Below are 143,236 nucleotides of genomic sequence, written 5' to 3'. Positions count from 1 at the left end.
ATCAAGAATATATATACCTTAGGGGGTGGGAAACGCTTCCTTCTTCCTGTTGCATACTTTTGTAACAGCAATTTCCTGTGTTAGTATTTCCAAAAGAAAACGAAAAAAAATTAAACTATTCCATTAGCAAAATTTTCAAATTCAATAACAAACTTTCGAATTTTGATTTTCGCTGTGCATTCCACCTTCTCTCCGTGGAAAACCCAGGGCTTTGTGTGAAGCGTATTTTTTGCCGCTGCCGCTACTCGTGTTTTTGCTTCTGTGTAAAGTAGAAATGTAAACTTCCAAGCCGCCAAAGCGGCCCCAAAACGAGAGTACCAAAAAAACTGCCGGGTACAGGGGGAGACATCGTTGAAAAGTGGCAGGAGAGAGGGAAGTTGACCAAGACAGTCCTAGCCAAAGCGACGTCGCTGCCTTTGCCGCCGTTGTCGTTGTCGGCTCACGACTGACATGGAGATATTTGCATATAAAATTGGTAATATGCAAATATTTTGATTGTCTTTGACTTTGTGCCTGCGCTTATAAAGAATCTTTGAGCTTGGTCGGGACTCGGCCTTTTTTTGTTCGGGTTGCAACAATTGAGCGCACAGTTGGAATTCCTCGGATCGCCTCGGATTCGCAGCCGGACACAAGAGCAGCAGCCAAAACTGGAGCAGACACAGAGCTACACTGAGGAAGAATCATTTCGATGGAATAATTTAAGTAATACTAAGCCCTTCGTCAATACAAAAGTGTTTTTTCAATAATAAGCACATGATCTATATTGTAAATACTTGAAAAATAATTTTTTTTATTTTATCAGTACTTATTTTCTGTGGCATACTTTTGAAAACCATATTTTGCCTATGATTTCACAAAAAACCCTCCCCCTCTGTCTACGCCTCTGGGTAGATAGTTTACTTTAAAATTCGCTTCAATTGGTTTTCTTTTGAGATAAAACATTTTTGAACTCCTACAATTTTTTAAAGTGTGATATTCGCGAAAAGGGATCGGATATGGAGGGGAATGGGTGGCATTGAATTGGCATAGTTGTTGTCAACTTGAAAAATTATTATCGAACACCTGTGTGTGTCTGTGAGGATTTCTCAGCTCTTGTATTTGTAAGCGATTAAATTCGCATTTTTCCAGGGAAAACGGAAAAACAATATTTGTCCCTGTCGTAGTTTTTCCATACAATGGAGCTTGGAGCGTACTTAAATTGATTTTGGGCTACGTATTGCACACCGGCGAATATAAAGTGTTGCCCGTGGGGAATTAATTAGTCCAAGGGGGTAGGATACAACTTACAAAGGTGAGTCTGAGTCCCTATCCCAAATTTTCCCCTCGAAAGTGTTTACGGTAGACACTATGACGACAAGACCGAGAGACGATGATGATGATGGAGAATGAGAATGAGAATGAGAGGGAAAGCAAGGAGAACGGGATTACGGCAAAGGAAGTTGTTGACAAAAATTGAACACAATACGAGGGCCAAGCACCTAAGCGAAATGGTCGAAAAGGGCAATTCAAATCGAACTGCGACCAGTACAGTGGGTCGCTAAGCGTAAATTGTCTATCAAACATTGTCATCAAACATATATTTAAGATTTATTTATTTTTTTTACTATTTTCTTAAAGCAATAAATATCAAAAATTTGAAATAATAAAACGAAAGAAAGGGGAGAGGTCTGTAAGTTGGGACGCCCCACACCCACACTTGTTAACAAAAATTTTTCTTTATTTTTATAAAATTATTTTTAAGTAACAAAACTTTTGAGTAAAACATTAGAGGCCAGGCTTAAGCCAGGTTTCAGCTAAGACAATCGTGTACATTTGTCACCAAAAAAGTTTATTTTCACTTTTTATTAAATTCTAAAAAAAACTAGACAGTTCGCTATAGTCGTGTGGGTGTCCCGACTATCTACACACAAAGAAAAAACTTGGTAAAATCAACTGTAATAATTGTCAAACAGGCCCCAACCAGCAAAATTGTCAATTCTACTAAGTAAATAGTCATTTCACAACAACAAAATACACACAATTAGCAAAGACACAAACCCAAAGCAAAAAGAAAATACACGTAACTATTTTAATAGTTACGTAACTATCTTTGTTGGTCAATTTTACCAAGCAAATTTTTTTGTGTGTAACACCCTTTACTCAGCTAATGGGAGTTCGAGGGAGATGGGAGATGTATACTAATACACAATAAAATTGCATTTATACTTATCGGAACTCTTTAAAGGTGTGGGCGCCAGACACATTTTAAAATAGTTAGTGGGCGATCGTGTGCGTTAGAGGGGGCGTGGCGCTCGGCTGAAATAAACTTGAGCTGCTTAGGAAGCCTAAGAATATGTGTGGGAAATCTCAACCTTCTAGCTTTTGTAGTTTCCGAGATCTCAGCGTTCATACAGACAGACAGATGGAGAGACGGACATGGCTGGATCGACTCGGCTAGTGACCCTGATCAAGAATATATAGTTTAAGGGGTCGTAAACGCTTCCTTCTAGCTGTTACATACTTTTGCACAAATACAATATACCCTTTTACTCTACGAGTACGGGTATAAAATAGTATTAAAAAAATATTTGTTGTTTAAATTATTAACTTTTAATTTTTGCCTTTACACCAAAAATAAAGTACTTTTTCCCCACAGTGCACTGTGCAATTCATTTTCCTCCCTAAACTCCTCTGCTGCCGACCATCCGAGACAGCATGGCTTGGCTTGACTTGGCCTTTTGACTTTGCCGTATCGAAAGCATGGACCGCGGACTCTGGCGGAATGTTAAATGCTAAAAATGAACAAATAATGACGAATGCCGTCGAATACGTTGTCCAGGAGTCCTCGTCTTCATCCTTTGGCTCGCAACCCGCTTTGGCAAAAGCCGCGTCCGATTTTCTCTGGAAATCAATGCGAGGGGGGTGAAAAAACGCTTGGAGATTTATGCCCGCGCCATTGCGCATCATAAGCTGTCAGAATGCTTTTTCGGCGATTTATTAGCGCAAATTGAGTTTTAAAAGAAGCTCCGACCAGTGGAAAAATAATGGTTGGACTAGAGGCTGGTCGAGGATTTATAGTTGGGCGACAAGTGTCGGGTTTGCCGGGTTATACCAATCTACCAAGTTGTCCATGCAAAACACACACAATCTGTCCGCATCCCATCTTCGGCCGGAGCTGCAGCTGCTGGCCATGTAAATATCTTTTGGCCAAGTCTCTACTGCTGCCACTTGACTGCCGGCATGTCAACAAATAAATCGTCATGTAAAAATGGCATTTTAAATTGTTTCTGACGTTTGTACAGAGGCTGTCAATGAAATGAAATGCACACACAGCGAAATCCCCGATAGCCGTCTCAATATCGTATTTTGCTTACCGGGTTGTCTCGCTGAGGTTGCAGTTGCAATTGCAACTGCTTTTTCCATTCCACTGCGGCGCTTTCAATATGCATTCAATAGTCCCGACGACACAGGCAATTGCTGTGAGTTCGGCATTACCAGATGTTGTCCGACTGACCATGATCATAAACTAAATCGAACTGAAAGCTTCAATTGCTTATTTCTGCCAGTTGTTTTAGCTCTAGTTGATTAATGATAATGATGTTGATTTCGATCCGAATTTATTGCTGGCAAATCGTCTATGGAAAGTTTTTTTCAGCACAGGATTTTTAAACTTGAGCAATGTCATATAAACTATGTATAATTTGTTATAATTGGTTTAATTGGTTTAATTGGTTATAAAACTTATTTTGTTTTTTAGGCGTGTATTTTTAAAGAAGCAAATAGAAAATAAAAAAGAGTCAAAAGGAGACACCGTACAACAAATTTCGAGTGTTATTTTGCTTTTAATATCAAGTTTTAAAATGACACATACGCCACATACGACACCATTTCAAAGTTGAACTATTTCCCGAGATGTTGACCCACCGAAGCAGGTTTCCTTTTCAGCCCACTCATTTATCAAGCTTAAAAGACTTTCATGTAAATGTTGGTGGACCCCCGCAAAGAAAACTCTGATTACTTGCAATTTTTTCGCACAATCAAGAAAGGAGAAAGTCGCAACCCTGGAAAAAAAGTCACATAAAATTAATAAGGATGTAAGGAGGCTGTAAGGAGTAGGCAAGGAATCGGCCAGGAAATTGGTTCTACCAGGAAGTGGGTGGATATGTTGGGGGCGCATGCTAAATTATAACGATATGAATTATGATATTAATTTCAATGCGGCGGCGTTTATTAATGTGACATGTAATGTGCCTGTTATTACCTTAAGATTATGATTACTTGCCGGCCTGTGCCGCAAAGGTCCCTCACATGTGGCGATGTGTGGTTCCCCGCTGGGTTGCCGCTGCTCCTGTGCCCTGTGACTTGTGCCCGCCTGCAATGTGTGGCATTTTCATTTAAATGGCTGCCCACAAAGGTAATTGAAATGTGGCTGGGGCCCAGGCCCAGGCCCAGGTCGGTAGTTTCGGCCCTTTCCCCGAACTGCCCTCGACTTGTTTGTCTTCGCAACACCTTAAAGAGTTAAGCTCCACTCAGAAAGTCCCAGCAAGCGGTCTGCTACTCGTTTTTATACTTGGTTCATCATCCTTTCGATCGTTTCACTTTTTAGCGGTGTCTGAGCCACGTTTTTGCTGCCTTGTGAGTTGATTTTGTTGTGCCGATGGAGAGAGGAAATGTCTCGCCTAAGTGGCCTCATTTTGACATCTTTCTCGGCCCGCAAGGATCGGGTGAGTGATACATGCGGGCCTTGTCTGCAATAAATACTTAATGCCTTCCAAAAATACACACATTAAAGGTCGGACTTCAATGCATTGACATCTTCATCTGCTGCCTGGTTGCCTCGTTGGTATGCTCCTTGGTATCCTCTTGCAGCTTTGCTTCCATCTCCTTTGGTCGGTTTCCATTGCCATTTTTGGTATTTCAATTAAATTTTTTTATGACAACATCAAAACTCTATCATAATTCTAAATGGGCTGACATGAGCTTTTCGTTCCTGTGCGCGTGTGTTTTTTCTGCGTTGATAAAGATTCTTGAACAGTTTTTGGGACAGAGGTTGGTATGAAGAGTACTAGGAAGTTGCTAGGTTGCTCAAAAGTCCTATAAATGATTGGAAAAATGATTGTACTAAAATGGTATAAGTAGCTTAATATATTTGTGATTGCTAATAAACTTTAGTAAATTTATATTTTCTTTTGAGAATAAAACTTTGTCATCCTATAATACATCTTCGTTAAACAAGAAGTTTTGAGGCTGCCCTACTACTGGAACTTTGTTTTTATTGCTACCTTGATGCTTTTTGTCAGTAATTGTAATGGGCTTGGACAAAGGCTGCGGCACTTGGGCCCGAAACTCCCGACCGTTTCACTAGAGAACTGACTGCATGGATCTTTCAGTTTTTTGCTCGTTTAATGATGTGTGAGCCTGGAATTTTGCGCGCGGTGTCTGTGAAGTGGTGACTGGGACTCCTGACTCGAAACTTGAGACTCGGGACTGGCATACCAATTTATAATTTCTTTTAATAAAGTTGACATTTTGCCAGAGCCGATGGCGGTTTTTGTGCGTCTGCAACGAGTGGATCATGGATCATGATCATGGGTCCAGGGATGTGGCGATGATTGTTCGATGTGCAGGTTTCAGGTGTTGGAGCTTGTCGCGCCTGGCATTTTGGCACTTTCGCAGCCTGGTTCCAAAACCATGAGGCCCCCTTCCTCTTAATTTCCCACACCATATGGGTTTTGGGATATCCTGCGGCATATGCGGGAAAAGTCACCCCGCTAAACGGTTTCCAAATGCCTTCCGCTCTCCACACACGTGTCTGTAAATTCCGCAAATATCCGTTATCCGTTTCCTTTGTCTGAGATTTATTTGTTCCATTCTCTGGCGCGCTATCAGCATGTGCAAATCTTCAAAATTTAAAAATAAAATACAACGAAAAAATCGGTAAGCTTCTCCACCCAATGCGCAATGCTTTGACCATATTAGCACCCAATTCGCTAGGTATATATGTACATCCACCAACTTTCCACCCCGCAAAAGTGCGCTTTATCTGTTTTTCCGAAAAAAAGGATGCCATTCGCTTTAAACTAAGGCACTAAGCACTTTTGCCGCTGTTTGTCTCGCTTCCCAACTTTGTCAAGCGCGCATAACAAAGTGTTATGTGTCTTGTAACTAACACTATGCGTCCTGGACTCTGGAACAAACGTACCCCCAAAATAAACCAAAGAGGGCGCGGCACACTGGTACCACAAATTAAGTTGAAAATAAAAAAATATTGTAAATTTATAAACTAGGGGCAGGTACTCATTTCAATGGAAAACTTTGCGAATAAAAAACGTTCATTAAAGAGAATATGGTGTTAGTATTTAGGTAAACGTATTTCAGAAAAAAAAATTTTTACGTGGTTCCAACCCAATATTACTATTTTAATTTATTTGTAATAAAAAAATGTTTTTAAAAGAATTTATTATTTTAAAAATTCTGATGTACTCTTAACCTCTGAGTATATCAGAATTTATCATAACCTAAATTCTCTAGGGAATGTTTTAAATGACTGTAAATATCAAAATAAGGGGCTAAATAAAATTCATAATTTGACCAGAGTTCGATTTAAAACTTATGTAAGTCTCAATGATCCCATTCCAGTGTGCAGCTAGTTCTACCCACCATCTTCTGTATCCTTTATCCTCCGACCCCGATGAGTGTGAAAAAGTACATTTTTCAAATGCTACTTTTTTCGTTGCCTGCTTTTCGGGTGAAAGTGTGGACACTTTCCGGTCTGGCACAACACCCCCACCACACCCCTTTACTTTATTTTTATAGTTTGTCCAGGCGAACTCGAAAATAACCCACCCAGCCCATCGCCCACCAGCCCCACCTACTTTTGGCAGTGCGGTCGTTTTGTTTTCTGGCCCATTTGCGGGGCAAACTTTTGCATCAAGTTGTAAATTTGGCGATTAGCACCCCTCGGCGAGTTTCCGAAGTCGGAGATGGATATGGATATGGTTATGGAGAAGGAGATGGAGATGGAGCTGTAGCTGGCTTCGAATCCATTTCTAACAGCCGCACACAACAGCTCCTTGACAAGATGCGCGTCGGCTGATAAGTTGCATGTGGAATTAGCATAGGTTTGCCTTTGGACCCAGCTCCGCACACCAGCAACGGCGGCAACATCCCGACACAGCAGCAACATCAACGGCCCGGCAGCAACATCGAACGGGCGACGATCTTGTCGCTAAGCTTTATGAATAAAACATTTTCGGCGGTGAACGTGGTCAACAGTAGCTGCCAGTGGCACGTCCATTGGCCAACTCGGGACTCCGGGTCCGAACTCTCGAGTCGCAGTTGCTACAAATGTTTTACAAGCTTTTCAGCGCTTTGCTGTTGCCATTGTTGCTGGTTCAGTTCCCGGAAACAATTCAGTTTAACAGAGAGACAGCAAAAAGGAGCTGGGCAGTTGGGCAGTTTTGCAGTTTGACTGTTTGGCTGTCGGAGGGAAAAGTGCATCGCATATCGGACAATAAATCGTGAATGGTTTCGGCCAAACTGAATGCCGATGCCTCGATTTCGATTCACTGCGCCACTTGCATTTGCTTTATGATATGAGGCCTGTCGCTGACATTTGGCCTGACTTTATTTATGATAACAGTTTGCTGCGAAAGGAGCTGGGGCCACATCCACATTCACTCAGCAGTTTGTCAGCATTTTGTCTTTCTATCTTGCCATCTTCCTGACCCAAAGCTTCAGGCGGCTCCAGCTTTTTGAATTTTTTCATAATTTTTCTCAGGCAGGAAATGAGTTTCGAATGTATTCCCTTTTCCATCTCGTTTTTTTCGGGTCCAGCCCACGGGCGTGAATGCAGTGAGGCATCTCGGTAATCGTGGCAAATTTGATATACTTAATGCCAAGGAAGGGCGGTTTCTGGAATGAGTTGCAAATTGGTTTAACTGTGTCTGAAACTCCTGCTGAAGTGTGATACTTACAAGCTGCCCGCAAGCAATAAAAATGTGTATTTTTATGTGCTTTTTATGATTTCTCTTCTTGGGTAAAACGACCCCGTTAAATGAGCCGCGAAAATAGTTTCCGTGGCCTGGAAATGGCAGGGAAAGGTCCCATAATGTGATAAGGTGAGTGAGAATAAATATTATTGCGGATTTACTTATGAGACCAAAAATATAATTTAAGTGTTGCAAAATTGTTAAGGTATTCGCATTTTGATATACATAAGTGCAGAAAATATGTAGGGCAGTTAAAAAATACTTTTAAGACTAACAATGTCAGCTGAAAAAAATGTTATAAATATTTGACAACAAGTAAGAAGGCAGTGAAAGAAGTTCCAAATAACTATAATTTAAGATCACCCAGCATTTATTAATACACATAAAATGTATTTTTAAACAATTTACATATTTTATTTTAATTCGGTTTGTCGATGCTTGTTTTAAATCATTCTTTTTTTTCATTTAAAAGCGTTTTAAACTTAAAATTATCCTTTTTATAAGTCAAGGGTCGTATAAATATTATATTTAAACAAAAACATATGCCCCAAACAATAGTTTATCATGCAGGTCCAAGTTAAATGGTAATTTTTTAATAATTGTAACCTAATCGAAATGTAAACTTGATGTTAATATTTATAAGATAGTTTTTTCTAAACAAAAACCCAACATTTTAGAGCTTCTTTGAAAAAATTACGGACTAACTTTATTCGACATTTTTCACGTTTTATTGCGAAGAATCGCTATTTTCATATATCTCCAAAACGGTTCAGCAAATCAAATTTTCAAAAAACAAGAGAGAACGCTGTAGACGGGTATCTGACCGTTACTCAGCTAGAGGGAGTGCAAGGGAGATAGAGAATAAAAACTTTTATCGGGCATAACTTTTTAACGAATGGTCCGAATTGAAAAATTTCTTCGATCACTTCGATAGGTATAAATAAACGCAACAACATTGCATTTATACTACTCCAAAATCTTTAAAAATGTGGGCGCTAGCCACATATTAAAAACGTTTTTGGGCGATTGTGGGCGTTAGAGGGGGCGTGGCGCTCGGCTAAAATAAACTTGCGCTGCGTAGGAAGCCCAAGAATATGTGTGGGTAATCCCAACTTTCTAGCTTTTGTAGTTTCCGGGATCTCAGCGTTCATACGGACGGACAGACAGACAGACAGACGGACAGACAGACATGGCTATATTATCTTGGTTAATTTTACCAAGTTTCTTTGTGTTGTCGTTCAATTGTGATCAAAATTGTTTGGCTGTATAAATAACACTGTGCAACAAAATGAATGCTTTTTAAATTTACCTCGATGGATGCTATATTTTTAAATTCGTGACGTATTCCCAAGTTAAACTTCGTTTACCAAAAAGTTCCCCGACGCAAGGAATATTTAGCACAAGGACCTCAAAGTTCGAAAAATGCTGAAATTGGCGAACTTTTCGGAGGTCTTAGAGGCAAACGGAATCAAGGTTTGTTTTGAGGTTAAAGTTTTTAAGAGATACACTCTTTATCTTTCAAACCCCATACATAGAATAATTTTAAGATTTTTTGACTTTGTTTTCTAGAATTTATTTTTCCCTTTAAAAGTAGGGGAGAGTGGGGGAATTTCGTCACAGGGGCAATTTCGTCACCTGCAATATCTCGGAATCCATAAGTCGTAAAAATATATAATTTTTTTGTTTTAGTCCTTCAAGACGGCCAGACACAACCAATGCACTTGTTTTGCACAGAAGGCCAAGATAATTAAGCTATAATATTAAATGTGTTTTAACAGTTCAAAAGCTACATTTAGTTCTCGACGAAATTTTTTCTGTATGCCACAATTCAAAAGGAATAAGATACACGATTTTTTATATAATACACAGTGCTATAATGTGCATTTCTGCGTCAGTGATTTTTAACTTCGCGCCTAATTTCGCAAGAAAAATAATTATTTCTAAAAAAGTACGGTCTGGGGAAATTTCGCCACCCTACGCTAAGGGTAATTTCGCACCTATTTTAAATACATATTTTTATATTTGACGAGCTGGCTAACGAACAGACTACCAGCAGCAGCAACAAATATAGGACGTCAACAAAAATGGTACGCTTGATCAGTGTAGCATATTTTCAGGCGTTAAACTCCCTACATTTTTCAGGTGACGAAATTTCCCCAGTTGTGTGGTGATTTTACCCCCCTGTGTGGTGAGATTGCCCCAGTATATTGGTTTTACATTTTATTTTTTTATAAATCACCAAGCTAATTAAAAAAATAGGGGAATGTCACATTTTAAAGCTTGGTGCTAACCGCATTCAACAATAAAAATAGAAATATGATAACGTGTCTCAAGATGGACAAAAAATAGCTTTGAAAAAATGCTGACGAAATTCCCCCACTCTCCCCTAATCCTAAAATTTTTCTAAGTATGGGGTTTGAAAGATAAAGAGTGTATCTTTTAAAAAACGTTAACCTTAAAACAAACCATTATTCCGTTTGCCTCTAAGACCTCCCAATTTTAGCATTTTTCGAACTTTGAGGTCCTTGTGCTAAGAATCCTTGCGTCGAGGAACTTTTTAAAAAACGCAGTTTATCTTAGGAACTCGTAACGAATTCAAATAAATAGCATCCATCGAGGTACATTTTAGATGTTGCATAGTGTAATCATTAAATTGTAATTCCTATCTTTTAAATTATAATGATTACACAGAACTTCAATGGCTTATAGGCTTTGATTGACTCAAATTATGACGGAACCTTAAATGCAATTATGTAGAAGGGCATCTAGGCAATCTTTTTGCATTGGTTTTATTAAAACTGAGCACAGACCCTCGAAGATATCTTAAATCAAAAAATTAAATGTTGCTATTTTTTTCAAACCGCGATTGCCCAAATACCACCCGTTAAACGCGAAATTTTAGTATGCAGATATGCTTATATACATACGTCTACACCGAAAATGTATCAATATAATCATTCCGACAGCATTTTGTATTTCGGAAAATAATATTGCAATAATAATAGGTACACGCCCTTCCTATCAATCCACTTTTCCCCATCGATGTCCAACTCAAACCAACATAATTTTAATTAAAACTCGCGCACTCAACCATTTAGCAAAGAATGGAAATTAATTTGCAGGCGCAAACAGAATAAACCGAGCCGAAACCAAGAACCACCGAACCAATGGCAATTGGCAATGGCCACATGGTAAAGGAATCAATCAGGCGTGGAGCCCATTGCAAATATTTCCCATTTCCAGATCCCGAAGTGCGCTAGGTCTGATTAGCCCCGGCAATCGGAACTTCCGCCTGAAAATGAAAATGTTTATTAAAAAATTTTCACTTTTACATAAATTTGTCGAGTTGCAGCAGCAGCGACGGAGCGGCAGGTAGCAGCTGGTGCCATCTGACATCGCGGAAGGCCACACCCAGTGCTTCCCAATTGGAACCGCCCCTGTTTTCCGACTTATGTACGGGCAGCACTACGGTTGTCTCACTCGAACCGTCCACCCATTGGATGCGTAACGCGAACCGGTTTCTGCCCAATGCAAGGGGAGACCATTTTCGTTGGCACGAGCAGAGCGCAGTATGTGTAAATGTATATAATATGGTATGGGAAGTCCGTACTCTTATGTACTGCGCGGAGCCGGAGGTTGGGCGTCCTCTGCAAGTGCTCCACTTGAAGGCAGCTGCTCCTACGCTTTGTCGTTTGTCTAAATGTTTGTGTTGAGCTGCGGGAATCGTCGCTGGGTGCGGATTGGGGTTGTGTGTGGGTGAATGGGGAATTCCTGGTCCAGAATGGGCCTTGAGAAGGGGGCTCTCCAAAAGCAAGCTACATCAACTGCCTGTTCTAACTACCAGATACATTGATTTCTATACCCTGTAAGGGGTCGAAGTATTTCTGCGAAACACGCTACAACCAAATATATTAAAGCTATTCAATAGAGTTATAATTTGTAAAATACGAAATAAATACTAGTGATCTACATCTCCAAGCGAGTAAATCAGTAAGAACAGTTATTATTCTCCCCATATGAAAAAAAACATAGATTGCTTTAAAAATATATTTTTTTGCTTTGACATTGTACGAATTGGTTACAATTGTTTTGGTTACAAATATTTAAATAATAGTTTGAATTTTTAGTTCCGGTTCGGACCGAACCGGAATCATCCTAAGCTAATAAACACTATTTCATTCCGTTTTTGCTGGATTTTGGTCTATGTACACGTAACACTTTAAGTTTCGCCTTGAGCTGCTTAAGCAATTGATTTTAAAAGTTCACAAATAAAAGAAATTTTACAAAAGTGTCAACTGTCTAGAAGTTAGAATAAACACTTTCGAAATAACACTTAAGTCTACAATGAATAGCCCTGAAACCGTTGATGGTCCACTCAAGCTTCTTATTCTTCTCTAGGTAGCTAGAGGTTACTAGCGGTGCTAGTGATTCCTCAGTGCCTCGTTAATGACACGCAGAATTTCAATTTGAAGTTCGGTAAAAGCCACCGGCTCCAGCTGAGCATTACGTATTTTCATGGCCACTGCCTTGAAAAACGCACCAATTTCATCATCCTCACCAGAATTGTGGCCATTGCTGGGAGGGAACTCCATGTGGTTGGGTTTGTTGGGCGTAATGGGCGCCGAGTGATAGCGAGAGGTGGAAGTGGAGCTGGGAGTAGTGGCAGCGTTTTGGTAACGAGGAGTAGTGGGAGTCTGAATCTCCAGTTTTTGATATTCACCAGTTGACTGTAGCTGCTGATGTTCCAGGCTGGTGGCTCCTTCGCTGAGCGTCTCCTGTTTGGTCATGGAACTGGTAACGCTTTGAACAGCCATGTACACGGGTCCGTCCTCGTAATCATAAGTCATTACATGCTGCTCTTGCTGCTGAGGAGTTTGCTCCGCCGCCGTTGTGGTTTCCATCTCCTCATCCTCGTCATCTTCTTCCTCATCATCATGATGTGCATCCCCATTGATGTAGTTCTCGATGTCCATGTCATCGTAGGTGGCCACACACAGCTCGCTGGCCTGTTGTTGCTGCTGATGCTCCTCCTGCTGATGCTGGGTGCTGGTGTGGTCTGCCTTGTGGGGTCCCGTCAAATGGGGCAGGGCGGGCATGTTCAGCTGAGAACTCGACGAAGATGATTCCAAAGTGCTCTGCTGCGTGGGCGGCGAGTGTGAGTGGACCATCTGCTCCTCCAGTTCTCTCACTGGGTCATTTTTGGGTAGCAACATACTGAGTTGCGCATCACTATCCCTGTAAGAAATAAATAATTTTTTTCAGTCTTGATCGACTAAGTATGCAATATTTAACGTGAACGGAGTCCCTCTTTTCTTATAAAAATCACAAAGCTCTCTTACAGCGTCTTTTGTTGTATGTACTTTTGCAGGAAACTGAGCGAGTCATAGTGCTTCCAACGCGAAGTGGCGTCTATGTGCATCAGTGTCCTTAGTCGCTTGTGCTCGCGTGCATATTGGTCCCTCAAAGCCTTCCACTTTAGCCGACACTGTTTTACTGAAATAGTTCATGCAAATTATTAGTATGGATGATTCCAGGTATTTATTTAGCACCTACCCGACTTCTTTAGCTTTCTGGCGATTTCCTCCCATACCTCCATCTTGAGCTTGGCATTGCGATAGTTTTCGTTGCCGTAGTTGTAGATCATATCCTCCTGCTGGATCAACGTAATCAGTTCTTTCTCGAAGTAGCTCTCCATGTTAAGAAAGGTGTGTATGGGATCGTCGTCCTCTTCCTCGGCATTTGTCGATTGATTGTGCGATGCGGAAGTAGTGGATACGGTCGAAGTTACTGTTGCTGCTGAGCCTGACTGATTGGCGGCATTCACGCAGTCCACTATTTCGTTGTAGAGCGTGTCCACCACAGTGGTTGGGTTGGCGTTTCCACACTGCACTATGATTGATGGAGTGGAACCGCCTCCCGCATCGGTCAGATAGTTCCAGTTGCTTTCCGGCTGCGTCTGCATTTGTTGCTGCTGCAAAACGGCTCCAATGTGGCTGGCCAGGAAAGTGGCTGCGGGCTTCTTATCGGCTGAACTTGATGAACTGAAGCTGCAGTTGTCCAGCAGCGTGGAAGCACTGGCATCTTCGATCTTAATGCTGCCGGAGAGGTTGAGGTTCTGGCTGCTGCTGTTGCTGCTGAAGGAAGTACTCAGGGGCAGCGATATGGGTGTTGTCGCAGAAGCAATGCCATTGGTATTCTGGCCAGATCTTCCCCTGTAACTGAGGAGTAGTGGGAAAATTAATGGTATTAATCGGCACAAATCATACAGGATTATTTGATCAGATTACTAAAGAAGAGAAAAATATTGGAGTGGCCTGCCCAACTTACTTCCTTGCCAGCGCATATGGACGCAGGAAGTCCAGCTCCTTGAAGTACTTCCACTTGACCGCTTTGGTACAGGCCTTGGCGCGTTTGAGTTCCCGGCAGTACTGGTCCCTCATGGCCTTCCACTTCGACTTGCACTGCACATCTGCGAAAGAGGAGGAGTGACATCTTTGGGTGGCCCATGGGCTGACGTCCACTCACCTGACCAGCCCACATTGCTGCCGATCTCCAGCCATTTCTCGTCCTTGGTCTTGGTGCTCCGGTAGTTGGGGTGCTTGGGGTTGTAGAGCGACTGCTCCTGGGAGACCAGCGAGATGAGGATCAGCTCCTTGGGAATGCTGACCACATTCTCGCCCAGACTCGCGTCTATGCTGAGATTCACGAGCTGCTGCTGCGGCTGCTGGTGCTCCTGCAGCTGGTTGGCACACGGCAGCGTCTCCATCGCGCTTCCTACTTTGCATCCATGCTGGCGGTGTGTTTACTTGGGTAATTTGTATAAATAAAAGCAGGGAAAACAAAAATGAGGTGACCGAACAGCTGAGAAATTAGAGGGGCCAGATTTGAGGCAGTCATATTGGAAAGAACACCTAAGGGTGCCAAACTGGTCACCCTAATTTGTTCAGTGTTGTAAAATAAGAATTTATATCCCTAAGTTGGCAGCCCGCATTATCGTTTAATTTTGATTTTTGGCGCCCAACAATTTACCTTAGTATATATTTGTCTTCAACGGCTAATCCAATTAGCTAATTGCATTACCGCTAGGAAAAAAAGAAAACATCATAACAAGCGGGCGAAACAAATTGTTTAAAGCTCAGTTTATTGTGCGACTCCGTGCGGCTGAAAACTATATCAATCGTCCTCGCAAGTATTGCTCGCGTCCTCCTTTAATTAATGCTTAATCATGCCAAAAATTGATGCCGAAACACAAAAACTTTACGACGAAATCAATGGCATGATACAGAAGTTTAAGGTGAATAATTACTTAGGATTTAACTTAAACTACTACCACATTACCAAAAAAAATAAATAAAAATAATAAAAAAGACCATTATTTCCTACAACAAAATTTGTATAACTTTGTATACTTATGTAAATTTAAAAAAGCCAACATTTTTACAAAACCAAAGTAGTGTACCAAACAGAAGGAACAAGGAAAAAATCAAAAAATAATTAAATCAAAACGCATCATCCCTTTAAACGTTTTATAAAGAAATGAATTAATCTTTAATAACTAATAGCTCTGGCAACCAGTTTCGTTTCGAATTAAAAATTCAATTCATTCTATTACCAGTAAAATGAACCTTCTTAAACAAAATCAGAACTCAGAACGTTCTTTACATTTAAATCTGGGAGCTCAACTTTGCTTTCTAAAAACACGGAGCTCAGATGTTTTAAAACTTTGGAAACAAGATGAAGAAAGGTTAAAAATGATCGAAAACATAATAAAACATTAAAATGTCTACTTATTTAGCATTTCGATGTATAATAATGTATATAATGTGACATAATCAGGAGTGGCATAGAAATCTCTTCGTGCGATATTCAAGAGCAATTCTTAGGTACACCAATATAAGTTCCATCCGAAGGGGTTCAAATTGGGATATTTTAAAAATAATTTATTAATCAAAGAAATCTCCACCACTATCTATTAGGATGATCAAAAATCTAAAGCTGATTGCACGTTGGCCGACAAATGCGGCGACATGGGGGATGTCACCAAGATTCGATTCTCGTCGAAGAAGATCCTCAAGGGCCACATCAACAAGGTAAACTCGGTGCATTTCGCAGGAGACTCGCGTCACTGCGTCACCGGATCTCTGGATGGCAAGCTGATTATTTGGGACACCTGGACCGCCAACAAGGTGCAGATCATCCCGTTGCGATCCGCCTGGGTGATGACGGTGGCCTTCTCGCCATCGGGCAACTTTGTGGCCTGCGGCGGAATGGACAACCAGTGCACCGTGTACGATGTGAACAACCGAGATGCCTCCGGAGTGGCCAAAATGGTCAAGGAGCTGATGGGCTACGAGGGATTCCTTAGTTCCTGTCGATTTCTGGATGACGGGCATCTGATCACCGGCTCGGGGGACATGAAAATGTGGGTTATCATAAATGTTAGCACAGAAGTCTTGAGCAATATATGTGAATATGATCTTCGGTAACAGCTGCCATTGGGATCTGGAGAAGGGCGTCAAGACGATGGATTTCAATGGACATGCTGGAGATATAGCTGGTCTATCGCTTTCGCCCGATATGAAGACTTATATCACTGGCTCTGTGGATAAAACTGCCAAGTTGTGGGATGTACGCGAAGAAGGCCACAAGCAGATGTTTTTCGGCCATGACATGGACGTGTCTTCCGTCTGTGTGAGTAAACATTATTCTTATATATAATGTCCAGTAACATAAAAGAACAGATTTATAAAAACAAAAGGAATTAACGTAAAGTCAACAAAACAAGCATCGAAGTCTTCTTTATCAAAGCCTTAAATTGATTCTAAATAGTGCGCGAATGACAGGTTTCTTCAATTGCAAAAATAAGGGCTGTAAGGATCGAAAGGCGTATTTTAGTCCGCTTAAATATTTTTTTAATTTGTGTCTTTAAGTCGTTGACACAACGATGTACATGGTTACCAAAAATATTGTCAAAACATTTTATTTACTTTATGCATCTGCATTTTCTCTACTCGCCAAAAGTGATTAATAACTTTTATAAAAAACTTTTTAAGTAAAAAGCAAATATAACTGTTCTATTTTTAAGTATTTCATATATCTATGGGACCAAAGAAGAATAAAATACCAAGAACTCGCGGTTCTTGTATGGTAATTTGTCCCTACTTTAAGTGATTTTGTATTTAAAGTTATTTTGGTCCTCAAATTAAAGAGTGAAATCTATTCGTTTCTCTCTAATAAAACGTCAGAAAAACATCGATGTTATAGATAAACATCGATGTTTGAAAAATATCAGAAGTATCGATAATATCGATACTGACATCGATAATTTTCAAGCTCTAGTTCTTAGAAGTTCTTAAAGTCTTTTAAATAATAATAGTTATTTGGAACTCATTTAATGCAAATCAAATAGTAAATAAATAAAATTTCTTGCAGGAAAAATGCGAACTAGTCTGAAAAACAACTAAGTTATATAACTAATATAACCAGAATTTGTCTGGATGCATTTGGACTACACAGGGTCTAGAAAATTTGTGCTAGTCGAAAAAATGAATAATACACAACTAGAGAAAAAGCAAGTTGTCTCGGACTGGTACCTTTCTGACAAAAAAAAACCTTACATATATTTAATTGGTAGAACAAAAGACAACTGGAATTTAACTAGTTGCGATTGAAACGCATATGATCCAAAAATGTTGCCTAGGGTGTAAATGTTTTGGGAAATTTAACACAAAACCAATCAAACTGAATAGGTTCTCGGTTTAATCCCCAGACTTTGTAAATTATTTTTTTGTTTGCTAGATGATGATTTAGTTTTATTTTGAACTTAGTTTAATCTGACCAAAGCAATATATATGTGAAATTAATTGAACTATGTCACACTAAAATTCTTAAACCTTGTTAGGGCATTACAAAATGTGATGCGTGTACGGCTTAACAGCTGTAACAGTAAATTGGTTAACAGCAACTAGTGAAAAACTGGTAACAAATAAATTAGTTGTTTCCGATGACAAGCATATGAAAAAGGGACCAGTTCGTTACAAGGGAATGGGCATAACTTGAACTAGTTAACCTTCCTGTCCCAACTAGTATTCTGCTGGTCCAAAACTGATTTCGTTTCCTGCAGGGTTATTGTAAAATTTATACCCGTTACGGTTCCTAGTTAGAATTATAACTTTAACTGAAATGCATTTATATTGCCAAGGAGGCCACGCCCACTCTGCCCACAGATTGCAAATTTAGCCAATAATGTAACTAAAGTTCAGTCACTTTTTTAATGTTTTTAACAAAGTTACGCTCTCTAGTTTAAATAATAATATTAAACCATACATACCGAAAAATTATTTCATATTAGAATGTGTGGTCTTTCTTTCACTATTTCAGTACCATCCAAGTGGCTACGGGTTTGCCTCCTGCTCGGAGGATCAAACAGCGCGAATGTACGACTTGAGGGCGGACCAGCAAATCGGGCTGTACGAGCCGCCCCAGAAGAACACGGGCTTCACTTCGTGCGGTGGGTTGTAGTTCCCCGTCTTAGTCGGTGCTCTTGGTCGCCTTGACTTTTGACAGGTTTTAATCTGATTTTGTGTCCCCATTAGCGCTATCGACCAGCGGACGCTACCTCATGTGCGGCGGCATTGAGGGCAACGTGCACTCGTGGGACACAATGAAGCAACGGCACACGGGTGGGTATTGGGTATTTTGTATTGGAAAGTGGGCATTGGGAACTGGGTATTTGGTATCCATTGCACTTTGCGGATTCCGCGATGTGGAATGGGGCTGGGTAGCCTCATGCTCAGACTGGCACTTGACTTACATCGATTTGTTGACTCTTCTTTCCACTTGGCATTCCTCCTTAGGCACACTGTCTGGTCACGAGAACCGCATCACTTGCATCAGCCTGTGCCCCAATGGCATGTGTCTATCGTCCACCAGTTGGGATCAGCAAGTGCGTCTGTGGCTCTAATCGGCTCCGATCCGGGTTCAATTTCGTCGAAAATTATACGTGCAGTTTGTTTGCAAACTCAAGTCGCATTACATTAACTCAGTTTACGAAATTTAGCTGATTATTTTGTTTCGGATCTGCAGAATTCTTTTATAATTGTGTAAAATTGCAAGCAAAGCGTGCGTATAATTATAATATTTAATTGCTTAATTAACTAACGAGAACGTAGCCTCCAGAATTTAGAAAGTGCAAATTGGAAGTGCGATAATAAAATGTATGAAGTAGTACTACCAAACCCAGCTGAATTTTAAATTATATTTTCAATGGGGAGAATAGTTATCTTTATCAATTAATATTCCCTTGACCCCCAATTAAAACACCATTGCAAATAAATTTTTTTATATATTTTTTATATTTTTCTTATAAAAAATACTTATACAATTACGAAGATATTTTTGCTGCTGCGATTTTTGGCGCTTGGTTTTGTTTGTTTGTGAAAATTGTCTTTGAGCTGGTCAAAGAAGCAGCGAAGTAAGTTAAAACAAATCACTTTTAAAATCAACAGAAAGATAGATATAAAGGAGAAGCATACAGATGTAGATGGATAGTGGAGTGGAAGAGAAAACAAGAGATGGAGTCGGAAAATAGAATTCACATAAATAATAGCGGAAAGAAACTGGTTTAGGATCACACAAGAAGCAAGAGGCAACAATTTGAGTATTTCTGTGGATGTTTCAACAAATTCTCGCTTGTACAGTTTGTTAGGGCTTTTCGTTGTTTAGTTTATCAGACTCTCGGTGGAACTACTGTGAGTTGTTCTCCTGTTTGGGAAGATGGAAGAATAGCGGCGCGGTCCCTAGACGGAGAAGCCGTCGCCGGTGGGATCGAGGATCCAGGGGTAGTTGTTGGGGCACTCCATGCACGTGAACAGCCGGAGGGTCTCGCCGGGCAGCTCCCTGGTGGTCAGCGGACACGCGTTGGGCAGCGAGCAGTAGGGCTGGCCCTTGACGTCGCACTTCTCCTTCCACTCCTGGAAATCGCGCAGCGAGTTCAGCTCGGTGGGGTTCTGCATCCACTGGATCACCTGCAGGTTGGTCACGAAGAACACGTCGTTGCGGCCCAGCATCTCCTCGATGAACTTGACCAGCTCGTCGCGGTACTCCTTCTTCGACTTGAGCCACGAGGCGTGGAAGTGGAGGCCCAGGGGCGCCCTGTTGCTGTTGTAGTGGCGGTTGAAGTTGTGGCGCAGCAGGCGGGCGAACTGGTCGCCGCTGGCCACGTTGGAGCACGAGTCGACCATGTGGCAACCGGGCAGCGACTCGTCGAAGGTGGGGTCATCGCGGCGGTCCAGCTCGTTCATCACCATCTCCCACACGGGGTGGCTTCGCGAGGGGCAGTTGTGGGCGTTGCCGTTGCACTTGTGCGGCATCCGGAAGTACAGGGTGTACGGCCAGATGGGCACGCGGCCCAGGGAGGCGGTGATGGAGGCGTCGTAGACGAAGAACTGGTCGGCCATCATCTCGAACTGCTTGTTGCCGCCCACGCGCAGGTAGGGAGCCCTCATGCCGATGATCGAGCCGTCGGTGATGTTGGCGAATCGCTCCACGATCAACCGGGAGCCGGCCATCTCCGCCAGCCAGTCGTCGTAGCTGCCGCCGGTCCAGTAGTTGGGGTCGTCCTTGTGCGTCAGCGAGAACACGGAGATCTCGTGGCCGCGACGGTGCAGATCCTGCACGGCCGAGTAGTTGGTGTACTTGTGCGACACGAAGAAGGTGCCCTTGATGGAGCAGCCGTTGGGGTTCTGCCGCTGGCCGTTGAAGATGTCCTCGTACAGGTCGATGTTGTCCACGTTGACGGCGCCGTTGAAGGTGATGGTGATCATCTGGGGCACCTGCTGGGGCTCAATGCCGCCGGGAATGCGGGTTCCGTCGGCCGAGCAGAAGCAATCGGGCAGGGCGCACTGCGTGGGATCGCATTCGGGGGCACGGTTGGGATCCTCATCGACGGCTGGAGATGGGACATAATTTCGGATTACTACTGGGGCCTCCTTTTACAATTTAGAATAGGTTGTAACATAATAATTGCATAAAACTTTACATAAAGTGATACAAATTCTTTAAATATTCACTTTTCGGATCTTTTGTGAAGTGTACGCTTAAATGTAGGCTACATATTTTTCAACAGCGCAGTAAGAGTACTACTCTACTTTCCAAAACAGAAGCCTCCAGAATGGGAGTAAAAGCAGGATATACTTACAGCAGGCGTTCTCGTCGGACTCGTCCTTGCAGTCGGACTTGCCGTTGCAGAAGAGCTCCTTGTCCAGGCACTCGCCGTCGCCGCAGGACAGCTTTCCCTCGGGACAGATGGGCTCATCCGTCTTCAGGATGGGCTTGGCCTTGCGGGGTTCTGTGGAAAGGAGGCTCCATTAGTGGGGGAATCTTTTGCGAGTGGTTAAGGCCGGTGGTGGTTAGTGACAACAAATGTCTAAATTTCGAAATGAGAAGTATTTACATGAGTGTGATGGGTTAGAACGGGTGGTGTTAGTTTCGAGCTGGGTTAGGGTTTGTTTCTTTCTTGGATCTACCAAAGTTCCGGAAGTCTAACATTGCTGACTACAGTATGTACAGGTGTTGGTTGGTTGTTTGGTTGTTTGGTTGGCCGACTTTGTCTGGCTAGTTGGTCGTCACACTTACTCTCTTTCTCGTCGCAATTGGTCACCTTGGCCTTCCAGTCGCAGGTCTGCTTGATCACGTCGAAGGCCAGACCCGAAGGACACTGAATTTCTTTCAAACCCGACTTGGTACATCTACAAAATAAAGTTCATGTTCTGATTTCGTATTGGCGTTGCTAGCTAAGAGAACTTTGGCACCGATTCGGGGGATTCTGGTTCGGGGGGTTTATGCAATGAATCGATCGATTTGATTTTAGTCGATTCGATTCGGGGCTTCCCCGGTTTTAGTGACACACAGAGAGAGACACACACACAGGGGGGTGAGAGACAGAGAGACATAGAGAGACAGAGAGATAGAGGGGGATGGATAGTAGGCTTAGGATCGTGGCTCTCGGGAAGTATCTTGAGCCGCAGGCATCCGCAGCGGATTGAACTGGGTGGCGTCACTTACTCTCGAGCACATCGCAAGACTTCACATTCGACTTCCAATCGCAAAGTTGGCGCAGAACATCGAATGCCAGGCCGCCGGCGCAGCGAATCGGCGCCAAACGCCATGTGCCATCTTCGCCGGCACTGTCGCACCTTTCGATACCGATACAAGAAGGTGCAAGAATACGTTTGTAGGTGTTGTGGGTGTTGGAGTGCGGGCTATCAGCTGTCTCAACTGGACGATCGGACAATCGGCTATTGCCTGGGGTTCGGCTTACCTGTACACCTCGCGGCAGTCGCCGTCGGTCTCCAGGCGGAAGTACTCGTCCGCGGGACGATCGGCGCACACCTCCTCGACGTCAACGCCCTCCAGTTTGTCCTGGCCATGTGCTATGGGGATTGGGAAGAGGTTGGATTAAAAAGGGATCGACGGGGGATCATTCAAGTCATATAGCCACGTTTGTTTAATTTTTAGCCAATACCAACATATTTCTAGTTCTAATTTTGGGGCATCTTGTATGTTTTAGTGCCTAAGGAATACCCCTTGATCAATACAAGCGGAACATAACCGCTTTTGGGCGGAATCGGATTATCGATCAGAGTAATGTGGACCTTCTTCAACCTAAACTCTGGTACATTCCTCGACAAATTAATCAAGTTTGTATAGGGTAGTGTATTCGGTCTCTAGAAATCATTTAAACTTAACTGAAGTCTAAGAAATCTGTACTCATGTTGGCAAAAAAGTAAATAATGCAGTATACACTTAATAATTTCGGATTTTTATCAATCTATATAATCACGTTTTCTTTGGTATCTCCGTGATGGGTCCAGATTTCTGTCGGGCTCAAATGAATTTTTTACATATAAAGCATCTGGTTGAATAAAAATGATTACATATTATCTTGCTATAAAAGTATTGATTATATATTCACAAAACTTGTTATTTACAAGTTTTTTGAAGTAATTTTTTTAAATTTATAATTACGAATTTTTATAGTCAGGGTAGTAGGAAAAGTCGGAAAATTTTTTTAAAAAGAAAGAGGTAAAAGCCGAACCACTGATTGCAATTGACCGGAGACACTACCTCAGAATGAAAATTAAGGTTTAAGAAGGTTTGGAAAAAAGTAGTTATTAAGATAAGGTATTCTTATTCTAAAATATACAAATAAAAAAAATATATTGTTTAATCTAACTGTAAGTCGTTGCTTTAACGCATTTGATTTTAATGCGATGGCAATGTTTCTTAGCCAACATTTTAATTGTCGGAACCCATCAATGGTATCTTTATGGGCGCCATTAATCATTGACGTTCTAAGAGTTAATCGGTGGATTGGACCATTATAATAGGCCGCACCTCATGGGTTAACCGTTAGCTTACTCCCAACACGAACGTCGCGACGTTCAACCGGTTTTGGCCGTTAGTGTGGAAATACGAGTACAACTTCTAGCCGACCATAACCACTCTCATTTTTGTTCATAACAGTTTTGTCTCCATCTCGTTCGGTTGAAATCGAAAGGGCAAACGAAAGCGGTACATCCCATTTATAGGCACAGATCCACATTTGTGCGGACGCGGCTTTTTGGCCACTGGGGAATGCTGGTGGATCGGATCGTATCGTATCGGATCCTATAAAATCGGTTTGTCATGTAAGGTGTCTGCCCAAACGGGTTTGTGCATTGGCTAACTGTTGGTTTTGTTGTTTCTGGTTATTGAAAACCCGTTTTCGGTTTAACATTAAAATGATATTGCATAAACGACGATGGCAAGCCAAAAAAAAATGAAAAAAAAAGTATGAAAACGGAACCGATGTCAGTCGTCTGGTTTTGTTCGTTTTCCTATGCTAATTTCGTTTGATGGCCAGCTCCGGTTTCGTCCTCATGCCACAGATTTTAATCTTTTTTCCGCCATCTCTTACATAATTGACTGAAGGATAAGTTTGATCGATTGCATGCCGCTAATGACTTGGCTCAACTGTGATTCAACATCATCGTACTTTTTCAAGTTTACTTGCCTTGGCCAACGACCGAGGCGAAGCCAAGTGGTTTGTTTTTATTTGTATTTCTCTTCGGCAGCCTTGCGAAAAGTGGCGAAGTTTCCACCGCCAAAGGTCAAATGCTTAACTCTAGGTACTAGGTACTAGGTGCTAAGTGCTAAGTGCTAAGTGCTAGGTGCTAGGTGCTAGGTGCAACCGCTTAAAGTACTCACCGACTGCCATGCAGAGGCACACAACGCTCAAAATTGGCCACCAACGCGCCATGATTGATTCCAGAGCTCTCTGCGGGCGGAAATCGAAAGGTTAGCAACACAAATCACAATGATCGCAGTACTTATTTATGGACGGTACATCGAGCAATGCACACAGGTAAAGAAACTTTGGAAAACTCTACTAACTTTTGCCCAGACTCTGAGTGGGAATGCTTGGATCGAATGGAAGTGGAGTGAACGGAGGCACTCTTCCAATACACAGCCACGCTTACACTAGGTGTTGGCCACCAGCAACGGGTTCTATTTATCAAGCCGAGGTGTCTTGGCCGGCTTTGGCGCCGTGGTGGATTCCGGCCAACCCACCACGGCGCTGCGCCGGCGCAAAAGCTTTCGAGGGGTGAAGCCGCCTGCGCGCCTTGTGGATCCCATTCCGAAATGCCAAGGTACGCAGGCGTATCGTCTCTCCGTTTTCTTCGATGTGTGAAGAAAGGTTAATTAGCATTTACAGGCGCAGGTGGGAGCGGGATCGGTCCGTATTTTACGATCGATTGTGCGGGGGATTTGATTTCGGTTTTGTTTTTGTCAGACGACTGCACCCCATGGGCTTGTTTACTCCGCTAGTTAGTCATCCGCTTAGACATAAATCAAATCCGAGTGCCCATCAATCTCTTTCTGCCGCCGACCCTGAATTTCCGAGTCTTTTGTTTGAACATCTGCGGCTTCGCTATATCTCGATTCTATCAAAACTATTATACGAAATCTCGATTTCGTAACTGTTTTTTTCTGTTTTGCTCTCCTCCTAAACTGTTTTCTTCTGCACGTTTATTGTCTAGTTGATTTTTATTTTCACCGAAACGAGCCGAGAATCCCAATGGGCCGAGGTGAGCACACCTGATGCATATTAAAAGGGGTTCGTTCGGTCGGGTCTCGAAGCTTCCCAGAGGCTCTGCAGCGATTATTTGTATGCCAATCGCAGCTGTCGCATAAAATTCTTGTTAACGTGGCTAAGACACTAAAAGGTTATTAAACCTCCAACGACTCGAGTGTTCCAGCAGAAGAGAGTCTTATTTCGAGTGTCGCTGAGTCACAGTGATTAAATTTGACTGCACTCCTGCCGAAGATCATGAGTTTTTTAATTAATGCCAAGCCGATGATGCCGTTGTTAACTGTTTTGTTACCCCCTTCTTTATTTTTCTTTTCATTTTTTTGCACTCCCCAGTTGCTGTTATGTAAAGCAGATAAAGGAGATGCAGGCGCAGCAACAACAAGGCGTTTTAAGGGCCGCATACCAGCCAACCTACCGACAGTCTGCTGCCTGTTATTCAATAACCCATCCAAAGTGGCTACCAAAACCCGTAAGTGTGAGCACAAAAAACGGCAACAAAGCGGAGCATGTTTGCGGATATAAAATTGTTGGGGACAACTTGCGTACACTTTTGTGTACGGTACACAAATCTCTGGGCTCCCTGTAACGGAACGGAGCATAAACAGAAAATACCAATATTTGTCTTATAAATAAAGCATTGGATAAGTATTAGTACTAATCAGAAGAGAAATATTATTCAGAAAATGAGTCTTGGGTATACTGAAAATAACCCATAGTGAAATACTTGTTGCTGTATAATATTACGAAAGTATGATTTTTAAGCTTGGATTTTTATTACCTTTTTAAATGTTTCTTAACACTAAAAATACGTTTTTGTACTTTTATTATTATGATTTCTTTTAACTTGAATCGGCTGGAAATCAGAATTAGGAATAATTAAACAATATTTAAAACCCAGACAAACATATTGATTAAAAAAATTTCCAGATGATTTGACACTGTATTTTTGTAAACTTGGTTTGGAAAGCTGCAAAGAGCCTAAAGATAATTTCGATTGCCAAGATAAATTGATCATGAGTATCATATCTGGCCCGTCAAGTATTTTCTTAATATTACCACTTTTGCTTTTATATCCAGACTGCTTCACTTAACCACAGATCACTTGAGCGACAGAATGGCCAACGGACAGACAGAAAACCCCCAGAGCAATGTCAATTAAGTTTTATTCGTGTCCGATCTAGAAGGAATCGAGTGGTGGCGTGTTAATGCAATTTATTCGAGTATTTCCAGTATATTGTCATACAGCACATTGCATAGTTATTTCCTGAACTTGAAAACGAGTTCTGTCATGTCGCAAAAGAGAACATAAGTCAAATGAGAATGCAGAAAGGCCAACATGGCGTATGAGTGTTTTTTATTTTTTGCAGCGGGTGTGCTTCGTGCAGTGGAAAATTCTCGGAATCGCAACTGATCACAATTATATTTTAATTGCCATTGGCCAATTGGGGTCCAACTGGAGTGCCGGCGGTGAAGGCTGCCAATTGGCACGAAGAAGCTGCAAAAAGCTGTTCACCTTCTTCTGCGCGAAATGCCGATTGCAGCATTTTCTTAGTTACAATTAATTTCAGCGCTCCGCTGGTGATATAATCCCTCAACCGCATCTCACCGAAAGCCAACAAAAACACTGATTATTATTATTACTTCTCGTCTTCTTCTTGCCGTTTAATCAACTGTTAAAACTGGTTTTTCAATTAGAGTGAAAATGTTGATGATATGATGGCACCCAAAGCGATGAGCAGATGAAGAGTGAAAATCGTTTTATTTTATCATCTTTTTTTCCATGGGTTTTACGGATTTACATAATTTAGTTGCCCTCGATTTTGTCGATATGTAGTTGTTGGCGCAGCCACCGTTGCGATTGTTATTGCCTTTGATTTGATTTAAATTTGTAAGCGTTTTAACCTTTTTTCGCAGCTGTTTGTGGCGTTGGAAAGGTCGTCCATTCGAGTTTTCAGAGTGAATGACACACTTTTGATTTGAAAAGAGCCAAACGCCAAAAGCTAATCCAAATCAGCAACGCCCATGGGCTTTTCCATAGTCCTTCGACCAATTAAAGCGAATTATTTTGCATACGAAATGAAAAGCCAAACATTTTAGTGTAGCCACCTGTCTACGCTTACGATTCAAACGAAACGATAAATAAATGTAGTTCTTTATAATTTTAGCCCCTTTGATTATGAGTCAGCTTAGTAATTTATTAATTAATCTTTAACTTTAGGTTATTATGTGCTTTGGGGCACTCATATTATAACGTAGATACAATGAGGATCGCTAAAGTCAAGTCCCTCAACTGGCAGTTATCCATTACTTTCAGAGTGTTAGAATTGAAGTGGGCGTTGCCGTCGACCCGTCGATGAAACAAATGCATTTCAGTTAGAATTATAGTTCAATCAAAACACAACCAACTTTTGATGCGCAGAAATCCCTAGAATCTGCATAAAAATGTAAAATTAAATGCCATAATGTATTAAAATGTCGGAAAACATTGGTATTTTGTATCTTAGAAATACTGTAGGTACAATGACCCTGGTACATACATAAGTTTAGATGATATGATTTTACTCAGGAGCAGGAAATATCATGGAAAAGTAGAAATGGTTTATAAATTTTGTTTGGTACTGTGTAGTCGCCAAAACACCTTTGATTTTTTAAATGTTTTTTTACACCTCGATTTTTACCTGAATTGCTGAACTTAAGGTATTATTGATTTCTGTGAATGCTCAGCTACAACAAATAAAATAGTTTTTCAAAGTTTACCGATGTAAAAAAAAAAATAAGCAAGACCATTAAAAATAAACATAGCCCAACTTAATAAATAATATACTTTTTTTACAACTTTTATTCAAGCCAACTAAAGGTGTTCTTGGAAAGAAGAATATTAAAAACTAATAAACGTAGAGAAAGAGTGTGTTTTAGAGGGGAAAAGAGAAATTGGTTTTTGTAAAAAGCACGCAAAGCGGAATTGTTAATGAAGGAAATGGTGGCCAAGACAATAAACCGAAGTCGAAGTTGAAGATGAGCCTGTAAGCCGTATGTAAAAGAAATGCATAACCATAAAAAATACCAAAACACGAGCTGCGTTGCATAACTCCGCGCCGCCCTTGCCCCTCCGAGTCTCCTTTCCGCTGGCTATATCTTCAGCTCCGATCCGCCGGGGAGCGTTTAATTTATGGCACGCCGAGAGCATCGAAGGCCTGCAGCAAATAACGGACTTTCTTTTTAGTTTGTCTTCAGTATATTGAATCCGATCTGTGCGAGTGTTTGCCTTTGACTTTCAATTTCCATTTCCACTTCCATTTGAAAACTCATCAGCTGCGATCTGTTTTTTAATTGCTTGGCGTTTGCATCTTCATCATTATGCAATTATTGTTTGTTTCGCCGACGGTGTCTTCAACTTTTCACAAATGGCCTGTCAAAAATTGCGATTTCTGGTGATCTGCTGATCACCTGACAGCTGCAGCGAAACGAATCACTTATCACACAACTGGAAGCTGATGACTTTGCCTTGCCGCATTGACGTCACCCTACCCACTGAATCAAAACGCCGATCCCAGAACAAGGAAGCATATTCGAGAATTAAGTATACGACCTGGCTAGCTGTGGCGTCAACTTGTCGAACAGTGGACTCAACCGCTTACAACATTGAAGAATGACAAACCTTTTCTAAAACCAACTTTAACTAGCAAAAAATATATGTTAGTTGCCAATCAGTTTTTGAACAAACCCAAGGCATTAAAAGTATGCAGTATTCTAAGTATGTATGTATATGCCAACGGCTTATTATAAGTTATAGCGCTCGTTTTTATTCTGATTGAAACCGGTTCGTAAAGCACGTTACTCTATATTTAAGTGTGCTTATTAATTTGAGATTCCTACAAACAGGATGAACTAATTAGTTTAATTTATGCATATTTCTATAACCGACAACTTCTAAGGGCCGGTTTCTCGAGTGCCGGCTAACATTTCTCGAACAGATAAAGTCCCTGCTAAGGCATTTTGGCTTTCTCGAGCATAAATGTGAGAGCTAACTTTGACAGGGACTCGGAGTCCCTGTTAAGCGTTTTCGACTCGATAGAATGACAGCTGATTTCCCAAAGCCAACTATGAAGATGAAACGAAATTTCAGCTGACTTTTCCTTTAAATTATACCCAAACAGCTGATGAAATAATCGAAGCACGCCATTTTTTACCCTTCACAGCACAATTCTGTGCGTTAACAGCACTCTGTAATTGTTTCTCGTTCAGATAAATTTAAGCAGTCGAGAAAGCCGATTTGCTTTGACGAACAGTTTATCTGGTCTTTAAGTTTTTCGAACAGATAGCTATCAGGGACTTTGACAGGGACTCGAGAAACCGGCCCTAAATGAAATATTATTCGACAAGAAAGAAAGCAAGCTAAGCCGTTAGATTGGATTCTAATTTTAATAAAGATTATCATAACTTTCTGTAGAGAAATGTCTAATTATAATATCTTTATCAATGTAAGTCAGACAATATAAAAGTGAAATTAATTCAAATGTCACGTTAATGATCCTTCTTAACAAAGTTTTCTATACACTGCGACCCACTGTGCCGAGCAGCCTACCTTCCTACCTGCCCGTTGTCGTTTTCTGTGCAATTTATGCAAATCGCCCACTTTGCAACTAGTTCACTTACCTCGGCTCGCAAAAGTAAAAGTTTGCTCAAGTTACAATCGTACACACCTGAGCGTAGGGAACTTGTTTTTTGGGCCACTTTTGAGCCTCCGAGAGCCGCTTACCTTGATTGGTGATAAAACTTATTTATGCGTCGCATTCGTACCGCGAGATACATACAACAAATCCGTATTTATTTATTTGGCCTGCTAAATGTGTAAAGCATATAAATATTATATGTATTCATATGTGCCTGGTATTTCCAGCCAAAAATTTGCAATGCTTAAAATTAATTAGCAGCTTTTTCGATTTGTTTGGTATTGCGCAAAGAGCCGCGGGCCCAGTCAGGCCGAACCAAATCGAATCTGAATCTGAGTTTGGATCGGAATCGCATCGCATCGCATCGCATCGATCCGAAGCGAAACCAAGCCCAAGAACCTGTTTTGCCATCTCCACCGCCAAATCGCCCTCTGCATTGATTTGTGCGCATACGAATTAGCAAATCTTGAAGCCTTTTATACTTTATGTCTGTATAATATAGACCAATATATCTAATTCTAGACCGGATCGACACTTTGGGGCGATCGGTGTTAGGTGTCCAAAGCGACCGAGCAAAACCAGTCTCGGCATAGGCGAAATTTACATATGAAATGCACATGGGGACGGGACTCCAACTGAAATCGAAACCGAGCACCAAAAACGCGTTATTGTTATTCAAATTTGTGTCTTTTTTTCCCCGTCGGATAATTCCGAAAACTGGTTAGTAAGTCAGTGGGTAGATGGCATACAAATTGGGCTGTGGATTTTTTCTTTCGGCTTTCAGGCTTCTTAGAAATCATATTTCTGTTGCTAGCTAGCTAATACTCACTCGCTGGCACTTGAGGAACAAAAGAGGCGATATTGAGAAATCCAGTATTTGTTTTCTTGATTTTTTGTGGTTTTTTCGTTTTATTTTTTGTTTTTATTTAAATATACACGTACAAATTAACGTAAAACTACAAAAAGAGTGTAAACACAAGTTCGGATGTTGGGGCTTGCAGTTTTGAATATCTTTTGTGGGTTTCCGTGTCGAATTTTCATGTTGTTTAACGTAACCGTAACACAGCAAAGACTTGCTCCTCGAAGTCAGTCAAAAGAGAGTACACTCGTAAAAGTCTTGCAGGAAATTCAAATAGTCGATAATCGATCGAGTGAGTGTGTTGGGATAGAGCTTAGGGTTTGGTGTGAGGTGTGGGCCTAGGCCTGGGCCTAAGTTCGGGTTTGGGTGGGACTAAGACCGCTGACTTAGAAGAAACCATCGCCAGTGGGATCGCTGACCCATGGGTAGTTGTTGGGGCACCGCACGCAGGTCTGCAGGTTGATGGTCTCCCCGGGAACCTCCTTGGAGGTCAGCTTGCAGGTGTTGGGCACCCAGCAGGCGGGCTTGCCCTCCACCACGCACTTCTCCCTCCAGGGCTCGAAGTTCTTGACCTCGCTGATGGTGCGCGGGTTCTGCATCCACTGGATAACCTGGGTCATGGTCACGAAGTAGACGTCGTTGTGGTTGGCCAGGATCTCGTCGATCCAGTAGAGGAAGGCGTCGAGGAACTCGGGGTTGTTCTTCAGCCAGGCGGCGTGGAAGTACAGGCCCAGGGGAGCGCGGTTCTGGTCGTAGTGGCGGTCGAAGTTGTGGTTCAGGAAGTTGTAGAACTGGTCGCCGGTCAGGATGTTCGAGCAGGAGTCCACCATGGCGCATCCGGGCAGGTACTCATCGTTGGCGGGGTCCTCGCGGCGGTCCAGCTCGTTCATCACCATCTCCCAGACGGCGTGGGACCGGGTGGGGCAGCTCTGCAGGTTGCCGTGGCAGCGATGGGGCATCCTGAAGTACATGGTGTAGGGCCACAGTGGCGGATTCGACAGCGGAGCCGTGATGGTGGAGTCGTAGAGGAAGGCCTGCTCCTCCATCATGGTGAACTGGTTGTTGCCGCCCACCCGCAGGTAGGGGGCTCGCACGCCCACCACCGAGTTGTCCGTGATGTTGGCGAACTTCTCCGTGATGATCCTCATGCCGGCCATCTCCTTGGCCCAGTCGTCGACCGTGGCGTTCGACCAGAAGCGCTCCTCGTCGTTGTGCGTGATCGAGTGCACGGCGATCTCGTGTCCCTTGCGGGCCGTCTCCTGCACCGCCGAGTAGTTGGTGTACTTGTGGGACACGAAGTAGGTGGCCTTGATGTCGCACCCGTTGGGGTTCTTGCGGTTCTTGAACATCTCCTTGTACAGCTCGATGTTGTTGTTGTTGATGGCGTCGTCGAAGGTGATGGTGATCATCATGGGCACGTCCTTGGCGGGCAAGTCGCCGGGGATCGAGGTGCCGTCCTCCGAGCAGAAGCAGTCGGGCAGGACGCACACGGTGGGGTCGCAGGGCGGGGCGCGGTTGGGATCGTTGTCGATATCTGTGTGCGAAAAGATCAGGCAAATACGGGTTTAGGAGGAGGACATTTCGGGGTTTTGCTAGGATTAAGAAGAATATGGTAACTTTTATTTGAAATTTCACGATTTAACGAGAAGTATTTAAATACTTATTGCCTATTTATGCATTATTCTTTTAATGTTTATAGCTATTGCTTCAAAATAAATGCGATGTATTTAGTATGGACCTCACATACAGAACCAGATACAAACCCATGATTGAATCATCTTAACTAGCCTGAACTATAGTTCCTAGAACTTTGAAACTTCTCCTCCAGTGATTCAATATTTCTCTCTCTCAATCAAACAAAAACGATCAACGATTTTTCTTCGGCTTCATTTGTTATTGACAATTTGTATTCTGCCTGCGTTCACTTAGCCGGCAAAGGTTCACTCAACTTTTCATATAAATATTTAAGCAATTAGCTAACTGTACAGAGGAAGGCGAAGGGGTTAGTTCAATGAACCGACGCAGTCTGGAAAAGCAATCAAGAGAGGTGGGAAAACCGAAACGCAAAGTGAATGGAAAATGTCTACACAATCCTCGAGTCAGTTTTTTATATATTTTTCTTGCATTATTATTTTGGATTTTCTCGGTTTTGTTTTGAGCAATTTTCAAGTGTTGTTAATCAAGCGAGGCTGCTTTGAAATGCAGGCAGCGTTCACTTATTAGCCACACCCCCTCCCCTTGGCCGAACGAAAGCCCTCGCCACCCACGTGTTGGCCATTTGTTTATCGGCCAAATGCAAATGATGGCTACTCGCTTTGGGCCAACTCAATTGGTAAGCCTTGCACTTGCTGGCCCGCCAAACGGAATCGATTGCGAAAGTTTTCAAAGATATTCGCCGTAATTATTTTGGCGCTGTCTCATTTGGCATTTGGTTTTGGCCAAAGTGAAATGGCAGACATCGTGTGGCATGCAAAGGCCAAAGCATTTTGTCCATCAAGTTTTTCACTCTTTTTTCATTTTGCCGGCTGTGTCTCTTTGTTGACCTTTTTGTGTGTTGCCTCCGCTTTCTTCCCTCCTTGTACCCATTTGCCAATAATCTGTCGTTGGAGTCGAAGTTATGTCATCCCGGACCGGTTCAGCATTCGGTATTCATTGCTCACCAGATCCCCTGGCATTATTGACTTTTTAGGGCCGTGCTTTTATTTATTTTATTTATTTTTGCAGAGATTGCTGGTCGGAGAGTGGCTATTGGAAGCGTGAATGTGTGTAAGCTGGCTTAATATTACTGAAGAGGATGTTGCAAAGATAGAGATGGATTATTATGAAGTCGGGCCAACTGAAGGTGATCGATAAATAATTGTGGGGAATTTTGTTTAACTGAGTTTTGGGGGATTTCGTCGTATTTCTCAGAATTAATTAGGTTAAGTAAGAATCAATTAATCAGTATTCTTGATTGACTTCTTGGAACTATAATCTTGTTCGCATCAGGGAGTCACTTATTTGTGAGTTGTAAAGAATGGATTTATCAAAAACACTATAAGAGACTTGCTTTTAAAAAACATCATAAATATTTATGAAGTTGAAGCGAGATAAACTTCTTCTTTAAGGTTTGCCATGATAATATACATGTTTTTTTTAACTGGGCTTTCAAATATTTGTTTCTTTTGTAGATTTTTGTCGATTTAATTTAAATAATAAATATATAAATATACATTTAACCTTTTTATATTGTGAGAAAACTATCAATCATTTGGGCTTTCGATTTAAATATTTTTTCAAGGCAGTATGAAATGATACGCATTTTTTTTTAATATTCGCTCAACAAATTTCGTTATTCTTATGGCACGTTGGGAGTCATTTCTCAAGAAAAACCCATCAGGCCGCTGCACTATTTACCAACTTTTTAAGTACACTCTCCTCGTTACTTTGACGCTACCATCGAAAACTACAATGTATGACCAGTTAATCGCTCTTTTAATCGCTTGCCATTTGTTTTGGCTCCCGGAGACGTGAGCTTCCTCATTGGGCCCAAAGGCGAGTGGGCTAAACTTGGACTGGAGTTATTCAATTGTTTACGATCACGGGTATGGCTTTATGCTCGGCTGGGCATTTCAAAAGCTACCGCCAGCGGCTGCAGGCAGAAGTGCAAATTTTCGCATTTTATAAATATCCATTGCGATTTGCAATCGCAGTTGGGATCTAACAGAAGCGAGGTTGTTGAAGAGGTCTGATGGCTTGATTTGTTTGGCATTTAATTAGCTCGTTAAGGCAGCGTTTATATGCCAGGCTGGCCTCTTGAGAAATGTCGTTCGTGTCTGAAGAATTATGAGCGCACTCTTGTATTTATAGTAGCGAATATTTGAGTTTGCTATTGGTATTATTATAAATTAGTTGCGGTTTTTACGCGGGCTGCTGTTTCGATCTTTTGTTGCTGTTGTTATTATTATTTTGTATTTATGACTGTGTTTATTTTTCACCTGCTTTTGGCTCGATTTTTGCGGCTTTCTGCAATTGCTAAAAATACCCGAAGCAAATACAACAAACGGTTTTAAAGCCGCTTATGTAAGGCTAATTTACACATGAATCGAGCCACCTATGGAGAGGCATTTTGTTTTCCTTCGATTTGATTTCTATTAAGTCCAAGGTTAGCGCTATTACGATGTTGTTAATTAATGGTTTAATATTTTTTCTCACACATGCTTTATTTTTTCCCCTGTGGCTGTGAGCGGGCAACCAACGGCGTCTGACATTTTGTTTCCATTTCACACTTGACATTTCCACCCAAAAGCCGATATTCATTAGAGATTGGAGTTCACGTCGAGTTGAGTTTTGTTAAGTTTTTTTGGGACTAAGACTGAGCTAAGGGCTTTGCGAAACCGGTTCGTGGGATCTGTGCAACGGAGTCGAATCCGTTGCATGTAGGCGTCATTGGAATCCCCAACCCCCTTCCAAAAAAAGAAACAGACACTTGTGTACCGTTGTCAGAGTTTTCGAGAGTGGAGTTTGAAGTATTCCTCCTCCACTGAGGTAATGTTTTAAATGCCGTCAGCCGGTTTTAAGGTGCGACTGGAATAACTGAAGAAAATTTTACTTGGCGCTCGTCCAAAAATAAACAGAGCCACTGACATCGAACAAAGAAATATGGAATATAGCACTATTAAACAAATATTTTCATAAATTGATCTAAAAAAATATCTCTGCACGCACATATTATACTTAAGCCCCTTGAAGGCTTATATTATTTGAGCCGATGGAGTAATAGCACTCAGCCTCGGGCCTTTGGGAAAGCCAATCCTACAAAAAACACTTGGCGGCGGCTTACTTCTATTGACGCCCCCTCCAATTTGTGCTGAATCACAGTGAATTATTGTTGTCAAATGTCAAATTTAAATGAAAAAGTGCTCCAAAAAATGTGAACGAGTGATCATTGTGTTTACTTTTGGCCCCGCATTATCCGCTATTTTTGATCAATTATTTTTGGTAATTCCATTTTATTGATCCTTGGCAGTAATAGTTGTCTTAATACTTAATGATTGTAACTTCGGCAGGTTAATAAATCAAGCATGAATTGCCCAATGCTTTCAGTACTGATCATATCTTTGGTCACTTTTATGTAATTATTTGCAACAAATTATGAAGTACATACGTGAAAGTAAAAGTTGTATTTATTTATCAGTTAAATTTAACCGACTTGTTTCATTTGTAGAATGTGGGAAATGTAAGGATTGTAAGGTACTCACCACAGGTGTTCTCGTCGGATCCATCTGAGCAATCCTTCTCGCCGTTGCAGAAGAGACCGCGCTCAATGCAGTTTCCATCGCCGCAGGCAAGGAATCCGTCCTGGCACAAAGGCTCGTCCGTGTGCAGCAGAGGCTTCACACGGCGCTCCTTGTTCTTGGACTTGCAGTTCTTCACCGACTCCTTCCAATCGCAAGTCTGCTTCTCAATGTCGAAGTACAGGCCAGCAGGGCAACGAATGGCTTGCAGACCCTGTAATTAAAGAAGAACCTTTAATCAATATAATTTTCCCAAAAACATCCACCTAAATTGGATAGTCTTGTTTGCTTTTTATTTTCAAATAGTTCAAAATAATTTATTTGTCATTTTTACTATGCTGCTAATAACCCCAATTTGTTGCATTATTTTAAAGTTCATCAAAAAACCATACGATCATTTAAATTAATATTCATGGATTAACTTCGTTCACATTAACCTCATAATTTCATTGGATAAAGAAATTAATAAGTAGTTAACTCTAAAGTGGTAAAAGCTAACTTACCGATGAGGTACACTGGATGACGTCGCGACAATTGTCGCCCTCTCCGGCCACCAGGCGGAACCACTCGCCGGCGTCCTTGTCCTTGCAGAGCTCCTTCTCGAAGGACTCCTCCTTCTTGGCCTCCTCGGTGGTGGCCTGTCGCCTGAATCTCAGCAGCGGATCGCTTTCGCTGGCTCTGGCTGCAATCCGAAAGAGGGAAATGGAAGTCTTAATGAAAATGAAAATGGAGGCAGCGAAATAGTTGCAGTTGGCCCGCCAGTTTTCTACCGCGAATGTGGGTTGGGCTGGGTCCATGTCGCCATGGCCTGGCACTTCCTGTTACAAAAACACAGATACGGGTGGATTCGGCCGGGGCTTATAGACATGGCATGCGGTCGGGCTGGTTAGTGGTGTGTTGTGTTGGCCGAAAAAAAACACGTTTGGCATTATGAAATACGATGTCACCAGAGAACCGAGCGCAGAAACAGAAATAAATGTCTGTGCCAAGCGCAAAACACAAAATACGAAACACCTAAAGCGATATACAGAAAGCATTCCGAAACTCGTTGCGCCTGCGCTATAACTTTGACATTTTGCATCTTGCGACTTGGCAACAGTAGAGTCTCGAGTCTCGAGTCTCTCAACTCGAGTCCCAATCCGATGTCGAGGGAGTTGCCGCATTTGCATAACGGTTAATTGACGGGCAGCAACAAGCCAGTGCTTATGCTGCGACTTTAATCATGATCGATGGCCTGTCAAAGTCAAGTCGCGGCGAATCGATTCCGAATCGAATTCGAATTCGAGTTCGGATGGGAGAACTGCATTCCCAGTGCTCAAATGTCAACCTGTATGGGTTTCTCCGCCCCTCAAGGTAGCCGACACCGTGCTTTTCGGTACTTGGGGTCCCTTAAGAAAATGAAAGTTGTTTACCGAGCTAGTTGCAGCTGGGTCGTCCTTTTTTGCATAACCAAGGTTACCACATTCACATCTTGAAAACGGCTTTTCAATTTCGTTTCGATTTTCCTCTTTGTTTTTTCTGCCTTGTCTTTTCTTGCTCTTCTGAAGGCCGAACCAGTCGAGCGATTTTAATTGATGTCTTGACAACTTCCGACAGCCAAATGCAAATTGCAGTTCGAAAATTAAAACTTATGACTACGAAGAGGCATAAAATATAGGTATTTCAGTGGAGACCTTACCTTCGTTAAAGGCCGCCAAAGCCAAAACGGCAAAAACCACAAATAGTTTTGCCATCTTATGTTGGACTTGGGATTCAATCAGTAAGTGTCCGTTGCAGCACAGTTTTTCAGAGTTGGTCTTTTTTCGATAACACACTGTTGGGAAAAAACACTTGTTTGGAGTTGGACGGCGGAGAGCAAGTTTTGTCCTTCCGATCGCTATCAAAGCTCCATTTACACTGTTTGCTACGATGCCGCGCACAATTTCTCGAACCCCTCTCTGACACCAAAGCCCCAGACGAAGTCAAATTTGCTTCTTTTATTACACGGCGGCGGCGACGTCTCTTTCGTGCATCTGTGGTGAGTTTGGAAAGCTTTGGAAACCTGCACCTTCGATCGGCGCTCGGCGATCGGTTGCGTTGGCCCCAGGGGCGATCCCGAATGCGATCCACAAAAGCTCCCGCTGATCGCAGATCGCTGATCACTGATCACCTGGCAAGCCCGGCTTATTGGCTTTTTGCTTTTCAGCTCTTCGGCTCTTTGGCTTTCTGGCCGGAATCTGTGTGTGTGTTGCACAAGTCTTGGCCCGATCGTGACCGGATCGTGGTTGAAAAGAAGAGAGAAGTGCGGCACGTACGCGATCACTCTTTTATATGCAAAATGGTGGCGGCTTTCGACTCGCCCTGCGAGGTGAGAAGCGGAGCGTCCGTTGTGGATTGCAAGTGTGCGAAGTTTTGGGCCTGGCTGCCACTCTGCAAATGGCACTATGGCCATTATGGCAGATTCCAGAACGTCTGAGGGGTCTCTTGACTGCCGTCCAACTCCCGGGACTAGCCCTCTCTATTCTTGGCGCTGGGTGTTGGATGTGTGTCAGCCAAACACTTCGTCTGGGCGTGCCCACGCAGTCACATGGTCGCCAAAATGCATTTTTAATCATCCCACATCCCGCATTTACGTATTTATGAGTTAGCTCTTTATTTGGGTATCTCACTAGACTCGGGTACCTTAACTGTTCAGTCCATTTGGTACGCGACTGGCCACAGTGCGTATGATTGATGTTAAAGTACTTCAAGTCTTTTATCATTCCCCGTTTATTGTAAAAGGATAAGTGCAATGCTCGTTTAAATCGCATAATTTCTATAATTGATCACCATTTCTAGTCCAGTTAAGCACTTGGAAATAGAAAGCACTCTTAAGAAATTTTCTACAGTAAAGATATCCAGTATCGTAATGTGAGTTCTCCACTAATTTGTGTCTGGTTTGGCAGATATCTAAAGACTCCTGCAGGGCTCAACAGCTTCTGTTGATTAAAAATTTAGTTTTTAACACATATGAATATTTATTTAAAAAAAATGGTTTAATTAACAATAACATCGTGGTCAACATAGAGATAATTCCTTGAAGTTTAAGTATAATAGAACAACTTGTAAATAATGGTTATTAACAAGTATCATTATTTATAATGATTATTTGTGTCTTTTATTTATGAAGACCTACGACGATTTTTATTTTTTCCTTCTTCAATTTAAATGATTTTTGGAGCCAATATGGACAAGAGTAAATAGAGTGTTGTCTTTTTACAATTAAGCATATTTGTAAATCCCCATGTGAATGAAAGTGAAAAAAATTTACTTTTTGCAACAAAAAAGTCAAAATAGCAGGATTATTTCGAAAATAAATAACAAATATTTTTGGTCCCTTGGTAAATTAAATTCCATCATAGTGTAACATAATACATATATTTAATTCTAAACAAGGATTCAAAATTGAACTTTCTCAATAAATTGGCAAGAGTCTTTAAAATTCGATTTGTTTAAAAAAAATCTGAAAGAAAGATACATCTTTCGATTTTTTTTTATTTTGACGGCTAAGTAGTTCCTCGCCGTCGTCTGGTCGTTCCAATTTAAAAGCTGTTATTTTTTACCCGCAGCGACCTTGATCATTTTAAAGCCAAATTAAAGCCATTTATGGCCCACAGAGTGATACGTCGTGGCTCGACGACTGCTAACTGACAGAGAGGCGTCTAAAGGCGTGACGAACTGCCACCAACTTGAGCGTTTTTCTGCTTTTTTGTCTGCTGCCTGGTGGCTTCAACTTTAAAGTGTGCCAAAGTGTTTTGCCGTTTGGCGAGAGACCTTTCTGAATTGTCATTGTCTATTTTTGCCACTCTTGACATTTGCATAGAGGAGTAAGGCTGACTGCCAAACTGCGACCGCTTCTGCCTCTCGGCTTGAATTTCCAATTAAGATTAAGTAAAATAAGTCTTTGACTTGGACGGTTTCCGCTTCAACGCACACGCATAACATCTGCCTGATGAAATTTACGTCAATTGGAGAACCTGTTTTCCGTTTCATTAAAATGTGATCATCTCGTTTCAGCGAATTCTTGCAAAATATTCAATGAAATTCATGCTTAAAACCGCAAAAATTTACGATCGGGCAAATTAATAAATTTCCAATTACTGGGGAACCACTTGTTCCTTTCCCTTTTATATTTATGTATTCCTATATTCCTATTATGTCGGTCACAAGGTAAGCGCAATGCAGTTCTTTGTTGGAGTAAGTTGTAAGATTGTTTGTTAATTTATAATGATTTGTCAATCCAATACTATGCGCTGTTTTCCCGTACGCATGTTAAACTAAGAGTATGTTCTAAACTCCAAATTTGATTGCGTGTTCTATACCTAAACCCTACACACAAAATATAATCAAGTACATACAAATATTTACTTTGAGCGTTAAATACTCACTTTCAGTTTAAATTATCAAAAAACAAGAGAGAACGCTATAGTCGGGATGGTGTCTCGACTATCTAATACCCGTCATTAGGGTAAAGGGAGTGCGAGGGAGATGGATATATCAACTATTTTTGATTGCGTATAACTTTTTAATGAATCGTCCGAATTGAAAAATGTCTTCTACATTTCGATAGGTACACAACAAAATTGAATTTATACTTCTCGGAAATCTTTAAAGGTGTGGGCGCCAGACATTTTAAAATCGTTAGTGGGCGTTAGAGGGGGCGTGTCGCCCGGCTGAAATAAAGTTCCGCTGCGTAGGAATATGTGTGGGAAATCTAAGCCTTCTAGTTTTCGTAGTTTCCGAGATCTCAGCGTTCATACAGACAGACAGACGGACATGGCTAGATCGACTCGGCTAGTGGCCCTGATCAAGAATATATATACTTTATGGGGTCGGAAATGCTTTTTATACCCTTGCAGAGGGTATTATGATTTCAGTCAGAAGTTTGCAACGCAGTGAAGGAGACGTTTCTGACCCCATAAAGTATATATATTCTTGATCAGCATCACAAGACGAGTCGATCTAGCCATGTCCGTCTGTTTCTACGCAAACTAATCTCTCAGTTTTTGAGCTATCGGGATGAAACTTTCCCAAAAGTCTTCTTTCTATTGCAGGTAGTATATATGTCGGAACCGACCGGATCGGACAACTATATCTTATAGCTCCCATAGGAAGGAAACGTTAAAAAAATTCTAGCTTCGGTGTTCTTTCAAATATTACCTTCTACTCTTGGGAATATTATTTTTTATATATTTCTGAATTTCGAATTAAATATTTAAAAAATCGGATCACTATATCATATAGCTGCCACAGGAACGGCCGAAAAATTAAATGGAAATTAACAGTAAAAAAATTATATCTTTGTTGATTTTTATTACATTCTCTTTTACTCTGGGATATGACTATTTTTAAAAATTTCCGAATTTCGATTTTAATTTTAAAAAGATCGAACTACTATAACATATAGCTGCCATAGAAACGATCGAAAAATTAATGTGAAATAATAGGAAATTTAACATTTTGGCAATTTATAAATTAATAGAATGATCTGCAAGGGTATATAAGCTTCGGCTTTCAGAAGCTAGCTTCCTTTCTTGTTTTTTTCTTAAGCAAAATGTAAAAGCAGAATGGAAATACGATCATTTTTGGAGGAGATATACAGTGGTCACCGTAAAACGCCTTTTTTAATAGTGTTCCAGCAATCGCTTTGCCACCGATATATCAGACGATAGTATCGGCTATAAAAATTATTGGATGTTATTTAAATGACACTTTATAATACACAATTGGTTTGAATTAAATCCATCTAACCAGTTTTTATAGAAAAAATCGCAAAGTTACTTGATTTTTTCATTCCAAAGACCCTAAATAAAATGAGTAGACAATTCGTGCGTGACATGTCGAACGTGACACAATTTTTAAGAGTGGATGTCTTTACAATTAGTTCAAATAGGATAATTCTGAAAAGAAAAGAAAGAAACTTCATTGTTTTTCATCAAATTCTCTTCTACTCTGGGATGAAGCATTTTTTAAAGATTTCAGTTTTAAGAAACTGCGAGGGTATATAAACAACGAAGCTAATTAAATTTTTTGATTTTATAATCAGTTTCAATAATTTTAACAGACAATATTTGAGTTCTGTAAACAGTTTATTGGTTTTGTAATTTTTGGTTATTAATACAAAGTTTTCCTTGTACACATAAAATAATTTTACTTAATGTATTCTTAACTAAGGCTTCTGTATTAATAACACAAGTCGACAAAAATAGTCCTTTTCCATCACGAAAAGCGAATAACTTTCTTAAATTCTTATTTTTTTAGATGGTGGGATGTGATATTTTTTGTCGACAAGTGTAATTATATACAATTATTTGCTGTGACTTTCAAATTTGTACCTAAACTCGTTTCGGATGCATTTGTTCTCATGGAAGATCTTGATCAAACCCATGTCAATATCCCTGGCAAAAATAGCTCCCTTTATTGTAATTTCTATTGTTCTCTGACTCTGGTTCGCCTTATATCACACCCTTAATATCTGTCGGTTTAAAATAATTTTGCTGTTTTGTGATTTCGCGAAACCCAGCATTGCTGGTAGAGCACTTTCACAATCAAATTTTCGGATTTCATCGATGGACAGTAATTGGTACGAATACTTTTGAGTTTGTATATTCAAGAAAAAATTAGTTTTAGTCAAAATTAATATTTCTGCAAATCGGAGTTAAACCAAATCTTTGAAAGTGCAAATCGGAACATTACTAATGTTTGTGTTTTGGGCAGCTGCTTTTGGAATTTCTCATAGGTACTTACGTTATGGTTACTCTTATCTCGGTTCAAGTGCTTTGGCAAACTAACAAACTAATACAAAAAGCTAACAACAAGTTCGACTACACACATAAAGCTGACATAACAAAACAGAAAGAAGGCCTCCGGCTCGATACGGCGCACCCAGTTACTTCATAATACTAGAAAGGCTGGTGTAACCACTGTTAGCCTGCACGGGCTCCTGTTGACGTCCGCAACGTCCGCAGCAGCAAATAGTCTTCACCACATCCAGGAAGCTCGTCTGGTCAAAGTCGTCTAGATCGGTCATGAATACACCGGAACTAATGTCCTCTGCAGTGCGGGTGCCGACAAATGCCTTGAGATCGGTGGTGGGGAAGCCATCCTTGTAATACGCCTTAATCGTATCATAGGCATCCATGATAACGGCAATGAACAGTGACAGGACCACGTAAATGTACAGAGATATAAACGAGTACAAGTAGATCTGGCAGAACCACCACAGCCAGGTCGCCTTGCTCGAAAGTGTTGCAAATGTGGCAAACATATCATCGCCGTTAATCAAAGCAAACAAACACTCTGACGTTGTTGCCAACGATCGAAACTTCATGTGATAGGGTCCCAGAATCAGCCAGCCGCAAAAGACAAATCCTGCATAGATCAACAAGGCGGCGATGAGGAAGCGCAGAATCTTTGGCGCCGCCTTCTTCAACGTCAATATCACAACGTTGTAGGTTTTGAAGAAGCCAAGGTAACGAAGCACGCCAAACCATACAAGCAGGTTGCCGATTCCCAGGAAGAGCGAGCAGGTATCCCATTGGTCCACCACCATGTACCTTCCCTCGATTTGCTCTTTTAGAGCTGATCCAATGATCAAAAGGACGTCATTGAAGATTATCATAATGTACCTGAATAAAAAATTTACATTATAAGCTTCCATATTTGTAGTGGTTTTTGGGTTGGGCTAACATAAACAGCACTCGGAATTATTTGCACTACGTTTTTGGAAATATGCCTATTCTTTTTCTAAATTCCAAGGCTGTTGCACAACTCAACATTGCCAAAGACTTACCAAAAATTAACAAACTCCAGCCGACCATCGAAGCTCAGCTCCTTGCCAAAATGGGACCGGAAAAAGTTGACAGTTGTACATCTCAGGAGGTAAGCTCTCCACAATGCCCTTGTGCAGAGCGCAAACGATAATGCACAAGTTAGTAGGACAAATATATTGAGTACGCTCCTCAGCATTGAATCGAAATTTGCCTCCGAAATAAAGTCTGTGGCTCCATGGCACTTTAGTCGCGTCGCCTCCGCATCCAGTGAGAGCAGCATCTGCCCGTCGTGGTCTCGATTGTTGAACATTATGGATATGTCAAATCGAAAACAATCAGGGGCAGACAGCGGGCCACCGTTGGCCTTGAAATTCACCGTCTTTATCTTGAACGTCAGCTGTGCTGAGACAAGTGATGCGAAATTGACCTCAACACCGCGCTGTTTGAGATAATTCTCTACTCCTATGGTTGTCACGTTCGGCGGTAGGCTCTCGCACACCTCGTCGATGTGGGGATCGAATATGTAGGACTCATTGAAGCCGAAAATAGTGCCCTCTCTGTAATTCTGCAGGCACAGCTTCAGCGGCGGCATCGTGTTGTTATGCGTGGGGTAGTCATATGGTCCAATCGATCGGCTTACGTTGGCGTAACCATCGACGGCATATTGCACAGTGTCAAAGAACTCCGATTTGAGGTATAGAGCAAACGGGCCCACCGCAGGCGGGTAACTTTCCACCTCCCGAGAAGAGTCCCAGCCTCTTAAAAAGAGGTGCGAGAAGGCAAATCGGTTATCACCAGTGTAGTTGATGTGGTTGTATCGCGAGTGGGCAAAAAGGCACAGCTGCATCGTCACCAGAAAGATCTTGACAATCTGCAAATGTTAAGAGGTCGAAGTTATTAGCTAGCTAAATTTATTGCGATTGCTTTACTTTTTATTACTCATTAAACTTAGTTTGGAATACATGGTACAAATTGCGTAGTTCTTATCTGTTTTTGGCCACAAGCGTCAGATAGTTCAGTGATCTAGAAAGCTTATCTATAAATAAATGCCGAATTATGCTAGGGCATGCGTCAGACTATATTTATTGGGTATCTGCAGCTAAATCTGATTTGGTTTTAGACCAATCATGGCTAGTAGAGTGGATTCTTATATCAGTTGTGCTTTAGTCATTTTAAAAATTCCCATTTAACCTCGAACAAAAAAATCCCCAAGAATCGAACCTTTATCAAAAGTTAAACAACTTATAAAATTTGTACGAGTGCGCCTACACGCTGTGCTTGGCCATAAAATTCGTGAATTTTCATTCGCTTTATTACGTATTGTTCTAACTATAGTTGAACCTCTGAGATAAGGCATCGATAAGAGCAGAGGGGCTTAACAATGCAAGCAAAATAATCAAGAATGTGCTGACTATACCCCACTTTACATGCTCAAAAACTAGGCAAACAATAAAGCCCGGAGAAGGCTGATTAAAGGCGTCTGTAAATTGAGCAAAACGCCTAAAGAAGTGGTTCAGATGCGTCACCATTGTTCCGCCCCCAAACCCCGCGCATCACGCGACATCAATTAAATAGCTTCATATCCAGATGTGAATCGGAAAAAACCCGGATGTAAACCCACCTGCACGACGAACTTGTAGGGAAACTTCCGCTTGGCCTGCCACTTCTCGATGGGATTCATGAAGAAGAACTGCAGCTTCCGTCGCATTCGCTCCTCCTGGTAGGATGCGGCCGAAGATCCCGGAAACTCCGGCTGTTCCTCACGCCCGTCCACGGAGGGCGGAGCTGTGCCACTGCCACCGGACACGGACACAGGCCCGGACATGGGCATGGGAACCACGGGGGCCACCGGAGTGGACTGCAACTGCACTTGGCGACGCAGGATCCTGGTGTTCACATACTCCTCGTCGCTCTCCGGCGACTGCTGGTGCTGCTGGGCAGCCTCGTAGCTGTCCGTACGGCGTTTCACGGCCGGAGCTGCCGGGGCTCCGGAGCCGTAGCTCTGCATCTCGATGTGCTCCTCCTTCGTCGCGAGGTCAAATCACCTGCGTTGTTGTTCTCCGTGCAATCTTTCCTTTGCCCGCCCAGTCGACATGCAAAAGAAGAATTGGCACAGGCGCAACAAGCAATCGGGGGAGGGGAGGTAAATATATAATTATTTGGTAATTAAGGCGCCACTCTTGCCAGTGAAATTAAATGAAATAATGGTCAAAAGACCAAGAGAATTGCTTTGTTTTCAATAGCGCTGGAACAGTAGTCGATGCTTATTCGATACAACCGATGCTTCCAATTTTTGGCAACATCGATATAACATCGATTATTTTCACTGTGAATGGACTGTTCACACAACGGCACATCTGCGTCAGTACAAAAAAAATTCATCTGTGGACTTTCCTTTCATCCAGCTGATGCTCTCTAATGTTTACAGAATGAAGTAATACAAGAACAAACTATTAAAAACGAAGGGCGGGAACACTACTACTATTTTGACCGCAGCTGTATGTTTTTATGCTTTATGCGGATCCGAAAATTTCCCAGTTAGTCCGCCATCCAATTTTGAGGGACTTTGACGGGCTCTTTTATGCGATAGTTAGGCGATGTTTTTTCGGTGCAACTCTGAATTCCTCCTCTTGACTATGGAAAGTGGAACGATAACTGCGAAAACAAATCAAATCGATTGCGGGAAAAAATTAAATAATGCTTAAGCTCATTGTTTTTTGCCTATTGTTGAATTATTTGTAGTTTGTTATGAGCGGAAAAGTGTTCGCAAACAGGTTGCTATGAGTGGGTTAAAATGTTAGCTGTTCTGCGTACGAAAACATCAATGTTTGTAGCAAAGACTCAGAATATGTTCTGCCCTTCGTAAATAATAACTAATACGAATTAAAAGTGTACTATGTACTCCTATAAAGTTCCAAAGTCGCTATATTTTCCAAAACAGCAGAAATTTGGTTTTGATTACAAATTTGCCATATTAATATTGGTTAGACAGAGGCGTAGTAGGAGCGGATTGTGGGGTACTGGAGGTTAGGCTCTCCCCCAGTCAGCAATATGTATGCATACTCGTTATAGGATATGTTAAAAATGTTCAGATATGTTTTTTAACTATTATCTTAATCTGTTTATTATATTATTTTACAAAAAAATTAGGAGAACGCAATTTTACGAAAGTTTTCCCGAATTGAAATCCCTCTTTGTTAATGTTAATGTTTTTAAAAGTAAGGAGGAAATAACATTGTCGGAACAAGACGCTCTTGTATTTATGGTGAAAAAGGAAGATTACCTGTCCAGCCAGTTCTTAGAAATATAATAAAATAAGTGAAATACGGACGCGACAAAAATACAACTGCAATATTGAAAACTTTAGAAAAACCTTAAATCCTTCAAAACTGGATGGCGATATTTTTTGGCTTTTTTTCCAATATACCTGCTGAGTAACCGAACACATCAAAGCAAGTTCGGTGGCAAAACATTCACCGGTTTTGTTTCTAAAAATAGTGCAAGAATACGGACGCGACAATTACGGACGCGACATGTTGCTACTTAATAAAAAATTGCAACTTTTTATTTTTTTTAAATGTTGCAGAGTTATTTTACGTGTTACTAAAGTTCCTATTGTAAAGTTTGGTTAAATTATTTAAGCCTTATCTACCTCTTTTTAATAGAAACATAGTTTTTATATAGTTCGTTCTATGAAAGCTATTTGACTAAATGATTAAAATTTAATTTAATTTTTCTGGTAAACGCAGAAATTTAATCAAAATCCACCTGATAAATAATTTAAACCTTTCTTTAAGTAATAAGTTGATTTACGAATTATGTTGAATGTTTAGTATATTTTATTAAATTTGGTTTTTTGTTGAAAAGGGTGTGACACCCACAAAAATTTCGAATTCTGTGTTACTGGATACATAGTGTATTTTTCTTATTCCTGGAACCTGTGCAACATTTTTCCATTTTTCTTGTAGTGGTAGAGCAAATTCCTCCACTTCTTTGGCGCCAATGTAAACAAGATTTATTCCGTGTAAATGTTCCTGAGCGCATTGAAAAAACTCAAAGGGACTGGATAGTATTCTATTTTGGAACTTAGTTACTTGCCAAACTTTTCTTTTGATTACGGCTCCTACGCCATCCATAGCTCCTTTTCCATGAGACGTAGCATAATTCCATTCAATTTTGACGCATCCAAAATAATATATAAAATCTACCAAATTACAGACTATAAATTTATTCTTAAACTGCGATCTGCTGCCATCAGAAAATATAAATATATTTTCGAATGAGCAGGCTTTTTCCTTGAGCTCTTTTAAAAGTTTGCTTAAGAAGCAGACAACGTCAAATTTATTGTGGCTCAAATTTTCACTAATTATTCCAAATGATAAAGTTTTGTCGCAAAGCCAAGCTACGCAAGTAAATATCGTAACCTGTATATAATTAAAATGTGCGCTTTGGACTTCGTTTTGAGAGATCAGCCTGTAATTTTCTGCAAAATCAATTTGGATGACTACTCCCCTTGGAGCTATATTCGCTTTCTTAGCCTCAAAATAGCTTTGCTGAGATCGTTTTATGTAAAAGTAGGTTTTAAACTGAGGTAGAAGCGCTTGCAACTCATCCAACATAACCGAAACAGGACCAGTTGTCATTGTTAATGCTAGCCGGTCATCTACTTTACGCCACTTTTTCCACATTATATTTTCATCTATTTTTTTGAGATAGCTAATCGGAATAAGTTCATCGACAAGAAGGTAAATCTTTAGTACATCTCTCGAACAAAAATCCAAAATTAGCACGATACATACACACGCGCATGTTAGGAGGCAGCTTCCGGTGGTCTATGCTGGTCTACTCACTAAATCTGTGGACTTCGCTTCTTTTTTATACATTTCGTAAGCTTCCGACACGGTGAAAATCATGAAACGTTTTGCGACAAATTCCCCACACTGAGAAAACTTGAGAACGAAAAAATCAAGAACGAATCTTCTTGATTTCAGTATTTTGTCTTCTCACTTTTTTTAGCACAAACGTTCTTGAAATCAAGAATAAAAGCATTCTTGATCTGGCTTTTTGAGAATACATCATTCTTGGTTTCGATTATCAAGCATGAACACTATAATAATAACAATAATAGTAAAATAATCTATATAATAAATAAATACTTGAATATGTATACGTACATACACGTTTGTAAAAAATAAAGTGACGCCACGCTAAATGCATCTATGTATGTATATATATACATACCCAGCGGGAACATTCCTCTGGAAAATAACATATTTTCAAGAGGTTTCTCCATACAAGCGGAAGGGACAAAACCTCATTCACCCCTTACATTTCTTCCGTCTCTGGTTTCAAAATACACGGGGGTGACACAAAAAGTAAGGGGGAAATGAGGTTTCTATGTGGTGTTCCTAGGGAATTTACATTTTCCCTACACCGTCGCCTGCTGAAAAAAACAGGATTTCCAACACTTTCTGCTAAAAGGAACAGGATTTTCAGCACACAAAGAACCACCTTCTCACTTTCCCGGTGGAAAGTGACATATTTTCAAGAGGTTTCTTTATAGAAGCGGAAGGGACTAAACCTCATTCACCCCTTACATTTCTTCCATCTCTGGTTTCAAAATACACGGGGGTGACACAAAAATTAAGGGGGAAATGAGGTTTCTATCTGGATCTCTGGCAGAAGAATGCAGGACAAAATCCACTGGTTTTTCGACTTCCCGCATTATAGATTTTCCACACGTACCCAGTTATGGTTTTCCTCCACTTGCAATATCTGTTTTTCTACACCCTCACAGTTTTGGTTTTTCCAGACCCTCGCAGTTTTGGTTTTGCACTGCTTTGCAGTATCTGATTTTCCACAATAAAAATCATGTTTTTTGTAATATTTGTTTGTGTATTTATTAATAATATTTACAATCGAAGCATTGGAACTACAAATTTTTAATGCCTGAAGCATTCCCGGGGTTAGCTTGGCCGAATGCAGTACTTAGATATCCATTTCTTGTCTGTCTTCTGAAAATATCAAACATAATTTAGATATGAATGTAAGACCAGGAATAATAATAAGAGTAATTACCATTATTAGGTCTCCGCACAAAATTAAAGGATCTCTCCAGAAATTATGCCTGGTTTGCCATGGCCGATCATTTACCCTCTGTTCAGTTGTTTTATGTCGGGTATCTATATCAAAAACTATGAGAAGAAAAAATAAAATATGACAAACGCAGGCGCAACACTTCTGGTCCCAAGAAGTCTCAGTCGGCCTGGCTGAAATAAATGTAATATTTTGATTAAGTTAAACAACTAAGTTAGTACTGAAGTACTATTTATACAACCATTTAATGAACACCTCACACCATTTACCACTGGTAAAGATTAAAAACATTTCAAGTGTCACTGAAATGCAGAATTTGTGTTGAAGATAGCATCCGGAGGCGTATATTTATTAATGGCGAAAATATCTGTGATACTAACCTTTGTAACGCTGAAATAAAGATTATAAAAAGACAAAATTAATTTTATCACTCACCTTTTTATTGTTTTTTAGATTAAAATTAACTATTTTCACTTTACCCTTGCAGAGGGTATTATAATTTCACTCAGATGTTTGCAACGCAGTGATGGAGACGTTTCCGACCACATAAAGTATATATATTCTTGATCAGCACCAATAGGCGAGTCTATCTAGCCATGTCCGTCTGTCCGTCTGTCTGTCTGTCCGTCTGTCCGTTTCTATGCGATGAAAGCTATCGCGATGAAACTTTCCCGAAAGTCTTCTTTCTATTGCAGGTAGTACATATGTCGGAACGAGCCGGATCGGACCACTATATCTTAAGGCTCCCATAGGAATATTCAAACAAATATAAGAAAATTCATTGTAACTTTGTAGGAAGTAGGCGTTTTGATACTTGACTACTTAAAAACAAAATTGAAATAAATAGAAACGCTGAATCTGGAATCCCTGGAACTGCACCGAGTGAGCATTCGTTTATCTACAAGGGTATATAAGCTTCGGCTGGCCGAAGGTAGCTTCCTTTCTTGTTATATGTGACAATTCTTGTATGACAATATTATAGTTGTATTATTTTTCTTTAGATCGAAATAGATTTCGCATACCTATATCCTGGAAAGTCTAACCAGCTTTTCGAAAAATGGGAAAACTTTAAGAGCAAGCTACACTTGTACTATAAGACCCACATTCACAACGAGGACTCCAAGCAGCTATTCCTTCAATTGGATGCAGCACCCATTGGTTAGTTTATTACATATGAAAAAGTGTGCAGCATAATTAAATTATTTATACTTTCTCCAGATGCCCAGGACTATCTCACTCTTATATTGATGAATGCTGTCTTGCCACCTTGCCACCGCGTTATAAATCATAACGGCAAGAGAACACAGAAGCCAACGATTGCTGATGCCCAACTGTCAATGGTTCTTCGCCTTTCGAGCCTGAATGATTACGAGCGGCGCATTGACAAGCTGATCGGTGAAAAGTATGCAAATAAGGAAACACTTCAGCCGTTTATTGTAATCCATGCCTCAGCGGAACTCGAGTTCCTCAATTATTTCTTTTACTTTGACAAGTAAAGTGCGATTCTTTTTTAAGTACTCTGGACATTTGCTTTAAATGTTTTATGTCATATTCGCTAAAATTTCCGGATGCTTCTAAACAAGCGTGGGTAATTCAAAAAATAATTTTTGAAATAGAAACGGTCTACGACGTAAAGTCTTCTACCATGCAAACTTTATTCGATTTTCTTAATAATATCTAATCTTTAAACATGTTTATTTGCTTTCGATGTCGCAAATCATTTTCAATACCAAAAAATCTTATTTCGCATTTAAAAATAAGTCATTTATTAAGTAGGAAATCAATGAAGATTCCGTGCCAGCAGGAAATCTGTGCCCAAATTTGCACGACTTTTGTTTCATTTCAAAAGCATTTAAATAAAGTACATTGCGAATCAGTTCGAAGTACAGAGAATTCAAGTACTTACTCTGGCAGACAATTTTTAGTTTCTGAATTCGATCTATGTGTAGAAGAAAATGTGGAATCTAACCAAGAAGAGGAAGAAAATGTAATTCCTGAATCTGTAAACATACATTCGATAACACAGGCCGACAAAATGTGACATGGGTCGGTGTCCAGGCCTGCCACCATTTTATTTCGATAAATGAGACTTTTCTAAGCATAAGTTGCCACTACGCCTATAGTCCATCAGCTCTGGTATTTGCGGTATCTTTAATTTAAGAAAATCACAAATTTTCTTCTTTTGGGATATATCGTCAAGAGTGGTCAACCAATTTTGGTAATCTTTTCGGAATTAAATAGTTACATGTCTGTTTTATACGGTCTTTTTGGAAAATTCAATCTAACTTAACCACAAGAGGTGGTAGGAGCATTTAAAATTTTAAAGTCACAGCAAAGTTTAAAAATCTTCATTTGTGAACAGCGTTTAAAAATTAAATAAAAATATTTTCTCCTACAATGCATTTTTGATCCAAAGACACCTTATGTCCATACTGTTTAGGACACTCATCAGGTTTTTGTGAATTGTTTTGGAATTTTTAAAATTGTTTTTCTTACTTCCTTCACAGTGACTATTCACAAACAATGCCCAAACCAGGCTTATTTGAACTATCTTTTATGCCAAGGAAACATGCTTTAAGACTGCAAAGAAAGATGTCAATCGTTCTCAATTCTGTGCCTACAGCTATAGAACAGTTATTAAATGAAAAGGAAAGGGGAAAAATAGCTCCAATTCTTTCCTTTTGCAATAATCCATTTGAAGGTATTAACACCGAATATAAATTTATGAAAAAATTAGTCGATAAAAATCTATACGAAGAACCAAAACAAAAGACTATAGATAAACGTATAGCGGAAGTCGTGTTAAATGGAAATCCAACATTGGGTCCAACATCATATGATATATATATATTTCCTTTGTCTTTTACTGTCAAATGAATTTTTGAAATACCAAATATATTAAATCTAACATTGGACAATATAGAAAAAAGTTTAAAACACAATGACTTAACTAATCTAGCATCTGAAGAGGTTTTTAAAACAATAGTTGAACAATTTGCCGGTGATATTGTCGTGCCTTTCGTATTATATTTAGATGACTTTCAAATTAATAACGCGTTAGGAAGCCATACATTTTCTATATGTGGCTGCTATATACATTTTCCATTAATGCCTCAATATTTACTATCAAAAGTACAATATATTTTTCATGCAGCATTCATAGCTACAGATAAGCTTAAAAAATGCGGAAACGAAAATGCATTCTTTCATTTAGTTGAAGAGTTTAAACTTCTTGAAAGTGGACTTGTAATAAGCACAACTAACGGCTTGCAATACATTCGATTTGTATTGGCATTAATAGTGGGCGACAACCTAGTTCTTAACAGCGTACTTGATTATGTTCAATCCTTCAACTCAAAGCGATTTTGCCGCGTCTGTAGTAGAACCAAAACGGGAAAAGATTCCTTCGAGATAATTGAAAGTCTAAGAACCGAGGAATCATATTACACAGATTTACGAGCAAACGACTTCCAAAAAACAGGATTGAAAGAAATGTGTGTTTTTAACGATTTATTATCCTTTAAAGTTACAAACAATTTCTGCTTTGATATAATGCACGACATTTTTGAAGGTGTATGTAAATATGATATTAGTCAAGTTCTTTTGTCGTTAATTCAAAAAGGAATTATCACATTAAAGGAAATAAATTGTAGAAAATCTTTATTTCCCTATGGAGAAACTGAAATTGGGAATGCTTCAGTAAAAATAGAAATGAAACGCTTAAAATCTTGTAATCTTAAAACGTCTGCCAGCGAAACCAAATGTCTAATCCACTTTTTGCCATTAATTATTGGAGATTTAATTCTACAAGGGAACCAGGAATGGGAACTTTTATTAACATTACTGGACATAATTGAGATTCTTTTAAAGTCGGAGATGAAAAAAGACGAGTTGCCGACTTTGCAGAACCTGGTAAAAAAACATCATGATCTCTACACCAAAATCTTTGGTAATTTAAAGCCAAAGCACCATTTTATGGTTCACTATGCGACAGCTATCACAAAGTTTGGGCCATTGAAACATTTATGGTGTATGAGATTCGAGGCAAAACATAAGGAATCGAAAGTTTATTTTCACAACATAACTTCAAGAATTAATCCACCATATACACTAGCGATTAAATGCAGTTTAAAATTCGCTAAATTTTTAATCGACCATGCGAAATCGGTTGAGCCAGTACTAATGCTTACATCAAAAGAGCAATTACCCATAAACCGTTCTATTACTTTAAAAATCAATGAAAGCGAATTGAATGTTAAGAACTGTAAACTTTATAACAGTTTAGAATATAAAGGTACAAATTACAAAATAAACTATTTTTTAGGATTAAATAAATATCAACTTGAGTTGTTTAAAATCAAGCAACCTATAATTGTGTACGTTTTTTGTGAAAAAATAGAAATTAAAGAATATAATTACCATTTAAGATCCTATATAATTAAAAATGGAACAGGAAATTTTGTTATAAATAAGCTTTCCGAATTTTTTACCGCTCCAATACATTCATACTTACTTAATAATGATAAGACTGCTGTTAGATTTAAATATGTTTAGTTATAAGTAATTTGTAAGAATAATAAATAGAAAATTAATAAAATAAAAAAAAATGAATATATGAAATTTTTAATTTTTCTGAAAAATTCTTTTTTGGATCAAGAGTGGAACATTCTTGAAATCGAGAAGAACGTATTCTTGAAATCAAGCACACTTAATAATGAAATCAAGAAGAATCGTTCTTGAAATCAAGAAGAGTTTCGTCTCGGTAGAGGATATATTACTAAAATCAAGAGCGCCTAATCTTGATATTGTGGACGAAAGAAGAACACTTGTGTAGATATTATTTGTCTTTATTTTATTTGTCTTTCTATTTGATGTTCTCTCGTTCACGTTTCGCTTTTGACTGACTCCGCTGCGTGATCGCAGCTTTCCAACAACCCTGTTCTCTTGTTCTCTCTCATCTCCTTTTCCAGAGAGTGAGATAGCTATATATGTTTTGACAGATTGGTTAACATGTATAAGAGAGAGACAACTATCTTATACATTCTAACGGAACTTAAAAGTAAACAACAACAATATCACCAAAATGTGTATCCTAATGCGCAATTTTAATAATGCGCAATATTCTTAATGCGTAATTATAATGTAGCCTGCTATAATATCGAGAACGCCTATGCTTGAAATCAAGAACGCCTATGCTTGAATCCAAGAATTTGTCTTCTTGAAACCAAGAATACGTTCTTCTTGGTAAGAGAGAAATTATTAAACCCGAGAACGATTTACTCTTGGAACCAAGAACGCCTATTCTTGAAACCAAGAACGCCTATGCTTGAATCCAAGAATTTTTCTTCTTGAATCCAAGAAGACTCATACTGAAATCAAGAATACTTATTTTCAAAAAAGTAGTCTCAAATCAAGAACACTCGTTCTTGATTTTAGTAAAACCGTTCTTGGCTCACTTTTGAGCACGGAAATACTGAAATCAAGAACGTTGAGAACGGTTTTTTTTCTCGATGCATTAATGTTTAAGGTATGTTTTCTGCCCGCAGCTTGAACACTAATGTCGTCTTTGAGATAAAAGTCTTTGAGCATTGAAACTTTCTGAAAATCTGCAGACTCTGAGCTTGATCTTCATTCTTGTTGAAATCAGAATACTTTTTCCCTACCGCTTTTAAAACAGGCAACGATTTTTCCACTTTCTTCACTGCCTTTCCCAAGGACTGCTTACTCCTGTACGCTGTATGAAACTCTGTTATATTCTTTTTCTTCTCACGAAGTTTTCTTTGGCGTTTCAGTCGCTATTCTCTCTTCCGGGATTTATCTTTATACCCTTGCAGAGGGTATTATAATTTCAGTCAGATGTTTGCAACGCAGAGAGGGAGACGTTTCCGACCACATAATGTATATATATTCTTGATCAGCATCAATAGCCGAGTCCATCTAGCCATGTCCGTCTGTCAGTCTGTCCGTCTGTCCGTTTCTATGCGAACTAGTCCCACAGTTTTAAAGCTATCGCGAAAGTCTTCTTTCTATTGCAGGTAGTACATATGTCGGAACGAGCCGGATCGGACCACTATATCTTATGGCTCCCATAGGAATAATCAAAAAAATAATAGAAAAACTATTGTAACTTTGTAGAAAGTAGGCGTTTTGATTTTTGACAATGTAAAAACAACATTTTAAGTAGGTATACCTGCAAGGGTATATAAACTTCGGCTGGCCGAAGCTAACTTCCTTTCTTGTTTTCTTTAAAATTTTCCAAACGATCGGGATTTAAGGACAATTTCTCCCTATACTTTCTCGCGTTGACTCGGCTCTCGGAATCTAAAAGAAGTGCTTTCTCTTCGATGTCAAAATTTGTTGTGAAGGATAAACTTCCATTTAGCTCCTACGCCCAATTTTGTTCAAACTTTCCATATTGACGTGTTTTTGGGTCCTGATTACGGGAAAAATAGTCATAGTTGGCGCAAAAAACGGGATCTTGAAAAATAACGGTAAAAATCGTAAAATTTTCGGTTTTTTGCTGTTTTATTTCGGAAAATATAAGGAAAATTAAAAAATGTTTCAGAAAGAAAAGATAATTATAAAACGGATCTTTTGTGTCTTAATCATTTTCTTCGTAAACATAAAGGTTTTCGAAAAAAATTTAAAATAAGTATTTTAATTAGGTGGTGAACATTTAAAAATACTGCAATATCCCGCCATAAAATGGCGACAGATAGTTTTCGATTAGTCGATAACAGCATTTTACCTTCTACTCTAGTGATGGACCTATTTTGCCTTTTTATACGATGTATCGTGTTCATGCTCCTCGAAAAAAGGAAATGGAACGGATGACCCGAATGAAAGCTGGATAAGCTTTTAAAGAAAGTAGTAAGGTACTGGGCGAGGAAAGCGCCGCAGGGAAAAATTTTTTTAACCAAAAATCGATTTTGTTTTCTAAATGTTATATTTAACTACGAGAACTGAAATGCTCTTTCTAAAAAATGCAATGCCATTCTCGTGCTTAGGTAGTATCATCGCTAATACATCGAGAGACATCGATATAAATTTTGACACACCGATATAACATGAAGCTTTCGTGCGATATATCGGGCAAAATGACGCAAGTGTGCTCCAAGAGTTTTATATTTTTAAACATTGTAAAAAAATAATCTTATTTAGCGTTTTTAACGAAAACTATTAGTTTTACAGAAAAAATACTTATTTATTGAATAGCTTTTATTTCTCCTTTTTTGATTAAGGTAATATATTCAAAGAAATTTCAGAACAACTGTTTTTACCGTTATTTTCCATGATCCCGTTATTTTAGCCAACTTTGACTATTTTTCCTGTAATCAGGACCCAAAAACACGTCGATGGAAAGTTTGAACAAAATTGGGCGTAGGAACTAAACGGAAGTTCACCCATTTTTTATTTATAAAGCAGCTCGGATTTTAAGCCTGATATTTTTAAAAGAACGTTGATGTCCTTGAAGGCCCTTCTGGCAGTATTTCACGTATTGGTGTTGCCGTACCCGCCTGGCTTTGGCTGGCTTACCCTTATGCTTAGCTTTTCCCAAAATTGATTTATAATGTAACATTTTCTTAAATTAAATTTCAGTTTGTGTTCCTCGGACCGAACGTAATGTTTTTGAATTTTTAGTTTTTTAAAAGTCCGAATATAGGTATGCTTATGCCGAAAATAAGTGCAGATTTTATTGGCACAAAAAATCGGGTACATTAAATTCCTTGGAATTTCGGTGTATTTTTGTATTTTTAATAATTGTTTGAAATAGTTGCAGACTGGAAATCTCCTTTTTCAAATTATTGTACTCCGATAATATCAATTCTTACTTTCCCTCACGAACTGTAACTTTATCGGCCTGCAAAACTTGTCGGACTGAGCTGATTGTTGGACCAAATTAGAACAATGCAAAGAGGAATAAGAGTTGTTGCGAACAAATTTGAATCCTTTTTAGGCCCATTCAAAAAGTTTCCACTGGCATCATTGGCGAGTTCGCCGAAGAGAGCGGCAGAGCAAATGGCGTCTCTATGCATTATTACTCTATGGTTCAACGGATGGTAGATGGAGCTCTTTGGGAAGACCCCATTAGATTTTTTCCCATTTAGCGAAATGTGCAATCGAAATGCATTAAGCATAGGAGTAAGCGAAAAGCAAATAGGTATCTAAAGCCTTTAGCTGGGACTTTTTTCCACCGTGGTACTCAGTTGAGCTAAGGATATGGGAAGGAAATACCAAAAAAATACTATATTTAGCGGATGCATTTTGATAAACTCCTTTAGCCGCGGCTCAAAGAATAAAAAATTTAGGAGTTGTAGCAACAGCAAATTTAAAGCTTGCGACCCAGGTCGGCTCAACATTTTGTAATATTTCAAAATTGGCGCCAGTTAATTTGCTTGTTGTTTGTGAACCCAGCTGGTTTACAATAAGACCATGTTACATGCAATACGGATGAACTCTGAAAACTTTGGTCACACTACAAAAAAATAATATTTTTCGACTAGTGAAACTCTTAGGGCCGGTTTCTCGAGTGCCGGCTAACATTTCTCGAACAGATAAAGTCCCTGCTAAGGCATTTTGGCTTTCTCGAGCATAAATGTGAGAGCTAACTTTGACAGGGACTCGGAGTCCCTGTTAAGCGTTTTCGGCTCGATAGAATGACAGCTGATTTCCCAAAGCCAACTATGAAGAAGAAACGAAATCACAGTTGACTTTTCCTTTGAATTATACCCAAACAGCTGATGAAATAATCGAAGCATGCCATTTTTTGCACTTTACAGTGCGTTAACAGCACTCTGTAATTGTTTCTCGTTCAGATAAATTAAAGCAGTCGAGAAAGCGGATTTGCTTTTACGAACAGTTTATCTGGTCTTTAAGTTTTTCGAACAGATAGCTATCAGGGACTTTGACAGGGACTCGAGAAAGCGGCCCTTAGCCGAACTGAGTACTAGGCTTTAAGAGATTGAAGTATTGAAGTGGGAAGACCTCAAAATAGAGAAGCGTAAAGTTTGTTAGGAGGACAAAAAGAGACCCACAGGCAAACATTTTTTTAGCAAAAATCGCCGCGATTTTTTTAGCAAAGAATTGAAAGTTTTACGATTTTTACCGTTGTTTTTTAAGATCCCGTTATTTGCGCCAACTTTGACTATATATTCCGTAATTAGGACCCAAAAACACAACGATATCGAAAGTTTGAACAAAATTAGGGGTAGGAGCTAAACGGAAGTTCACCTCCATATTCTTTTTCTTCTCACGAGGTTTTTTTTTGCGCAGTTTATCCTGTTTTCAGCGCAGTTTAGAGTCCGTCTCCATAATTTTCTTATTGGAAATTTTCCAAAACGATCGAGATTTTTTCTCTTTCTTCTCTCGCGTTGGCCCGGTTTTTTTCTGCTTTTTCCATCTTAAAAATCTAAAAATTTATAAACAGTATCTAAAAGAAGGTATTTCTTTTCGATAGCAAAATTTATTGTAAATAATACAATATTTTTATATAAAGTATATGATATTAAAAAATTTTAAAAACAAACTTCAAAGAAGGAATCAAATCCATTAATATTAAAGAAGTTTACATTTTTCTTTATAGCATTTGACTTTAACTTTAATGTAGAATTGGTCGTTTAATCTTAAAACTTCCACAGAGGGCATAGCGATATGGGCGGTTCTTTTACAAACCAAACACCTTTTCTTGGGTCACATTTTTGATTTGCCTGAAACTTTTTTCACGTGTACTATTCGGAAAATTAGTAAACACGTGTATCAGGATTTGGCCGAAAAAAAATTTTTTTTTAGAATTTTTTTAGTTTGCCAAAAAACGTGAATTTTGAAAAAGTATTTTGTCCAAATCCGTTCGGATTGTAAAAGAACCGCCCATATGCAAAATATAGATACAAATGCTATTCTTAAACAAAAAAGAAATTTTCATTCTTGAATTAGGCTGTAAGGTTTTCCACTTCCTGAGCCTTTTTGAATTTTTCGTACGCGTTCGTCCATCTTGGACTACGAGATTTATACAATGAGCGTAACATGGCAGAGGCCGTTTTTCTAGTATCTTTACATGCTTTTAACATGCAGCTTGCATGATCTGTAACAATAGCACTGACTTTGTCCAATAGATTCCATTTGGTCAACACAAGAAGCGTGACCGCGCCGGATCAAACAAGAAATACCAAATAGGTTATAAAATTTTTCCCATTGCAAAAAATGTTTGAATAATTAAAAAGAATTCCACCGAATTTATGGTTTTTATTCAAATTATGTTAATAAGTTTCGATATTTCGACTGTTGATACATGCCAGAAGTCATGTATCATGTATCAAGAAAAGGTAGCGAATTATTTTTACACTACCTGATCACTGATGCAAAATTCTTTCATCATGATTATTAATCATGTGCGTTCAGCAGAACTATCGTGAGAAATCCATCAGTGAGCAGGTATCATGTTGTTCTGCTGAACGCGCCCATTTATATCTTTTAAATCTTTTAATGTATCGCAATTCAGATTTTTAGTCAAATGCACTTTAACCATGTCGTCAGTTTTCATTGTTAGATACTCATTGTCAATTATTTATGGATCATTGACAAAATCGGAAAAGCGTTCATACAGCTTGAACAACGATTGACAATTTTGATTATTAAAATCATTCGGATCTAAAAAACTTAACATTTTCAAAAAGTTATCTTGTAACGGCAATCTTTTTTTCAGTTGTACGAATAATGCGATTAAAAATATTTAAGATGTGTAAAGTAAACCTTATTTTCGTTAAATTTTTTACAACATTTGAAGCCTTTCATTTTGTATTCCGTTTTAAGATGCGTTTTTCTTATTTTATACTTTTTTTTTAGTTAAAACTAAATAAATTCTAAACTAAAAATTATACAGAAATTTCCAGTCTCTTTGTTTTTATTAATTGCTTTTTAGGTAATACATTAAGCTGATTATAGAGGAATTTTTCTTATCACCTGGATATTTTATCCCATATAAATAACATTGTATAAAATTCCACACCCAAAATGACTCTTTGGAGTATTTTATATTGAATACTTCGAAATTTTCAAAGGGGGTATCCAAAGCCCCTACAAAGGATTGGAACTTAAGTCGGTAATTGCCATAGAAAACAAAAAACTCTTGATTTTCGCCGTCTTCGTTTTCATTAACCACCACCATATAGGGTTGAACTGGAATGTTGTCTACCACAGACTTGCGCTTTTTTCGATCCTGCTCCAGCTGAAGATTGTTAATGGAGGTTATCTCTATTACGCTGCTGTTAATTGAATCCTGAATGGAAGGCACATTAACTTTGGTTCGGTGATCGTTCGATGGCTTATAGCTCCTGACAGTCGGCTTTAGAATGCAGTGTAGCAACTTAAAGTAAGCGCAATATTTGACATCTGAAAAGAAAATTTAAATTAATATGGTATTTGGTTTGTTCTTAAACAAATGAAGATGAAAATGGCTTACCTTCATCTCTAATCCAATAGAATTCAAGGGATAAAATTTGGTCAGTAGCAAATTCCACCCAGAACGGGTTGACCTAAAAATCTAGAAAAATCAAATTAATTCGGAAATAATTAGGCGAAGAGTGTGACAGAAAAAATTGAACAAAAAACGACCCCAAAGTGCCCCAAAAATCGATGTTTTTTTTTTTAATTTTTTCTTTTGCCATTTCTCTGCTATAAATGTTGTTAAAATGGTTTAAAAATGTGATGTTCATAATCTTATGGTATACCCGCAAATAACTGCACTTAAATTTCTTGGAGATTCAGCATCCTTAACCAAGTCCCCAATATTTTCAAATTTGGCTAACCTGATGTGACGCACGCCTCCCCATATGTTTGTATGTAATACATATGTTCTGCTGGCGCATGTATTTATGTACATATGTATGTCCTGCTGTCGCAATTTAAGTATGACCGCGCAAGGGGAAAATTAAAATACCACAGCCAACACATTTAAAACGACACTACCACACTCAACACGCTTAAAATGCGCGGTTAAAAAATCGATTAAATCGCAAATCTTTTCTTTTGCGCCTTTTTCTTAAGTAAACGTTAAATTTTAACGAAATTTTCCTTAAAATTGCTTTTGTTTTTTAAAATGCAAAAGCCCGATCAGCAAACTATTTATTAGTTTTCAAATGTTGAGTTATCGACAAACTTTGGATCTGTAAAAAACAAAAACAAACAATGATTTGCTCTGCTATGTACACACACACGCACAAAATAAATATATCCAAAAAATGCGTATTTTACACACACAGCCATTAGATACATATATGCGTGTGTACGTTTGTGTGTATGCATTGCAGATGACTGAGGAATTGAGATTCGATCAAATTCAAATTCAAGACAATACTGATATCCTTTTGCTAAAAGAATATTTCATTTACATTTCCACAACATACTTACATAAGACATTTTGCAACCGATTTTTGTGGCACCAAAAAATCGACTAACTTTGCGATTTTTTTATAAAAACTGGTTCGATGGATTTAATTCAAACCTTTGATATATTTTTAAGTGCCATTTTAAAACATCCACTAATTTTTATAGCCGATACTATCGGCTAATATATCGGTGGCAAAGCGATTGCTGGAACACTATTAAAAAAGGCGTTTTGCGGTGTTTACTGTACCTTTGCTAAAAATGATCGGATATCCATTTTGTTTTTACATTTCGCTTAAGAATTGAAAAAACCCGCCTCCTGAGAAGCCCTTTTTTTAATTTTTTATTTTTAACAATTTTTTTTGAGTCCAAAGTCCATAGTTAAAAATGCGTTTTTTACCAAAAAAATTTGACTTTCGGCTTAAAAATAAAATATGTAAAGTTATAAAATAAAAAAAACGCTTCCCAGGGGGCGGGTTTTTTTATGCAGAAAAATATGCGACAAATTTGAAAGCGATCGGTTGAGTCGTTTAGAAATGCCGATGAACACAGACTTTCGAAACGTGGTTTTGAGAAAAACGCACTTAAAGATGCTCTTACGTACCTAAAGTCTTAGAGGTTAGGGCACTAGATTTAGCATAACTTCTAAAGTTTTTGTCCGATTGACTTAAAACTTTTTTGTATAATCTTAAGATGTTAATCTACAAGAAAAATTATTAAAAAAAAATCGACATTTTTTTTTCCAAGACCCTACCCCCCTTAAGCAATGTTTTGGTGTATTTTTTTAAGAAAACAAGCTTATTTTCTAGATTTACACGGTTATCGATTTGAAATTTAATTACATTGCTCAATCCAGTATGACATTCTAGACGGACAGACTGACAGACGGACATGGCTAGATGGACTCTGCTATTGATGCTGATCAAGAATATAGATACTTTATGTGGTCGGAAACGTCTCCTTCACTGCGTTGCAAACATCTGACTGAAATTATAATACCCTCTGCAAGGGTATAAAAACATGAACATGAAACTTAACTTTAAAAAAACGAATTATTAAGGTCCGTCTTTTTGATTTGAGCTCAGAATAAGTCAAGAAACATATTTTGATAAAAAAAGGCGTGTCACCGCCAATATTACACACATATTGAATTCACATGTTACTCCCGAAGCATTAAAAGCTGTTAGTCCACATCTTCTTCGGTGTCATGTCCCTGAACTCAAGTGTATCCATATTTTCAAAATTGTTTTCAGAACTTTTTAAGGGACTGTCCAACAATTCTAAAATCTCTTTCGAGAAAAAAAAAAACTATGTAAAATCAACTATTTAATAGTGAAAACTGCTACAACCCATAAAAAATAGAAAATGACCCAAAAAATAGTAGATTACCTATAAAATAGTAGATGACCTACAAAATAGTATTTTAAAACTACAAAATATATGAAGGAAAAAATAGTTGTGTTACGATATTAATTGTGGTGTTACTATTTAATGCCCCAAAAAATAAAACAACAAAATACACGCAAACAAATAAAATAGTTTTGCTACGATATTAATTGAGACGTTACTATTAACTTGCCAAATGAATAAAACAACAAAATACATGCAAGTTTCGTAAATAGGTTTTCTACTATTTTAATTGTTAAATACTATTCAATGACCCAAAAAATAAAACAACAAAATACATGAAAAATTCAGAAAATAGTAAAATACTATTTTTCTATGTTAATTTTACATAGTTTTTTTTTTGTGTGTGTGTTGTACATTGATCCTGTTAGCCAAGTTGACAGATGATATTATTGGATCTAATGTATCCAATGATCTGTGAAATACGTCCTTTAAATTGTGGAATCGACTGCTTTTCCTCGCATGATGGAGTCGATCAGATTTATAGATCTTGTTTCTGGCCTCAGCACCCTCCTCTCCGAAATATCCCACAGGAAGTATTGTATTTTCTATTATATCACTTGCGTGAAAGAGGATTTTATGAACCGTTGCGGTCATTGGAAGCCAATCAATTTATCAATTTTTAGCGAAAACTTTTCCCAAAATAAATGTTGAATGAATTTTTTCCTTTCTTCCATTATCTTCTTATCTTCAGAATTAGTAACTCTCCACTTTTTTTAAATTATTTTATAACTGGCCTTTACTATAAATTCTAAAAGGCGAATCCAACAATGGAGTGGACTTAAGCCATATTTTAAGTTATCCAATGTGGCAAAAACTTTTCACACTTAAAGTTGGTATTATTTAAGAAATCCAATGGAGTTGCCCCACAAATAGGGCAGGATTGGCTTGACCTAGTCCATGTCAATGTGTTTAACACTTTTCCATCTATGACGGTCAAGAGTAAAAGGAACTAAATGTAAACCGTTTTCCCATCATCTAAAAGTTTTAGACGTTTTTGACGTTTTAGACTAAAACTAATTTGGAAGACGGTAAAAATGAAATTTGTTCCTCTAGGTTTTTATATTCATTTATTATGCATTCTTTGCTCTCTTTTACGAATTCCAGCTTTAAAGGTCTACAGAACCTGACTGATTGTGGTGTTTGATTATTCCATATTATATTACCGCTTGCATCAATCATTCGCAATGGTGTAACTGTTGTGGCCAATATACTACCATCGATATCAACGTTCTTTATATCTGAGAATCCTTGCTTATAACTGGAATGGCCTGAGCTTCCATCGAACCCATAGCTTAGAAATAGCTCGACTATCAAAATGTTGGTGCCTTGATCTTCCATTATTTTCTTAAAAACTTCTTTTTGAAGTGCTAGAATCCGGTGAGCTGTGTGGTTCAACAAGCTTTGCAAAGGAACTTCAGCTTTTGTTTCGGATACTTTGGAATCATTGGGCGACACTCTTTTTATACCCTTGCAGAGGGTATTATGATTTCAGTCAGAAGTTTGCAACGCAGTGAAGGAGACGTTTCCGACCCCATAAAGTATATATATTCTTGATCAGCATCACAAGACGAGTCGATCTAGCCATGTCCGTCTGTCCGTCTGTCCGTCTGTCCGTCTGTCCGTCCGTCTGTCCGTCTGTCCGTCTGTCCGTCTGTCTGTTTCTACGCAAACTAGTCTCTCAGTTTTTGAGCTATCGGGACAAAACTTTCGCAAAAGTCTTCTTTTTATTGCAGGTAGTATATATGTCGGAGCCGACCGGATCGGACAACTATATCTTATAGCTCCCATAGGAACAATCGGAAAAAAAAAACTTTAAAAAATTCTAGCTTCGGTGTTTTTTGAAATATTACCTTCTACTTTTGGGGATGTTATTTTTTAAATATTTCTGAATTTCGAATTAATTATTTAAAAAATCGGACTACTATATCATATAGCTGCCATAGGAACGATCGGAAAATTAATGGAAAAGTAAAAGGAAATAAATTCAAGCTTCTTTGGTTTTTATTGTATTATCTTCTACTCTAGGATATGACTCTTTTTAAATATTTCCGAATTTCAATTTTAATTTAATCAAAATCGGACGACTATATCATATAGCTGCCATAGGAACGATCGCAAAATTAATGGAAAAGTAATAGGAATTAAATTCTAGCTTCTTTGGTTTTTATTGTATTATCTTCTACTCTAGGATATGACTCTTTTTAAATATTTACGAATTTCAATTTTAATATGATCAAAATACGACGACTATATCATATAGCTGCCATAGGAACGATCGGAAAATTAATGAGAAATATTAGAAAATTGAACATTTTTGCGATTTGTTAATTAATAGGAATGATCTGCAAGGGTATATAAGCTTCGGCTGGCCGAAGCTAGCTTCCTTTCTTGTTTTTATTAGCAACCTCGTAGAACGATGGAAGTATCTGGTTTTTTGTTTGCTCCCTAATTGCGATATAAAAAAAAGGGTCAGTGCCTCGTTGACGGATATTTTATCAAATTTGATTACTTTTTTCCGTTTTGAATCTAAAGAGTATGGGCTAGACAAATTAGCTGGCTTGAGATGTTCCATCATACTTGTTGTGTTCCCTGATGTTTTCAAAGATTTTCCCCAGTAACTGCAGATTGCAATGGCCGGTAATACTCTAGATTAGTGGACTCACCCCCGAAATTCGCGAAAAAAGTATCCTCGATGGACCGCGATTTCTTTTGATTATCATAATAAAACCAGAGAGAACGCTATAGTCGGGCTCGTGTCCCGACTATCTAATACCCGTGCGAGGGAGATGGATATATAACATTTTTTTGATTGCGTATAACTTTTTAATGAATGGTCCGAGTTGAAAAATGTCTTCTACATTTCGATACAACAAAATTGCATTTATACTTCTCGGATATCTTTAAAGGTGTGGCCGCCAGACACATGTTTAAATCGTTAGTGGGCGATTATGGGCGTTAGAGGGGGCGTGGTGCTCGACTGAAATAAACTTGCGCTGCGCAGGAAGCCCAACCTTCTAGCTTTTGTAGTTTCCGAGATCTCAGCGTTTATACAGACAGACAGACGGACAGACGGACATGGCTAGATAGACTCGGCTACTGAGCCTGATCAAGAATATATATACTTTATGGAATCGGAAACGCTTCCTTCTAGCTGTTAAATACTTTTACACGAATACAATATACCCTTTTACTCCACGAGTAACGGGTATAAAAACGGAAACAATCTGAATGATTTAATTGATACTTTTTCTATTTTTAAGCAAGCGAGCGCCAGTAACTTTGTAAGCATATTTGTATACCCTTGCAGAGGGTATTATAATTTCAGTCAGATGTTTGCAACGCAGTGAATGAGACGTTTCCGACCACATAAAGTACTAGCAGGGTCTGTAGCCCGCAGCTTCGCCTGCGGAAATTAAGACTGAAAATTATGCATACCTTTATATTTGCAACTTATTTTAAATTTACAAATTCCTTATTTTTAGCCTATAGCCGAGAAAAGATTTTATCATAACTTTTTTCTTATTTTCCGCAAAAACAACAGTATATTGTCCTATGCAGGCTACTTAAAATATATAAAAACAAGAGAGAACGCTATAGTCGGGTTGTTGTCCCGACTATCTAATACCCGTCACTCAGCTAAAGGGAGTGCGAACGCTGTGTCGGGTTGGTGTCCCGACTAATAATCGTAACTCAGCTAAAGGGAGTGCGAGGGAGATAGATATATTAATTTTGATTGCGTATAACTTTTTAATGAATGGTCCGATTTGAAAAATGTCTTCTACATTTCGATAGGTATAAATATACACAACAAAATTGCATTTATACTTCTCGGAAATCTTTAAAGATGTGGGCGCAGGACCCATTTTAAAATCGTTAGTGGGCGATTGTGGGCGTTAGAGGGGGCTTGGCGCTCGGCTAAAATAAACTTGCGCTGCGTAGGAAGCCAAAGAATATGTGTGGGAAATCTCAATCTTCTAGCTTTTGTAGTTTCTGAGATCTCAGCGTTCATACAGACGGACAGACAGACAGACAGACGGACATGGCTAGATCGACTCGGCTAGTGACCCTGATCAAGAATATATATACTTTATGGGGTCGGAAACGCTTCCTTCCAGCTGTTACATACTTTTGCACGAATCTAGTATACCCTTTTACTCTACGAGTAACGGGTATAAAAACTTGCGAAAAAATTTCTAAAATTCTTATTGCTTGTGTTATTAGCTGCACAGAACAGAAACAAATTAATTTTTCGACAGAAATCCTTACACTAATTTTCTTCACAACATTAGTAATTTGTCCAAAACATATTGTTTAAATATAGAATGTCATACTGGATTGAGCAATGTAATTAAATTTCAAATCGATAACCGTGTAAATCTAGAAAATAAGCTTGTTTTCTTAAAAAAATACACCAAAACATTGCTTAAGGGGGGGTAGGGTCTTGGAAAAAAAATGACGATTTTTTTTAATAATTTTTCTTGTAGATTAACATCTTAAGATTATACAAAAAAGTTTTAAGTCAATCGGACAAAAACATTAGAAGTTATGCTAAATCTAGTGCCCTAACCTCTAAGACTTTAGGTACGTAAGAGCATCTTTAAGTGCGTTTTTCTCAAAACCACGTTTCGAAAGTCTGTGTTCATCGGCATTTCTAAACGACTCAACCGATCGCTTTCAAATTTGTCGCATATTTTTCTGCATAAAAAAACCCGCCCCCTGGGAAGCGTTTTTTATACCCTTGCAGAGGGTATTATGATTTCAGTCAGAAGTTTGCAACGCAGTGAAGGAGACGTTTCCGACCCCATAAAGTATATATATTCTTGATCAGCATCACAAGACGAGTCGATCTAGCTATGTCCGTCTGTCCGTCTGTCCGTCTGTCCGTCCGTCTGTCCGTCTGTCCGTCTGTCCGTCTGTCTGTTTCTACGCAAACTAGTCTCTCAGTTTTTGAGCTATTGGGATAAAACTTTCCCAAAAGTCTTCTTTCTATTGCAGGTAGTATATATGTCGGAGCCGACCGGATCGGACAACTATATCTTATAGCTCCCATAGGAAGGATCGGAAAAAAAAAAACTTTAAAAATTCTAGCTTCGGTGTTTTTTGAAATATTACCTTCTACTTTTGGGGATGTTATTTTTTAAATATTTCTGAATTTCGAATTAATTATTTAAAAAATCGGACTACTATATCATATAGCTGCCATAGGAACGATCGGAAAATTAATGGAAAAGTAATAGGAAATAAATTCTAGCTTCTTAGGTTTTTATTGTATTATCTTCTACTCTAGGATATGACTCTTTTTAAATATTTCCGAATTTCAATTTTAATTGGATCAAAATCGGACGACTATATCATATAGCTGCCATAGGAACGATCGGAAAATTAATGAGAAATATAAGAAAATTGAACATTTTTGCGATTTGTTAATTAATAGGAATGATCTGCAAGGGTATATAAGCTTCGGCTGGCCGAAGCTAGCTTCCCTTCTTGTTTTATTTTATAACTATACATATTTTATTTTTAAGCCGAAAGTCAAATTTTTTTGGTAAAAAACGCATTTTTAACTTTGGACTTTGGACTCAAAAAAAATTGTTAAAAATAAAAAATTAAAAAAAGGGCTTCTCAGGAGGCGGGTTTTTTCAATTCTTAAGCGAAATGTAAAAACAAAATGGAAATCCGATCATTTTTAGCGAAGGTACAGTAAACACCGCAAAACGCCTTTTTTTAATAGTGTTCCAGCAATCGCTTTGCCACCGATATATTAGCCGATAGTATCGGCTATAAAAATTAGTGGATGTTTTAAAATGGCACTTAAAAATATATCAAAGGTTTGAATTAAATCCATCGAACCAGTTTTTATAAAAAAATCGCAAAGTTAGTCGATTTTTTGGTGCCACAAAAATTGGTTGCAAAATGTATGTATGTTAAGTATGTTGTGGAAATGTAAATGAAATATTCTTTTAGCAAAAGGATATCAGTATTGTCTTGAATTTGAATTTGATCGAATCTCAATTCCTCAGTCATCTGCAATGCATACACACAAACGTACACACGCATATATGTATCTAATGGCTGTGTGTGTAAAATACGCATTTTTTGGATATATTTATTTTGTGCGTGTGTGTGTACATAGCAGAGCAAATCATTGTTTGTTTTTGTTTTTTACAGATCCAAAGTTTGTCGATAACTCAACATTTGAAAACTAATAAATAGTTTGCTGATCGGGCTTTTGCATTTTAAAAAACAAAAGCAATTTTAAGGAAAATTTCGTTAAAATTTAACGTTTACTTAAGAAAAAGGCGCAAAAGAAAAGATTTGCGATTTAATCGATTTTTTAACCGCGCATTTTAAGCGTGTTGAGTGTGGTAGTGTCGTTTTAAATGTGTTGGCTGTGGTATTTTAATTTTCCCCTTGCGCGGTCATACTTAAATTGCGACAGCAGGACATACATATGTACATAAATACATGCGCCAGCAGAACATATGTATTACATACAAACATATGGGGAGGCGTGCGTCACATCAGGTTAGCCAAATTTGAAAATATTGGGGACTTGGTTAAGGATGCTGAATCTCCTAGAAATTTAAGTGCAGTTATTTGCGGGTATACCATAAGATTATGAACATCACATTTTTAAACCATTTTAACAACATTTATAACAGAGAAATGGCAAAAGAAAAAATTAAAAAAAAAAAACATCGATTTTTGGGGCACTTTGGGGTCGTTTTTTGTTCAATTTTTTCTGTCACACTCTGCGCCTAATTATTTCCGAATTAATTTGATTTTTCTAGATTTTTAGGTCAATCCGTTCTGGGTGGAATTTGCTACTGACCAAATTTTATCCCTTGAATTCTATTGGATTAGAGATGAAGGTAAGCCATTTTCATCTTCATTTGTTTAAGAACAAACCAAATACCATATTAATTTAAATTTTCTTTTCAGATGTCAAATATTGCGCTTACTTTAAGTTGCTACACTGCATTCTAAAGCCGACTGTCAGGAGCTATAAGCCATCGAACGATCACCGAACCAAAGTTAATGTGCCTTCCATTCAGGATTCAATTAACAGCAGATAAAATAAGAAAAACGCATCTTAAAACGGAATACAAAATGAAATGCTTCAAATGTTGTAAAAAATTTAACGAAAATAAGGTTTACTTTACACATCTTAAATATTTTTAATCGCATTATTCGTACAACTGAAAAAAAGATTGCCGTTACAAGATAACTTTTTGAAAATGTTAAGTTTTTTAGATCCGAATGATTTTAATAATCAAAATTGTCAATCGTTGTTCAAGCTGTATGAACGCTTTTCCGATTTTGTCAATGATCCATAAATAATTGACAATGAAAACAAAGAAAACTGACGACATGGTTAAAGTGCATTTGACTAAAAATCTGAATTGCGATACATTAAAAGATTTAAAAGATATAAATGGGCGCGTTCAGCAGAACAACAAGATACCTGCTTACTGATGGATTTCTCACGATAGTTCTGCTGAACGCACATGATTAATAATCATGATGAAAGAATTTTGCATCAGTGATCAGGTAGTGTAAAAATAGTTCGCTACCTTTTCTTGATACATGATACATGACTTCTGGCATGTATCGACAGTCGAAATATCGAAACTTATTAACATAATAATTTGAATAAAAACCATAAATTCGGTGGAATTCTTTTTAATTATTCAAACATTTTTTGCAATGGGAAAAACCTTATAACCTAATTGGTATTTCTTGTTTGATCCGGCGCGGTCACGCTTCTTGTGTTGACCAAATGGAATCTATTGGACAAAGTCAGTGCTATTGTTACAGATCATGCAAGCTGCATGTTAAAAGCATGTAAAGATACTAGAAAAACGGCCTCTGCCATGTTACGCTCATTGTATAAATCTCGTAGTCCAAGATGGACGAACGCGTACGAAAAATTCAAAAAGGCTCAGGAAGTGGAAAACCTTACAGCCTAATTCAAGAATGAAAATTTCTTTTTTGTTTAAGAATAGCATTTGTATCTATATTTTGTATATGGGCGGTTCTTTTACAATCCGAACGGATTTGGACAAAATACTTTTTCAAAATTCACGTTTTTTGGCAAACTAAAAAAATTCTAAAAAAAAATTTTTTTTCGGTTAAATCCTGATACACGTGTTTACTAATTTTCCGAATAGTACACGTGAAAAAAGTTTCAGGCAAATCAAAAATGTGACCCAAGAAAAGGTGTTTGGTTTGTAAAAGAACCGCCCATATCGCTATGCCCTCTGTGGAAGTTTTAAGATTAAACGACCAATTCTACATTAAAGTTAAAGTCAAATGCTATAAAGAAAAATGTAAACTTCTTTAATATTAATGGATTTGATTCCTTCTTTGAAGTTTGTTTTTAAAATTTTTTAATATCATATACTTTATATAAAAATATTGTATTATTTACAATAAATTTTGCTATCGAAGAGAAATACCTTCTTTTAGATACTGTTTATAAATTTTTAGAATTTTTAAGATGGAAAAAGCAGAAAAAAACCGGGCCAACGCGAGAGAAGAGAAAAAATCTCGATCGTTTGGAAAATTTCCAATAAGAAAATTATGGAGACGGACTCTAAACTGCGCTGAAAACAGGATAAACTGCGCAAAAAAAAACCTCGTGAGAAGAAAAAGAATATGGAGGTGAACTTCCGTTTAGCTCCTACCCCTAATTTTGTTCAAACTTTCGATATCGTTGTGTTTTTGGGTCCTAATTACGGAATATATAGTCAAAGTTGGCGCAAATAACGGGATCTTAAAAAACAACGGTAAAAATCGTAAAACTTTCAATTCTTTGCTAAAAAAATCGCGGCGATTTTTGCTAAAAAAATGTTTGCCTGTGGGTCTCTTTTTGTCCTCCTAACAAACTTTACGCTTCTCTATTTTGAGGTCTTCCCACTTCAATACTTCAATCTCTTAAAGCCTAGTACTCAGTTCGGCTAAGGGCCGCTTTCTCGAGTCCCTGTCAAAGTCCCTGATAGCTATCTGTTCGAAAAACTTAAAGACCAGATAAACTGTTCGTAAAAGCAAATCCGCTTTCTCGACTGCTTTAATTTATCTGAACGAGAAACAATTACAGAGTGCTGTTAACGCACTGTAAAGTGCAAAAAATGGCATGCTTCGATTATTTCATCAGCTGTTTGGGTATAATTCAAAGGAAAAGTCAACTGTGATTTCGTTTCTTCTTCATAGTTGGCTTTGGGAAATCAGCTGTCATTCTATCGAGCCGAAAACGCTTAACAGGGACTCCGAGTCCCTGTCAAAGTTAGCTCTCACATTTATGCTCGAGAAAGCCAAAATGCCTTAGCAGGGACTTTATCTGTTCGAGAAATGTTAGCCGGCACTCGAGAAACCGGCCCTAAGAGTTTCACTAGTCGAAAAATATTATTTTTTTGTAGTGTGACCAAAGTTTTCAGAGTTCATCCGTATTGCATGTAACATGGTCTTATTGTAAACCAGCTGGGTTCACAAACAACAAGCAAATTAACTGGCGCCAATTTTGAAATATTACAAAATGTTGAGCCGACCTGGGTCGCAAGCTTTAAATTTGCTGTTGCTACAACTCCTAAATTTTTTATTCTTTGAGCCGCGGCTAAAGGAGTTTATCAAAATGCATCCGCTAAATATAGTATTTTTTTGGTATTTCCTTCCCATATCCTTAGCTCAACTGAGTACCACGGTGGAAAAAAGTCCCAGCTAAAGGCTTTAGATACCTATTTGCTTTTCGCTTACTCCTATGCTTAATGCATTTCGATTGCACATTTCGCTAAATGGGAAAAAATCTAATGGGGTCTTCCCAAAGAGCTCCATCTACCATCCGTTGAACCATAGAGTAATAATGCATAGAGACGCCATTTGCTCTGCCGCTCTCTTCGGCGAACTCGCCAATGATGCCAGTGGAAACTTTTTGAATGGGCCTAAAAAGGATTCAAATTTGTTCGCAACAACTCTTATTCCTCTTTGCATTGTTCTAATTTGGTCCAACAATCAGCTCAGTCCGACAAGTTTTGCAAGCCGATAAAGTTACAGTTCGTGAGGGAAAGTAAGAATTGATATTATCGGAGTACAATAATTTGAAAAAGGAGATTTCCAGTCTGCAACTATTTCAAACAATTATTAAAAATACAAATTTTTCAATTGAATTTTAGTTAACTCTTACGTTAATATACTGAAAAGTTTTAAACGTTTTGACAGGCACAAAATCCATGCAAACATGCCCCATTTGTCACCGAAATTCCAAGGAATTTAATGTACCCGATTTTTTGTGCCAATAAAATCTGCACTTATTTTCGGCATAAGCATACCTATATTCGGACTTTTAAAAAACTCTAAAAATTCAAAAACATTACGTTCGGTCCGAGGAACACAAACTAAAATTTAATTCCAGAAAATGTTACATTTTAAATCAATTTTGGGAAAAGCTAAGCATAAGGGTAAGCCAGCCAAAGCCAGGCGGGTACGGCAACACCAATACGTGAAATACTGCCAGAAGGGCCTTCAAGGACATCAACGTTCTTTTAAAAATATCAGGCTTAAAATCCGAGCTGCTTTATAAATTAAAAATGGGTGAACTTCCGTTTAGTTCCTACGCCCAATTTTGTTCAAACTTTCCATCGACGTGTTTTTGGGTCCTGATTACAGGAAAAATAGTCAAAGTTGGCTAAAATAACGGGATCATGGAAAATAACGGTAAAAACAGTTGTTCTGAAATTTCTTTGAATATATTACCTTAATCAAAAAAGGAGAAATAAAAGCTATTCAATAAATAAGTATTTTTTCTGTAAAACTAATAGTTTTCGTTAAAAACGCTAAATAAGATTTTTTTTTTACAATGTTTAAAAATATAAAACTCTTGGAGCACACTTGCGTCATTTTGCCCGATATATCGCACAAAAGCTTCATGTTATATCGGTGTGTCAAAATTTATATCGATGTCTCTCGATGTATTAGCGATGATACTACCTAAGCACGAGAATGGCATTGCATTTTTTAGAAAGAGCATTTCAGTTCTCGTAGTTAAATATAACATTTAGAAAACAAAATCGATTTTTGTTTAAAAAAATTTTTCCCTGCGGCGCTTTCCTCGCCCAGTACCTTACTACTTTCTTTAAAAGCTTATCCAGCTTTCATTCGGGTCATCCGTTCCATTTCCTTTTTTCGAGGAGCATGAACACGATACATCGTATAAAAAGGCAAAATAGGTCCATCACTAGAGTAGAAGGTAAAATGCTGTTATCGACTAATCGAAAACTATCTGTCGCCATTTTATGGCGGGATATTGCAGTATTTTTAAATGTTCACCACCTAATTAAAATACTTATTTTAAATTTTTTTCGAAAACCTTTATGTTTACGAAGAAAATGATTAAGACACAAAAGATCCGTTTTATAATTATCTTTTCTTTCTGAAACATTTTTTAATTTTCCTTATATTTTCCGAAATAAAACAGCAAAAAACCGAAAATTTTACGATTTTTACCGTTATTTTTCAAGATCCTGTTTTTTGCGCCAACTATGACTATTTTTCCCGTAATCAGGACCCAAAAACACGTCAATATGGAAAGTTTGAACAAAATTGGGCGTAGGAGCTAAACGGAAGTTTATCCCACCAAGGATAACGTATTAACATTTGGTGACCCCGACGTGATCTTACCAAGAGATCACACCCTAGAACGTTGGAGATATCTTCCATACGAGTCCTTTTGCCCAAGTCGTCAACAAGGCGACATATTAAGGACACCTGAGCAAAGTCGACTCAGGATTAGGGCAATTCCTAAACATTTTTGATATTTTATCATATCAGTGTCATATGATTTCATATAAATTATAAATATACTTGTTTAAAATACCGAAGTCAGTATTTTTTCAAACGAATAACATGAAATAAGATCAAAATAATCTTTATTCATGTTAGAATGATATAACAAAACTTGATCTTAAAAAAGATCAAAATAACCAACACTTATCAATTCGATATTTTGTCATATTTTTTTCTGTGTATAAAAATGTATGTACTATGTACATAACCCCCAAAGTAATTCTGATATTCATTAGGATAAGGCAATTTTTAATAGTTTTATGTTTGTATTTATATATGGCAAATTTAACAAATTTTCTTTTAAAAATATACATACATACATACATACAGCTAAAACATCGCGCGCCCTTTTCGACTTCTTCGCTCACAATTCAATAAATCAATTAATTAAAATTATTTTTTAGTTTTAGAGACTTAAACATTACGTACAATCACACGCACTTAATTACGTACTAGCAAAACACATTGATACATTACATTTCTCCACTCTCTTTTTCTTTGTTTTTCAAATATATAAATTAACTAGTTTCTCTTTTAAGCATAATTTGTTTGCTGCAGCGCATCTGGTATGGAAAGCAAAAAATTTCGATTACATTTACATAAAATATTTGTTTTTGATTCTCATCGTCGTATAAATATGTGTGTGGTCGTGTGTGTATGTGTTACATTTACAAACGTACATTAAGATGTGTGGGTGTGTATTTTATGTAAAACAATAACTAGTCTGAAGACCTTGTGACTAGACGGTTTTTTCGGCTTCTCTAAAATGTATATACGTAGAGTTATCAAATATATGCTATGTACGATTTTCGCGCCAGCTTCTGCTCGCTTCTACTTCGGGATCGCAGGATTCCTTTTTGAAATCGAATAAAAATAGTTTAAAATCCCATGGGACACAAGGAATCCTGCAACGCCAAAGCAATCAAATATTTACGAACAGGCTGGCATTATTTATAAGTGGAGGACTTCCAACACGGACACACAAATCGTTCGATCAATACAAACTACAATACATAAAACAAAGAAATAAGCCAAAAGACGATCGCTTCCTGCTCGACACGGTTCCTGAGTAACTTTTCCACCTCTCTCATCCGACTCATCCAGCTCATCCTGGTCATTCTGCTCCTCCCTTACTTAGATTCTACTCTGCCTCCTCGTTATCCCTACACTATGCTTTCGCGGTCCCGGGCTGCTGCTGACGCCGCCATGTCCGTGAATCCAGTACGTGCTCCGTGCACGCCGCTGGGCAGGATTCGCCTAGCCTCGCCGCGAACGCCGTTGCCCTTGAAGATGTTGGACATCCAGTTGGTCAGCTTGCTTCCGCCAACCGTTTTGGCTCTGTGCTGGTTGGAGGAGCTGCTTAGGAAGTCCAGGCCTCCGGGCTGGCGGTTGTCTATGTCGGCGGCATAGCTCACGCTGTTTCCACCATGGCCACCGGGTCCGTCCATGTGCTCCAGTGAATGCCAGCGTTTGTTGTGCGCCAACATTTCTTCCGGCGGAACCGATAGCGATGCCTGTCGTTGCAGCAGCGGTGACTCCAGATCATCTTCGATGTTCACCCCGCCGTTGCAGTTGTTATTCAGGTGCTTGGCACAGTTGCTACCGCCTCCCACTCCTCCTCTTCCTCCGCCCGTAGGAACAATGCTGATTTGGGCATTGGGAAAACTACCCGAATAGCGGAGAGCGGGCAGCTGACCGTTGTCGTGGCGCATCAGCAGGCCCAACTCGTCATCGTAGCCATCGGTGGCATCGACCGGATTGGCGGACATCTCGTCATCTAAATTCAGCTGACTCGACTCCACCTCACCGTTGGGATTGCCACTGATCAGCGAAACACCAGTGTCCAGCGATCGCGAATTGTTCTTGGACAACTTGGAGGGCGGCAGCTTGACCCTGTCGTGCCGTTTGCGCAGCTGCTGCATTGGCATGGGGTCTAGGGAGCGAGACTCTCGCAACAGCACGTCCGCGGAGTCATCCTCGTTATCTCCCAGTTGGGGCAACTGGGCAGCACTGATAATCCTATGCGGGCGCACCATGGCCAACGGCTTGTGCAGCGCATTGGGCTGGCGCACTAATCCAGATCCCGATCGTGACACCCCTCCCGATCCCCCATCCATATCACAGTTCGTTTCGTTTGTTTCGGAATGATTCAGCGTGCTGAGCGAGTCCTGTGCGGATTCAAGGAGAGCTCCGCCCACAAGGAGCGGTGCGCCCAGACCATTGATAGAGGGTCGCTCCCGATCCCGTTTGCTGACCATGCGCGGTGATTCCCTCACGGAGCCCTGGAGACTGTACGTGGACTCGCCGTCCGCCTGCCTGGGAACAGTGCTCTGGCGCCTTGACCCGGTGCCGCAGAAGTGCATGGCCTGGATGCTTGGCTGCCGGGAGTCGGGATTCAGTTTCGGACTCTTTCGCGGACGACTGAACAGCGGCGGTGGCATATCCATCATGTCCACCACCTTCTTCTGTATCGCATTCTCATTGGCTCCGGTGAGCCACCAGGTGACCACATCGCCCTTGCCCTTCATATTGACTAGGCCACGTTTCTCGGTTATGTAGCCACCGCCCAGCTTGTCCAGCGCCAGCTTGCACTTGTTGGAAATGTGAATCTTCAGCGCCTCGCCGTTGCTCTCCATCCTGGACGCTGTGTTGACGGTGTCGCCAAAGAGGCAGTACCTCGGCATCGTGAGACCAACCACGCCCGCCACCACCGGACCCGTGTGCATCCCTATGCGCAGCTTCAGGGTTTCGTTGGGCCGATGAGCTATGCGATGCTGTTTCACCGCGTGGAGCAGCTCCAGAGCCATTGACGCTATCTCGCCCGCATGTCGATCACCATTTTTAATTGGCAGACCAGAAACCTAAAATGTTATTGGAAAAGGCGTATTAGGAAACATAATTTAAAAGCAAAATAATTGAGTTTAGAAACCGTGTAATTAATTAAAAACAAGAAGGAACTCTATAGACGAGTGCCACAAATATATGGATGCTCTTTATTATACTAAACCAAATAATTGGAATTCATAGTTTCGCAATTGGAGGGCAGTATGATCCTGTAAAATATTAGTTTTACCAAATGGCTAGATCGACTGGGCAAATGATTCTGAATTATAATATACATATATGCACTTTATACTTTACTCTACGTAAAATGTATGAAATTGATCTGCATGTGCATTTAATGTTATACATGTTTTTCAAATCGGACCATTTACTAAAATACAATGAGCAAATAATGATGTAACCGCAAGTTTTCACCATTGATTTCTCTCGCATTTCCTTTAGCTCTTGTTTTAACTTTAACTTAACGTTTTACAGGTGACCTATTTTTTACTTACCACCATGTACGCATCTCCAATTGTTTCTACTTTGTAAACATCATAGCCTCGTATGATGCGATCGAACACTGTGTAGAGATCATTCAAAAAGTTCACCACTTGTAGCGGTGTGCTCTCCGCCGACATTGCAGTAAAACCAACAATGTCACTAAAATAGATGGTAACCTGGAAAGAATAATAATAAAATTTTGGTTATAAGAAGTTAAGATTTTGAATATCTTAGGGCCCGTTTCTTAAACTAAAAGTACACTTTTAACATAGATTTTAACACCTATATTTATTTTAACCAGCCAATGAGAAAAATGCCCTTATTATAATTTGTATGGTCGGAAAGATTTTGTTCCCCTGATGTATTTCATTCTACCAGATTTTTAAATTCTGTCGGTTGGAATGTGGCTTACCAAATCATAAGATACCGGCTCGACGCCCTGACCCATGGTCAATTTCTCGGCCACAGACTGCGGTAGCATGCGATGCAGCAGATCCTCCGTCTTCATCTTTTCCTCGCACAGGAGACGCGTCCGCTCGGTGACAATGTCTTCCAAATTGTTGGCATACTTCTCCATCATTTCCATCATTTGATCCATGATGTTTTTGGTCTTACCACCGCGCATCTTTTTCAAGCGGTTGCTAAACGGAAACAGAACAGGCATGTTAATATATAAACTTTTGAAAATGTTAATTATTTACCGTATGACACTGAATTCGGGTCTCTCTTCGGGTTCTTCGGCCCAGCAGTCTCTGATGCAGGCCAGCACATAGTCCGGACAGGATTCTGCCTCTATAATGGACTCCACTTCCGGTCGAAACGGATCCTCTCCCTGGAGCGGTAGCTTCTTGACGTAGTCCACGATTTCCTTTGGTTCAAAGTTGATTTGTCCGAATGGACCCTTACGACTAAATATCTCGTACATGATGATGGCGAAGGCGTAGACATCGCCCTTCTGGCTGCCGTGGATATGATTCCGCAGCAGTTCCGGAGCACGCCAAAGTTGATCTACAAATCGACAATCATCATTTAATATTTTAAGGGCAAAGAGTTTATAAAATCTCACTTCGATAATGCTGATGCTCCCCAATGGACTCGTTCTCGGCACACTGCCTCAATTCATGCAGGCCGAAATCGGTGACTTGGAGCATCCAGCGCGAAGTGACCACACAATTCGAGGATTTCAGATTGCCATGATAGACCAGCTGAGAATTGTGTATGTAGATCATGCCCTGGAAATAAATTAGCAGGTGAGAGTAAGTATGTTTTAATCGTTCGAATTTATGTTTTTTTAATATGTAAGACTATAAAAACTAGTATTAGATAGAAATATTCAATTGCTGCGACTCGGATATTAATATTTTTACTCACCTTAATGAGGTCGTGAATGAGTGAAGCAATGAAAAGATCGTCCAGCTTGATGTCCTCGTTTTCGATGATGTCGTACAGACTGCCTTTGGCGCAGTAATCGGTGACTAGAAGGATGCGTGTTGGCTCCACGCTGGCGCCAATGAAGCTATTAATGTTGTCGTGACGCAGTTCGCGCAACAATCGCATTTCCTTCATGATCTCTCTGGAAATGTCACGCTTCCGGGGGAACTTTAACTCCTTGATACGGACCACAGCGCCACGCAGGCGGCCCGTGGAGGTTACAAACTGGTTGGTCCAGCGGGAACCGTAGCTCTGGGCACTCATCAAACTGACCTGTGGGTGGATAAGACTTAGTAAGAAAATCACTTATAAAACAAGAGAGAACGCTATAGTCGGGTGCCCCGACTATAAGATACCCGTTACTCAGCTAAAGGGAGTGCGAAGGAGTTGGAGAAAAACTTTGATCCGTCGTAACTTTTTAACGAATGGTCCGATTTAAAAAATTTCTTCTACATTTCGATAGGTATTGATAAACACAATAAAACTGCATTTTTACTTTTCCAAAATATTGAAATTTTTAAAATCGTACATTAGCGATTGTGGGCGTAAGAGGGGGCGTGGCACCCTTTTGAAACAAACTTGCGCTGCGTAGGAACTCCTAGAATCTGCATGCAAAATGTCAATCTTCTAGCTTTTATAGTTTCCGAGATCTCAGCGTTCATACAGACAGACAGACAGACAGACAGACAGACAGACAGACAGACAGACGGACAGACAGACGGACAGACGGACATGGCTAGATCGACTCGGCTAGTGATCCCGATCAAGAATATATATAGTTTATAGGGTCGGAAACGCTTCCTTCTACCTGTTACATACTTTTGCACGAATCTAATATACCCTTTTACTCTACGAGTAACGGGTATAAAAATTCAAAATCTGTACTTACTTTGCTGGGTGAGGAGACAATTTCGTTGCCTGAATAGCCCTTTATATCGTTGGGGTCGATCTTCCAGAGTAATCCCTCAATCTCCAGTTCAATTTTCCACTTTCGGTATATGCTCATGGTGATCACACCGGAGCAAAAGAGTAGCACTCCCAAAACCACGGCAGCCACTGTGGAAGTGTAATGGGTGTCATCCTTTTTACAGAGCTCGTTACCGAATCCGCACATCGGTTCATCAGCGGGCTTTTCTCCGCCCGATGGCCAATCTATTGAGCCATTGATGAGCTTGTACTCCTGCCGAAAACAAGAAAATACAACGAAATTGATGAGTGGACATGCAATTTTCTGGGGCACTCAAGATAAGCGGAAACCAATTGAAAGAAATGCAAACTAAAAAGGAGAAGACGACTCACTCACTGGATGTTCGTCGCCTTGGTGAAAGTACGCTACAGGAACCATATGATAGTTGCAAGGCATATTGTTGGAATTATTCCATTTATGGGGCTTGTAGGCCAGGACCGAAAAGTTGCCTTCCGAGTCGCCATACTGATCGATCTTGATCTTGGATCCAGTGATGCCTTAGGGTTAAATGTAAATAATATAATTAATTATATTTTTCAAAATAAAATCTCTCAATTTGTAACCCACTCATATAGGTACGGTTCTTAATGATGGTATCGATGACTAGAGTCCCGTTGCTGGCCACTTCAAAGATCACTTCATCAGTTAATTCTCGGGTCTCCTCGCGCAGCAATTTGTCCACTGCCCAGGCATACAGCTTTACCGAATCGTATAGGTATGCTGCATAGATCGATATGAACTAAAAATGAATTTGTGAATTGGTTGTGTGGAAGTTCCTCTCTTTTTGAGTTCATACCTTGCTAAAATTACTTTCAACGAAGAGCGGTGGAATCAATAAGTTGAACGGAGGTTTTGAGCTGTACTTTTGCACTTGTTCAGTAAACTGTATGTAGTCCTTCGTGGGGGGCGTGGAGGCCACTACGAGCAGACTGCGGGCCATTTGATTAAAGTTTTCCGTGCTGTGGCAAGTCGACATGTGAGCTATTTGATCCACTTTGCGCAAATACTTTTCCGCCTCCCTGGAAAACGAATTCACATATAAATTTTGAAACCATTGCCAAGGGATCACTCAAAATTAATTACCTCTCGGAATAGACCATCATGTCGACAAAGATCACCATATACTCGCCACGAGCAAACAGGCCGGCGGTCTCCATAGAGCGCATAAAGTCTACAAGACTGTTGGCGCCCCCCAAAAATACGTAGATACGTGTACCGTTCATCGTGTTTTGTACTAGCTGTTACGAATTCATGAATAGGTACTTATTAAATAGGATTCCAATTAACTTAAAAATCCATACCTGATACCAATACCCGGATCGACAGCAATCCATCATCTGCTCGCAGCACTTGGCAACATTATCGATAAACATCTGCGTGTGGTTTATAGTCATATTTCGCTTAGCGGCCTGAGCCTTAAGCAGTTCAGCCACCGGACCCCACACATCCTCGTGCAGGATGGAGAACTTGTTCCACGCATAATATCGCAGGAGGGCTAGCAGCGACTTAACGACCTGAAGAATACGAAATGTAAAGTGCGCCATGTGAGTTGTGCGTCAAGACAAATGTAAAAGGATTTAGAGGAATGTGTGGAGCGAGCACATATATCATGGTCTGTTGTTTTAGTTTTGGATACAACTAAGGGAAAAATAATAGGAGCTCTAAATTAAAATTATTCTACCTACTTATTACTTTTTCTTCAATTATGTGTATATGCATACAGCTTAAGTAACGGGGTAAAGAATTGTACTTTCACGTATAAATTTAAGATTTAAACTGATTATTTAAATATAATTTGAAATATCACGTCCGCTGTACTCGTTTAATAGATATTACTTAACATACGAACATCAAAATTTCAGCCAACTAAATTGCTTATGTTCTTATTAAATACATTTTGCATTTGTGACCGCAATGGTTAGACATTGCATTTTCTCTTATCTTGCGGGTAATCGTGTGCTTCTTTTGTCTTCTCAATTTTGCCGTTTGTTGTCCCCGGTTTGAGGATAATCCAAGGCTAAATAGCTGTCCCTGTCAAGTCACAAAGCCACCGCAAGGGGTGGCCCATCCATCCACCTGTTGCCCACTGTGCTTACTCACCTGCTTGTCTGGCGGTTCGGTGCGGGCGAATGTCGGTATGGCGGATGCACGGTACTCTGCACATTTCTATCGAAAAGGGAAAAAGGGAAGAACCGCGGGGAAATAAGAAATTAGTTGCATGAAAAATGCGATGCGTGAAATTGTCTGCTGCCGAGATACGACGTCATAAATCAGGCCCTCAAAATACATACATAGGAAATCATTGGAATGTTTCTACTCTGCGAAACGATGGCCTCCACATAGCAAGGTCCTTCCGGTCCGAAAATGGTAGCGATGCCATCGCATATCATCTCGGTGATGGCTTTGGTGGCGAGTACCGTGTCCCCTTTGGTGTCATTCCAGCGCAGGTCCAGCATCACATTTGGCAGCAGATTGGGATCCTTGTTGACCTGTGGCAGAAAAAACGATACGAGTTGTCATATTCGAGATATCTTTTGGAGACCAAAAATAGGAAAACACTTCATTTAGCATGAAGAGAATTTTATAACTATTATTGCTGAAAATGGTTTTTTACAAAAAATTTAATTTAATTTTTAAGGATTGAATTGGAACACCTTTGCAGTCCATGTTTGTACAATGTGCTGTACATTCTTGCCATTAATATTGTTTGAGTTCTGTGTGGCTACCACTTTGACACACCTCGCATTGACTGATTTATATATAAAACTTATTCCACTCCAGTACTTACCTCATCCAGGGCCATAGTCAGGGCACCGGATATGGCCAGTCCCTGGCGCGTCTTGAGCTCGCCAGTGAGGGCCGTTAGGTAGCCGACTGTGAGGTGATGTTTGCTACAGTCGCATACTGCCACCGACAGCAAGAGTATAAGACTAAAGGGCCAACGCGTCATGGCCCCTTAGGCCGGGGCCGTTCAGCGCGACGCCTATGGGTCCCAACAGATTCTCACACTGAAACGAAAGGAAGAGAGATTAAGGATCAGACCAGGGACCAGAGACCGAAACTAAGTGAGGATGCAATTGAAACTGCCAAGGACCCCTTTGCATAATAAAATGCATGTTTGACAAAGGCAAACACAAATAGAAAACGGCATTCTGAACGCATTTCAGACACTTGGCTTGATTCAGATGAAAGAGCTGGAAGGCGGAGAGAGGAAAGCAGGCCAACTGGTACACAGAGAATAATTAATATCATTGTTTAGAATTTTCATATTGTTTTATTGATCATGGCTAGAAATCAAATGTAAACTATATAATTCAATCAAAATTCAAGTATTTATCTGGTTAGTGTGGTGCAAAAAAGAATCTTTAATGAAGCAATGCGAATTTTTCTCTGTCCATCAATAAGCTGCAGCGACTGGGACCCGACAAGGATGCGGAGTGAAAGAACGTTAGATGTGCTCCTGCAGCAGGATGCCAAGCAAGTGCCCACGCAAGCAAATGTCAAATGTTGGAAAGGCAAACTTCAATATCGTTGACCAATCGGCAGCCAAAACGAGCGTAGGAATTTTTTAATTAGTCCTTTCAGTTCTTTGGCAAGAGTTAGGGGACAAATCACTGATAAGTAGCTTACTGGAGAGGCCTCCTTTATCCCGGAATGCCATTTATCCACCCACATGGACCCCCGTAATGCTGTGTGCACAGCTTGTTATTATTAATTATGCATGCGCTGATTTTGTCATTATGCAATTTCGTTTGAGGCATTAAATATATATATCGCTGGCTATTTTGTTCTGGCATTTGTTTGTTATTATCCCTGCCCACGCAAACACAACCTCACCCAAGCGAGCTCCTGGCATTGTCCTGATTGTTTGCGCTGAAGTGAAAGCTTATTCCATGGGATTGGATTACGGAACTGTTCGGTTGGATGATGTCGTCGTTCATCGTTGTTTGCCTTTTTTTAACAGGCTCACGTGTAAGTTTAATTAAAAGAATAAAAGATATACGAAAGCGAGTATTAAACGGAATGGTGTGGAAAAATTTAATTATAAGTCTGCCATTTAATTCAGTTAATTTTAAAGAATTTGTCTCTCACTTTAATAATTACAATCAAACTTCTCCAGCATGTTCCGGCAAATAAGTTCGATTTATAGATTACATTTTATGACCTTCTCAACTCTCCATTGCCAATAAAACTAGTTCGATTTATTTTAAGAAGTCATCGCCGAATATTAAACTGATTTTGTGTTAATACGATCTTTTCATGAAATAGGTAAAATCACGTATTCATAAAAAAACCGTTACAGGAATTCAATAACACACAAATGTTGGCTATGATTTCAGCCACAATGCATGACGTGGTTAATTTCTCAGCGCGATTTATAAACTACAATTCGAATATTTGTGGTGGCACCTCACTGCTAATATTATTTCAAGAGGTCATCTGTTTCGAATATTTTTTAGTTCATGCTTTCTTACTTAAAATTATCAATTAATGGCAAACTATATTTACGTTCATCAAACATTTTCAAATTATAATCAATTTTATAACCAACCTTTAAGGCAAACACAAAAAATGTTAAAATATAAATTGTGGAGAAACCTAATTTAAGCGTCTAAGAAAGGAATGCCGAAGATAACATGTTTTAGTAGTGTATATTTTATCTTCCTCAGGATTTCGAAGATTTCAATGATAACTAAGAACAAGATATCTCTGTTTTTGCCCATTCAGCATGGGCTGGCAATCTTTTGAGCACTTCAACCTCAATCAACAACAATCGAAGCAATGCTCACGCCGCCATAAATTAGCATTTCCGACACACTTCACATACCATATTTGTTTCTTGAAGCTGTTTATATTGGCGAATGTTGCAATTTAAAATTAGAACTTCTTGGCCAGGCTGGCTAATTTTGGGCGCCACTGTTAAATATTTACGCACCATTTTGACACAATGCGAATCGCGTTTCCGAGAACACGAGCATAATGGAATTTATATATAGTTGAATTGCGGCTAAAATGGAAATCTACTTTTCTCAGAATTTAGATTAGCAGATCTGTTAGAGAGCGGAAAAGAAAAAAAATTTAATATTTCTGCATATTTTATGTATTTTGTTGCATCTTTAAGTAAAACATCTGAAAAGCTTAGCTTAATAGTTGTGTGGGCTCCTTTATTGAAATTAGAATTATGAGTGGCGGATATGAGTGCATACCTTTTGAATACCAATTTTTCACCCGGGTTATCTATCAAACAAATCACCTCCCGTGGATCCGCGTATGATGTGTGTAGTTTAATAGTTTATGACACCGTTTTTAACTAAAGTAACATCATGCTCTTTAATACTACAATACTACAAAGATGCAACCCCTTTTCAAATTGCGTCAGTTACGAAATTTGTTAGATGATCAGATCCCCGTCGGTCTCAAATCTCACATCATGTTCGTTATTTGTCAGTTGTTGGTCTAGAAATTTTTTGTTTTTCCGATTCGAAAGTTTTCACCTTTACCCGTCGAACGCTCCTCCGGCAAAAGACACTCAAAATTCAATGTTTGCTTGAAATCCAGAGCCCGACCTTATAGTGTACTGGAGAGGAGTCGCCGCCGTTGTCGCTGGTGCACCGAAAACCTGAGTTCGATTCCGAATCCGAGGGTCTAGTGCTGCAAACGGGGGGATCCCACATCCATCTCCATATCCACACGTTCGCCTTGAAGCCGAGGGGTCGTCGCACTCGTGAACTATGTGACAGCGGCACTTCGGGGACAAAGCCAGGGCCGGGTTTACCACTGGGTCTCCGGAGCAACAGGAGCCGGAATCGCAGCCTGAGATTACGACGCCGCAAGACACAGGATCCGAGGAGCACCAGCCGATTCCCGGGCGATAAAGGACCCGGCGCCATGGCCATTCACGAGCAGATCGACAACCTCAATATCTGGTGGTTTCCGCGCGACTTTTGCCAGTCGCGCTTCGGCGAGTTCCAACAGAGCGGCACCAACTCCTGCACCCTCATTTCTCTGATCCTGGCCGACAAGGTGGCCAAGGCGGAGAGATTCTATCACAGGGTGTCCGATCTGCCGATGCGGGGATGGGAGCTCTTTGGCAATGCCATGAACGACGGGAACAATGTGTACCACAACGTTATCACGGCCAACACGCCCCAGGCCAGGAATCTAAACCTCAACATTCCGGATGCGATCGCCGCCATTCGGTCGCAGCACAAGATGAATTTCCGGCTGGAGGAGTGGTTCTACACGCACATGGAGGCGGATCCCAGCAGTCCGATGTACAACCGGAACGTGGCCGTGCAGCTCTCGCGGATTTTCCAGATCACCCTGCAGGTGTTCCAGCAGGCCAGCGTGCGGGACAACATGCCGTCGCACCTTTTCGCCGCCATCATCGCGGACAGTCGAACGGTGATGGTAACCTTCGATTTTCGGGCCTCGATCGTCGCCCTCTTCGACTCGCACCAACATGGGCGGGATGCGGGCGCCGTCTTCGCGCAGTGCACGCTTCAGAACATGGACGACCTGCTCTTCTGGTTCATCAGCATGCTGCACAACGTCTACTCCAGCCGGCCCTCGCTCTTCGAGATCTCCTTCCTGAGTTCGCAGCCCGGGGTGGCCAAGCGCATCCCGCCGGCTATCAAAAAGATCGCCGGGGATCTAAAGAAGCCGGTTAAGATGAACATTCCCAGGCCCTCGCATTAACCATCATGGCAATTGAAATCCATCCAGTACACATCCCCCTTTAATGGAGACCAGCCTCAGCTCGGGCGCACACTTCGGACTAGATAAAGCCATCCAACGGACCATTAAAGATCAAAATCTCAAGTTTCATACAGCCAAATTGTCCGTTTAGGCGTTTAGAAATGAAATTCAATATTTTCAGTTGACCATCAACTAATAAATAATGAACACAATTTCTCTTTGTTTTTCCAAAGTATATGTATGAAATTCTTGATTAGCACCAATAGCCGAGACCATCTGAGTCTTTCTGTCTACTAGTCTCTCAGTTTTAAAGCTATTGGAATGAATCTTTCCCAAAAGTCTTCTATCTGTTGCAGGTAGTATATACCTTGCGAAGTTAACTTCTTTCCTTCATTTCGTATGAAATCTTTAAATTTAAATAAGAAAAGCTAACTTCGGCCAGACGAAGCAGATTGACGATCATTACTATTCAATTACAAAATGTTAAATTTCGTATTATTTTGACATCAATTTTTCTTTCCTTCCTTTGGCGGCTATAAAATATTGTCGTACATCGGACATTATTGGTACGTTTAATTCGAAATTCTGAAATATTAAAAAAGAGTTACCTAAAACTGAGAAACTAGACTACTTTATGATGTCGGAAACGTCTCCTTCACTGCGGTGCACGCTTCTGACTGAAATCATAAGACCCATAATGTAAAAAAAGGTAAAATTTTAAATATTAAATACAAATATTTTAAACCATATTCTCTTAATATGATTTAAATCGGTCAAGACTTTTAACAATTACTGCCTGAGTTTTAAATAAAAAAACCATAAAATCATGTTTACCATTGATTTTAAAAATAAAAGTCACAAAAATGCAGGCATATTTGCATAACTTGACCAACTTGGAACTAACTCATTGGTGTTCTTAATTTTTTTGTAGCCCTTTACTAAATGGAAGATTTTTTTTAGTAACAAAAATATAAAATTACTGTTATTGTTGGTCTCTGGTTTTCATTCTGAACTAATTTTTAAAATTCCAAAACGCAATTTGTACTTTTACCGCACTTCTGCGCAGCTGGTGAGGTACATATGAACGGATAAAAAGTTCAATTCTAATTTATGCCGAACTAAGTAATGACATTAAAAATTATTTAATTGTGAACACGTATTTACCTTTCCTTGTATGTGCGTTTTTGTTGATATTTGTTTATTTATTATTTCTGTTACCTAATTACACTTGAGTAAACAATTAATTTAAAAGACTCGAACATCTGCGCTGGGGATTTTTCTTCTTGTTGTTGGTTACTTGTTTTTTTTCCTCCCTGCTAACTTAAATTTGAATGGCTTTAAACAAAACACGAAAAACTAGAGTTAAAGTTGAACTTTGTAACGGGAATTGAGTATGTAGTACGCGTGTGTCTCTGCTGTATTTTTCTCGACTTCTAATCAAAATGAGTTAAATAAACACATAACGTAACCTATTAAGAACTTAGTACGTGACAACAATTTAAATATTTATAAAGTAAACAGAGAGTCCGAGAGAGAAGCGGAGAAGGAGAGTCTAAAAATAGAATCAAATATCAAAGAAAATATGAGAAAACAAATCGAAAACCGAGGCGCAAGACGTGATAAAACGTTTAACGTTAAATGTGAAAAGCAGCCAGAGAAGTCAAAACAGAGAAATAGAGAACAAGAGAGAATTAAAGGAAGAAAGAGCAATGCAACTGAGTTGTAATCAACAAACAGCTACAAGTTGTGTAATATGAAAAATATCGCGTAGCCGCAACGTGGGACGTATATTATATGATGCTCTTCCCCTCTCTCTCTCTCTCTCTCTCTCTCTCTCCTTTTGTTGCTCTCTTAGTTTTTCCCTCACTCCATCTCCCTCTGTCTTTCTCACAGCGCAACAAGTTGCAGTGGGTTTTTTTTAGGGCGGGGGAGCCGCCTTTATTGCACTTTTCAGCCGAAGTTGTTTGCTGCTGCACGTGTGTATACACATACTGACATACAAATTGTCTGGCTGTCTAAAAATAAAACCTGCATACTAAAAATAGAAACCAGACGCAAACACAACAATCCATTGGCCAGTGGATAAACCAACACGACATTACATATTTCAACAAACAAACATCACCAAGGGGTTTCCCCGGAGGGGGCAGTGATTTTCGAGAAATAAAAAATGTGGGCCTCCCAAGGGGTGGGGGGTAAAAAAAAACACACAATGTGCGTGCCTCAGTCGCCGACAATTGTCATCGACATCTACACGATTGACTCACTGCCGGGTTTATGGTACTACACCACACGCCATACCACCATATTACAAATACATACGTATGCGTATTATACCACATACCAACGATCCATTCTCAGTTTCACTTCCAATTCAATCTCTTCGTCTGTCTAAGCCAGCGGTCGGCACACTCATACAATTTCATTTTGTTTTATATTTGTGTGAGTAAATTGCACGGGGCAGCTCATCAGTGTGTGTGTAAAGACCGCTGTTCTACAGTATACGTGATAGGCAGAGAATGAGCAGAACAATTTCCTATGCTCACTTAATAGGACGCTGCCGACCGCTGGTCTAAGCGATGGTGTTCTCTTGTATTAACATATGTAAGTGTTTTTGCTGAACTCTTAGCTTTAATTTTTTTCCGAAAAAAAATGTCTTTGGAGGTTCAGATTTTATCGGGAAAGGTTTTTAATTATTATGATTAATATTTTCCTTCTGACCTCATTATAGTTCTAATAGATTTTGACTGGATTGCTATTCTTATACAAAGGGACATTTTCTGTGTAAAAAATTACATTTCTGCCACACTTTATTTAACTGTAAGGAGGCTCTAGGTGAGGAATGGGCTACTGGAACTTTCAGTTAGTTTAAAAATCGACCTAAATCACTTCACGCATTTTGTTTTGGTTGTAGTGTATGGAATAAAAGTGTAGCTTGCTTTTAAGAAGAAATCATACCTCTCATTAAGCCTAGAGTGCTCTCTATATGAATCCATTCAAGCACGATGCGTGACAATCTAAACATTTAAAAGTGAATTTTAGACGGAAACCAAAAATTTGCAACTTATTTTCAACATTAAAAAACTTAAAAAAAACATCTCGAACAGAAACTTAATATTTAAAAGTAAGCCTTGAAAAATTTCAAATTCCCTTGCTAGAATCTATTTATTTTCAATTTGCGAGTATTTGTTATTTGTCTCGGTGGCAATCAGTTCAAGGACATTCCCCCACACACAGAAAAAAGCCCATTTAAATCCTCTTGCTGCTATCAATCATCAACAAGTTAACCCCACAAAAGGGCACACCAACAAAACCCTTCGCACAAAAACTGTCACACAATGAAACATTATCTCACCACACACAACACCCACACGTGGAGGGCCTCAGAAAAAGGGTTCAAAGGCCCCTATAAATGGGCTGAGCAGGACTTGTTCGGCCTTAACTGTCCCTCCATTAGTTAGATTATTGGGCCCAAATGTGCAATTTGATTTCATCGGACTTTGAGCCGCTTTCAGTGAGAAAGAGAATGTGTGAGGATAATTTCTAATTAAAAGTGGGGGAAAAAGGACTCCAATTCAGTGATGAGAAATGACGGAGAAGCCTTAAGAGTTTACGCTTCACTGAGCGAGTGAAAGTGGATTTGAGGCTGGACGGAACGGAGCGGGACCCTGTCAAACCGATATGACAAATGAATGGCCATCTTGGCCTGGTCATAGGTGCTCCATTGCCGCAAGGACACTCCGTGCAACAGAACGAAGGAGTGGCATTTCAGGAAGGAGCGGTGGGAAACCGACAGCTCGTGTCAGACGAGCTGATTGCATTGCCTATGGCCAGAAGTAGAGATCACAGGATAGGCGAGACGACAAGGGATATTCTAACACAAGAACCTTGTTCATATTTCTTATAATAATATTCACAGTATACGACAGGAACATTAACCCAATATTGTTGGTTTGAAATCGATTATAAACAAAATTAAGTGTGTTCTCAAAGTTAACCAAAAGTTATATTTTAGAGTTTTAACGAATGGCAATGCTACTTGAATGTATAATGCTATGTTCCGCAGTTATTATATACATACATGGGAGAGCAGTTTAACACATATACTAGAACGTCCCTGCCTTCCCATCGACCCCTGCAATTAAGTTACAACACAATAAGTTAATTCATTTGTTGAAACGTCCCTCATTCTTTATTTTCCAAGCACTTCACTTTCCACCTTTTTTCCAGCCTCTTTCAATCCATGACTCGAATTGAAATCAGGCATCCATACCCAAATACAACCAGCATTCAATTTGTTGAATGAATGTAAATGAAATCCACAGCGATAACAATTTAAAGTAGACATATTCGTAACCTATAATGTCCGAAAGGAAAACTCTAAGGGCCGGTTTTTTCGTCCACAGGTTATGTGTAAAGTAGGTTAAAAACTTTAAAAAGGTATGAAAATTCAGAAAATACCGAATTTTTTTTATTAATTCAGATTTAAAAACAAATAAAGCTTGTAGTGATTAGTATCACTTTTTTATGTTGGAATAAATAAAGAACATATATAATTAATTTTTTCTAAGAAGCTTTAAAGCTTTATTTATTTACATATTCAGAACTTTCTTAGAGGCTTTATATCCTTTAAAAGCGTTACTGAGTGCTTACTCTACGGAGCTAACCTACTGCTAAGGGAGCATTATCATGAAGTGAGACTTAATCAGCCAAATTAAACAAAATTCTCAGCATTGAAGTAAATTTAGTTTCATTTAAATTATGCACAAAATTGTAAACGTTTTGAAGTGGAATTAGTCTTTTGATTCATCACTATTATAAATTATCCAGTTAACCAGCAGACAGTGCTTGCGTGCACTCATCAAAATGAATTCCTCAGTGGGAAAGTGTTTCCATTTAAGATCATTCTCGCTTCACTCAGAAATTGTTAAGGCTCGGTTGAGCGGGATAAGGACCAGAATATGGTGGCAGCATTGTCAGCACATGTGTTACAAACTGAAATTTCACTTTCAAAGAGACCAAAAGCGATGCTGATGATGATGAGACTGTGTTGTGGACAAGGGGAGCTGTAGAATGGCTCCATTGCATGACATGGCCTTAGCTGTAGCTCCAACTCAAGCTCCAGCCCCTCCACATTCCCCGTAACTCCTCCCATATTGAGGCGCCGGTTTGCTGGCCGTAAAAGGAGACGAACCCATGACGGCAGCTTTGGCATTTAACAAGCAAGGCACAGCCCAAACGAAGCCAAAAAGAGAAAGATACAAGTGCACTACAAACAATTTATGGAACAGAGAAGTTCAAAGTCTTCAGAGTTTGACTAAACAAAAATCAAATCAAGCTGACATTGCAAGTCCTCAAGAATTCAAAAATAGTCTTGATTGTGTATATCCTACAATACTTTTTTGGCCCGTTACTAGTAGATTAAAAGGGTATGTTGTATTTGTTGGAAAGTATGGAACAGGTAAAAGGAAACGTTTCCGACCCTAAAAAGTATATATATTCTTGATCAGGAAATATCGATCTCCTTCGAACTTTCTTTATGCTGTTTGCATATCTTCATCTCTCTCACGTTCAAATCGGTGGGTAGACTTCACGGACGTACTTGTTAAATGTTAAATTGAATCAAGGCTTTAAACCTTGGTTGTCAAATTCAAAGCTTAATACGAACTTAAAATTTTTTTATTTGATTACTTATAATTTACCATGATGCCACAGGTACCATATAAATGATTTATATGAACGTTTTTATTTTCTTGATGTCCGGCTTTCCGTCTGTCTGTTACAATAAATTAAATTATTTTCCAAGTGTAGAGAGAGAGACCAGCGATAAGGATAGGAAAGGGGCTACGAGTTGTCCTAACCATTTTTGGGGAGCCGGTCCAAGCTACAACTTCGGGTCGTGTGAAAGTGAAGGGCTTGCAGTGACTTTTGAGGTCGTTGCCAAAAATGTAGCTCATCTGAACTCTGCTGACAACAACCAGCCGCGAAATATTTATGAGAGGTGGAGTTATGAGTTGAGGAGAAGCTTGCAATCTGCTACAGGTCGGCCATCTCTATCTCCACTTGGACTCTCTCGCTTCCTCGCGGGTTGTCATGCAAAGCAGACTTGGAAGCTGCCGCAGTGTTGGTGCTGCCAAAAAACTGGATTTTCTAAAAATAGACCGTGGGGAAATACTTGAATCCGCGCCACATGTGCAACGGCCGCCAAAAGGCACAAAACACAACAGCAAAAAAGCACAACAACTCAAATCAAGCTGAGTTGCAGAAACGAGAGGCAAAGTCAGACGGCAACTCAAAGCTCATCTCTTGTTAGAAGCCGAACCCATCCTCATTCAGCTCCCTTCCAAAAAAAGGGTTCAGTGCAAACAGGAAACAGAATTTCCGTTCCGTCCAAAAATAGTCACAAAAGGGAAAATCCATTTCGCTCTTCAGCTTGCAAATATATTGCTACAATGCCTTTCGGTCATAAATTCTTGGGATTCTTCAGAGTGGGAAAATCTAAAAGCTAAATCGCTTGAATTGCATCAAAATGAACATAAACTTCCCCAAAGTGATGTTCACCATCGCCATTTTGACAACACATATTCTGAAATTCTCCAAAGATTATAATCTCAATCAACTGCGAATTTTCCCTATTTCCACTCTTAAACAAACAAAACCCAAATTAATTATATTAAAACGATTTTTCTATTCAAAATACATTTAATATTTACAAGGCAATTTTAAATTTAAGCACAATTTTTTTTTTAATATTTTTTCTTTTTAAGTGCACAATCTTAATCGACTCTTCCTGACCGCAACTGCTCAGAGTCCCTAACTAATATTCTGGCTGAATTGGATCTCCTCCAGAGCTAATCAATGCAAGCAGAAAGTTCGCCTATCAAGATTATCCAGTTTCAACGCTTCTCTTCCTTTTTGCCCCACCGCCTATTAGAAATGTTTTCTATTTCATCGATGATGCCTTCGCAGGCTCTCAAGAATATTTCCCAGCCAATGCGTCGCGACGTGGACTCGACGTCGCAACCTCACATCTGGATGAATGCACTCGAAGAAAATAAGATTTTAATACAAAATGTTAAGGCAATTGCCCTTGCTCAAAAGACAAGAAAGAAGTTTTACTTCTTTTTATGCATATATTAAGATGAATAAATCAGGGACTTTCAAAGTTTTTAGTTTTATAATTACAGTTATTTTCAAGACAATTATATTTTTGTCAGGAATGGTTATGAAAATAATTTTTCACAGAAATTAACAAAATTAAGTAATGATTAGGTAAGTTTGGTAAAAAGTTTCCTTTGTAGGTTTTTTTTAATCTCATGAATTGAATCCCCGGGTATTAATCGTACACAGTCGAAATTGTTTGAAGGACATGTCCGTGTGTTCACCGTCGATGGTAGTGTTCGCGTCCTTATTTCGTGAAAATTTGTTCGACTTAGATATAAATGGCTATGATTTCATTTATTTAGGAATAAAAATTATTAACAGACTATTACTTTGTTAAAATAAAAATCACAGAATAACTGTTATGCTTTGAGTTTTAAATAAAAGAGTTCATAGAGAACTATTATTTATAAATCAAAGTCATTCAACAAATAACTCTTGTTCATCTTCCAAAAAGTTTTTATTGACAATTTTTGTATGGCTACGGCATTTTGGAATTTTGTAGGAGTGTGCTTGCCTCTTGCTCCTCAACTGTCCTTGCCATCTTGGCCAGTTTGCGTTTGTTTGGGTGATAGGGTGGCTGCCTGGCTATCTGGCGGGCTGGTTGAACTGGCTTCGACTACTTGGGGCTGGGGTGTCTTGATGGGTTTAACAATTTAACAAGTTTCATGCAAGTTGGTGCTGTTGCTGCTGCCTCTGTGTCTGCCATTGCACGCAAAGTGGTTTAACTGGTATTATTATTATTATTTTTATTAACTATAGTGGCCAGTTATATGGCTCATTCCATTCCAGCTCGTTCTCTGCTCTTTGGCCGATAGTCAGCATTCCTAGTCCGCCAAACCCACCAAAACTAATTTCAAATCTTTTCCCCCTTAAGCTATGTGCAACGCGGCGTATACGTAATAATTTCTTCAATACTTGTGAGGAAACTCTTGTTCCTTTTCATTAATATTATTTTTCTCTTTTCAGCCATTAAGTCATTATGTAAAGCGACAGTTCTTATCGAAGAAGGATATATGTATGGAGTGCAGGGCGAAGAGCGATAAGAGTCAAGGAAAAGTATGAATTGAGTAGTAATTCCTCAAGTTGCAGCTGTCAAGATGTTTGAATGAATGTTCAGCCCAGCTGGAGGAGAAACTTTGAAAGGGTTTATGGGGAAAACGGCAAAGATTGAATTGGTGGATAGAAACGAAAATGACACCAAGTAAATGGAAAATGCACCCGGTAAATTTAAAACCAACCAATTTTTTAATTGCGAAACAAGGATGATCAAACAATTAAATATTGGAAAAGTGTAATTCATTAAAAGTTTTCTCTTAGCTAATTGTCACCCAACTTTTAAAGTATAAAGTAATGTTTAAATAACAGTATCAGTCCTTAAGGATGTAATTCCTAAAAATGACTTTTTTATAATTAAATGTTTTGATTTATTAACAGATGGGAACACAATCGACGCCCAATAAAACTATACCTAAATAATTCAGTTTTGAACCCTAAGAATAATCTCCGTATGTTATCACTTAAGTGACCAGCAGCAACAAAAGCACGGTCCAAAACAACGCGTGCCGAAACAAAAGCTTTAAAAAAAATAAAATATAACTGGGACGATCGCCGATTCTCCATATTCTTTACTCTTACTCTTTCCCTCTTTTATACATATGTATGTCTCCTCTGGGGCCCTGAGCTGAACGCCAAGGCCATTTATAAATACTCCAAGCTAAAAATAACATTTGTTGTTGTACGCCGTGCAATATATTTGTTGTTTTTTTTTAAGCAAACAGCAACAACGGCAACGATTAATGGCAAAGCGATATGCAAACAGCAAATGGCAACGGCAACTTGTTCTCGACCCAAGTCAAGCCACAACGATATCCAATGCAAAGCCAAAGATCCCCAAATGAGCGGAAGATTGAAAATATAAAAGTCACAGCTGATACGGCTCGATGTTTTATTAATAAGTTTAGTGTCTACACATGCCAAAGTTTCGGCTGTGCGAGCGACTAAAAAAAGATTCGTAGCCCACATTTGACGGACTATACAGGGCGACCAAGCACTCCAGTCCCGGCATTATCTCGACCCAGGTTTTATTCGTTTTATTTTGGGGTGTTGGCTGATAACACTGCCAGCTACCTTCCTTCTGCCCTCCACTTGATTGGAATATTTTTGCACATAAAATAATATTAATAGTACACACAAAACAACATACAATCATGCAGGCAGGGCGATAAAAATCGGCTCTTGAACGTCTTCAATTCTAATATATATAATCATTTCAATGCCAGGCAACCGGGTTTCTTGCCTTTTCCCCTATACATGTGCATTTCTTTCTGGCACCTCCAAAATCGATTTCATACACCTTTGTTCCACACATTCAGTCACTCACACACGTTAATAAATACGAAATTTATGGTTTTATGGTTTCCCCGAATATAATAATCGAGCAACAGTTGAGGCAACTACGTATGAAAATCCCAATCGAACTGCAAATGAAAATATTTCGATAAATGAACAGCAAATTTGTTTTGCGAAAAAAAATAGGCGGGGAAAATAAAAAAAGGAGGTGCAGAGTCAGTATGACATTTCGATTGTGTAGGAGAATGGGAGAGTTTATTTCTAACGGCTTTTATGGTTATAATAATTAATTCTGCTAGAGATGTTTTTCACATTTAATCTGGGGAAACCTGATGAATAATAATCACCACTTTGCAGACGGAAAACCACAATTAAAACATGCATTATCGAGTGAGTTTCATAAGCTGCACTGCAAATCCTTTTCATGTTCTTGAGAATCGATTGTAAACGGTTTTTCGATTTTTAATACTGCTGCCATAGTAATCACCACTTGACATTTGGGAAAATCGCAATTAAAATTTTCTACCGTGAAATACATAAGCTGCGATTGAAAGACCTTGAAAATTCCGCAGTCGTAGAGAATCGTCATCAGCAGAAAATCCCAACTCAAAAGGGGAATCGTTTGATGGCAAATAGTATTCGGCAAACTAACTGACGTTAAAAAACTGCGAAAAGAAGCCTAAAGGTAGAGAATTTAAGGAAAAACGCAAAAGATGGTTTATCCTCGCTTGGCCCCATGCAATTCGATTGATTCCAAATTGATTGGAATTAAAATAATGGTCGGCAACCGGCGCCGGCAAAGTGCTAAATACATACCATACCCTCCACTTCCCACTAGAGCACTCTATCAATTCGTTGTCGGCCGTTGTCTATTTATTTTGTTATTAAATAATAAGACACAAATTAATGCAATTTGTTTACTCAACCCAACTCAAGACGGGCGGTCTCTCTCAATTAACCCCCCGAGAAGAATTGCCGAGCAAAAAATAAAATAAAACAAGACCACACAAAAAATACAATGAGCTCAGAAGGCGAGAGAAGACAAAAACCTATTTCTATTTTCTGATTAGTCATTGTCTGGCCACGCGACAACCGAAAAAGTAGAAAGCGAAAACGCATTAATTAAGCAGTAAAGGTCTTCTAAGATTACAACCGGCTTATAAAAAATACCCGAACAGAGAGGGACATCTCAAAACGTGCCCAGCCCAACTGGCGGCACCTCTTCAGCCCAGGTCTTCATAGCCGCCCAATCCGCCGATAGCCATTGACTTCCAGGTCACAAGATGACAATGCCAACACTCAAAACTCCAACCTCAAAAAATCTCAAATTTGACACTACATGATAAATGGTTTTCTGTCTTTTCAGCTGCTAGTTTTTATTGATGCCTCCAGCTACCTCACCAAACTGGATGTGGTTGTTTTCAATTTGTTTTGTCTTCGCTTTTCTTTTCTGCCAGATTCAATTAATTGGCATTTACTTAATTTATCCGATGATGTCGGCCAATCAAATACTCTTTAAGTGTAATTGGATTTCTGTCGGATTGTCTAATAGAGTTTGATTATATTTAAGTGGACTCATTTGTCATAGAAAATATCTTGTGTGATCTTCCTTTAAGGGAAGTATTTTGTTTTAAATTAAAATTAAAAACTGTAATAAATTTTTTAATTAAGAATAAAAAGTTTAATTTCCCAATTAATGTTACTTCTATAACTACAAAAAAAATTTAAAATCATAAATGCGTCCAGAAACAAGTTAAAGTCTTCTTTAATTAAGTGGTAACAGGGAAAGTGGGAATCACACAGAGTGGAATCTAGAGAATCTTTTCAAGTTGGGGGAACTTTTTTATTTCTAAAACTAAACTGGTGGTTTTTTATGGATATTGTATCCGTTAAGGCCCTTCCATAAATCCCCATCTTCAATATCAAAAATTTCAAGTAAAGGCCTAGAAAAACATTTTTTCTAACGTTATAACGTTAAAATATAATTATATTTTAAATCCCCTTAATAGATCCTAGAAACTTTTATTTTTGTAAATAAAATAATTGAAGCCTTTCTAAAATCCTCAATAAAGCAAAATTAGCTTTATATAGTCGGCAATGGTAACTGTGCTCGCGATTTTTTGTCTCAGTAATTAAAGGGCTCGACCGAAGAACGATCGTTACCCCAGCATACTCACATTTGACTTTTCTTGCGCTAATTTAATTGCGGCACGACTCCACTAGCCCATTGACTGATAGGCTCCATTGAACTTGTAACCCCCAAAGGCCCCTCTGCCGCCAATCAAAGTCAGTTAAGTTAAGTTTTATACGTTTTGCTGGAGCAGCCAAGTCGTCGCCTTTATTCCATTGATTGATGGACTCGGCGGCTCTTCTGTTTTCTTCATTCATGCCCCAGAGTGTGGGTTTACACATATTTTTAGGCTAATTACCCGGCGCCTCCGACTCCCACTCAGAGTGCTATCAAATATCGCCATTCCCGCGAACACTCAAGTAAATTATTAAAAGGCGAAAAGAATTACTTGTCATACACCTAAATACGTAAGTACAAACGAAAAACTTGATAAGAGCTCAAGATAACCAAATGATTTTGTCGACACACAAAAACAAATAATTGACTGAGGGCGAAACGAAATCGAGCTGAACAATATAATCACTTGAAAATGTCAGTTATAAGACCACTTCGGCCGCTCTATAGAGCAAAGCTAAAAAAACGATCCATCGTCTTTGGATCGCATTTCAAGTGTTGCCATTGACGTTTAATTGCCGCTTAACAAATTTATTCTCCTTACGCTTTTGTTTTGCTTTCAGCTTCGGGTCCGTGAATAATGACAGTTAAAGCTTGTATACATTTCAAGAGATTTTGGTTTTTTTGTTGAACTAATCGGCGGAGAGGTAGAAGAATAAGCTGAATCGAAACGGTAGACGATAGAGAATGATTTTTGTTTGTTATTTTTCTACGTGTTTTTGTATTTTTTGTTAGACGTGAACGGCTGCCGGTTGTATGGAAATTGGGTGCCCTTGTCTGACTTCCGCGTTACGATGAAAGTGAATAGATAACAGAAGAAGAACAAAAGCTATTGGCTCGAGTTAGGCTTCCTATTACTTTTGCTGTTCTGTTTTCACTCGGGCTTCTGATTAAAATTGTTTAACAGGAGTGCACAATATAAAATTGGTAATAAAAAAAGGTTCAAATTTTTCAAGTTTCAATAATCCTATAAAGCGAAAAAGCATTTAAACTGAAATGTTTAAAATACGATTACAATCTCTCTCTCTACCGGGTTTAACACAAATCGATCATAACTCATAGCTAGGAACCTCTTTTCTGGTTTCTTTCCTGACAAAAAATACGTGTTTATAACACTATAATTAGAAAACTTCCAAACGGGTTTAAATAAATCAAATATTCTAAGACCATTAAATTCCATTTAAATATTGACCAGATGTCAAAGCAAGCTAAAATTAATTAAATACTGATCAAAGTTCCCGGTTATTTTTAGGTTGCTCAGATTTGACTGTTTGCATAGACTAATCTGAGAGCAGAGGTCTGCTAACACCTTTGCCTTAATCGGCTAGAAGTCGATATTTCCAGCTTTATCCCCTACACACGCCGCTATGCCTAATGAATAAACAACGAATTTTTTTCCTGTTTTCATAACAATGTTTCGATATATATGAATTTTTGTATGTGCATGGTAAAGCTATATCACTGGAGCCCAGACCAGTCGACGTATTATATTACTAATCGCGGTTCTTTGTAAACGCTCGGGTTCTATTTTTAGACTGCGCAAATTCAGAGAGAACAAAATTTATTGTTTTTATAAAAGTTATCTTTAAATTATCATTAATTTATCGTGCATAATAAAATGTGTGGTTCTCCATATTGCTCTGCCTCCATGTGCGAGTGGATTTGCGGCTGAGTGTCGCTAAATGGCGCGAGCTTACAAATATCATATGCTATCATACGAGGAATCGCTCTGGGAAAATAAATGAAAACGAACTGAGAATAAAATGTGTAAATTACTGTAACAGTTGCTAATAAGCAAAGGTTTACAGAGGGGGGCGGTTGAAGGTTTTTCAGCTCGAATTCGAGTATAGAAGAGTTAAGATTTCCGCATTGTCTGAGAACGATTCTATAATTAGAATCTAGAACATCTTATCTTAGTCTCTTGACAAGCTATTGCCAGAAGCCTTTAATTTCATTCAACTTTTAATTGAGTTTGCAACAAGTTAGTTATACTGACTTCCTTGGCTCTCACTGTTTAAATTTTCTGGGAACTATAAAAAAAGCAGTGTTGTAACCATAAAATAGCCAATAGTTTCGTATTTGCATATCGAACTAAGTTTTTAAACTAAATTGCCAAAACGCTTTTGGCTCTGCTTGCAAAAAGGCAGACATTCGAGCGAGTTTGGTCAGCTGCTGAATCAGACTTCGACGTTGAAAATCGAGAAATAAACTTTGAAACTTATATGTATTTCGCATATCTGCAAAAATGCTCATGTGTGAAGTATTGTATAAGAAAGTGGAGTTGTATTCATTGCACCAATTTTGGAAGGTTTCTTTTCCATTTGTATGGGGAATAATGAATACGATGTACATTGCTTAGCATTTCACGTTAAGACCCTAGTCATATTAAAAGCAACAATTAAATGAATGAATTTGACTATTGGACACCCTTTACTCAGCTAAAGGGCGAGCGAGGGAGGAGATAGGCAAGTGTATACGACCATGGCATAACAGCGCCATCTAGCGCTTATTTCATTATTTTCTGATAACTTTATCTTGAATGGTATGATTTGAAAATTTTATTGACGTAATTCTGCGTTTTATACCCTTCCAGAGGGTATAATGATTTCCGTCGCAGTGAAGGAGACGTTTCCGACCCCATAAAGTATATATATTCTTGATCAGAATCACTAGACGAGTCGATCTAGCCATGTCCGTCTGTCCGTCTACGCAAACTGGTCTCTCAGTTTTGAAGCTATCGGCTTGAAACTTTCCTAAAAGTCTTCTTTCTATTATAGTCGGAACCGACCGGATTGGACAACTAAATCTAGCTCCCATAGGAAGGGAAAAAAACGTTTAAAAATTCTAGCTTCGGTGTTTTTTGAAATATTACCTTCTACTCTTGGGGATATTATTTTTTAAATATTTCTGAATTTCGAATTAAATATTTAAAAAATCGGACGACTATATCATGTATCATGTTTATATATCATGTTTTTATAGTATTCTCTTCTACTGTAGGATATGATTTTTTTTAATATTTCCGAATTTTGAATTAAATTTAACAAAAATCGGACGACTATATATTATATAGCTGCCATAGGGATGATAGGAATGATCTGCAAGGGTATATAAGCTTCGGCTGGCCGAAGCAAGCTTCCTTTCTTGTTTATTCTGAACTCTGTTATTGTTAAAACATAAGGCAGTGACTAGCACCCAACATTCATTTCACCGGGTCCTGTACTTACAGATTAGAAAAAAGGGATACTTACGCGATATTTTTGTTGTAGAGTTTGTAATGTTGCGCTGCAATTGTAGATGTAAGCACAAGAATAGCTTCAAAGTTTGTGTTCTTGAACTTGGTCGAACAGCTCTTAATGCACTTAATGTGAAAGTCACTTTTGATTAGGGATATATGTGGGTCGCGTTTCAAGCTGTATCATAGAATCCTAGTAATCGATTTCAGTCCTTTTCGTTGATAGTATTATTAATGTTTACATTGAACTGGAGCTGCAAAAAATGAAATAAATGTTTCAGTATTTTTTCATGGATTAAAAATTGATGATGAAGAACGTGTGTAAATATTGCAAGAAAAGCGCGATGAAGGTCATTTACATTCTCAATCTGATGGCCGGAAAAACGAGCAATTAGCGAAATGCCAAAGTTGTTGAACCGAATAAAGTTGACCAATTTTTACATAAATTGTATGCGTACGTTTAAAAAGGGCATTTATTTTACGACAGACTTTTTATCAATCAGGCTCCAATGAAATATTTCCAAAATAATTATCGCAATCATTCAATTTTTGTTTTATCATAGTATGCCATTAATTTTCTGATTTGTTTAATTCAATTCTATGTGAAATAAATTGAATGTTTTTCTAATTCATTTCGAATTGAATGAATGAATGAATAACTTTTATGAATTTTTTAAATTTGCCAGATTTTTTTTGTGCTTTCTTTTGAGAACAATAAGTGGAAAATTTTTAACAAATCAATGTTAACTGCTTAGTAAATAAAATTCAGGCAGATTTAATCACAAAACAAGAGAGAACGCTATAGTCGGGTTGGTGTCCCGACTATCTAATACCCCTCACTCAGCTAAAGGGAGTGCGAGGGAGATGAATGCGCATAACTTTTTAATGAATGGTCCGATTTGAAAAATGTCTTTTACATTTCGATAGGTATAAATATACACAACAAAACTGCATTTATACTTCTCGGAAATCTTTAAAGGTGTGGGCGCCAGACACATTTTAAAATCGTTAGTGTGCGATTGTGGGCGTTAGAGGGGGCGTGGCGCTCGGCTGATATAAACTTGCGCTGCGTAGGAAGCCCAAGAATATTTGTGGGAAATCTCCAACCTTCTAGCTTTTGTAGTTTTTTGCTAGCTTTTTTGAGATCTTAGCGTTCATACGGACAGACAGACAGACGGACAGACGGACATGACTACATAGACTCGGCTAGTGACCCTTATCAAAAATATATATACTTTATAGGGTCGGAAACGCTTCTTTCTACCTGTTACATACTTTTGCACGAATACAATATACCCTTTTACTCTACGAGAAACGGGTATAATTATGGCCCTTTTTTTCTTCAAAAGAAATTGACGTTTGCATTATTTCGGAATTCATGCTATTCATTCATTCAATTCTATTAAACTCAAAATTCAAATTCATTCAATTCTATTAAATTCAAAATTCTAATTAATTCATTCATATAAAACAAAAAATTCAAAATAATTCATTGAATCCATTCATGCAGAGCTCCAATATAAGTATTTTTATTTTAGTAAAATTTAAAACTTTTTATATATAATTTTATCTTTTTAAACGCGAATGCGGGCTAATGAATATAAAGAAGTAAGTTTACATTTATTATTTCCATCAGTTGGTCGAAACGAATTAATTGATATTACATTTTGTATATTGCCTATAAATGAAGTTTAAAAGCTGGAAGGAAAGCATTTGAACAGCTGTTGAAGAGGTTTTATTTTCCCATCGCTTTTTTTCTTCCCTCCACCAATTACAATTTTTTTGATGCACAAGCTGTTGCTCCATTTGATTGACATTTCTCAGTGCTTTCCAAATATCAGTTGTCGCAGATAAGAACAACTTTAGCGACAATATGAACAATGATATAGTATAAAAAATGAACTATTTAAAATTCAACTGTCTCTTAATAATGCGTCATTTAAAATTTGACTTTGCTTTAAATACTCTGCTCTGCACAATCCCTAACGATGTCAATTAAGAGACTGTTTGCAGTGGAAACAAATTAGCCTGAATCAACATGGGAAAAAGCTAAAAATATAAAAAGCTGAAAATGTAAGTAAAAACAAAAACAAGAAAGGAAGCTAGATTCGGCCAGCCGAAGCTTATATACCCTTGCAGATCATTCCTATTAATTAACAAATCGCAAAAATGTTCAATTTTCTAATATTTCTCATTAATTTTCCGATCGTTCCTATGGCAGCTATATGATATAGTCGTCCGATTTTGATCAAATTAAAATTGAAATTCGGAAATATTTAAAAAGAGTCATATCCTAGAGTAGAAGATAATACAATAAAAACCAAAGAAGCTAGAATTTATTTCCTATTACTTTTCCATTAATTTTCCGATCGTTCCTATGGCAGCTATATGATATAGTCGTCCGATTTTGATTAAATTAAAATTGAAATTCGGAAATATTTAAAAAGAGTCATATCCTAGAGTAGAAGATAATACAATAAAAACCAAAGAAGCTTGAATTTATTTCCTATTACTTTTCCATTAATTTTCCGATCGTTCCTATGGCAGCTATATATAGTAGTCCGATTTTTTAAAAAATTAATTCGAAATTCAGAAATATTTAAAAAATAACATCCCCAAAAGTAGAAGGTAATATTTCAAAAAACACCGAAGCTAGAATTTTTTAAAGTTTTTTTTTTCCGATTGTTCCTATGGGAGCTATAAGATATAGTTGTCCGATCCGGTCGGCTCTGACATATATACTACCTGCAATAGAAAGAAGACTTTTGCGAAAGTTTTGTCCCGATAGCTCAAAAACTGAGAGACTAGTTTGCGTAGAAACAGACAGACGGACAGACGGACGGACAGACGGACAGACGGACATGGCTAGATCGACTCGTCTTGTGATGCTGATCAAGAATATATATACTTTATGGGGTCGGAAACGTCTCCTTCACTGCGTTGCAAACTTCTGACTGAAATCATAATACCCTCTGCAAGGGTATAACAAACGCTATAGTCGAGTGCCCCGACTATAAAATACCTGTTACGCAGCTTAGTAATGTGCGAGAGAGATGGAGATAAGCACTTTTCCGAAATCATTAAAGATGTGTGCGCCAGACACATCTTAAGATCGTTTAAGGCGATTGTGGGCGTAAGAGTGGGCCTGGCGCTCGGCTGAATACAGATAGACAGACGGGCAGACTCACAGACGAACATGACTAGATCAACTCGGCAAGTGATCCTGATGATTACATACTTAATACTTAATACTTAATACAATATATAATACAATTACTCTACGATTTCCAAGCTTTTATTCAGAAAAACACCAACGCAGCATCCTTGCAGAATGCGCGCTACAGAGATTCTTATGGATTATGAAGAGCAAAAATAAAGGGGCCAATATAAAATGGCATCCACAGTTTAAAGCAAAATTGAAAATGCAAAATAAGTGGGTAAAAACAAAAGTGAATCGAGTGGTAGAGAAAAAAAATGCCAAGCAGGACAAAAAATTCAACTTTAATGTTATCGACGTAATGTTATCTACCATATATAAAATATCTGAAATTAGTTCAGAAGCAAAAGAACTATGAAAATGTGACCTGAGACTTTTATTAAGTTCAATCATTTCAGATTACAATAATTAGAATAATTATTCTCCAACTTGATTTGTAGAATCTTTAAAATATTTTTCCGGCTAACCCCTAGCTTAGTTTCGGATCTGTCATAGCTAAAACATGTGGAACATTTTTTTTCTGTTGTTCGTGCTCCCGACCAATTGCAAGTGTGACTCCTGGTGGCCACCGTGCGATGGGCCCCTTTGACATTCACAATCAATTCATGTTAGCCAAACCTGCACCCCCTGCCACAGACCACTTCCATGTTCGACCACTGTCTCATATAGGACGTTATGTAGCTCGGTGACAAATTGAGTTTAAGCTCGTGCTGCCTTTTTTCCGCGGGCTTTGCATGTGCTGCTAAGTGGGCGGTAGCACGCCTACAACATAGGGTAGTGGCAGATATGCAGATGCAAATTAAGTCGGCGAGTGGAGCAGAGTTAATTGCATTCATACAGCTCTGCAGCGCCTACTCTGAAAAGTATGCTAAGCAAACTTGAGCATTTTACTTTTTCTAGAAAACTGAGAGTACCAGCCAAGTTATTAAAAAACTTTTGTGCCAGTATTCCAGGTTATTTTTTCAATGTATTTTCCCCACTCCTCTGAGTTTTCCTTACACCTAAATTGGTGGCGAGAGCGAATTCGCAGGGCCCATAAAAATAATAATAAATTTTCCTTCTCTCGTTTGTGGGAAATTGCAGGACAAACAGTTGTTAAAAGCTCCAAGAGTCGTAAATTTATGGGAGATGTTTAGGGAGGAGAGAGAAGTGGATTCATAGGACTGATATCCAGAAGTATGCATATTGACTCCCACAGCGCAGTTCCCTCGCACTTTTTTCCGATGGCGATTAATGCTAATAGAAGAGCCCCGCCCAAAAATTAAGACAAACAAAGACAGGAACAACTATAGGGGAGAAAACCCTTTGTGGACTTTCTACCGACTGGCTGGCGTCGTTTTCTTCAATCTACTTTACGTACTTATTTGTTTATTAAACAAAAACACTTAAATTGCGACCAAAGGCAAGCCCACATATTGCCAATGACGAAGACGCAAGAGAAGAAAAGCGGAAAATCAGTCGACAGGGAAACCTGCCCAACGGGTAGGCGGACATTGATAAGGGCGAGTTCCTTGCATATTTTCATGGAAAATTGTTTCGCTTCTTGTGTCGCTGGCAGTCGAGGCCCATAGGCAAATTGACGAGAGGGCGGTGGGAAACGCGACATATTCGCAAAATTGTTTGCTTTTTCTGAAAAATAACTTAAAATTGAGCGAGGGTCGCTTTTGTCATAACAAAATATAAGGAAGAAAGAATAAAACCCTATTAAAAAAAGTGATTAAAAAATATTATTAAAACTTGTAATAATTATATATACATCTTTTTCAAAGGCTTTAAGCTTGAGGAAAAAAAATTCTGGATACCTTAAAACACAACGAGACACAGTCCCCCCTTCTGGACAGTATCATTATAAAATTTCTTGCATAATACTTATTCAATCTTCTTAAGCTGCATATTAAAGGCCATTTTAGCAATGGAATTTAACTGACTGAAAACTTTTAACAAGAGAGAACGCTATAGTCGGGTGCCCCGACTATCAGATACCCGTTACTCAGCTAAAGGGAGTGCGAAAGAGATGGAGAAAAACTTTGATCCGCCGTAACTTTTTAACGAATGGTCCGATTAAAAAAATTTCTTCTACTTTTCGATAGGTATTGATAAACACAATAAAACTGCATTTTTACTTTTCCAAAATATTGAAATTTTTAAAATCGTATATAAGCGATTGTGGGCGTTAGAGGGGGCGTGGCACCCTTTTGAAACAAACTTGCGCTGCGTAGGAACTCCTAGAATCTGCATGCAAAATGTCAATCTTCTAGCTTTTATAGTTTCCGAGATCTCAGCGTTCATACAGACAGACAGACAGACAGACAGACAGACAGACAGACAGACAGACAGACGGACAGACAGACGGACAGACGGACATGGCTAGATCGACTCGGTTAGTGATCCCGATCAAGAATATATATAGTTTATAGGGTCGGAAACGCTTCCTTCTACCTGTTACATACTTTTGCACGAATCTAATATACCCTTTTACTCTACGAGTAACGGGTATAAAAACTTGAGACAATGTACAAGTTAGTTATGTCGTCTGACAACACGAAAGTGAAAGCTATAAGTTTAACTATACTTTTTTTCTCAGGATTCTCAAACAAAATTTCCGACTGAATCGTTTGATTTGAGACTTTGTAAAGAATCGTTAAAATAACAATATATTAAAAAAACGAATCTGTCTTTAAAAAAAAAACCCAAGCTTCTTATAATTTGTTATCAATATAACAATATGGGTCAGAGTAGAGTTGAACAATTATCATCCTCAATCCAATAGTCAAGTCAGTATTGGATTTAAGTCGTTAGCTTCAACATCCTACTGAGTACTCATATTTCAAACTATAGTTGGAAAAGTTTTACATAAAATATACACTATACACTCCAGAAGAACTGGAGAAACAGCCGCCCCAAATTCGCTTATCTGTTGCTTTTGGCATTTCGAAGAACTTAATTTATGCATATGAGGGGGTTGGGAGTGTGATCCAAAGGAAGTGGCAGAGGGCACTACAAGACAGGAACTGGCAATCGACACATTCTCGAGGAAGGAGCAGGTGGAGGAAACGAGGGATAACATTGCCTCCGGTCAAATCGACACCGTCTTGTGGCAGCGCGCAAAAACAACAAGTCGGAAAGGGCCATTAATGCCAAGTTAAAACAACATAATTTAGTGCCGGGCCTTTCGGCCCAAACATAAACAATTCCCTGGCAAAGAGAACTCAGCGACAAAAGCGTTGAAAGACCCCTTAAATGGTTTCCTACTTGGCCAGAGGTGGCATTCGGATGGAAATCCGAGGGCAACACTGTTGCCCAAATCGCCAAATAGATTAGCAGCCTTGTTGTGGGTAGATTACAATTATGTAAATTTAGTTTCGGGTAAGTCAAGTTTTATGTTTATTATTTGCAGATTTCCAGGAATCTTAACACACTTGTGCGTTTAAGCAGTGTGATTTAGGATAAACAGTGCGTAATTTCAAACAAAAATTATTCGAGGGGAATAACAAGAATGATGGCGGGCAGCAGTATATTTAGTAGATAGTATAAAAAAAGCAAACTAAATTTAATGAATGGCACAAATTAGGTTATTTAGCAAACGCTTAAATTCGGATTTAAGGTATTTATTTAAGTTCTTGTAATAAATTTAATATTCAAATCTTTCATCGGATATTTTAAAATCAACGCCAGAATTTTTAATTTTATTTGAATCTTTCATTTATGTTTTTCGCATTTACGCACTTGGTTAACAAACTAACAAAACGTATCCGAAAATTGTAAACTAGACAGATTTCTTGTAAAAAATGTAGAAACTTGGCCCAAAGGCCAGAAAGAAGCTTAATTGTAATTGTAAATATTTCAATATGAAAATGAGGGATTTATTTCGCCATTAGTGTTTGCTTTGGCTGGAAGTGAAACTATGATAAGCTATCAAACAAAAATTTACTGAGATTCCAGACTTATATTTCGCATGACTTAGCTAAAATGCCTGATTGGAATGCTCCCGCATAATTGAACGTAAATAAATAATCACACATACGAACAACTGTATTTAATTCCATCATAAACTATTCTTGCTCTAAGTCTACAGATTGTGTTTCAACGGTCATTTGTCTGCGTTCTTCTCTGTCACTTGTCATTTGTCCCACAGGAATAATGCCATGAAACAAAAGGCAGCAGCAAAAAAGCTTTTCCATTGGCCAAATCAAATTACTCCCAACTTTTTGGAGCCCACAGAAATGCGTACAAAATTAATTTACCCTCGTTTCCATTTCACCAACTCTTTTTTGTCAACATTCACTATATGGGTGCTTGCCTGAGTTTGCCTTTTGGCTATTAAAACTGTGGCGATTTTTCACAAATATTCACACTTGAATAATTCGGTAAAAATAAAATGGCTTTGCTTAAGTGGAACTCAAAATTGTATGACTTTGGTTGCTACCTATTTTTTAAATTGGTCTATCGTATGTATCACAAACGTCAGATTTACTTAGACCTATCAATTGATACAAATTTAGCAAGCCCCAAACATAATCTGAAAACCCATTTCCCCTACCACTATTTTTCACTTATTAAAAGCGTACAATGGATTGCCTGACTAACAATTTTGACCGCGATTAAGGCGGTATAAATAAGAGGAAATTTATATTTAAATATGTACATTGTACATTGATCAATTACTTTCCGTAAATCAATTTGTCTCTTTGATTGAGCACCATTCATTCGACTTGAATTATAGCTTCATTGACATGGAATAGTCTAAATTGAGAGGTGTATGTGCGAAAAATCAATGTATGAATGAGAACATAGCAGGAAACGTAGAACGGTCTTTCATTTTGCGCTTGTAAACCATACATGCAACAATCTGTTTATTGATAGCATCTAGTTTCCCTCACGGTAATGTGAGGAACGAGCTGAATATTTTATTTTAGGAAAACATTTAGCGGAAAATGTTTGATGATATTCTGCTAATTGGTGGAAAAACAAAGAGGCCCAAATGCGGTTCGGGTCGAGTTGAATGCTCAGTGTTAGTTGAGGTGAAAATATAATATATTTATTTTCATTTTCATTATATTTTCACTTAATAATGTTTTAAAATAAAAGAGTAACTTTTTTTACTGGATAAATATAAGATAATTTGAGAATTGTATAGAACCAAGATAATAATCCATGGAAATACAGTAAAAACATCATACATGTAGTATATGAGCTTATAGGAGTTATATTGTACACACAAAAAAAAAACTTGGTAAAATCAACTGTAATAATTGTCAAACAGGCCCCAACCAGCAAAATTGTCAATTCTACTAAGTAAATAGTCATTTCACAACAACAAAATACACACAATTAGCAAAGACACAAACCCAAAGCAAAAACAAAATACACGTAACTATTTTAATAGTTACGTAACTATCTTTGTTGGTCAATTTTACCAAGCAAATTTTTTTGTGTGTATATTTGGGAGTACCTAGTGGCTGTTGGTTCATATATGGCAAATAAAGCCGTGTTCGATGTAGCACTTAAATAGCGCTTGAATAGCGGAGAGCAATGTGAATTAGGAATTTCGCTGGTTTCGCTGCTCACTCCCTAGAATCTGGGGTTTCATCGATCTCCTCGGTTTTTAGGCTTTCATCTGTGGCCGTTTTTCGGTGCGGGGAACATTAGCTTAGTCCTATGAATGAGTGGCTTCCAAAGCGGACGATATAGTCGAATGACGACGCAGAGTGGTTTGAAATCAAGAGGGAACTTGGAAAGCTGGTAGCCAGGGCGACGAGAATCGCTGCTTTTGGGGTTCGCTCATTTCACGCTCCGCCAATACAGAGGGATGAGGCTTATGCACTTGTCGGTCTCATTGACGTAATTCTTGATGTGGTTGTTATTACGGCTGTGGCTGCTTTCGTTCCCACTCACTGTTAGCAAATTGCATTTAAGTCGACTAAAAATCGAGTCCAAAATTATTTGGACAAATATTTGACAATCTTTTGGTATTGAAAGAAACAACGAAAATGTAACCTCAAATGTATCTGGGATTTATTGAAATTAAATTTCTATATATTTTCAAAATTAAAGGCCTATTTTAAATTGAACATGCGTAGGAGAAAACGGGCCACACTAAGTATACGCTGCTTTCTTAACATTTTGTATCACACTAAGTATACGCTCATTTCTTAACATTTTGATTAAACAAACACCACAAAACTTAACTAATTATACAGCCGCATGCTATTTGCATTCACTCTGTTCATTTCCAAACTAATCCACCATGCTGCAGCTACCATAACTCTAAACAATTAGCAAAATGCCAAAGACTGAAGCCTAACATCCTGGGCCGCCAATTACTGAAAGGAGTCGAGGTATCTCAAGCTTTCTTCTAGGGATTTGCATATATGCAAATCTAATTACTAGCACAAGGATATTGAGGCCTCTCAGGAAACTAACAAACAGCTGGCTTCTTCATTTTTGCTTTAGTTGATAAAGAGGAAATAAGCCAAGTCGTTGACACCGCTATTGCCATGGCCACCGGAGTCTGCCACGTTATATCTAATTTATGCAGTGCCAACGACTTTTAAGTGTCAAATTATTTATAGTGGAATTTTTGCTACATATCCCGCAGTAAATTGTGTAATTTTAATACGCAAACACATTGGTTTTTTTGGAAATGGGTCAATACAGTTATTAAAAAACCACAATCCCCTGTTAACTGATAAGCCAAATAATGTTTCTTTAAAATAAAAACGGGCCAGCGACTTCTTTTCTTAAGACTTGTGGAATTTTTTTAACTTCCAGCGACAAACATTGATACAAGCTGTGGAAATTTTTATACAACAGCTATATTCTCAATCAATTTCTTATTTGTTTCTGACACTGTTTCTTATTTTTTTCGATTTTTGTTTATTATTTCAGCAACGCGCGAAAAACTTTTCAGGCTTGACAGCAAAGAAAATTGTGATGGAAAAATATTTTGTGCGTTCCTTTTCTCTTTCTGTTTGTCATAAATGGACAAAGTGACAGTTATTTTGTGAGACGAGATCGAAGCTAAAATGCTCTGGTAAATAAGAATGTTTAATTTATGGAATTATTTAATTTAAACTGTCATAAAATATGTCTCTAAATGTGTTAAAATTGTTGCTACTTAAATATAAAATGCAATAGTTTCAAAACAAAGATTGCATTTTGATTCTATTTCATAACCTCTTCATAAATGAATCTATGCCTTACACTGTTCAACAAAATGAAATCAAACTTCCTCGCCTGTTTCTTTTAAGTTTACTGAAAAAAAATATGGCACCATTTTATTAGATTCATTTAGTATATTCCTACTAATTTAATTATAGGCGTGAAAAGTTTTCTTCACAGTTGACAGTTTTTTTTTTTATATATAGGTACAAAAAATAATGTAAAAATAAAAACATATTTTATTGCGTGCCAATGCAATAAATAAATATATAAAAGTTATTCTTTTTAATAATTGAAAAAAAACATTTTTTGTTTGTATGTATGTACATTTTTTATGGAATCTTGGCATAACCAACTATTTAAGAGTTTGAAAACTTTCAAAACATTCACGCGTACACTTTAAGAAACAGACATACCATCCAAGAACAGAAGACTCAAATTAAATTAGCAGGACGCTAAATGATCACACGGTCGTTCTAAAAGAAAACAAGAAAAGTACAAAATTCACAGCTAAGAAGAAGAAAATACATTTTTGTTGTTAGCGAAATTTGCAAAAAGATACAATGCTGCTGTATAGACCAACCGATACTACACAGATACAATACTCAGAGATACGCCCCATGTCACATAATATTTTTACACACACGAATAAAGATACAGCTAGAGATACAGATAGATAGCGAGATAGAGCTGAAAAAGGTTGGGCGACAATTTTTGCTCCAAGTTCCAGAGGCCCGCTCAGGGACGGTACTGACGATGGCCCCATCCATTCCGCCGTAGTTGTTGCCTCTATTTTTAGAACATTAGATGATAAGATTGCGTCGTGGCCGAACCGCAAAAAGTTTTGCGGTTTTAGCAAAAAATAAGTATACAACAAAAATAATAAAAAACGAAGCAGAAGAAATATTTTTTTCAAAAACAGAAAAAGTTCTTAGGTCGATATTAATGCAAGATTGCAATATTGTTTTTTTGTTAAACTCAGAACAAGATTCGTTTCACATTCCTTTCTTTATGGTTTTTGGAATTATTAGTTTTGTTGGTTAATTGGTTAATTTGCTTATATTTAGACTTCATGAAAAAGTTTGTACTTCAACTTCATACTTTTCAAAGTGACTTAATTGTGTTGGTTAAGTTCCTGTGTTCTGCCTAATTAAGAAGCATAATTCCCTATTTACGACTTGGTAAGCCCAAGAAGTAAATACAAACTAATTACGAACAAATTGTTTGTTCCAGAGATTCTGCAGGCTATTCTATATTTAAACTAAAAGTTTAGGGCTCTGTGAGAACAACAACCAGGAAAAGACTAACCAAATATGCTGCTTGAAATACATTTGTTTTGTTTGTTTTATTTTTTTTGCGGAAGTGACGAAGGCCACGAGGGAAATTGTGCGAATAAATACATTTTTTGAAAGCAAGAACTTTTGCCCGATTCAGAAATGGGTACGGACTAAAATTAGTTATCAGAGAATAACTAAACCAAATTTGAATGTGTAAAAACTTTTCTTTAAAATTTAAGTTCTTTAAAAATATGCTTAAATTACGTTCATAATATTATGTAATTTGACAATAGTCAAGTGCCTTAACAAAATTTGAGTTGAAAATTGGGTCTAAGCTAGAACTTCTATCCGCAAAACTGTAGGCGCTTTAGAATTTGGCGAATTGTGGGCCTTATAGAGAGCTTATAACCCGACTTTCCTTTATAGAATTTTTTATATATCTCTCCCTTGCACGTGTTCAACGAATACGATTTACCTTTTTAATCTACGTTTGCCTTGTCCATACCAGTCAATAATGTTAAGATCTGTAGTAAATCTTTATAATATCCCCATTAGAATTGCATGTTTGGTTAAGCTCTAAGATAATATTACTTAAATCGTGAAGTACTAAAAACGATCTTTAATGGAAAAAACCGAAAACACCTGTTCAATCTGACTAGCCTTTGGAGCCAGAAATAAGGAGTCGAAAATATGTATGTATTACTTAATATTTTGCAAGCAAACATCATGGAACTGGGAGAAACATTTGTATATCTGGGCTAATGTTGACACAGAACAGATACCCAAAAAATGCAATTCACAGTTCAAACTATGAACATTTTGCGTTTCTGCCAGTTGCCAAAAATAATATTCTGTAAGGTCTCGAGGAAGCTGTCAATTACACCCACCCCACAGAAGCTCACACACTCATGTGCAAATAGCGAGCGCCTCACTATAAATACACAAACTTATGTATTAATAGAACGCTTTCAGACACATCGAACATTTCAATTTCATTAGCAAACCGAGAATAATGTAAACATACGAAAAATCCAAAAAAAAAAAAGGAACCTTTTACTTTTTCTCAATTTTTCCACACCATAAAAATTGTGTTCGACCAGAAAACGCAAATGAAATCGTTCAGAAATATCTCTAAAGGCTAAAAAGGGGAGGAGGGAGGGAAACGCAAGAAGCCACATCGGCAATTTGAGCCCTCCCTCGCCGAGCTCTCACAGAAAGATAGGAAAAGCCAACTTGTTGCGGTTCATTGCCGGCATTTTAGTGGTCAACTTTTATCGAACTTCTCCATGTACTGGAAAATCAGGAGCAGAGGAGCAAGGGTCGCTGGTCCCCAGTGAGTTAACCCAAGTATTTTGGTTTCATTTCATCCACTGACACCGCTTTCGCATTTGTGTAACTGCTTGCCTCAATTTTCAAGTTACCAAAAAATATTGGTTTCAGGAAAATAAATTAAAAGCAGAAGTGCTCGTAAAAAAGCGTATTTTTATGCTTTTTTTGTCAAATGTCAAAAACTCTATCTTTACAGATCTTACTGCAATTGATTTCCTTTTTAGTTTATGATTTTTTTATGCAACATTACTAGTGTTATTAGTTGGCTTTACAATAAATGCTAACAATTTAACAAAGTAATTTCCGACTTCTGAAAGTTAGTAGTGATTTTAATTATTCAATATGTAATTTGTTCAAGATATTTATCTTCAATAACTCCTTCAAGTAATCCAATTTAGTTATGCAATTTTTCCTGATGTGCGAATTGAAAAGGTTCTCGATAAAGAAGAGGTTTACTTACATGGACTTGGACTTGGACTTCCGTTGTTCGTTTTGTCATCAGCTTTAGCCAGAGATCGCTCTTTTCTCACTCTCTGCCTACTTATCCGCAGTTTTTCCTTTGGATGCCTCCCACGTTGGCGCTGGGACTTACAGTTAGATAAACTTTTTGTTTTACCACGACCTCTGCGTTCTCTTTTCTATTCTCCTGTTTTTTGTTGGATTTATGCACTGTGTTTATTTTTTTAATTGGCTTGGTTTTTGATTGTTTAGCGATTGCTTACGTTGTGTTTTTTGTTATGGTGGTTGCTATTTACTCGCATTCGCTCTGCATATGGAAAATATTGTGGTTAATATACATTTGAATTTCGCGTTTTTTTTTTTGTTTCACGTAGGATGAGAACGAGGGGGAGAGAGTGAATAACTAACTAATAGTGTAGCGGTAAATTTCTCGAACAGGGAAAAGCTTGCGAAAAGAGTACAAAAAAGAGAAAAATGCATTGTGTTCCGAAGCCGAAAAGAGAAAAACGATTACAGCAAGAATCTGGAAGAACAGTGTACTTCAGAAGAAAAAGTTGAAATTATAAAATATGTATGTATACATATAAGAATTCTTTTTGCATATTATTTTAAAAATATAATATCGAATAAGCAAGCTTCTCTCGGGATGTTCGATTTTCGGTTCCAAAAATTACAATTTTTGTGCTGCATCTGTGAATTCCGTGGTCGAGATGCGCTCTGGGATCGCTTATCAGGGACACGAAACAAATCTGTTATCTTTGCACTCTTTGCTCCCCCTCTCGCTGCTCGCCCGAAAAACAATTATCACAAATTCCAGTTTTCGTTATTTTTTCGATTTTTTCCCCGTATTGTTGTAAACTTTATGGCGCTGCGGCTGCGAACACTCTTGTTAACACATTTGGTGGAATTTGTTTTTCATTCAATAATAATTATTAACACAAACCGCACAGAATATTATTCGAAATGGTATTCGGCTTTTTATTTTTTCACCTTTTTCGCACTCTTTGGGTTTTGTTTTTGCCCCAATCCAATCAGAAAAATATATATTAAACATACATATGCATAATATCGTTCTCTATGTGTGCGTGTGTGTCTGTGCGAGAGTGTAAGTGGGGCGCACGCGGCTTGGGGATCCGAAAAACAACTTGAGGCGCAGGCGAATAGAATAATACTGAAATACTGAAAGCCCCAAACGAAAATCGGGCGAGCGACACCGCATGCTCCCCAGAGATGTCACTTTGGTTTTATTTAGCTATAGCTTTTTCCGAATATTTACTAGTTCTATAAAGATGTTTAAATGGAGTTATTTGCTAGTAGTTTTGGGAAACTGTGTCCAAACTTATCTGAATAAGGTTCAAAAAGATTGAATTGGTATCGAACCAAAGGCGGTTGGTTTTGTGGATTCATGTACATATGTACACTTGTGTATTCGTTACAAAGCATTACGGGTTTCGGTTGGATTTCTGTGCCACGAGCGATTATAATAAAATTGTAGGCACCTTTGAAAGGGGCGAATTTTTTATTGATCCAGTAAAGTATCTGATCGGTATTAAAATTTTCTGGGGCACCACCGTAGTCAGCTTTTTTACTATCAATCAAAGACTTACTCTTCTCTCACGGCATCACTGTTTCGCATGCTCCATTCGGCTCTCAGAGATGATTTTTATATTATCTCTCTTTCTCGCTAATTGACGCTGCCGCTGCGGATCAACATGTGTGTGCCAAGAGCGACAAAGAGAGCGGTCGGAGAGGGAAATTAGTTCTCTCCTGATTCGCTCTCTCGCTCGCACACATTCATGCAATGGGCATCTGCAGTGAATTCTATTTTTAAACTTAAATTAATATTGTTCTTTATTTTATCAGCAGCGGCGCGAAAATAAAGCAGGCAGCGTCGACATTCGTAGGCGGCTGCTGCGAGGAAGAGGAAGAGGGTGCGGCAGAAACCAGAAAACAAATAAATAACACGAGAAAAACTAGACGCTGCTAATCAGGCAGAGAAAAGATATCACTGCTCTCTGTCTCTGTCCCTCTCCCACTCTATCCGTGTGCGAAAAGCGAGCTTCGCGCTGTCTCGCTCTGGCTCTCTGCATCTTCTTTGCTCGCTATCACCGCTTGATAAGAAATGCGTTAATCTTTATTAAGCGCTGCCAATGTGTGCGTGTGTGATGTTGTGTATTTCACTGGCCGAGCGTATGTGCGCTTGCGGAGTATTTACATGGGAGTTTTTCAATTTGTGTTGACAATTTCCGTTGGAAACTTTTTGCTAAAAAGGTGCTAAATAAATCTGGCAAAGTCCAGAAGGAAAATGTAATTTATGCATTAGGCAGCAGAAACAGGAAAACAAAGAGTGTGTACGAGAACGAGCAGAAAGAAGTAATAGAAAAGACTGCGAGAACAACAACTTGTTGGATGACTCAATATTACAGTGGTAGAAAACCATATTGTATTGGAAAAAAGTCCTGAGAGAGAGCTTCGATAATAAATAACCCTTTCCGATTTCCACTACATTGTTAACATTTGTTATTTTATACATTTGTGTACGGGGATGATACAGAAACCTCTTTCCACGAAATTCAAGTAGAACTTGTATTGATGGTTACGTACATTTCACCCAAATTTCGCCCGATGCGATTTCTGTCTCACCACCAAATTGAAATTATTGAAAAATAACCAATAGAATATACAAACTAAGACAAATACTACAAATACACAAGTACATGGCCTTATTACACCGCGTTTCCTCCATGAGACCATTTTTTTCTAATCTGGGGGTATCCATAAAATCTTTTTCAACCAATGAGTTAAATCTATTGTTTTTTTGCTTTTATTAACTGCTTACAATATCACCTTGCTGTACAAAGAAATTGAAAACATTGTAAGTAGGCGATTGTGGTCGTTAGAGGGGGCGTGGCGCTCGGGTGAAATAAACTTGCGCTGCGTAGGAAGCCCAAGAATATGTGTGGGATATCTACCTTCTAGATTTTGTAGTTTCCGAGATCTCATCACAGCTAGAAGGAAGCATTTCCGACCCAGCAAAAAGTCCACCAAGCCAAAAACCTTAAAACTTGAATAAAACATATTTCCACGTGATTTTGCCCCGATATTAGTTTCTAATTAGTTGGATACTGACCTTAACTACAAATTTGGAGTGTAGTTTGATTATTTTTATGACAAACCCCACCAATATACGCAAAAATCAGTTTTCGGCTATTTTTTTGTTATTTTTTGGACCCGTCTTCAGCTGTGAATTTATCCTTTAGGAATGCTAATATGTGACATTTTTCTGTACTGAATGCTTCATTTAAATGTTGAACTATTAAGTTAAAAGCAAAACAGCCAGTAATTGAGGGATAGAGGAAAAGAAATAAACTTTACAAAACGCTAAGAAAAAAGTGCCGAGCGACATGTCCCGAGCGAATGTGGTTGAAACTGCATAAAAAAAAACGGCAAACCATTTTTGAGTAAAGCCAAAACCATTTCACAGCGACATACAGGGGTGGTCAAAAGTATTTTCACAAATGTAAATGTTAACTGTAGGGGAGAGTGGGGGAATTTCGTCACAGGGGCAATTTCGTCACCTGCAATATCTCGGAATCCATAAGTCGTAAAAATATATAATTTTTTTGTTTTAGTCCTTCAAGACGGCCAGACACAACCAATGCATTTGTTTTGCACAGAAGGCCAAGATAATTAAGCTATAATATTAAATGTGTTTTAACAGTTCAAAAACTACATTTAGTTCTCGACGAAATTTTTTCTGTATGCCACAATTCAAAAGGAATAAGATACACGATTTTTTATATAATACACAGTGCTATAATGTGCATTTCTGCGTCAGTGATTTTTAACTTCGCGCCTAATTTCGCAAGAAAAATAATTATTTCTAAAAAAGTACGGTCTGGGGAAATTTCGCCACACTACGCTAAGGGTAAATTCGCACCTATTTTAAATACATATTTTTATATTTGACGAGCTGGCTAACGAACAGACTACCAGCAGCAGCAACAAATATAGGACGTCAACAAAAATGGTACGCTTGATCAGTGTAGCATATTTTCAGGCGTTAAACTCCCTACATTTTTCAGGTGACGAAATTTCCCCAGTTGTGTGGTGATTTTACCCCCCTGTGTGGTGAGATTGCCCCAGTATATTGGTTTTACATTTTATTTTTTTATAAATCACCAAGCTAATTAAAAAAATAGGGGGATGTCACATTTTAAAGCTTGGTGCTAACCGCATTCAACAATAAAAATAGAAATATGATAACGTGTCTCAAGATGGACAAAAAATAGCTTTGAAAAAATGCTGACGAAACTCCCCCACTCTCCCCTACTTATATTTTGAACTAATAATATAAACTTTTGGCACCTATAGAAAGAGCACTTCAATTCCGTTTAAATGACACAAAAATGTTCTTAACCCATTAAGACCCCTTTGAAAAGTGAGCACATTTTGCGAAAGTCAAATTTTCAACTTTTTTCCTGGGGCTTAAAACAAAAATGTTTTGATGCAAAGTTGTTCCCCAATCAAAATTATTAATAGCTGCAAAAAAAAATTTTCAAAATATTTTTCCTTGTATTTTTTGCGATGAAACTTTCCCGAAAGTCTTCTTTCTATTGCAGGTAGTACATATGTCGGAGAGAGCCGGATCGGACCACTATATCTTAAGGCTCCCATAGGAATATTCAAACAAATATAAGAAAATTCATTGTAACTTTGTAGGAAGTAGACGTTTGATTCTTGACTACTTAAAAACAAAATTTAAATTAATAGAAACGCTGAATCTGGAATCCCTGGAACTGCACCGAGTGAGCATTCTTCTATCTACAAGGGTATATAAGCTTCGGCTGGCCGAAGGTAGCTTCCCTTCTTGTTATACCCTTGCAGAGGGTATTATGATTTCAGTCAGAAGTTTGCAACGCAGTAAAGGAGACGTTTCCGACCCCATAAAGTATATATATTCTTGATCAGCATCACAAGACGAGTCGATCTAGCCATGTCCGTCTGTCCGTCTGTCTGTTTCTACGCAAACTAGTCTCTCAGTTTTTTAGCTATCGGGACAAAACTTTCGCAAAAGTCTTCTTTCTATTGCAGGTAGTATATATGTCGGAGCCGACCGGATCGGACAACTATATCTTATAGCTCCCATAGGAACAATCGGAAAAAAAAAACTTTAAAAAATTCTAGCTTCGGTGTTTTTTGAAATATTACCTTCTACTTTTGGGGATGTTATTTTTTAAATATTTCTGAATTTCGAATTAATTATTTAAAAAATCGGACTACTATATCATATAGCTGCCATAGGAACGATCGGAAAATGAATGGAAAAGTAATAGGAAATAAATTCTAGCTTCTTTGGTTTTTATTGTATTATCTTCTACTCTAGGATATGACTCTTTTTAAATTTTTCCGAATTTCAATTTTAATTTAATCAAAATCGGACGACTATATCATATAGCTGCCATAGGAACGATCGGAAAATTAATGGAAAAGTAATAGGAAATAAATTCTAGCTTCTTTGGTTTTTATTGTATTATCTTCTACTCTAGGATATGACTCTTTTTAAATATTTCCGAATTTCAATTTTAATTTAATCAAAATCTGACGACTATAACATATAGCTGCCATAGGAACGATCGGAAAATTAATGAGAAATATTAGAAAATTGAACATTTTTGCGATTTGTTAATTAATAGGAATGATCTGCAAGGGTATATAAGCTTCGGCTGGCCGAAGCTAGCTTCCTTTCTTGTTTTTTTGTTTACTTTTGCTCTCACAGGAGCTAATATATACATTTAAACTATTGGTTTTAAACGAATTAAGTTAAAAAGACGTTGAAGTATTTCAAAATACCTTTTAAACGAGGTATAGCACATGTCTGTAGCTTTAGTAGTGTAGAACTAACGAAATTTAGCTACTTTTAGCTTTTTTCCCGCTAAAGTAGAGGGTTTTTCCAAAAACAAAACATTATTATATGGAACTGTTAAATGCAAATTAAGTGATTCCGTGACCCTAAAATACAGTTTGGACACCCACGCATAAAATTCAATGCTCAGGAAGCGTTAGTTGTTCTGAGCTGGCAAAAGTGGCTATTTTTGTTTCTTAATAACTTTTAAACGTGAACGTAAACTAAAATTAAAAAAAAAAAATTTAATTTTAAATCTCAAGGGCTATATAATTTAAAGTAAAGAAAATCGTTAGAGCCGTTTTTGAGAAAAATAAATAAAAGTAAAAAATAAAGTTAAAACAAAAAATGGTTTTGTGCATAAGTTTTTAACTATTGCATATACATAAATACGTAAATAGTGTTAAGAAGGCGTTTATTGTACTTTAAAATACCTTTACTATGAGGTATAGCACAAGCCTGTAGCCTAAGTATTTCGCAAGTTATGGGCCTACGAAATTTAGCTATTTATAGCTGTTTTCCCGCTAAACTAGCGAATTTTTCCAAAAGTGGTAAAACTAATTACTGTACGAGTACCGGGTATATCAAGAGAGAAAGCTATAGTCGGGTGGGTTTCCCGACTATCTAATACCCGACCACTCAGCTAAAGGAAGTGCGAGGGAGATGGACATATAACATTTTGATTGTGCATAACATTTTAATGGATGGTCCGATTTGAAAAATGTCTTTTTCATTTCGATAGATATAAATATACACAACAAAGTTGCATTTATACTTCTGCCATACAAAGGTGTGACGCCAGACACATTTTAAAATCGTTAGTGGGCGTTAGAGGGGGCGTGGTGCCCGGCTGAAATAAATGTGGGAAATGTCGCATACATAGCTAGATCGACTAGTGACCCTGATCAAGAATATACATATGTATATACTTTAAGGGGTCGGAAACGCGTCCTTCTCCCTGTTACATATGTACATATGTACATATATACTTTTGCACGAATACAATATACCCTTTTACTCCACGAGTAACGGGTATAAAAGTAAAAAATCAACACTTTTAAAATGCTCTAGAATTATTTCACTTTTTTGTATTATTGCAGTTACATATGCAAATCCACCGGTAACTGTATCCAATTGCTGCCCTTTAAGCCCGCTCCATTAGGACTGCGCAAAGCAGAAAGGTAATAAAAAATGCCACACTTGTTGCACACAACCGTAAAAAATCACATCTGCTTACACACATATGCAAATATAAGAGCGAGCGATGACGAGAGTGATCTGTTTTATCAGTTCCGAACTGCTATTTTTAAACATTTCACGCCCAAAGTGGCAAATCACCAAAAAAACCGAATTACCAAGGATTCCAAAAGTAAAACCTTTTAAAGTCGATTAACGCGGTTAATTATAATTGCCACTTTTGTCGGGGGAAATTGCCAGTCTGTCGAGAGAGAGAGAGAAAAAGAGCAATAGGCGAGAGAAGATCAATTGTTGTGAGAATGGCAACGGAAGACGAAAACAAATGCAAAAAGTTTGTGCGTGTGTGAGCGAAGCGAAAAAAAATGCGTGAGCGGCGGTCCAAACTAAAACAACGCGGAGAGCAAAACGTTTTTTGTTATTGTTTTTCCAACGACGTGACAAGTGCAAAGAGCGCCAAATTGGACATTTTTATGCATGGGCTTGCATTGTGAAACTTTTCCGTCTTTGCCTTTATTGTTGTGCATTTGTTTTATCACTGCTGCACTTTTGCCTTTCTCGATCGTGTGGGTGCCGCTGTGTGAAAATGTCTGGGTTTTCTGCAATTCTGGCGGCGGTTATGCTCGTTATCATTTAATTCACAGTCACTTTGATTCATTTTATTCTGCCCGGACAAACGAATAATTTTGTTCTTTCGAAACGTGCTTTTCAAATTTACCGCTTCTTTGACTGCGAGATTTTCCTTTTTCCGTTTTCCGTCGCGACGTTGAGTCCAATTGGCAAACACTCGGCGTATGAGCAATGTTTGGGCCGCTTAACAGCAGACCTCTGTTGTCAGCGCTTACGAAGCCGCCATCTATAACAGCCCTGTTAAGTGTCAGCCCTTACTAACACGCCATCTACCTCTTTAAGAGAATCTGAAGGAATATCGATGAAAAAATCGCTACAACTGTTGCTCACATCGATGTCCCATGTTAAAGTGCCGCGATTTTCAAACTGATTCTGTTAAAAATGTTTGCACCTGTTTAACTCCAGGTTATGCCAGCTGTTTTTTTATGATTAAAAGTTAATCATTAAAAATTGTTAAGGGACTAGGTAACGATGAGAAAACATGAATTCCATAAGGATCCGATAAGAGTGAGAGAGTAAACCTTCATGCTGCGACGTTTTTTTCATTGAAAAAAAGCCGAGGCCTTGTTAAAACAAATTCGATATTTTAAAAACTAAACATGGCTCCACCTTTTTGACAAAAACCGATTGAAACTAACAATATGGCCCGTTAACATTTTTTTTTTAAATCTTAATTTGTTTTTATTTTTAAGAAAAAAAAACCCATTTTTTTTTATATTTTATTTTTTAAAGAAGAGGTTGTAGAAGAATTAATGCAAAAGACACGAAGTCAATCGGATTACTACAACCGGAGATACAGATTTTCAATAAGAGGGTACTTTTTAAAAATTCACGTTTTTTGGCAAACTAAAAAAAATTCTTAAAAAAAAAATTTTTTTTTCGGCCAAATCATGATACACGTGTTTACTTATTTTCCGAATAGTACACGTAAAAAAAGTTTCTGGCAAATCAAAAATGTGAAATTTTTTTTTGGCCAAATCAGTTCGGTTTGTAAAATAACCGCCCATATGTTGGTCATCCATGGTCGCTCAAGCTCTTAAGGAATCACGGTCCATCGAGGATATTTAATTCACGGTTGTGGGGTCTGGCTTGCTATAAAAAAAATTTCAAATTTTTGTCGAGTTTTTTCGAACGCCTATTATTTTGACTACAAACGGAGAGCCTATATGTTTTTTATAGCAAAATGTCACAAAGCACCTCAAAATCTTAAAAAATGATACTTTGTTTTTATAGCAAAATACGCAAAATTTTCTAGGGTCTGCGAGTTGGTTTATAACTTTATCACCCATACGCACTGTTGCCTTCGATGAAAAAGTTTTCCTAATCAAGGTGGCATAGAATCAACAATTCAGTTGATGTTTTGCTCTCCTATTTGTTACCAATTATTCCAACGAAATTCATAATTTGACAAGACAAGAAATGGGAGAACAATTTTTTTCGACCAAATTCGAACTGTATGAGTAATTTTAAAGCAAACTTTGAAGACTTTATGCAAGATCTAAATCTTGAAAGAAATGTTTTTTGTTTTCACATACATTTTTTGCTTACTTTAATATACCATGTTAAGGGGTGAGAATAGAATTTCATTTTTTGGACCGCCCTAATGCACACACATATTAGGGCGGTCCCCATTTTTATGGAAGTTTTTAAGGTCCTACTCTCACCCGCCTATACAGTGCGCATTGAAGTATTTAAGGTAGACCAAAAGAATTTTTTTTGTTTTACGGTCTGCGAATTGGTTTCAAAGTTTATCATCCTTGTCATCCGTGTCGTATGTGTAATTTTTAAGAAAATTTTGACAACGTTTCGCAAGGTCTAAATCCCGAAAAAAAATCTCGGAAAACGTCGATATTACCGATGTTTCCAAAACATCGATGACATCGATGTTTCTCCACCTTAAATACCTGCAAGGGTATATAAACTTCGGCTGGCCGAATTATTTAATGTGATCCAGCAATCGCTTTGCCACGATTATCATATATCCATATTATCAAATTCATAAAAAATTTCTGACCAAGGAATATTTCAGCAAACAAATATCGGAAGGGGGCCAACCTTTCACCCAAGAGGAACTAAAACCAGGAACTGGTCAATATAATGTAATCGAGTATAACTATAAAAGAGTAGATGTCGATTTGCGTCATGTTCCCCCAGCCCAAACCATAAGACCTAAAATTCTGGTGTGCACTAAGAAAGGACTTTTTAAAATTCTGCTCCTAAGGACTCCCAAGACTCTCGAAAAATGGTTTTCAACCAAACAAGTTGATATTTTAATTTTAAGCTTTGTTTGTGGAAATTTAATTAAGATAAAATAACGGATCACCTAATGGATGCAATTCTAAATCAAATATTTTAAAACCTTAAAAAAATGTTTTTAAATTGTGTTAAAGACGAGGGGCGCACGAAGAAAATTTGTGTGTTTTTTTTTATATATTCTTTTTTGTGTTTTTAAGGTTTTTGGGGGTTAGATCTGTTCGAAATAAACGGTAAAAAAGAGTAAGAGTTTCTCTGCATTCGCTTAGATAACCAAAACTATATAATTAGGCTACCAGAACGGTGGAGTTAAGGTGGGAATAAGGTGGAATAGGGGTTAATTTGCGGTTAAGGAGATATTAGATAGATTAGGGTAAAAGTAATGTAAGGGAAGGGTGAAGGTGAGAAAGGTAAGGTTCGTTTGGACTTTAGTGAGGATAAGGTCAGGGTGACACACAAGTTTTACTAAGGAAAAGTGAAGTTAAATTAAGTAAGTATAATAAGGAAAATTTTTTTTCAGGTTAGACTAAAGTTAGGTTAGATAAGAATAGGAAAAACTGGTGCTAAGGTGGGTTAAGACGAGGAAATAAAAAATCAGAAATAAATGCTTTGCTAATAGTAGCGTTCAACGTCGCTTCGGGTATTGCTAGTAAGTAATAGGGGAGAGGTCTGTAGGTTGAGACAGTCTGTAAGTTGAGACACTCAATTTTCTCAAAACTTTTCCACTAAAAAAATTTTTTTTTTTTTTTGTAGTCCTTTTTAGTGACAAAACTTTTGGGGAAAACATTATAAGCCAGGCTCTAGCCAGATTTAAGATGTGAGAGTCGTGTACCCTTTTGCACCAAAAAAGTATTTGCCACCTTTTTAAAGCATTTAAAGCATTAGTATATTAACTGTTAACTGATTAAAAAAAGAATCAGCTTAATGTGACAGTCAGAACAAAAGTTATTAATTTTTTCCCAAAACATCCCATTTTGTGTAAGTTGAGACACTTTGAGCGTGTAAGTTGAGACACCCGTTTTTCATACAAAAAGGACTGAGGCCAACAGAGGTCGCTTTCTGCCTAGTACATTTCTTTGATATTAGGGGAAAAGTGAATGTTCAAAGAGCCTTTTGATTTTGATTGTTATTTGGTCTAAGTTCTTAAAAAATGGATGGGAAATGATTTAGGACGAGCTAAAATTGATTAAATTAACATAAATAAATAGTTCCTTATAGTTTGGAGTACTTTTTGTGTGAGTATTATTGACTTTAAAAAGTGTCTCAACCTACAGACCTCTTTTTCAAATTGTCATTTTTTGGCACTTTTCAAAAAAAATTATTTTTTAGTTTTCCCAAGGGAAAAAAAATTGTTGTTTGCTTTATTTTATAGCTAAAAGACTAAGCTTTCGATCGGTACCTAACACGTGAAGTTTCAAAAGCGAATGTCCAAATGGGAGACTAAAAACAAAAGGTGTCTCAACCTACAGACCTTTCCCCTATAGTTTCCCAATTGTGCCATGAAACTCACTATATTGAAAAAAAGAAGGACTTTTAAGAAGTTTATTTCTAAAAGCAATGCAAAAGCAAAGTTACGTTGAATCGCCGAATTCTTTAAAATAATAATTAGTAGTCACCTAAAAAAAGCTTCAAAACGACATTTTTTCACCGTAAGATACACTCAGAAAAAAAACCAAGCACATTGTGCTTGTTTCAAGCCCAAACGGTCTTGAAAGAGCGACTGGTACGAAATGGGCTTGTTTTTTCATTTCAAGAACGTTTTATTCTTAAGCCGACATTCTTAATTTGAGAACATTTTCGGGCGTATTTAAGTATGAAATGTTTTTGAACCCAGAATTAATTATACTTAAATGAAGTATAAATTCTACTTAAACAACGTATAATTTATAAAAAAACATTTTAAAATTATAACAATTTAATGAAAATTGCTTTGGAGTGGAGGGGTAATATTATTATTTGTACAAATGAAGTATGAAATATTCTTAAACTAATAGTATACATCATTGTGTTGTTTTATTAGTTAACAATACTTATTTTGTATAATCTTAAACTTAATTACTGATAAATGTATAAAGATTTGTAGATAAAAATGTGTTTTATACTTACGAAACATTTTTGTAAAAATCACATACCTCTCCTAGGATTCGATCCCGCAACCTCACGCCCACAGTCGGACGTTCTAACAGCTCGGCCACGCTCGTTCTTACGCGGCGATGACCAAAAAACCTACATAAGTACTTTTATTTGCATACTTAATTTAAGTACAACGTGTACTTGTTTTGAGAATTTAATTCTTAGTTTTAAATAATATAAAACAAAAACACCTCTTAACAAGGTAAAATGGAGTGACGATCGCACCATCAACATACAAAATTTCTGATACCTAATTTTCTGAAATTAAGTACTTTTAGTAATCACATTAAGAATGTTTGTGGTTACCAAGAAAAATTATTTTTTTAGAATAAATTATACTTGGGTTTGGGATAAATCGTTCTTGTTTCGTCCTGTTTATTGAATTATGTTCTGGAATCAAGCACATTTGCGGATAATTTGGGTTTTAAGAATGATTTATTCTTAATTCAAGAACGCCCAACATTCTCATTCTTAAAACAAGCTCAAAAAATACTATCCGAAATCAAGTATAAATCGCGCTCAAATTTAGGATGCGTTTTTTTCTGAGTATACTTGCATACAATATACCCTTTTTAAAAACATTTGGTAGTAGATGAATGCAATAAATAAAATTGTCTCAATAAAAATTTTTTTCGTTAAAAATTAAAACTTTATTTTTTGATCTTTTTTAACAACTTATAAGGCGGTGAAAAAAATTTAAAGGTTATTCTGTGTGCGTTGACATGTGTCGCTTTAGATGATGTTTAGTTCGAAAGCTCTTTGCGCATTCAGAACATTTGAATGACCGCTGTCCGGTGTGGGTTAGCAAGTGTTGATTTAGATAAGAATTGCGATTGAAAGTCTTGGAGCACTGGGAGCACTTGAATGCACCTTTATGCACTTTTGTGTGCGTTTGTTCGTGGATCCATAAAGTGGATTTTTGTCTGAAAGATTTCGAGCAATGAGAACACTTGAAAGGTCGTTCTCCTGTGTGGGTTCGTAAGTGTTCCTGCAGGGTAGATTTCCGGGATAAAGTTTTTGGGCAGTGGGGACACTTAAATGCCTTTCCTTCCCCGTCATGCGTTAACATGTGTCGCTTAAGATTTGGATGAAATGCAAAAGCCTTTGAACATTGGGGGCACTTGAAGGGTCGTTCTCCTGTGTGGGTTCGCGAATGAATGGAAAGAGCTGATTTCCCTCTAAAAGTTTTTGTGCACTGAGTACACTTAAATGGTTTTTCATTTGTGTGGGTTCGCAAGTGAAATTGAAGAGTGGATGAATCGGCATAAGTGTTAGAGCAGTGAGAACACTTAAACGGTCGTTCTCCTGTGTGCCTTCTCATGTGTCGCTTTAGATTTGGATGGAAAGCGAAAGCCATCGAACATTGGGAACACTTGAATGGTCTTTCTCCAGTGTGGGTCCGCAAGTGCACTCTTAGACCTGAAGATTGAGTAAAAGTCAACGAGCATTGGGAACACTTAAATGGTCGCTCTCCTGTGTGGGTTCGCAAGTGTGCCTGAAGATGGGAATCCTGAATAAAAGTCCGTGGACAATGGGAACACTTGAAGGGTCGTTCTCCAGTGTGAGTTCGTAAGTGAATCAGAAGATGTGTGTTATAGGCATAAGTTTTTGGGCAATGTAAACATTTGAAGGGCCTTTCTCCTGTGTGTGTTCGTAAGTGTCTATCAAGATTTTGTTTAGTAGGAAAATTCTTTGAGCATTGGGAACACTGGAACAATCTATCTTGTGTGTGTGTTAACAAGTGTTGCTTAAGACATGCTGAATCTATGAAAGCCTTCAAGCAGTGGGAACACTTAAACTGTTGTACTCCTGTGTGCAATAGCATGTGGTGTTTAAGACTTTTATCAAAAGCAAAAGTCTTCGAGCAGTGGGAACACTTAAAGGGTCGTTCTCCTGTGTGGGTTCGCAAGTGCGCCTGAAAATGTGAGTCTTTCGTAAAAGTTTTTAAACATTGCGAACACTCGATGGATCGCTCCTTTTCATGTGTTTTCAAGTGCCTTTCCAGGCTTTGCTTAGTTTGAAGACCCTTCGAGCATTGGGAGCACTGGAACGGGCGTTCTCCTGAGTGTTTCCGAAAGTGCACTTTAAGTTTTGATCTCGTTGGAAAATACTTCGGACAACGGGAACAGTTATAGGCACGTTTATTATCGCCTTTATCGTCACAATCATCAATACTTGGTGCATAGTCTTTGTCATCTCCACAATCATCTCCTGAGAAATCAGCGTCAGTCGAATCAAAATCACCATCCTCGATGCTTGTTTGGGAGTTACTTTCTTGTCCATTGTCTGTACTAGATTCGCCACCTTTGATTGACCCTTCTTCGGAACTATTGGATTCTTCATTTTCACGTTCTTCTGCCTGTAAATCGTTGAAGAACGAATAAAAGTGTTGGCTCCTCTCGTACGTTTCAATAATCTCGAAAGCGTTTTGTGCATCCTCATGGCAGGACTTGCAAATGATCTTGGGGAGTAAATCGTCCTTCTCAACCTTATAACCGGTGCACTTGGAAATGATATTCGCAATGGATAACCCAAATTCATGGGTTACATCGAAAATATTGACCATATCTTCATAATGCACCAGGCAAACACGACATATTGGGGACTCCATTGATCTCAAATTAAATGAATTAATAATTTAGGTACAGATCCAACAAATCTATCGCAGACTTACGGCGGAACACTAACGTATAAAGGTCTGTCAGACGTGAACTAGACAAGAGTTATTTTCGTACTGATTTAAATAGGTTTGACGGCGGGTTTTTATACATGATTCATATTTAAAAGGTTATATAGTACTGGTCTTCAAGTACAAAAGGGTTCTTTAAGTACCCCAAAGTCTATTTACCTAAACTCAGGTACCGGTCGGCCCAGATGTTAGATATTCCGACAGTGGCATCTTTTATGATGGTGCCAAAGTTACCATCTGTATTAGGTCAATTACTTAAACAAACATTTCATGTATTCAGGTAGACGTAATCAACGAATTTTTGCCTTTAAAATCCCATGGCTACCAAGGGGCTATTATATAGGGGAGAGTGGGGGAATTTCGTCACAGGGGTAATTTCGTCACCTGCAATATCTCGGAATCCATAAGTCATAAAAAATGTATAATTTTTTTGTTTTAGTCCTTCAAGACGGTCAGACACAACCAATGCGTTTTTTTTGCACAGAAGGCCAAGATAATTAAGCTATAATATTAAATGTGTTTTAATAGTTCAAAAGCTACATTTAGTTCTCGACGAAATTTTTACTGTATGCCACAATTGGAAAGGGATAAGATACAGGTTTTTTTGTATAATACACAGTGCTATAATGTGCATTTCTGCGTCAGTGATTTTTAACTTCGCGCCTAATTTCGGAAGAAAAATAATTATTTCTAAAGAAGTACTGTCTGGGGAAATTTCGACACCCTACGCTAAGGGTAAATTCGCACCTATTTTAAATACATATTTTTATATTTGACGAGCTGGCTAACGAACAGACTACCAGCAGCAGCAGCAACAAATATAGGACGTCAACAAAAATGGTACGCTTGATCAGTGTAGCATATTTACAGGCGTTAAACTCCCTACATTTTTCAGGCGACGAAATTGCCCCAGTGGTGTGGTGATTTTACCCCCCTGTGTGGCGAGATTGCCCCAGTATATTGGTTTTACTTTTTAATTTTTTATAAATCACCAAGGTAATAAAAAAAATAGGGAAATGTCACATTTTAAAGCTTGGTGCTAACCGCATTCAACAATAAAAATAGAAAAATGATAACGTGTCTCAAGATGGACAAAAAATAGCTTTGAAAAAATGCTGACGAAATTCCCCCACTCTCCCCTACAAATGTTCATGTTTTGCAAAATTATCGTATTCAATACATATATGTTTCTGCTTAACCCTACTTTTCACTTACCGTAGCTTTCTGTATTCCCCCTTTACTCACTATTCTCAATAACATAAGTTACCGTCAGCATATTCGGAGGTGAACTAGCACCATCCTAAGGCTGACTATTTGGTTCTGCAGCGGAAGTTTTAGTTTGCTTACTCACTGACCGAGGTCTCCGGCCAGATCCAACCTCTTAAGATTCAAGTTGTAAAACTACAATTTAAATAAAAAAGGAATCGAAGTACTATTACTCCAAAGCAGGGACCGTAAATAATCATTATTAATTTTTTTTTTAACAAAAAAATCATGGTCAAAGAATAATCCTAGAAAAAAAGAACTATACCAGTACACTTTTTAAGCACCATAGTTTCAATATCCGGCTTAATTTTTATTTTTCCAATTTTTATTTAAAACTCGAAGGATAATCGTTATTTTTTGAGTTTTTTATAAAACTCTAAAAGTAATGATTTTTTTTTTAGTTTTATTTCAGCTCTAGAAATAATGATTATTTTTTGAGTTTTATTTTCCGCTTGACAAAAAACGCTTACTTTTTGATTTTTATTTTCTGATTGAAAAATAAAACTTATTCCTTGAGTTTTATTTTTTGATCAGAAAATAAAACTCGAAGTCCAATTTCTTTGAATTTAAGAGGTTTAACTTTAAAAGCGGTTAGCAAATGTACTAAGTAGACCATGGCCAACACATTAAGGGCACTTTTAATTTTATACAATAACCGGAAACCGCCAAAAACCAAGAAAAAATACTCTGCCTTAAACTTACATATAATGTAGCCAAATCAGGTGTTATGTTTTTCAAAAGCAGCTCAAGCCTTATCACAGCACGGACCAGCTTAAAAAAGCTATTTTCCCAAATTAAAAGGGTTCACCACAACGTAAGTCAATAAATATATTTCCGCATATTGAATAAACAAATAAATTCTTAAATAGGATAATAATGAAAATGTTCCGAGGGAGGAACCATCAACATCGTCGACGAGTTCCTCAATTCCATTGAAGTTGACTCGAACGATAAAAACTCGGATGATGAAATGGATGCTGACCTGAAAATAGCTTGCAGTGAAATCGATAATTATAACCCCAAACCGATCGATTTAAGTGCCGATATTATGGTGTATTGGGAGGAAAAAAATTCGTTTACTGGCTATGGTTGTTCACTGCGTTCCAGCAACGCAAGTAAGTGTAGAAAGCTCCTTTTCTGCGCTTAAATTAGTAATAACAGAAATGAGAACAAACCTTTCAAGCGACTCCTTAGAAAAATTGCTTTTTGTTAAATTAAATGTATAAAATAAAAACTGTTTATACAAAAACTTAAATTATTAATTATATTTTCAAAAGTAGATCTTACCAACCCTGGTCATTCTTAAAGTTGGCCACCTTTCTGCTTTTCGAACACATAACACCTGATTTGGCTTCATTATATGTAAGTTTTAGGCAGAGAATTTTTTCTTGGTTTTTGGCGGTTTCCGGTTATTGTATAAAATTAAAAGTGCCCTTAATGTGTTGGCCATGGTCTACTTAGTACATTTGCTAACCGCTTTTAAAGTTAAACCTCTTAAATTCAAAGAAATTGGACTTCGAGTTTTATTTTCTGATCAAAAAATAAAACTCAAGGAATAAGTTATATTTTTCAATCAGAAAATAAAAATCAAAAAGTAAGCGTTATTTGTCAAGCGGAAAATAAAAGTCAAAAAATAACACAGGTCAACAAAATGGACTTTATTAAAAGGTGCAGGCCTATTGGCATTAAAATATGTTGATATAGACGTATATAAGCATATCTGCATAATTAGTTTTTGCGTTTAACGGGTGGTATTTGGGCAATCGCGGTTTGAAAAAAAAAGCAACATTTAATTTTTTGATTTAAGATGTCTTCGAGGGTCTGTGCTCAGATGTAATAAAACCTATGCCAAAAAATTGCTTAGATGCCCTTCTACATTATTGCATTTAAGGTTCCATCATAATTTGAGTCAATCAAAGCCTATGAGCCATTGAAGTAATTTGTTCACCTCTATTCCCAACCAACTTGATGCGGTGAACACGCCTAAAAAAATACAAGGAAAAATATATGCCCTAAAATATTTTACAGGCATCTAGGGACGTCTTTCACCGAATTTTCAAGACAAATAAGACCATTGTACGTCGAAGGATGGAATTTATAGAATTTTTTCCGTAAGAACGTGAAAAGTAACAACTATTTTTGAATCCCATTTTACATAAATATTTGACACATTCGTAAAAATGTGCCTTTCAATTTGGTTAGCAGTAGGCGCCGACCATAGACAAATTATATTTTTAAGGGATTAATATGCCTAAAAAAAATCCCCCCCACAATTTTAAGGCTACGCCACTGTTATCTTTAAAAAACCTACTGTGTGAAATCACGACAAACTCGTTACGTAAGAGTGACTTTAACATACTTGTTACTTTTCCCATTCTTACGGAAAAAATTCTATAAATTCCATTCTTCGAAGTACAATAGTGGGATTTATTTCAAAAATTCGGGAAAAGACGCCTCTACATAACTGTCAAATATTTTAGGGCACATATTTTTCCTTGTATTTTTTTAAGCCTGTTCACCGCATCAAGTTGGTTGTTAATAGAGGTGAACAAATTACTTCAATGGCTCATAGGCTTTGATTGACTCAAATTATGATGGAACCTTAAATGCAATAATGTAGAAGGGCATCTAAGCAATTTTTGGGCATAGGTTTTATTACAACTGAGCACAGACCCTCGAAGATATCTTAAATCAAAATATAAAATGTTGCTACTTTTTTCAAACCGCGATTGCACAAATACCACCCGTTAAACTCGAAAACTAAGTATGCAGATATGCTTATATCCGTCTATATTAACACAATTTAATGTCCATAGGGCTGCACCAAAAACACTGTTGGTCTGTGTAATCATTATTTATAGAGTTGAAATAAAACTCAAAAAACAATCATTACTTTTAGAGTTTTACAAAAAACTCAAAAAATAACGATTATTTTTTGATTAATAAATAAACTCAAAAAATAATCATTAAAGATTGAGTTTTTGGATAAAACTTATAATCATTACGGTACCTGCTCCAAAGTATACAACTATTTTTGATAACTTGTTGCTGAAAGCTATCCATTGTCGTAGATAAAAGCCTTCGGAGTTGAGGGTATGTACACAATTTATGACAAAGTGTAATATCAAAACATCCAAAACTGATCTTATCCTGTTTTTCTAAGACTTGACCACAGCCTTACATTTAGTTTTTGAAGTTTGTATCGAACCCCCTTTGCTATTACTTTGCAATTATTTAAGAAATCCTCTTCATGAGGGTCAATTAACAATGTTTATTACGAGTGTAATGGAGGATTTTGGGGAACCTCACATGAGGATGTTGTTGCATCGCATGCCCGAAATCATGGGGCGCTCCTTCAGACCAGTGATGTAGTTGCCGTACACCTGGAGGAACTCGCTTCTCTTCCTGGTGAACATCGATGCCTGCTGGCATAGGTCGACGTTCACGTGGCTCTCGGTTAGGTAGACGCGTCCGTTGATGTGGATGTGACTATTGTTGATGTAGATGTTCTGGCCGGGCTGCGAACTGGCCGACCGGTGCGATGAACCGGAGACTGTTTCAACTATGGAGTCCGTTTGCTTCCACAACACCATGGACTCCTCGGAGGCCATGGTTTCATTTTCCGAGTGGGCACTCCCATAACTACTTGAACTGCTGCTGATCCGCAGCTCTTGCAGAAGCTCACGCATTTCCAGGCACTGCGACTGTAGGCTACTAAGTTGCTCCTTCAGGTCCTCATTGTGGTCCAACAGAGGATCAAAGGGATTATGTTGGTTCTGTTGGCACTGCATCTGCTGCTCATCGGCAAGATCCTCGTCTTGGGCCGCAGATTCCGGAGGCAGAGCCCTGCGACTCTTCAGGTAGCTCTTAGCCTGCACCTCGGCCAGTTGGAGTAGCTTAGACAGACCCAAGGTCAGGGCGAAGATCACCCCGAAGCTCATTGCGAACTCATAGGCCCCTCCGGAAGGGCTCTGCTCTGAAGTACTTTGGCACAGCTGCGGCTCAAACGTAATACCCGGGTACTCTAAAAAAGAAAGCATTAAAGCGTCCCAATTGATTATTCCCAATAAATGGTAATTCCTTTTTTCAATAGTTAAAGTCATCTAATTTTAATTTATTTTTCTAGTAAACATTGCACAAACATAATTTCTCTATGCTTTGTTTCAGAATATTTATTAAATATTTTAAGAAACCAACACGCTTATGATCTATATTAATTTTACTTTCGCGAAACCAAATCAGTTTGCCAAATCAGTTTCAAGAACTCCGCTCTTACCACCATTATTTGCTTTATTGAATTATTGCGCTCTTACCTGTGTAGAGTTCCACTCGGAAATCGGAGGAGCCACGCTTCTGAATCTGGACCACATGCTGGAAACAGAGGAGGACCCAGGCAACGAAGGCCAGTGCAAACAAGAACAAAAAACTTATGCTTTCGAACATGATTCCCGAATTCTTGTTGTGTGATAATAACATGTGTGGTTATAAAAACAACAATCGAGCTAGTCGGGTTTCGTGTGAAAAAGTTGAAAGTGAGTAAAAAGGAAACTTGACAATTATACCAAAAATAGCATTCCTACTCTGTTTTTTTTATCGGTATTTAAAACCTATTTTAATCATAATTTGAGGGTAATTTTCTTGTCTTGTATAAGAATTCAGAGTTTAAAGACTACTCCAACTTTAACATGCGGACGCTAAAACGGTCCTTAGGAATTTGCAGAGTAATGGCCGTTTGGATCTCAAAATCTAAAATTAGTTTTCATTATTAATTATCTAAAATTAAAATCAAAATTAATTATCTTTGTTTTATCTCGAAATCTGACGATCTATACTTTACAGTTAACTAAAACGGTCTTAAAATTTAAAGCCCCCACCATCCACGCCCCCTCTAACGCCCACTAACAATTTTAAAATGTGTCTGGCGCCCACACCTTTAAAGGTTTCCAAGAAGTATAAATGCAATTTTGTTATGTATTAATACACCTATCAAAAAGTAGAAGACATTTTTCAAATCGGACCATTCATTAAAAAGTTATACGCAATAAAAAATGTTATATAGGTGAGAGGTCTTTAGGTTGGTACACCTTTTGTTTTTAATCTGCCATTTCGCATTAACTTATGAAACTTCACGCATTTGGTACTGATCGAAAGGTTAGTCTATTAGCTTTAAATTATTAGCTTTTAGGAAAACTAAAAAATAATTTTTTTTGAAAAGTGTCAAAAAACGACATTTTGAAAAAGAGGTCTGAAAGTTGGGACACTTTTAAAAGTCAATAATACTCACACCAAAAGTACTCCAAACTTTTAAAAGCTATTTATTTATGTTAATTTAATCAATTTTAGTTCGACTTAAATTAATTCCCATCCATTTTTTAAGATCTTAGACCAAATAACAATAAAATCAAAAGGCTCATTGAACATTCACTTTTCCCCTAATATCAAAGAAATGTACTAGGCAGAAAGCGATCTCTGTCGGGCTAAGGCCGTTTGTATAAAAACGGGTGTCTCAACTTACACGCTAAAAGTGTCCCAACTTACACAAAATGGTATGTTTCGGGAAAAAATTAATAACTTTTTTTCTGACTGTCACATTAAGCTGATTCTTTTTTAAATTACTAATGTTTTAAATCTCTTACCAAGCTAATTTAAGCACGTTATTTATTTTTAATGGAATTTTGAAAAAAATGGACAAAAACTTTTTTGGTGAAAAATGGTACACGACTCTTACAGCTTAAATCTGGCTAGAGCCTGGCTTATAATGTTTTCCCCAAAAGTTTTGTCACTAATAAGGATTAAAAAAAAAATTAAAAACAATTTTTTTAGTGGAAGAGTTTTGAGAAAATTGAGTGTCTCAACTTAGGGGCTGTCCATATATTACGTAATCACCTAGGGGGGGGGAGGGGGTCATTGAAATGATTATGTTTGATTACATGGGGAGGGGGGGGTCTTGTACAATGATTACGTAATCATTTTATATTAATTTTTTTATTTAAAGAATTTATTTAAAAACTTTTTTCCTTTATTTATATCTACAAACCAGGGACCAAAAATAAGTGTTATTGTAAATTTTTCATACAAAAAAATCACGCATTGTAGTTTACAAATCCGTAATGATTTTTATTTTTTGATTTTTATAATAAAACTCAAAAAATAACTGTTATTTTTTGATTTTTATGAATAACAGTTATTCCCTTGACATTTTTGAAAAAATGAAATAATTAAAAAAAACATGATTCCCGTGTTTTATATAACTTACTAAAAATTTGTTAAAAAAGGCAACCGTGCATATTTTATACCTATATTTTTTTTAAATTTATTTTACCCACAAAATCGCCATAAATCAAGTTTGAGTTTTATTTTTGATCACGACGAATAACTGTTATTTGCCAACTTTTATTATAAAACTCAAAAAATAACAGTTATTCCTTGAGTTTTACTTTACAAATCAGAAAATAACTGTTAAAGTGTGATTTTTAAAATAAAACTTATAACAGTTACGGTCCCTGCTACAAACTTAAATAGGAAAGCAGAGAAAAAATTTTTGTAGTGGCTGGGCGGCGAAAAAAAGAATGTTTAGTGGTTCAATCACACGAAGGACGCGAAGACCTGGAATGGCTTGACGAAGAGTATGTTGGGGATAATATCAGCGTAGACGAACCGAATGTGTCATACCAAACTTCATTTATAAACAATATTAAAGATTGGGTTGCATCTCCGTTTGAATCCACAGATTAAAACAAAAAAAATTTTATTCTGGGGATTACGTAATCATTGGGGGGGGGGGGTTGTTTATTGAATGATTACGTTTGATCACCAGGGGGGGGAGGGGGTCAAAAATCACCAAAAACGTGATTACGTAATATATGGACAGCCCCTTACAGACCGTCCCAACCTGCAGACCTCTCCCCTATGCATATAGTATACATACATGTGCACTAGGGCGGTCCAAAAAATGAACTTCTATTCTCACCCCTTCATTAAAATCCACCAGAAAATAAATTTTATATCGATTTTTTAAGTTGGGCAAAACGGATATTACCGCCCTGTTAGATCCCTGTTGTCTTAGTTAACAGCTGTAAACTGCCAAAATACCAAACTTAAAATATTCTTATAAAATATATAAATTTCTGGTGGATTCTAATGATTAAAAGCTTGTTTTTTTTTCAAAATAAAATTTTTTGGTGTATTTTTAACAAAGCCATTTATGCCAAAACTTTTGCGTTGTTTCCATTTTATTAGCTTTGACGGGGTGTAGTTTCTAAACTAATGACTGGAACTCTGACTGAATGCTGTGTATAAGAAAATTAAAGGACATTCTTTTACCTGTAAAAGCAGCTAACTTTGCAGCTGTTATTTTAACAGTGCACTGTTAAATATTAACATTTTAAGTATAAGGCATAACAGTTTGATGTTTTGTTAGTACTTTCTAATTAATTGTTTTCCAATTGCAGCACTTTTAAAAATGACTAAATGCCAGTAAAAGTGGACTTTTACCCCATAGTGCTGTGTTATTTGCGAGCTATGAAAAAAAGGCTTCAAAAAGGCTTGCTTTTTTTTTGGCTTTGCTTTTATGTATGTGTGTTCTGTAATGCAAAAAAAATAAGGTTCAAGTATGCTTGTATGCGTATTTTCTAAAGCAAAGGAAATTTTTATTATTGGAAATGTATTGTTAAACAAGTAAACCAATTTCACCATTTCACTATGGGGCATTTGACCACTTTGGTTGGCCAAAACCCATTTTTTAAAAGTCGTTAAAACAAAAAATGTTGTTTGAGGATGTGTTAACAAAAGACCATTTAACAATGTTACGTTTACAGAAATCCAATAGAGGTCGCCTCTGTTAAGGTAGGAGCTGTTAAATCAGCTGTTTGATATGCAATTATCGAGCTGTTGTATTTCGACTTTTTGCTTGCAGTTTTAAAGTGCTTTAAATTTGAGTTTTTAAGCAATCTAAGTAAACTTTTTGGATTGGATTTAAAGGATTATGCTATGTACCAAGTATTTGTGTGGTTCGACGACAAAAATTAGACGGTTTTTTCTTACAAATGAGTGTTAAAGGGAGTGGTCTAACAAGTACATTTTTGTAAGAAAACTAATTTTCAAATGGAGCAACAAAGTGAGTCCAGCGGAGTCCACTTCTGGAACCTATTGGGATTTGTAGATTATTTAATTGTTGTTAAAATGTATATGGTCAGAATCGCCACTTATTGCCACTTTTTCTGTAATTGAATTTTTTAGACCATAACCTCAAATTTCACAAACTCCTATCGTTTGCACTAGTGGCTAAGGAAGTAAGGACTTTCGTGACTTTAAATTATTATCAAAATATAGTAGAAATACTTAGCTTTGTAATTGACTAACTTAAGTGGACTTTAGCGGCTTTAAAACGAAAGTTCCGCTACAACTTGAACAAAAAGTCGTACAAATGTAAAGTAAATTCTTTCCTTTGCCCCTTTTTTTTGAGAACTTTAGGATATAGTCGTCCGATTTGTACAAAACTGTTAATATTGTTTTAAAAACTTACATAATTGCTATTTCTAAAGTTATGTGCATTTATCTCCAAAAACAGCAAAGTTAATTTGATCGTTTCTATGGCAGCTATATGATATAGTTTTCCGATCCGGATGATTATCATATATAATATGCGGAGGGATAAGAAATGGCGACTGGTAAAGTTTCAAGTCAATATCTTTTGAAATGACCGAGTTATTAATTTCGGCGTATTCTTTTATGTATGTGTTTTTTTATTTAAATCAAATCGGAAAAATAAAATCCAACTAGAATAGGAATGCAAATTTGTGTTGCCTATCATTTTGGGCGAAACGGACTGCCACTTGTGGCGCCCATTTTCAAAAAATTGTCGATAAATATAGATAAATTACCATGGTCTCACTAAATGTACACAACGTTAGCCGAAGCACGAACCACATCCGGGGTGCATTTTAGTGTGGCCATATTCAAAACGCTAGGTCTGATCGAGAGAGGCAGAGCGAGCATAAGAGCGAAAGAAAAAGAAAAGAGTTTCGTCTAAGAGTTCACTGGATTTTTTAGGGGGAAAGCAACATTTTCATCTGGCAACACTGAGTGTGACCGCAACGGTTACGTTTTGATTGCACTTCACGTTGTTTCGTTACGTTTTGATTGCACTTCCCGTTGTTTCGTTACGTTTTGATTGCACTTCACGTTGTTTCGTTACGTTTTGATTGCACTTCCCGTTGTTTTCGTTACGTTTTGATTGCACTTCCCGTTGTTTCGTTACGTTTTGATTGCACTTCACGTTGTTTCGTTACGTTTTGATTGCACTTCACGTTGTTTCGTTACGTTTTGATTGCACTTCACGTTGTTTCGTTACGTTTTGATTGCACTTCCCGTTGTTTCGTTACGTTTTGATTGCACTTCCCGTTGTTTCGTTACGTTTTGATTGCACTTCACGTTGTTTCGTTACGTTTTGATTGCACTTCACGTTGTTTCGTTACGTTTTGATTGCACTTCACGTTGTTTCGTTACGTTTTGATTGCACTTCCCGTTGTTTCGTTACGTTTTGATTGCACTTCACGTTGTTTCGTTACGTTTTGATTGCACTTCCCGTTGTTTCGTTACGTTTTGATTGCACTTCACGTTGTTTCGTTACGTTTTGATTGCACTTCCCGTTGTTTTCGTTACGTTTTGATTGCACTTCCCGTTGTTTCGTTACGTTTTGATTGCACTTCACGTTGTTTCGTTACGTTTTGATTGCACTTCACGTTGTTTCGTTACGTTTTGATTGCACTTCACGTTGTTTCGTTACGTTTTGATTGCACTTCCCGTTGTTTCGTTACGTTTTGATTGCACTTCACGTTGTTTCGTTACGTTTTGATTGCAGCGGAAAAGTATTGAAAAACTCAGAGTACCATTGGAAAAATCCGTGTATAATTTTTGAATATTTTAGTGATTTTGCCAAACATTTAGGTAACACAGTGCAACATGAAAAATGTAACCGCAATTCTGATTTCATGGTTTCATGGGCGGAAAGAACTCATCGAAATAAGCTAAAACCCATTTGGGTTTCTCTGGCTTAGCTCGCGTTAACCTTTTATAGCGAGTTAAAGTTTTACATACAAAATTTATTTGTAACGGCCATATCTTGTGAACCGATTAAAATTTCACTATCCAGTCTTCAGTGACTATTACTGTGTTTATACGATGCCGAATTCACGCTATCATTTCACGCTTTCGGCCGATTCGTGCTTGTATAAACGCCATTTCGTGAATTCGGCAACACACGAAAGTTGACTATGATTTCAGCCCAAAAGCGTGATTTGGTGATATGCAATCTGGTAACTCTGTAAAAAATGAGCGACGATGCCAGATCATTAGAAATTGATGGCCTTTTATAGGCTATTTCTGTAATCAGTGGTATTAAAAATGAGATATTTTTACCGGTCCGGCATCCCTATCAGCTGAGAGTGAATAAAAGCATGAATTCTCGTCTGTCGTATAAACAGCGGCTATTTCTATTTCGCTTTCAAGAAATCGCGATTGCTATCGTATAAACATAGTATATGTAGCTATGAACCCAAGGAACTAAATTGACAAATGACTCTTGCGCACTTAGCACCTTGTGCACCTAGCGCGTTAAAAAACAAATTTGCCTAATTTTTCGATTTTTAACGCGCTACACACAAAAAAATTTGCTTGGTAAAATTGACCAACAAAGATAGTTACGTAACTATTAAAATAGTTACGTGTATTTTGTTTTTGCTTTGGGTTTGTGTCTTTGCTAATTGTGTGTATTTTGTTGTTGTGAAATGACTATTTACTTAGTAGAATTGACAATTTTGCTGGTTGGGGCCTGTTTGACAATTATTACAGTTGATTTTACCAAGTTTTTTTTTTGTGT

At 38.1% G+C, this 143,236-nt stretch overlaps 8 protein-coding genes and 4 long non-coding RNA genes across 18 annotated transcripts; 5 read left to right on the top strand and 7 right to left on the bottom strand.

Moving 5' to 3' along the window:
* The first annotated feature begins 3,734 nt into the window (after positions 1 to 3,734).
* On the top strand, positions 3,735 to 4,866 carry LOC138913088 (uncharacterized). Its single transcript, XR_011418667.1, has 3 exons — positions 3,735 to 4,393; positions 4,586 to 4,703; positions 4,772 to 4,866. It is a non-coding gene; the product is annotated as an uncharacterized lncRNA (long non-coding RNA).
* Positions 4,867 to 12,003: 7,137 nt separating this feature from the next.
* LOC108068974 (serine-rich adhesin for platelets) lies at positions 12,004 to 14,850 on the bottom strand. 2 transcript variants are annotated; one of them, XM_017158867.3, is made up of 6 exons: positions 14,496 to 14,849; positions 14,298 to 14,439; positions 13,524 to 14,188; positions 13,310 to 13,463; positions 12,691 to 13,205; positions 12,004 to 12,620 (listed from the first exon to the last, which is right to left on the bottom strand). In XM_017158867.3, the coding sequence occupies exons 1-6, from the start codon at positions 14,734 to 14,736 to the stop codon at positions 12,484 to 12,486; spliced, it is 1,854 nt and encodes a 617-aa protein (XP_017014356.2). In that variant the 5' UTR covers positions 14,737 to 14,849; the 3' UTR covers positions 12,004 to 12,483. The 2 variants fall into 2 exon arrangements, with proteins under 2 accessions (XP_017014356.2, XP_017014355.2); XM_017158866.3 differs by having other exon boundaries at positions 12,004 to 13,205; positions 14,496 to 14,850.
* A 261-nt stretch (positions 14,851 to 15,111) lies between these two features.
* On the top strand, positions 15,112 to 19,207 carry Gbeta76C (guanine nucleotide-binding protein subunit beta-2). The gene is made up of 6 exons (XM_017158851.3): positions 15,112 to 15,264; positions 15,947 to 16,392; positions 16,460 to 16,661; positions 18,351 to 18,480; positions 18,566 to 18,652; positions 18,827 to 19,207. Exons 1-6 carry the CDS (start codon positions 15,196 to 15,198, stop codon positions 18,931 to 18,933), a joined length of 1,041 nt encoding a protein of 346 aa, XP_017014340.1. The 5' UTR covers positions 15,112 to 15,195; the 3' UTR covers positions 18,934 to 19,207.
* A 96-nt stretch (positions 19,208 to 19,303) lies between these two features.
* On the bottom strand, positions 19,304 to 24,496 carry verm (LDLa and CE4_CDA_like_1 domain-containing protein vermiform). Its single transcript, XM_017158862.3, has 6 exons — positions 24,405 to 24,496; positions 24,219 to 24,288; positions 22,291 to 22,402; positions 21,606 to 21,718; positions 21,169 to 21,318; positions 19,304 to 20,919 (listed from the first exon to the last, which is right to left on the bottom strand). The coding sequence occupies exons 2-6, from the start codon at positions 24,268 to 24,270 to the stop codon at positions 19,769 to 19,771; spliced, it is 1,578 nt and encodes a 525-aa protein (XP_017014351.1). The 5' UTR covers positions 24,271 to 24,288; positions 24,405 to 24,496; the 3' UTR covers positions 19,304 to 19,768.
* A 6,157-nt stretch (positions 24,497 to 30,653) lies between these two features.
* On the bottom strand, positions 30,654 to 37,999 carry serp (chitin deacetylase-like protein serp). Its single transcript, XM_017158861.3, has 4 exons — positions 37,591 to 37,999; positions 36,416 to 36,594; positions 35,877 to 36,126; positions 30,654 to 32,170 (listed from the first exon to the last, which is right to left on the bottom strand). Exons 1-4 carry the CDS (start codon positions 37,643 to 37,645, stop codon positions 31,023 to 31,025), a joined length of 1,632 nt encoding a protein of 543 aa, XP_017014350.1. The 5' UTR covers positions 37,646 to 37,999; the 3' UTR covers positions 30,654 to 31,022.
* A 4,001-nt stretch (positions 38,000 to 42,000) lies between these two features.
* Positions 42,001 to 45,965, bottom strand: Trpml (Transient receptor potential cation channel, mucolipin). Its single transcript, XM_017158864.3, has 3 exons — positions 45,324 to 45,965; positions 43,723 to 44,573; positions 42,001 to 43,558 (listed from the first exon to the last, which is right to left on the bottom strand). Exons 1-3 carry the CDS (start codon positions 45,708 to 45,710, stop codon positions 42,820 to 42,822), a joined length of 1,977 nt encoding a protein of 658 aa, XP_017014353.2. The 5' UTR covers positions 45,711 to 45,965; the 3' UTR covers positions 42,001 to 42,819.
* Positions 45,966 to 60,689: 14,724 nt separating this feature from the next.
* LOC138912827 (uncharacterized) lies at positions 60,690 to 61,624 on the bottom strand. The gene is made up of 3 exons (XR_011418383.1): positions 61,603 to 61,624; positions 61,257 to 61,337; positions 60,690 to 61,186 (listed from the first exon to the last, which is right to left on the bottom strand). It is a non-coding gene; the product is annotated as an uncharacterized lncRNA (long non-coding RNA).
* An 8,417-nt stretch (positions 61,625 to 70,041) lies between these two features.
* On the top strand, positions 70,042 to 70,661 carry LOC138912900 (uncharacterized). The gene is made up of 3 exons (XR_011418448.1): positions 70,042 to 70,114; positions 70,381 to 70,461; positions 70,532 to 70,661. It is a non-coding gene; the product is annotated as an uncharacterized lncRNA (long non-coding RNA).
* Positions 70,662 to 75,659: 4,998 nt separating this feature from the next.
* Positions 75,660 to 124,185, bottom strand: LOC108058475 (receptor-type guanylate cyclase Gyc76C). 6 transcript variants are annotated; one of them, XM_044392627.2, is made up of 18 exons: positions 124,105 to 124,185; positions 116,289 to 116,594; positions 102,861 to 103,098; positions 83,941 to 84,160; positions 83,444 to 83,641; positions 83,253 to 83,318; positions 82,454 to 82,666; positions 82,236 to 82,390; positions 81,949 to 82,171; positions 81,720 to 81,891; positions 81,489 to 81,649; positions 81,075 to 81,365; positions 80,126 to 80,458; positions 79,821 to 79,986; positions 79,456 to 79,762; positions 79,167 to 79,395; positions 78,766 to 78,930; positions 75,660 to 78,288 (listed from the first exon to the last, which is right to left on the bottom strand). In XM_044392627.2, exons 4-18 carry the CDS (start codon positions 84,100 to 84,102, stop codon positions 76,591 to 76,593), a joined length of 4,539 nt encoding a protein of 1,512 aa, XP_044248562.1. In that variant the 5' UTR covers positions 84,103 to 84,160; positions 102,861 to 103,098; positions 116,289 to 116,594; positions 124,105 to 124,185; the 3' UTR covers positions 75,660 to 76,590. The 6 variants fall into 6 exon arrangements, with proteins under 6 accessions (XP_044248562.1, XP_044248559.1, XP_044248560.1 ...); XM_044392624.2 differs by lacking the exon at positions 124,105 to 124,185 and adding an exon at positions 117,231 to 117,458; XM_044392625.2 differs by lacking the exon at positions 124,105 to 124,185 and adding an exon at positions 117,278 to 117,458.
* On the top strand, positions 86,549 to 88,063 carry LOC108058474 (uncharacterized). Its single transcript, XM_017143211.3, has one exon. It carries the CDS (start codon positions 87,042 to 87,044, stop codon positions 87,849 to 87,851), a length of 810 nt encoding a protein of 269 aa, XP_016998700.1. The 5' UTR covers positions 86,549 to 87,041; the 3' UTR covers positions 87,852 to 88,063.
* Positions 95,368 to 96,372, top strand: LOC138913210 (uncharacterized). Its single transcript, XR_011418868.1, has 3 exons — positions 95,368 to 95,743; positions 95,805 to 95,911; positions 95,982 to 96,372. It is a non-coding gene; the product is annotated as an uncharacterized lncRNA (long non-coding RNA).
* An 11,423-nt stretch (positions 124,186 to 135,608) lies between the features above and the next one.
* Positions 135,609 to 136,899, bottom strand: LOC108063610 (uncharacterized). Its single transcript, XM_017150758.3, has 2 exons — positions 136,671 to 136,899; positions 135,609 to 136,381 (listed from the first exon to the last, which is right to left on the bottom strand). The coding sequence occupies exons 1-2, from the start codon at positions 136,831 to 136,833 to the stop codon at positions 135,663 to 135,665; spliced, it is 882 nt and encodes a 293-aa protein (XP_017006247.2). The 5' UTR covers positions 136,834 to 136,899; the 3' UTR covers positions 135,609 to 135,662.
* Between the last annotated feature and the right edge of the window lie 6,337 nt (positions 136,900 to 143,236).

Source organism: Drosophila takahashii, chromosome 3L (genome assembly GCF_030179915.1).
Source record: "Drosophila takahashii strain IR98-3 E-12201 chromosome 3L, DtakHiC1v2, whole genome shotgun sequence".
Classification (NCBI taxonomy): domain Eukaryota; kingdom Metazoa; phylum Arthropoda; class Insecta; order Diptera; family Drosophilidae; genus Drosophila; species Drosophila takahashii.
This window is presented reverse-complemented; position numbering and strand designations above follow the sequence as displayed.

Coding starts and splice junctions, on each gene's coding strand:
- verm (XM_017158862.3), bottom strand. CDS start 24,270: ATGGCGCGTTGGTGGCCAATTTTGAGCGTTGTGTGCCTCTGCATGGCA. Junction 21,719..22,290: donor GACTGCCGCGAGGTGTACAG/GTAAGCCGAACC, acceptor TTTATTTTGTAG/ATGTACCAAGTCGGGTTTGA. Junction 21,319..21,605: donor CAATTGCGACGAGAAAGAGA/GTAAGTGTGACG, acceptor TCCTTTCCACAG/AACCCCGCAAGGCCAAGCCC.
- serp (XM_017158861.3), bottom strand. CDS start 37,645: ATGGCAAAACTATTTGTGGTTTTTGCCGTTTTGGCTTTGGCGGCCTTT. Junction 36,595..37,590: donor TTTGGCGGCCTTTAACGAAG/GTAAGGTCTCCA, acceptor TTCGGATTGCAG/CCAGAGCCAGCGAAAGCGAT. Junction 36,127..36,415: donor TCATCCAGTGTACCTCATCG/GTAAGTTAGCTT, acceptor CTTTAATTACAG/GGTCTGCAAGCCATTCGTTG.
- LOC108058475 (XM_044392627.2), bottom strand. CDS start 84,102: ATGACGCGTTGGCCCTTTAGTCTTATACTCTTGCTGTCGGTGGCAGTA. Junction 82,391..82,453: donor GATCCGGGTATTGGTATCAG/GTATGGATTTTT, acceptor AATTCGTAACAG/CTAGTACAAAACACGATGAA. Junction 79,987..80,125: donor TCATTCACGACCTCATTAAG/GTGAGTAAAAAT, acceptor ATTTATTTCCAG/GGCATGATCTACATACACAA.
- LOC108068974 (XM_017158866.3), bottom strand. CDS start 14,736: ATGGAGACGCTGCCGTGTGCCAACCAGCTGCAGGAGCACCAGCAGCCG. Junction 14,440..14,495: donor CAGCAATGTGGGCTGGTCAG/GTGAGTGGACGT, acceptor CCTCTTTCGCAG/ATGTGCAGTGCAAGTCGAAG. Junction 13,464..13,523: donor CAGAAAGCTAAAGAAGTCGG/GTAGGTGCTAAA, acceptor GAACTATTTCAG/TAAAACAGTGTCGGCTAAAG.
- LOC108058474 (XM_017143211.3), top strand. CDS start 87,042: ATGGCCATTCACGAGCAGATCGACAACCTCAATATCTGGTGGTTTCCG.
- Gbeta76C (XM_017158851.3), top strand. CDS start 15,196: ATGCCAAAAATTGATGCCGAAACACAAAAACTTTACGACGAAATCAAT. Junction 16,393..16,459: donor GGCTCGGGGGACATGAAAAT/GTGGGTTATCAT, acceptor CTTCGGTAACAG/CTGCCATTGGGATCTGGAGA. Junction 18,481..18,565: donor CACGGGCTTCACTTCGTGCG/GTGGGTTGTAGT, acceptor TGTCCCCATTAG/CGCTATCGACCAGCGGACGC.
- Trpml (XM_017158864.3), bottom strand. CDS start 45,710: ATGCAGAGCTACGGCTCCGGAGCCCCGGCAGCTCCGGCCGTGAAACGC. Junction 44,574..45,323: donor CCTACAAGTTCGTCGTGCAG/GTGGGTTTACAT, acceptor TAACATTTGCAG/ATTGTCAAGATCTTTCTGGT. Junction 43,559..43,722: donor CTGGAGTTTGTTAATTTTTG/GTAAGTCTTTGG, acceptor TTTTTTATTCAG/GTACATTATGATAATCTTCA.
- LOC108063610 (XM_017150758.3), bottom strand. CDS start 136,833: ATGTTATTATCACACAACAAGAATTCGGGAATCATGTTCGAAAGCATA. Junction 136,382..136,670: donor CCGAGTGGAACTCTACACAG/GTAAGAGCGCAA, acceptor TTTCTTTTTTAG/AGTACCCGGGTATTACGTTT.